General features: G+C 39.7%; 2 protein-coding genes across 2 annotated transcripts; one reads left to right on the top strand and one right to left on the bottom strand.

Moving 5' to 3' along the window:
- Positions 1-1,419: 1,419 nt before the first annotated feature.
- LOC117478958 (phospholipid phosphatase-related protein type 1-like) lies at positions 1,420-10,667 on the top strand (the record flags this gene model as incomplete). The annotated part of the gene is given in 7 exon segments (XM_034125932.1): positions 1,420-1,670; positions 4,592-4,643; positions 4,646-4,683; positions 4,685-4,724; positions 4,727-4,767; positions 8,564-8,695; positions 9,231-10,667. Coding segments are annotated over 7 exon segments (587 nt in total), but the record flags the coding sequence as incomplete, so codon positions are not given.
- A 3,773-nt stretch (positions 10,668-14,440) lies between these two features.
- grin3a (glutamate receptor, ionotropic, N-methyl-D-aspartate 3A) lies at positions 14,441-55,549 on the bottom strand. Its single transcript, XM_034125951.1, has 10 exons — positions 54,791-55,549; positions 45,499-46,238; positions 34,906-35,575; positions 33,710-34,093; positions 32,654-32,799; positions 29,554-29,669; positions 28,742-28,893; positions 23,623-23,784; positions 23,318-23,388; positions 14,441-15,692 (listed from the first exon to the last, which is right to left on the bottom strand). The coding sequence occupies exons 1-10, from the start codon at positions 55,547-55,549 to the stop codon at positions 15,110-15,112; spliced, it is 3,783 nt and encodes a 1,260-aa protein (XP_033981842.1). The 3' UTR covers positions 14,441-15,109.
- Between the last annotated feature and the right edge of the window lie 88,630 nt (positions 55,550-144,179).

Below are 144,179 nucleotides of genomic sequence, written 5' to 3' on the forward strand. Positions count from 1 at the left end.
CAAGGAGATTATATTTAAGGTGTTGTTTACAGTAATCAGAAGGATACATACAAGCAACTGCCCAATCTCCATGAACTTGGTAAAATGGTGTAGCATTGGCCAATGGGGAACCTATTAGTTTTTTTTGGAGCGAATCCGATATACGAGCGAATACACATTGCAAGATTGACGATGTTGGCGTCCAGGTGCCCTTCCAATTATGCTGAATTGGATCCTCATTGGTGGAACGCACCATCTGCTTTGATTCAAACCCGATCTCAGGATAAACTTGCTGGTTGAGGCTTTTGAGTTTAAAGACAGCAAACTGGCCTGACTTAACAGATTTCTTCAGTGAAGGGAGCCAATTGGGATCTAGTCCAGCCGTGATGCATGTACTGTAGATTTGTTCTCAAACTACATCCCCCTCTGAAACATCTGTATCAAACACGTTGCATCATATACTGTAGTGGCGATATATGGGGCTGCTTTACACCTCATGTAAGAGTTGTAACTTTCACACCTGTATCACTTTTCTAAAAGAGCTCACATCCAGCTCAGACTTTGAATCTGAATTTTGACAGCCCCACAGCTCGTGTTGCACTGGGCAAACTGACAGACTCGTTGCTACCTGTTCCGGTAATTGAGGTCGGCGGTTGGACTTTCCTGGCGCAATCATATCCGTATTGTTCATTTTTAAATAATATCCCTTCAATTTATAAAACACTCATCAGACATTCATTAGGCAATTCGCGTGATTTATACCGCCGTCTGCTCCCGGACAATCTCTCAAATTTGTAGGATCACTGGGGCTTTTCTCTCCTCCCTCCCTCCCATCTCTCTCCTCTCACCCTAATTCCCCCTCTCCGTTTCCCTCAACGATGCCCTTCACACAATCGTGTCCCTGTACCCCACTAGCACCCTCAGCCCTCTAACCCCCCCCCCCCCCCACTAGATGAGAATACAAAGCAGAGTAATTTCATGGCTAAGCAGGCCAGATAATCAGCAGTCATATTTCACAGCAAAAGGAATGCAGACGCAGACATTGGTCAGGGTTGGTGGGCTGAAAGTGTCAGTGCAATCATTCATATAAGAGGCGATTTTTATGTTTCTTTCTCTGCCTATTGTCCACTCTTTTTTTCCTTTCCCTATTAACTTTGAACCAAGATTTCATGATGAATGCAAAATCGATACAATTTGCATTTGAAGTTCCACCGTTTTTCTTGGAATAATTTTAACATTAGATATTCTGGGGTTTAACTCTGCCTAATGACAGTTGGGAGCTTAAGTGCCAGCGCTGGAAGCCACATGGTCACAGGCCAATTTAACCCCGGGTATATAAGGTGATAGCACCAAAGCTTTTAAAGTTTTTTCCGTGATGTCTTAATGTCCTTAATGGTTTTAATGGGCTATAATTCCTCATTGTGTGTCTTTGTGCCCCAGGTGTGTTCGCATTCGGTCTGTTTGCCACGGACATCTTCGTCAACGCGGGCCAGGTGGTGACGGGAGGTCTCTCGCCCTACTTCCTGTCCGTCTGCAAGCCCAACTACACCGGCACAGAGTGTCGTTTTAATCACCAGTTCATCATCAACGGCAACATCTGCACCGGGAACCCCGTTGTTGTGGAAAGCGCTCGCCGGTCGTTCCCATCCAAGGACGCTTCGCTGAGTGTTTACTCTGCTGTTTACCTGACGGTGAGACAAAGGGCACAGTAGACACTTTAATGAAGTTTAACGTGTACCATCGTATATTGTGTACCATATGCTAAGGTGTCGTCTTCTCACCATATTCCTTCCATTTTTAGACATCAGAAGAACTCACATGTTTTCTTACATTTGTTGTATATTGCTTTGACACAAGTAGATACAAAATACATGAAAGACCATTTGACTTTAATTACGTTTTAAGTTGAGAACAGTTTTCCTTTAGAGCAGGGGTTTTCAAAGTGTGTGAAGGTGAGCCTCCCCTCAGAGAACATAAGAACAGCCGCGACCCCCCCTCCCAAATATTATTGCTATTATTATTATTATTATTATTATTGTTGTTGTTGCTATAATGCAGGGGCATTCAATTGCATTTCAAAGAGGTCCAGTGAGAGAACATGTCATTAAATGCTCTGTTTTCGCTGTCTACCTTTCTCTTTTTTGAGCACGCCATTTGAAATGACTTGAATCTATCGTGCTGACTCACTGACTGCACCGATTTGATTGGCTGAGTAGCATCACCTCCTTAAAACATTAAACAACAACTTTTTTAAACCTTTTTATCTTTATGTTTTAAACGTTTTAAAAAAAACAATTTTTAACATTTTCAACATCGTGGATACATCCTTATATGCTCCCGGCAACACACTGAACGTCAACTCTGCCTCCTTATTACACTCACCCCTACTTTAGTGGGAACAATGAGCCTGCGTCTTTGATGCGTGTGGGGGAAACTTCTGTGTAGCAATGCAGTGGGAGTCACCGACTCAGGAAGGAGACATGGGATAGAGCTGGAGCTTTGATGTCAAACACTGATGGGTTTATTAGGAGCTTCGGCCGGAGAATTCACAAAACAAGTCAAAGAGTCAGAGGTTCTGACTTCACTCTAGAGTTGCCATGTCAATTCTGAAGAGCCTCTCTCTATGTTAGACCTTTTAACTGGTTCACAGAGAGTAATCAACATATCTGAGGAAGTAGACTAAACAGCTGGGAACACTGAATCACTTGCGTCCGACACTTATGGCCTCAAAGATTTCACACCTTAGAGTCCACAAACACCGATAAGGAAGTGCCTCAGCGTTCTCACAACAATTACCATTTGTGCCCGAGAGTTGACCGGTCACAAACTGGTAACAACAACAACACATATGGCACCAATGCCTTTCCTTAAAGGAGATAACAGACGTCAGAGTAGATCATAAAACGTCATAGAGCAAAAGGTTAGATATCTAGAATAATTATTCCTTAACAGTGCGCACAGGCGGATGATGATGCGGGGATGCAATGCAGACAGGAATAAACGCAGATCATCCTCTGGCTGCAGCCTTGACCGGTACTTGCTTTTGATCCAAGTACGTATTATTACAATTAAAATAAAGGGGCGGTGCCGGCCGTCAGCGAACCGAGCCGGCCGCCAACGGCCCGCTGACGACCGGCCGTTCTGTGATTCTCCAGAACACACAGATGGCCAGTCCGTCCCTGCCAGGACCGGTCCATGAAAATCCTAGCTTCAAATAATCGTGGTCATACTTCCTCCGTTTTCTGCCAGACGCTGTCTCCTCTCTCACTTTAGGTAACTTCCCAAAAAATCGATCCATGTTGCCGCTCGCATAAAATTAGCTGAAGTTAACTAGCTAGATTTCACTGTTTCTCATATTTTCTTCTCATGCTGCGCCTCCCCTGAGCTCTCTGGCGCCCCCCCTGGGGAGGCGCACCTCACACTTTGAAAACCACTGCTTCAGAGGATAATAAAGTTAACTTTGCAAATTAAGAGCTATTCAAATGATTAACTAAATGTTGTATCTTTTAATATGCTGTTTCAAGGCCAATTCTAAGTATATTGAGTAAATATAAAGTAAAGTTAAAATCAAATTAGGATTTTAATAGGACATACATGTAATTAAGTATACAATACAAAAACAAAGGTTTTCCTCAGCACCAATGTTTTTTTTTGGTTTGCAGTTGTTCTAGTAATTTCAATTAGTCCCACATAATAGTGTAAACACTTTTTTTCTTCTTCAAAACAGGAGCACAGTTAATTAAAAATCAATGTCAAGTGTACTTGTTGCTCCACAGTTAGTCATTCGGGACAGAATGTAATTATTTAACATCTAGGTGTGAACACATTTCGGAACAGTAAACACAACATCCAAACAATCGGAACTAAATACAACGTTTTGAACAGGACTGATTAAAGTTTCATACATTACTTTGCATAAGTTGGTATACACATGTGGTACATAGCATCCATGTTTGATGAACGAATAGGAAAGGAGGAACTTCATACTTATTGTGCAAGGGTGGAGGAATGGTTTATAAAACCTTCAGGCATTTTTTGAAAATTGGCTTTAGGTAAAAAAAGGATTTCTTTTTTTTATAAGCTTGTGTTTAAAATAGGGGTGACACGGGGGCTCAGCTGCTGAAAATGAAATGCGAAAGCAGAAGTGCAGATCAGCGGGAGCAAGAGGAATGCAAGGACAGGTTGTTGATTAAAACAGATTTGAACTCCACGATCTGGCGTGGGAGGAGGTTAAAATTCAAGAAGTGAGAACATGTAGGAATACTAAGTGTCTGTTTTTAAATGCTGAAAGTCTTCTCACACCTCTCACTCTCAGTTAGAAGGTTCCTCTGTTATTCCTTGTAAAAAAAACCTTTTTGTTTTGAAGAGGTATTTCACTCACATGACGTAAGGTTTTGACATCTTTTCCAAACCGTTTTGCTTTGCAATGCAGGCTTTGTGCTCTCATGAAATAGTAAAAATATTTGATTATATTCCTGTGGGAATAACTCCAGGTGCTCAACAGGAGATTCTCTCTGATACAGAAGCTCTAGTTAAACCTTTGGGTCATAATAAATACATTTTTTTGTTTTTCAAAGTCTGATTAAATCTGGCCCTCTGTCCTTTTTTCCAGATGTACATCACCAGCACCATCAAGACCAAGTCCAGCCGCTTGGCCAAGCCTGTGTCTGTCTGGGCACGCTCTGTTCGGCCTTCCTCACCGGCCCTCAACCGAGTCTCAGAGTACCGGAACCACTGTTCGGACGTGGTGCCGGATTTATACTGGGATCAGCCGTCGCTCTGTTTCTGGTGAGGACGATGGAAGAGAGAGAAAGGTTTGGGGAGAGGGGATTAAAGGAGAAGGAGAGTGACTTTGATTATTATGAGGTCTAATCTGGTCATAATTTATTTTCAAATTATAATTTTCAGCTCCTTTTGGAACTGTCCCAAACAAGTAATTAAATGATTAATTCAGGGTTGCAGTCCTAGTCAGTCTGAATGCAAATGAATGTCCCTAAAAATCTTAAACAAAGCATTTTTTTTTTATTATTATTATTATTATTATTATTATTATTATTATTATTATTATTATTATTATTATTATTATTATTATTATTATTATTATTATTATTATTATTATTATTATTATTATTATTTGTGTGATATTTAGTGACATTTTTAAGTGTTTGCAGATACCAGATAGTGTATGTGTCAATGGAGTTTTTGTGTATAATGAGTTCCTGAACACTTATAAGACATTTAAGAGAGAAGTGTGTGAACAGGTGATAGAAAGAGTTAAGATAAGAAACAGGATGAAGGGTGCTTTATACCAAGCTTGAAGGAGGTTCAGTTGCAGGTGAGTAAGGATAGAGGGAAAAGGGTAGGGATTCACTGGCTGATTTGGGGGAAGGAAGAGAAGAGAGAAAGTCAGAAAAAAGCTGAGGTGGCACCTGGATTTCTGCTGAGATCAACGAGGAAGAGTATTTAAAGGCAGAGTGAGAAGAAAGTTGAGGTAAACACTAGTTTGAAATAGTGGGTGTGTTCACGATGTAGGGAAACAGTGATCTGTCCTATTGAAACCATTACCATAACAAGTTATATATTGTTCTTCCTGGTTTTGAGGGCTTTTGGCTTTCAATAAAGACTACAATAATTTTGAAAGCCGGAAGTTCAGGAAACACTGAAGTCAATACGCTATCCTCTGGAGACCCTTAATGTTGGTACCAAATTTGAATGCAATCAATATTTGTAGGCATTTCAGTATGGAAAAAAAAATGGTTAGCCAAGAAACTGAGAGACCAACATTGCCACCGATAGAGTCATATCTATGGATGAAAATTCATGAGCATGTCATATATAACATCCTTCGGCTTTCCTATGTGATATGCGAGAACTACTACTGGCCTTACTTAGCACCTTGAGCAAGAAGACAATGATTTGCATATGTCTTGTTAGACCTGCTTGTACATCGCTGTATCTTTTTGAACATTTTGCCAATACTTACGGTTGGGGTTAGGGTTAGGGTTAACAATTACCTTTGTAGTGAAAAAGGATTAGTGAACCAAATGTGTGGTAGAATAAGGGTTAGGAATAATCAAAGTAGTGAGTATTCAAGACAGCTCTACGGGATGGCTAGGAGTGGTTGAAATTCTGTGGGGTTTTTCAAGGGTGAGCGTTACAATGAAAAATGAAAACCATACTAGTTAATGTTGTGTTGTCGCCTTCAAAGGCAGCTAAGAGCCAGCAATGTGCCTTGGTTCATCTTGAAGCAGCTAGTCCTTGGACCTTGAAGAGGAGGAGCCATAGGGCTCCGCTCTTTAATGAAGGATATTTTCTTTTAATGATTCATCCATAAAAATTGACATACATTGAGTTAGTTGTCTCCAGGGAATGACGGAGATGAGATAGTCAACCGTCACCTCAGCAGTTTTGAACCTGTTCATTTCCAGCTTATAATCAAATGAAGAGGCCCGCCTTTTGACTTCACACTGACCCCAATGGTTCTGATGAAGCTCATCAAGGTCTTGTCATCTGAACACTGAGGCGATATGACGGACTGCCATCTTGAGGAAAATTAATTAGTACAAAGAGAGAAGAAAGCAGATATAGCTCAAATCCCTGTGGTTCAGTACTGACAGTGAGGAGATCTAAATGGACTCTTCAAACAGCAGCTGCCTTGTGTTACAAGAACATTGTCCTGCAAGGAGATTGAGGGATCAATGTTAAGCTGCTGCTTCTGGAGCTTCAGAATAATGTTGGAAACAGAGGTGTCCACTTGATCCAAGACAACTCATGGGTATATGCTGACTGCCTGCCATGTCTGCTAAAAGCAAAGCCCTTTGGAATTTGAAATGTCTTACAAACTAAACCCTTAAATTCAAGCCATTAAAAGGTATGTAAAATTGCCATAAAAAGTAATGGATATTTCATGTAAGAACATAGAACGAGAGTCCACTATGCGTATCTGAAAACCAGACACATACAGTAGGTAATGAATTAGATCAATCCGGACCTAGTTTCCTTGGTATAATTAGATCCTTTGGTAAGAGATTTTCCAACATTCAACAACAACAACCACATGACATTTTGCTCACAAGAGACAAAAGATGGCAGCTTGGCCCAGATTGTCTTAGCATGGATGGCAGAGTACAAAAATGGATAGAAAGCAGTCGTCCTTGGTCTTCAGGGATGCGTTTCAGCCAAGTAAAACAAGACAGGGGGAAACCAACATGTTGGGCATTTGAAGAGAAGATTGGTTGTAGCTTAAAAGGTTTTGTTCAAGGGAAGATGAAAACAGTTTTGTGGAAACAACAGGTAGTCAGTTTGCTTAGATTCCCTGTGACAGACATTTAGGAAAGAATCAATGTTTTTTTTTTGATGGAACAGTAATGCTTGAGTATCTCCTTAGATTCTTGCCCAGCTGTTGTCATTCATTTATTTTGTCTGGGTTCAGTAGAGAAGCACTGTCCATGAACTGTGACGAACGAAGACAGCTTCAGCATCCTTTAGCGCTGAATCCCCCCGCTACATTTTCTCCTTCGCCACGGCCCGAGGGCATGGTTGGCCTGGGGAGAGGGGGATTCCCCCTCAGGCTGCTTTCTTTGATTAAACAGTCCATGGAGGAGTACAGAAATATAGTAACCTTGGTGATGTCTGTACTGGTAGAAGAACCTGACATAGAACTCTCAAGTAACTGTAAGTTATAAGAATTCTATGACACATGAATGAAGAAACAAGGCAGTTCACTGTGCCTGCTGGGCGTAGTGCCATGCCACAAAGGCCAACAACCCAGAGCGTCGCTGTCCAAGGATGGCTGCATTTTGTAGACTCATACAATGTTCCATTGAGTTTTTACACAGCTTTTAAACTTTTTTATTACAGCGTTAACTTTTACATCTAAAAGACATGTTCACATAATTTAAAAAAAACAACTCATGAATGCTTTCAATTCATTCTTTTTGGAACCTAATTCTGACACTAGAGCTGGCAGGCCCTTCTGATTAAAGGTAATCAAGATGATATTATTTAATTTGTTAATGCTAAGAGACATTGCCTTTTAACAATGGTATGACTCTCATGTCTAATTCAGATGTCTCATGGCAACACTGTATTATCTGTTGAATTACACTGATAACAGGAAGTACAAATGTTAATTAGGGGCCCGGTGTATATACACACACACTTGTATTTCCTTATAGAGGCTGGTAAGAATGTTGGACAGCATGCAGTTTAAGAAATGCTAGCAGCAGGTACGGCAATGTCAGACCACCTCTTTTGTCTTGACTGAACTATGTCCATGCATTCTAGAGAATTTGTGTACAGACATTCATGTTCCTAATTCAATGAAGCCGACGGACCTTAGTGATCCCCTGACTTTTCCTCTCACGCCACCAGCAAGTTATGTTTCTGAGTTTGAATGGAATGGACATCAACGATTTATTTGACCAAACTAGCCTGGGTACACATTATGATATTACATTGATATTTGAGATGAAATGTATTGAATCATTGACAAAGTTCTCACTTATCAAACTCCCACATTTAAAACCTGTGTTTTTGTGAGCTTACCTTGCTATTCACGTTGAACTATCTTCATACCTTACAGGGTATATGTGTTGTGAACAACTTCAAAGGCGTCCACAGTGCAGCGGCTAAACAGAAAACTGAAGACTACCGTGGCCTGCCTCTGATGACTTTCCCCCGTGTAGAGAGCCCTCTGGAGACTCTCAGCGCACAGGTACCTTAAAACACTTAACCTGGATTTCCGAGAAACTTTATCACCATGATGCACATTATCTTTCCCAATTAATTGGCAAAGCTCCCTCGAGACTTAAGCTTAAAACAAAACAAAAAACTTTGGAAATTAGTCTACTGTAATTTGCCATTCTCTAATTTGCTGTAATGTACTTTCAATCGGCTAAAGAGGGGTTTTTAGTCACCATGTGTTTTTTCTTTCTTTCTATCTTTCTGTCTTTTTTCTTTCTTTCCTTCTTTCTTACTTTCTTTCCTTCTTTCTTACTTTCTTTCCATACAAAGCAGTGACACATGTTGAGAAGAAAATACAAGCATGACATTTTGCACTACACCCCTGCCTCCATTCCAAATGCACAGAAAGACACACAGAGCACTCCTGATACTGTTGGACAATGATTTCCCTCTTTCTCCTTATTTCCTCACCGTTTCCTTCTCCTTTCCTCTTTTCTTTTCCTTCTCATCTCTGTCAATCCCTATTCTTTTTCTCCATTCCTCCATTCTTCCACGTCCGTTTTTAGAACCACTCAGCATCGATGACGGAGGTCACATGACTAAGGGGGCAGCACCGGGTCACGTTTGCGTCTCCACAGCACTTCCAGACACAATGACGAGGACGCATGCCACGTGGCTCCGAATGCTTAATAAAAAAACACTGCTGATATATCTGTTTAAATCACCTGAGGGACTAAATGCACCATGTTTCTAATGGTTCTTATTAAGTTGGGCTATGCTCAATTCTACCTGCCAAGGCACATCCATTGCATCAAAAATATCACAAAGCAAACTTAAGCACAGATTTTTGTTCCAGATATTGAAACTATTTGAAACATCAGACGTTTTTTTCCCTCCAAGGTGTGCTGTTTGTAGTTAGAGGACGGTGTTTTGTACATTTTGTATGAGCGAGTGCTGTAGCCTATCCTGACGGTGTTAAACCTGCGCACTTCCTGTTGGCTAACTCACTCTGTTTTACATCACATCCTGTCAGGTGACTTGCCTCGTCGATCGCCACATCTATTCCCCCTCAGTCTGAAAAAATGTGCTATGGAAAAAAATATTGATGTTGTTGTTCTGTGATGTTTGTCATTTGTACAGGAAAAAAAGACAGAATCCTTCTTTTTATTATCTCTCTCTGTACATTAACTGACCGTGTCAGGTCATATTTTGTAAAGATTTTTGTCAATCTGTATGATTATTATGATCCATTTGGACCTGTTTGCCTGCTGTGTAAACCTGGATATGTTTTGGTATCAGTTTAGGTGTTATGGGGAGCGTTACCTCTCCCTGTTGGAGGAAGCGACAAGGAAGAGTCAGCGACATCCTTAGAGTCAGTAAATGGGGTTTGGCACTTAAAGTGTCATGCCATCAGCCACAATGATATATGATTGGTTGAAATGCTCATTATGAGTGCGTTTCACCCCAATTTCCTGATTCACTGTGATGTTGATAAGATTTTCTTTCTATGAAGAGGTCCAGTGGGGCTAGCCTGTGCCAGATCTAACTGAAGACGTCTCTGGTATGACTGTATGAATAACTTTAAACTCAAATCCCAGTGAAATACATCCTTGTAAAATACATGAAAAAAGGAAAAGAGACAGAAGTGCTCTTTGGAGTAAATCAGAGTGATTTACTCGAGGCCCGGCTAGCCCTTTTAATGGAAACCAGGCTAATGACTCCTGCTTCACTTTTCCTCCTCGAGGCACCCCGCCACCCCCCCCCCCCCCCACCCCCCAACCCACCAGTGGATTGTGATGCAATGTTGTGACTCCATTTCCCATTGGAAGATACGCCCAGCATGACGAGAGAAGTCAAGATGTTTTATAGATATTCATGATTTCAATTATGCTCATTATCATTGTGATTATCAATGTCTTTTTACTTTCAGAACAAAAAAAGCGTTTCATTTGAAATGCAACATATATTTTTTTTTTTCTTGGTTTGTCCACAAATTAAATAGTCAGTAGCAACAATGTGTTCTCTTGTGTCTTTATTCATTTTGTGTGCTGGAAGGAAAGTGGTAACTTTGTTTATCCTATAAAACATTGTGGGCGAGGACACGGCTGATAGTGGGTTATAAACAACAGCTTCAGTCCTCTCCAATTTTAATTTCAAACTGAAATACAAAATGAATAGGGCAGAGAGCAGGACATGGAAATCATGTCTGCCCTTGTGTTTGTTTGAATATGTATTAGATACTTATTTCCTTTACCTCCATTTTGTGTGCCCTGAGTTGTGTGCGCAGACAGCCCAACCATAATTATTCTGCTGAATACAAATCCAACCTAACCTCAAACCATGTGTCATCTACATCAACAGCCTAAAGGTGTGTTAACATTAACATACTATCACATTTTGCTGAACAAAATTGTCTTGAATCTGTAACAAGTTTCTGGTTTTCGTAGTAATATTGTACTATACTTAGGGATGACACACACAAAAACACTGATACACAGGGTTCAGGGTCAATTGCTCAACGGTTGACGGTCGTGGGTTAATTCAATTGAATTGGAGTAAAGCCATCAATGGTTTCAATAGAAGTGAATGGGAGTAAAGTCGAATTGTTTCGATAGAATAAATGGTACACAGAGGGAATATTTGCAGGATGGTACATTTATAGGGTGCAGTTGGAAGTACACAGTTGAGCGATAGATGTTTCCTAAGGGCTCGGTTCAGTGGAAAAAATACCTTCCTTTAAAGGTCACCTATTGCAAAATCCACTTTTTTGTGTCCCCTCTTTGTAAAGAGATTCTGAAAGTTTCAGGAAAAAAGATTCGCACACTTTTTGTCCTGATCCATTTATTTAAAAACCTGTCTGAAAATGAGCTGATCAGATTTTGGCCACTTTATGATGTCATGCCTATTTTTTTGGCTTGTGTAACCATTAGCCAATAACCAACCAAGGTAACCCCCCATCCCCCCCCCCCCCCCCCCCCCCCCCCCCCCCCCCCCCCCCCCCCCCCCCACCACCTTATCACCTGAATCTCCTCCAAGAGCACCAATAGGCGCTTTCACACCGGAGTACTTTTACCCATACTTTTCCCGTTTAGTTCCGTTAGTGCCTGGAATTTTGCGTTCATACCAAAAAGAGCACTTACTTATACCCCAATTTGTAGTGCCTGCTAGAGAGGTGGGACTATCCTGGTGAGAAAAAAGTACCAATTTCTGATTGGCTGGGCGAATTGCAAACCATGCCCCGTAAAACTCTGAAAAGTTTTTTGAAGCCGCCATTGTATTTGCTGGCATTAGCATTATTAGCATTAGCATTAGCCCCGCGCACCAACGGAGAGAGACTAACTTATGGCAACACAAAAGAAAACATGGGAGCGGTGGAGATGAGGAGGTGTCGGCGTTCTGGCGATTTACTCGGAAGGCTTCAGTAGAAGCTGCTGGGAGTCCCAGCAGCTTCTACTGAAGCCAGTCCCCAACTTCCAGCCGGGGACTTCGGGTGGCAGTATACACCGTGAAGTAAGTTGTTTGCGGCCTGCCAGTAAACCCAAAGCAGAAGAAGAAGAAGTGACGTCAGCGGCTTCATTTGCGCAATCTTCCCTCAGGGAACTTATTCCGGTGTGAACGCGATCGGCTCTTAGTTCCATGGGGGAACTAAGTGCTGGGAACTAAGTACGGCAAAGTACTTGGTGTGAAAGCGGCTATTGTGTTCTTTTTAACCAAATATCTCACAGAGGGGCGTGGGGAATGGCTCCTTATTTTCATCTAAAGTAAAAGTCCGAGAATCAGCACTTTTGAAACAGGGCTGAAACAGAGGGGATTATGGGATGCTACAATGCATGATCTATTTGGTATTTTGAACCAAACACTTCAGAGACCTATAATATATTGATGAAAAAGAGTATAATAGGAGACCTTTAAATGTTCTTCAAATATGTACTCAAGCATGATGCGATGATAATGAAAGTTTCTGGGAGGACCAGAACACCTTCAGGGTTATCTTTGAACAAAAAAACCAAACTGACATTTATTTTGTGTATTAACAAATGCTAATGCGTGTAATGTGAACAGAAAGCCTGATTACCTCCTGTTATTGCCTCTGAGAACAAATGAGAAGAAATGGATTAGCAAACATATGTTCAGGCAGACCCCCAAAAAGTCAATATGACCCATTTTTCTGTCGTGTGTTGAGTTGTATATTCAATGAGGTAGGCATTTCCTCTTCATACAACCCTACTGTCCAACCACACATGCTAGAATGAGCATAGATACGCTAAAACCGTGATCTTATTTTCTGTTGATTCATCCTGTTACTCGTGCTGTGATGTTTATGTCACCGCCAAGCAAGGCAAACACACAAACACAAAGAGAGTTGACGGCTCAGCCAGTGCACTTGCTCTTTTGCTCTGTCAGGTATTCATTTCAGCTGTGACAGCCTGCGCTTACCCTGCAGACACACTGGCTAAATAGATAGGGATTTTGTGTGTGTTTGTTTGTGTGTGTGTGTGTGTTTGGCAGAATTTGACCATGCCGTGTGTTTATAAAATGTCATCCTTGGCTCTTCTGAGTACGCTTTCCTGCCCAAATGGTTGTCCCCTAGCAATATGAATGAAGAATAGTGCATCAACCAAATATCATGTCAATGCAGGAAAAAATAAACTCTCACTGGGTTTTTTTTGTAGCTTCAGGGTGTTTTTAAAAAATATATTGGGATCTATTTAAATCTGAAGGAATTAGTTACTGCAGTTGAATCTCAATGGCCAACTTTAAAAATGTAATATATTCCAGTAAGAAAATCCTTAATGCACTGTTTGACTGGTGTACCCTGGATGTAATGAGCTGAAAACTATTTACCTCTGCGTGAAAGCACATCCCTCAAGTCAGTAAAAAAAAGAATATAATTTTCTTTTGAAATCAGGTTTTAAGAGAACTGAAAGGAGAAGATTCTTACCAGTTCCAAGGTTATGGAAGCAAAGATAAGTCAAAACTAATTTAACTAAAGTATGCACAAGGCTAAAAGCCTCACTATCCTCCTACACTCTGCTTTCTTTGATCTTCTTTAAGTTGTATTTTGACACGTAATGACATAAGAAAAAGAAAATGCTTCAATTCAATTAAGTGCAAAGAAGAGAGGTATGTTTTTTAATAATTGGACACACACAAACTCAAACTGAAAAGATGCAAGAAAATTCAGTGAGACTGTTTCATCGTGTTCGGTTATGAGTGATCATCATATTCAAATAAGATGTCAGAGTTTGACCAGTGGTCCATGTTTATGTTACTTTCACTAATCAACATTGTGATTTCACCAAAAACAAAATAGTAGTTCTGGTGGTTCTAATGGTAGAGATTGCGAGAGCACCGGTATGATTTCAAGATGGTGGGTAAAAATGTCCTGTTTTTGGATCCCTGATTGAAAAGACTCTTGGATTTATTACAACAGATTGTAATACTTTTTCCCATCCTGTGTTTATAACACTGAAACCTTTGAAGACAAAAACCATCCAGACCACAAATCAAAATCTGACAAGTTAAATGATGACTCACAGGTGCAGCTTTCTTTTAAAAACTAGAAGTGCATCAGTGAAGTGCAGGACAACATACATAGTGATCCACAAAACAAGATGCCATCCAGATGTTCTTGATGAATAATGACGTTTCTTTGTGAATTTTGATTCCTTGTTCTGAGCAAATGCCCCAACGACCCTCAAAAAGTGGCACGAGAAAGAAATGACCTAAGCTGCATTGTCATAAGCAAGAATCATTAGGTCGTCAATCAAATCAACCGATACATCAATCACCAGCAATTGTATTTCTTTTCTTTCCTCCTCAAAGGTACAAGGTTTCAGCGCAAGGCCATAACGATTTAACTGTATAGGTTCAACTTCAGGTCATTTACACTCTCAATAAGTCTCAGCATAAGACTCAGGTGAATTAGCCCATTAAGCTTAAATACCGGTCTTCATATCTGTGATCAAGCTTATCGTCATTGCAAGCAGATCTCTTACCCTTGAAGAGACAAGGCTTAGAGGAAAGGGATGAGAAGGACGAAGTAGAGGGCATTAGGAATGGAAGTCAAAGGAAAAAAATGAAGGGATCAGTGAGGTGTACAAAAAATGGGGAATGCGAGGGTAACGAAGAGGAAACTTTGGCCAGCTTTTCAGTGACAGCAACACGCTAGTGAGGACAGATTTGGTCCCTGGTTCACCTTTGTCCAATGGCTGTCGTATTAGTGAATCACACGTTCCAGAAGTCAGGGAATGTTCCACTGGAGTGACAGAGCAGGGTCCCTGGAGAACGTTTCAGTTGGGCAATCAGGGGAACTCCTGATTCAACTTCCAGAAGGTTAAGGTTCCATCTCCAAAACTCATAAAAGGATCCTTTTCCATAACCTTTTAGGAAACTTGTCCCATGTCTCATCACATTTGTCTAGGCAGAACAAAGGAGAACATTTTCAGAACTCGGGTAGTGTGTTTGTGTGTTGGTTAGTCTGCTGGTGGGGCTGGGTGTACTGAGCAAACTGGTTAGACTGGTGAGTAGTGGGCTGACTGTGTGAAGTCTGGTTTGCTTGCTGGTTATCTGATTGGTACTGTTCTAGCTCTCGCTTCCTTCTCATTGCTGTCTGCAGCTGCTGCTTGATAACGAGGATTTGACCCTCAAGTTCTGACAGCTCCTGAACCAGCGGCTTCCTGCCCACACCCAGCCCGGGGCCGCAGTCGCCCACACCCAGAGCCCGGCATGGGCCCGAGGTCGTCCCCTGCCCGGAGCCACCCTGCCCTGGCCCAAGTCCTTGGCCCAACCCCCGCCCCAGCAGGTCAGAGCGACCGTTAGTGTTGGTCACTATGGGTAGGTGCTTCTTCAGTAGGGGGAAAGTATGTGGATGAGACTGAGGGGATGGGGGTGGTGGTCCAGGGAGCTCCTGGGAGGTTGGGCGTTCCAGGTCATTCTGCATCTCTTGAGGAAGGACCCTACGCCTGTTGCAGTGGGACGACTCTGAAGGATTCCAACATGCTGACTGGTTGTTTCCCTCATTGCACCTGGAGATAGGACGGATACATAAAGAAATATCAGGTGATGTTAGCATTTAACTCAAAGCATTACTGTAGCCTCATGGAGCAGCTAGCTTTAGCCTCTTAAACTTGTTTTAAAAGTCTATGCTTTTCTGGCAAATATCGTCTGAATAGGTTACATGATTGATTCTCCCCTTATTATAATATATGATAGTAGATTTTGTGGGGATTTTGTCGTCCAATCATTTGATTGACCCCATAATGACATTAAGCTGCACATCTTCATTTATTGTGCTCAGACTAGCTTGCCCTAATGATCATTAGGGATGTCCCGATCACCTTTTTTTGCTCCCGATCCGATTCCGATCATTTGATTTTGACAATCTGCCGATACCGATTTTTCCCGATCCGATCTTTATGCAATGCATTAAGAGAAAAAAAAGGTAACAGATAACGGCTGGTCATCCAACGCGATGAATTCAGCTATCTTGGCTGTTATTTTTTTGGCCTTTTCACTGTTCTGGGGCAGTTTCTCTTTCCTTTTAAAAGTCTCTGAAAGTGTCGGTTGTTTCAGTGCCGTTACCTGAGTGGCCGCTGTGTACTCGTCGTGTTGTTGTTGGTGTTTGTTTCTCAGGTGGCGTATTAGATTGGTCGTGTTGAACGTAGCTCTGTTCTTTCCACCACGCGGAACCTCCGCCTTGCAAACATTGCATCTGGCTGTTACACTGCCTTCGCTTTCAATTTTATAATACTTCCAAACTCCTGACATTTTCTCTGTCCCGACTCCCGAGGCACCAGCTGAACGTAGCCTCTTGTTAGCTTACTGCTACTATTAGACACTGCGCCCACTCTGTTGCCAGATTTGAGAGAAATAAGCAACCAGGTCTATGAAAACAAGCCCAAAAGAAGCAACACATACATGATGTTGTGTAATTTTAAACCAAAACTAAGGCCTCAGGATGACTTTAAGACGTGAACATGGTCATTTTTGTTTTGTAACATTAAATAAAATAATAAAAATATTTTATAAAAAAAAGAAAAAAAAAAAAATCACGATCCCCGATTTTTTGAAAATCATGTGATCGGCTCCGATCCCCGATCACGTGATCGGATCGGGACATCTCTAATGATCACATTACCAATATTTTGGCCAGAAAATATAATTTGTCTAGCTCAACTATAATGGCTTCCAATAAACATTGTGAAACTGATGATTGTAATGCTGAGCAGTCATGCATGAACTGAAGCCTGTATTAAGTCTTAATAATGTCACAAGCATTGATGAATAGCAATGATGAATATCCCCCCAAAACATGTTGGTTTTCAAGATCAAATAAGTAGACCTTGAATGACAAGGCTTACTGGACGAATTCATGTCCAATTAATATCCTCCTGGACTCACACTGACCCCGGCCGACCTCTCCCATCCATCCTGGAGGTCTACCCTCATCTTTAACCCTAATGAGCACCAGCAGCAGCATCGTGAGTTGGAGGAGTGAGGTGTCAGTCACAATATCAATAATATAATGTTGTATTCCCGCTTGCAAATTCCCTCAAACTGTCATGTTTTCTCTTCGTGCTCGTGCAAGGTAGGAATGGACCAACAGATTGATCCATCATTTTCCATTTAACAGCCCTTGCCTAGCCGTCTTTTCAACTCAATCACCCTGCATAACTAGGTTTTATTTACAAAGAAAGTGTATGTGTAAAATAAAATAGATAGGAGCTTAGAAGTTACACAAACTTAAAAAAAAAAGCCTGACATTGTCGTCCTTGGTCACATCAATACCTTTGATTGCACTGACCATAAGAAACTCCTGTCACATCGAGTCACTTTCAACTTTTGCCCAAAGCTTCTATTTTATTTCTTCTACACAGCATCAGAACTTGATAGGAAGAAAGCAGAAATAAAGTGACATCTGCAATACATGATTGGATGTAACAGAAGGCTGGTGTTGAGTTTAGTGAAAATACCAGAGAGTGTCCTTGCTTCTCAAAACCATGGAAATGTTTTTCCTGGAGGCAGCCTCAGTCTTTATCCAGATACTTGATTCCAAATATATAGTTATAATTGAAATATGTATCTGTTGGTTAGCACATTAAGTCTAGCATAGTTAGACCTACCGTATCTCAGTAGCTCCAGAGAAAACCCCATTTTACATTCAGACACAGTCAGACTTAAACATAATGAACTGTATGGTATTTCTTGCAGACTAGTGCTTTATTAAAATAACATTATGGGGTGTTTTGGCTGGTAAGTGGTGAGTAAGTTCAACATCCTGAGTTCTCATTCAAACGTTGCTTTTTGAGAAAAATGGTAGATTACTATTGGGTTTAAATGGTACACTGATTGTACAATATGAACAGAAACATTTTAAAGCCTCTGGATCTCCCAAATTATTACATAAAGCAACACACATATTTTTTCCTGCAGTCATATATAAGGTAGTTCTGACTTTTTTTTAATATCCATTGAAGCAGGTATGAAGGTGAGAAATAACCTTGATTTCATTTTGAGAGACGCAGAAAAAGACTCCCCTCAACTCTCTGAATCAAAGGAGCTTTCCATAGCGATAAAAAAGCGACAAGAAGAATCTAATGAGATACTCTTTGACATCAAAAGACACCTGAATGATGAGGCGCCAGAGAAGAGGAACATGAAAAGAACCTTATCTTAAAAATGATGTTTGCAACTTTTGACAAGAAGGCAAACCTGTGCTTACATCACGGCTGCAAAGAAAGAGAGAATCCTTTTGCAATGAGGTACAACTTATCAAATTGCTTTAGCCTAGAGTCTCAAGATAATCACCCCAATTTCAGATTCTTAAGAAGCATTACGTGAGGGTGTAAGTGTATGAACTTGATGGCATGAAATAAAACAGCAGGTCCCTTGTTGGCGTTCAAACGTTTAGACAGAAACAGTTGTTTTTTCAGTTAGCTTTTGTGCTATTAGTTCTCAATGAGAGTGGACACGTCAGACTTTAAGATAACTGCTTGGAAGTCACCTTTAGAGACACTCCGTCATGCTTTTATCATGAAATACCTCATCCCGACCTCTTATACCTTTGCATGGCTTGTTTTGACTTCTATTGATTGATAAGCTTTTGTCTTTTTATCATTCATATTGAAAGCACTTTGTCGCTGTTCTCAAAACGTGATGCAAATATAGATCATTCTTATTCACCCAGCCTCTGAGTTGATTTATTTAGCATTTACTGTAGGAGTCCTTGCCTCACTCCCATATGGAATAGGAGCGTGTTCAACTTTCATTATGTGAATGGACGTGATGATTTTGACTGACTATATAATATACTATGAAAACACAGACTCTTTCTTTGTTCCCTGTTAGAGATTCCCAGAAGAAATAATGATGTCAAGGTCAGAAAGTGCCGTGCAACTTGCAAAGTGTTTAAAAGATGAAAAGCACGCTGAAATACAAATCGTTATTTCTTTCTGCAGTGTTTTCATGTCTTTTACATCATTATTCACCTAGATGGTGGGGAAAATAAGTTTTTAAACGTAAAGCTCATTATAGTGTTCCTCTCACTCACATCAGAGGGCGTCTACTTTTCTCAGTCGGAAACAAACAGGGTCCTTGGTTTTACATTATGTATGTGAAGATGCCAGAGCGCCTATACACAGCTGCAAGTCAGCATAGTTCTACCTTATCATTTACCGGGATATCATGTTGCTTTCACATCTGCTGGAGAACTGCAAATATTCTCAAGTCTTTCCTTACAAAATACAAAAAGAATATACAGTTTGCACTATCGTCCACATCATTTTCAGAGATATCTGCTCCCGCCTACATCCACTTTGCAACTTCACCAGATTCCTCGCATTCAATTATCTCCAGTTCTTCGTTTACAATTTCATAAATATGGATTTTTCTCCATCAGCAGTGGTTTCACAAATAATGTCGCAACCTACTGTAGATCAACAGACACCAATACAGAATCCAAGGCTACTTCCAAATACTATTATGTCTCCTGTTCATCAGTGCGACTTATGAGAATCACAGCTCGTGTTTCCCTGCAGCAGTTCTCTAGGAACTAAATACTTCACCACTGATTTCTTTTTCCCCACCCATCTGTCAGTACAGATGTGCGTCAGCTTGTAGCTCAGTGAATAGGGAGTCCTTCAACAAGCAGGACACATTAGACAAGTCCCCTGCTGGAGTGACCTTGAGCAAGATATTTAATCCTAACAAGAAGGTCATACAGCTGTAAATGACCTCTTGACCGCCTTGCGCAGGGTGAAAACAATGTAGAATTTTGTGTTCTTGAAGTAAACTGTTATACTTATCTTTTCTTTTCTGATGCCTTTCAAATAATTGTGATGGTGTGCTAACACAGCAGGAGAGACAGGAGAGAACAAAGCCGGCCCAATTATTTCAACTCTGCAGAGTCCCTCTCGTTGCCCTGAAATTGAACTCTTGAGGGAATTGTATGTACACTCATAGGTGAGTCATTAAAAGCTCAATACAAAGTGTTAACTAGACATTGCATACTTTAGATATTCTAAACAATGAATGAAACACAGCTGGACTGTTGCGCAAAATGGAGACCAATATTAAAAAAGGATTGAAGATGTGAGATATTTTTTAATTATAAAGGCAATAAGGAACACTAACAACAACTCAAAGTTGTAGCCATGACTGTACTCTATGAATGTCACTGCAAGCAAGCTGCACATTCCAAAAAGTGGAGGTTTTACACACATCTCAACCCCTGCAGCAAAGAAGATATATAAAGTACAATCCCCTCAATTTCAGAGCAGGCACCCACGATTAGTTTCACCAATTCAGTATCCATCTGAATGTAGAATAAAGTCACATTCTCCCCTTCTATTCCCGGCTTATTAAAAAGGTTTCTGCAGACCATTTTGAAGTCACAGTGCAGTTGACCTTTTGAATATAAAATGCCATTACTCCATCATTTCATCCTTAGGCCTTTGTGTGAAATTCTGTCATGATAAGTGTATGAATTCTCGCATTATGGCCAGAAACTTGTTTTGTTAGGACAAAGTGATGTTGAGCTCTGATCTTTCAAAACCAAACTCAAGTAACAAAGTGATGTTTGTGCAACATTTCTGAAAATGACTCTAGGCTTTCCTTTCATCCTGCGTTTACGAGAATGGGACGGAATGATCGATAACTCAAAAACATTTGGGTTAAAAACTAGGTTTCAAAGCAATGTAGAAAATGCTAATTTAATAGTACTTTTAAAGAAGTATAAACAGGGGAAGCAATGATCCTATCGCATGTAATCCCTCCATCAAAGAGTTGAATTGTAACTGATGTACTAATAGTGACATATGATATTTTCTTAGCGTGAGTAAAAAAGGTCCTTGTCGGATCTACATGACCTGAACACTGCGTTTGGTACTAAATCACAAAATCCTAATTTGACATTGGACTCTTTCAGACTTCCCTAATCTCTTTTTTTCTCTGCCATCTTTGTTGAAACATTAAGGAATAAAATATGTTAAGCCCTATCCTAAGAAGTATTTTTCGACCAATTACATTTTTACCCAAATGCACCATTTGGTTGAAGAGTGGATCTTTGTTATAATGCTGATAAAACAGGTGTTTATGCACCACATGTTTTTTCTGGTAACAGACCTCAAGCTGGAGCTATTAAGATCACTAAATATCATCATATGAATGGAGAGATTATCCTATTTCTGTTCAATGTTTGCAAAACAGACACACCAGGTTTCTATGGGACACCGGCAACATGACGGTAATAATTTCTGACTTGTAGACAGCGTGCAGGCACGAGGCAGAAGAGCGTGATTGAATGAGCTAAATCATGCAGCCGTAGGTAATCTATCCTCATTACCACCGGCATCCCTCACACAGCCTTGGCTCCATAATTATTACGTGTATTTAATCCCCACTTTGAGTGCTCCACCTGAGTGTCCCCTCAGCGATGGTGTTAAGTAGGGAAAGGTGTAAAGCAGAATTTAAATAGAGGAAGATGAAATGGAACTCTTTTGCCCGGCAAAAGCTTGAGGGTTGTTTTGATCTCCCCTTAGAGACCATAAAAAGAGTAATACATGTCCCACTTTGCTTGCTGTAGGATAGCAAAGCGCTACTTGGCAATGGCAGAAGCGACCAAATGTGAATAAAAGGGGATCATCTTATGACAGACACTGTATTGATATCAAAATGACGGTCCAGATTAGTTACATAAACCGTAATAAAGTGCACCCATTTGCAACGTTTGAAAAGAAACGGACCCAAAAGGAGCTTTCATGATTTACTAAATCTCTCTCTGTCACCCACTCAGCCAAACAATACGCCGCTACGTCAGCATGAGATTATTTCCTCAATTTCCCTTACTGATAATTAGCTTCCAACAGACTGACCATTCTATTTAGTTCCTGATTAAACGGGTCCCTTCACTGCCACTTGGATGTTAATTGATGTCACTTATTCGCAGCCGGATAATTTGGCCATTGGGCTGTCTAAGTTTGGAAAATTGGCTTCCTGCTAGACATTTTATTTTTTATTTTGAGTGATTATGGGCACATATGTAATGTGATGTGTTTAATGATACCCTAGATTTTAGCCTTGCATCTTCCTTAAATCTTCTTTTTGTCTTGTTTGTATTGCAGTTCTGTTATGGTATTATAAGATGTGAGATGGAGGGAAAATAAATTGCATTTGGTTGAGGGTGCAGTGGCCTGATAAAACTCTGTATGAGTACAAATGCACACTAAAACATGTGTGTTTGTGTAATCAAGCAATTTTTATTTGAGTAAAAACCGGGATGGAAAGGGATTTCAATACGATACACAGGTACTTCTCTATCACTCTAGTGATTTTGTCATGCTGTTATTTGCTACGTTTCTATAATTTTAACCACGTTTTGTGTCCTCTTCTGCAGTGGTTTAATGGCATTTTTGGAAACATTGGAGCTATCCACTGTAATTACCAACAGTAATGGATGAACTCATTACAAAGCATTACTTAAAGGGGACATATTATGCTAATTTTCAGGTCCCTATTTGTACTTTGGGTTTCTACTAGAACATATTTCCATGCTTTAATGTTAAAAAAAACACATTATTTTTCTCAAACTGTATGTAGGAATATACCTGTATTACCCCTCTGACTGAATTGCTTTGTTTTAGTGCCTGTCTCTTTAAGACCCTTAATAACACATTCAGCTTGCTGTGATTGGTCAGTGTTTTCGGGTTTTCTGGCTGTCCTGTTACAACATTGCTGCACCACTATTTACCTATAAGTGTGCAATTGTGACATTAACTTTAGGAAGGCATGATGGCTCATTGAAAGGAATGGTTTCTGTGTGCATTTTCATTTGAGTCTTTATAAAGCAACTAGAAGACATGTAAATGTAACATTTTACTTGATAGGATTCTTAACATTTTAGAGCTGTGTTAAGCTAGTGGCACGCCTGTCCCAAGTCAAAAGAAAGTGCACTAAATGGGTCATAAAAGATAGCATCGAAACTGGGCTTGGTTCATATTCAGTTCAATCCCTTAGGAATATGATTGACCTCAAATCAAATTATTTAAAAAAAACATTACATAAGGCATGAATATATTAGAGTAATGTACTTGTCTGCTGGATTTATTTGATAAAAATGAAATTGTATTGATTCCTGCAATGGCGGGGACAGTACCTCTTATCAGGCTTGGTTACAGTCTGCAGTTTGTCATCGTTGAAGACGGAGTTAAGGGCTCGGTGTAATCTCTGGAAAACAAGAAACACATCAGCTATTATTCTGATGTTTAATTGGCATATGACATGCAGTGTGTGTGCAAAAGTAGAAAAGTGGAGTACATTGACATTCTATTACGGCTACTTCCACTCACTCACTTAAATAATCAGACTCATGGTGATTGTGGAGTGGTTATTTACTTAGTAATGATCCAAAGGGTGCTTCACTTTGTTCTAAATGTGTGTATGTGTGTGTGTGTTCAGTACCTGGCTCGTGTGCAGCCAGTATCTGAAGCGTGGCTCCTTGACCCTCGGGATCACCAGCTTGTACACAATGTGTTCTGCTACTGTGGTCACAAGAGACAAGACCACGCCCACACAGAGCATCACAAACAGACCGGAGAAATGCTTTATTCCCATCTGCAGCGTCTGGAGAGAAAATGGAGGGGGAAGAAAATGAAGGGATGGAGAGAAGAAAGATAGAGACACAGAAAAAGAGATCAGTTGTGCAAATCTGTTTCTTCTCATGAACAGTTGTCTAAAAAATGCTGGGAAAAGTCTGGGAAGTATCAAAAATCTGGGACTTAAAATGATACAAACTCCCTCAGTACTGTTACTAGGAACATTTACCCCAGTTTTGTGTACAATTTTGAAGTACCATACCTTCATTTTTCTGTTGTAAGTTACTTTAATTTTGTCTACTCCACTTAATTTCAGAGGCCATTTTTATACTTTGTACTCCACATCTAAATTACTTTTGGCACTAGTTAATTTGCAGATTTACATTAATAAGGCAACATGTAAATCCACTGATATATTATGTTAATACATGTGTTAAGCTACCCAGCAGCATATGGGCGGCGTTTGGCACAGTGAGTTGTGCGCAGGTGTTCGAATCAGAGGATCATAGGTTCAAACCCCCCTGCAGTCAGCATGTCGTTGTGTCCCTGGGGAAGACACTTCACCCCAAATTGCTCCTGTGGGGATTGTCCACAGTATTGAGTATGTAAGTCGCTTTAGATAAAAGCGTCTAACAAGTAACATGTAATGTGATGAAGCAATTCAAATTGGCCAACACTTATTCAAGCTGCATTAGTGTTATGTACACATTAATGCATGCTTTATATAACATATACCATTTTGACATTGTATCTTTACTTTACTTTCTGTATTTAAAGTACATTTTGTGTGTTTAACCTCTACTTGAACACAGGACTGTTTCTTGTTAACCCTGTACTGGTACTTCACTGAATAAAGAATATCCAGCCCTTATGTTTTGCTGCATTGTGGTAAAAACACAAAACTAAAAATTTGACATAAAGTGAATATCTTTTATTATTGTAATTAAAAAGTAATTTCAGGAAAATACTGACATACAGTGTTTTGGCATCCTTATCTTAAATAAGCACATGTTGTTTTCAGTGATAGGTGTGACATTTGCCTTTGGATTGTGTATGAGAAAAATGATTCTCGAGCTCATGATAATACTACTGTAATTATATTTTGTATGTGTGAACCGGGTGATGTATTCAAAATAGTTAAAAATCCCTAAGCTGTTTGACCAGCAACTAGAAGTCATCGGCTCCCATTCTTTTAAAAAATCCCATTAAAAACATCTTGCACAAACAAAAAGCTGAATTGACATTTGTATTGAATCATATACCCATTATTTGAGTACAACACCACAAACACTGAAGCTGCATTTGTTCAAATGTTTTTCCAAAAGAAAGTTAACTTTTGCTTTCAACTCAGTTATTATCAGAAGGTAACAACACAATGCAGTTGAAAAAGTGAGGAAACTTAGAAGGGAACAAGTTAAATTGCCATGTTTGTGCACAATGCTTAATTACTAGCATTGTCTTTTCCAGAGAGTAACACATCTAAAATAGGATATAACAGTAGGAGTTTTATTTGAACTCACTGTGACTTTCCTCAAATCCTGCTATACTAAGAAAACCCTTCTGAAAGACTTACGCTGCGATATCACACTTCCCCCCCCTCACATCTTAAGTGGCTCTCATTCCATTCTAAATGTGTCACCATGGAGAAAGCTCTGGGAAATATACGACCAGTCTACAAGTTTGGCATCTCCTATTGTGATATTACACTTTTCTTAATTAAGCGCCGGTTGCAGTTACCGCAGATGTACATTCTCATATGAATCTTTTTTTTAATGCTGAGTATGGAGCAGCTCCTGATACAGCAGCAGATGCAATGATTGCATTATAAAGTCATGCTGGTAACAAATAAAAAATAAAATACATGATGGATTAAATTCGTCATTGCAGTATTGTGACTTGGCAGGCTGGCTGTAATGACATTTTGGAGAGTGGGAGCTGATGATTTAAAGTCGGGAAATACAGACAGTAGTGATATCTGACGGCCGGGGAAGACATTTTCAAGTCAGGAATACAAATAAAAATGACAGTGGTATTATCCTTTAACATTATGACAAGCTTACTGAGGATACATGACATTTATCTAATGTAATGCTCCAGTGTAAGTTATTGTGCGCCAACCCACTCCAATATTCCTCACAGTTATGGGCTTCCTAGGATCAGCACATTTAAGCACATATTCTACCACATTTCTTTGGCAACACACTGTCTCTTTTTACTGCATGCAACCATATAAAACCATTATTTTTCACAGTGATCTTATAATTTGAAAGTCCACCGCATACATTTACTGCAATAATCTTACATAAAAATCATAATTTCTCATCTCTTTGATCACAATTTATGTCTCCGTAATGTTAAGTTTGGCCCTCGTTATTGAATAATATGTCATTTATTGGTATTGATTTTATTACTCAAATTATTTGGGGTGACAAAGAGGTGGACGAGCGCCAGTGAGGTTGGCTGCCGTCGGTGAATCCATCAGATTTTTCATCTTTTCAGATTCACAGGCTTTCTGCTGGAGGTGTAGCTTTTATAACAATGAATAAAAGTACCAAAACAAAATGCTGAGCCGGACTAAACTGAGCCAGCCTGCTGCTTACTGCATATTTTGTTTTCTAGCTTGTTTGTCTAACTGCATGTGTATGCTGCTCTTGTTCTGTTGTTGTATAGCCTGAGGTTGTTGATCGTGGCTTTGTGCTGGACTGCTAGTCATTTATGCAATGCTTGTCTGTAAGAAGTGGCAGATGTCTTTTGTACTTTTGTAAAAATGTTTTGCTTACAGTCGATGTTTTGGACCAATGACACCAGATCTTCACCCTGGAGACAGCTGTTTGTGTCCCATGTGAAACCTGAAGTCAAGTTTGGCTTATTAGTTACGTAATCCCGTACTAAAGAGGCCCTTTTGTGTTTTTGGTGGGTTTCCCTTTCTTTTAGTGTACAGGTTTCTGTGCATGTAAATGGTCTGCAAAGGCTGAAATCACAAATTGTCTTCCAGAGGGATTTTCTCTCTCCCCCCCTGCCTGAAACCAATCGATACGACTCCTTTGTTTACTGCCGTAAGATAATGACATTACTATGTAACACTCTAGCTTCTATTGGCATCTCTAAGCGGTTGACCAATCACAACTGAGCCGGCCAGCTAACCAATCAGAGCAGACTGGGCTCTGGTTTCAGACAGAGGGTGAAAAGAGGTGCTGCAGCGTATGAGAAAAATAAAGAGCTTTTTGAACATTAAAGCATGTAGACATATTACAGTAGAGGCATCAAATGCAAATATGAATCTAAAAATGGGCAGAATATCTACTACTTTAAGTAAGGCTTATTTTGTATTCAATGGAAACACATCTTGTTTCCTAAGCTTAACAAAGTGGTGTTCCGAAGGCTTACTAATCGCTCGTGATGTTGGACTTAATGAATAATTATCTTTCTGTAAGATATCATAAAATCCTTTGTATGAGGATACGTTGACCTCCCCCCCCCAAGGAGCTTTAACCAGAGATAAGAATGTGTTCTTGTTAAATAAAAGGTGAAATAAGTGAATTTTTGCTCTGATATTTTCCAGTGTTCATTTTGACAGCACATTGTAAGTCTGACAAACTGCTACTCAGTTGATTCAATTGAATAGAACATATTCTAGATAACTTATTTTACAACACTATCTATAATATGTGTGCACAGCAACTCACTAATATAGTTGTATCTCAAATTAAATGTCACGCAGGTGAAATAAAATACTGGTCAAGCAGTTTCCTCTGCTGTCAGCGGAGGCATGATGCTGCAAAATGAAATGTACCTCGAGCAATTTAGATGTCTGCAACTGTAGATAGCATCTGTAGCAAGTCTAGCTGTGACACAGAGAAGCTGGTTCCCTGAGTTTGTGTACTGCAGTGTTCTACTTCTGCTCATATGAGAATATGGTTATTTGCATGTATCCTAATTAAACATGTAAATGAGCAACCAGCATGGCGCTATGTGCCTTTGTGACGCACACTAGCTAATTAAATAAATGAATGAAAATGTGGCAGAGGGATGTGTTTTTTTGGGAGTGAGTTTTAATTAATGCTTGATAATAGTGAGTGTGCTGTCGGCAACCAGCTAGAAGCACTTTTGGGGATTCCTGAGTCACAGCTGGGCGGAGAGACGGCAGCTGAGAGAGCTAAGTGCTCGGTAATAGCAGAAGGGAATGGACTGCAGGGCCAGGGATGTATTGGACTGGAGTTTTGGAGACAAAGTGCGGTTAGCATGTGGAGGGTTAGGGGCCGGGCTCTGAATTAATAAAGAGGTTGTTCAGGCAGTGCAGGGAAATTATTCTGAGATACCAGCCAGGAGAATGGGAAGGTATGGACACTTTTGAAACAAAAAAAAGAGAAAGAAACAGACTAACCAATGGAATGGGTGCAAATAAAAAGTGGTGTTTCAGTTGGTATCATAGGTTTTTTCTAAATCCTGCTATGTATATCAAAGACTATCGATCTACTTTAATGCTGCACAAATCAATATTCTTATGTAAACAAAGGATTCAATTAGTTTTTGTAATAGGTACAACATTTTTTTTGTAGAAAAATGCATCCAGTTCCCCTCAGCTCTACAGAGTACTTTAGTTGTAGTGTCATTCAGGTTATTCTTTCGGTTTTCCAGCTCACAACCTTTCTGTTTTTATTATTGAATTTAGGACAATGAATATACAATATTTTCAGATTGCCTTTTCTGTGAGGCGTTCAATTATACTTCAGATATATAGAGTCTGGTAAGCAACTTGAGATGTAAGGTCGAGTGTTGGACAACATGTCTACGACTGCAAGTAACCAGTTTACAAGCTAATAAAAAACGTAATCATCATCATGACTGCCGATAGGTTCCAGAATTGCATTTGGCCAATCTTGGAACACAGAATGGAACATTTCTTTTTACCTTAAAGCGTAATTGACACATTTGTTTATGAGACCAGGCTGGTAGTTGTATATAAGAGGGGTTTATGTTCCTACCTCAGTCACAGCAAAGCTGCGCTTTCCGCAGGGCACAACCTTGTACCATTTGTCATGCAGCGTGTCCATGAAGCCATCAGACTTGTACTGACTAACAAGCTCTGAGATGTTGGAGGTGAGTGGAGAATTCTGAGGGAGACCGATTCCATAGCCTGCCAATAGAAACACACACAAACATACAATGTGACTATTCCCCTGTCACAGCTGCAATATCCTGTTAACTTCACCTCCATGCGCTTTCATTATATTCTTTCAACCGAAAAAAAAGAACAGCTGAACAGAAAGAAGGGAGAGTTTTTACCCTCACAATTCTCACTTGAAAAGAAAGCAGTTGCTTTACATTGTCAATAAATCTCAGAATTGTTTGCATGCCAGGGAAGTTTGACAAATCCAGCGATAGCCAATTACAGAAGTACCTCGCCTTGGTAGGAGGTACACTGATTGATTTGGATTGTATCCTGGAGGCTTAAGGGTGCATTAAGTAATTAACAACAACACAGGAATCTGGGACTGTGGTGGCCTGTAATGGAAGCAAACGCCATGGGAACATCTTCACAGTGGGAGGAAGAAGCCTGCTAAATGGACCCAGAGATTAACAGTAGACAGTAGAGGATCTAAGCTGTTGAAAGCAAGAAGATTAACTGCTGCGGAAACGTCGAGTGATTGATATTCTTACATCTAGGGCTTTACAAAATGCCTATGGTCAGACCATTCTACAGTCTACATCTTAAAATATGGGAACATACAGTATTGTCTAACCCTAACCTTAAATAAACAAGTCATTTGTCTTATTTAAAGAAGCCATACGTTACCTTCTATTGCAAAGGGTTTCCCGACTGTAAGTGTCTTACATTCTGCATCTATGGAAACCTCGTAGTCCAGCAGAGCTTTATCCATGATGAATGCATCCAGTCTCTGAGGATCAGCCCTGTAAATACAAAGCAAGGGAATATACTGGGAGTGTAGAACAAAATAACTTTGTGGTGCCTGTTGAGCTGAAAGTTCAAAGGTCCTGGAGCTTTAATAGTTTACTAACCAAACCACATGCATCTTGTTGGACTAATTGTTGCACATTTCAGGGTACAAACTTGATGCATGTATCCAGTCATTCCACCAAAAGAGTGAATTATACCCTTAAGTTTTATGACGATCTGATCGGTGGCATTTGAGATGTTTTTGATGGATGACTGGATAGACAAAAAAGACAGATGGACCATCGGTATCCACTCTCCCGAATACATTATGGTGACAGAAGAAGCCATAACACTCTCCATAGCAAAATCTTAGATCTTCTGGGATTGACATTTTAAAAGCAAGCTTCTCGAAAATTCACCTTTAAAACCTACTGGGATTGAAAATTGAATTCATTTATTTAGTTTTGGTCATCTGTCTCCTGTTCTGTGCTATCAGTATTATATGTACTGTTTGTGTCCTCATGCTACACCTCTAACCTCAGAGTGAGTTTAAAGAATAAAAAAGGATGGTTTTGGTAGGGTCTTGAACTATTCGCTTTCTTTTCATTTTAAGAATAGGGTCAAGTTAAATGGGTAAACAGCCTGGTGGGGGGTTATTTATTTTGTGTCCAATAAATCATTGGTAAAAAAAGACAAAAAAAAGAGAAGTAGAGCACGACAAATTAAAAATAATGTTTGAATGAAGTGTTTTGCTTGAGGGGTTTGAGGTCTTCACAGGGCAGTTCACCAAATCACTGTAAATGGGATGTAAATTATTCAACAAACTTCTCTCACCCATTTGCCGCTGGTTTCCCACAACTGGTCTTATGCCAGTGAAATTACTGCCTGTCTGCCAGTTTCTGCCAGTTTCTGCCAATTTACTCACATTCCTCACTCCAAGTCTGTTATACTGAGGCGAGATATTAATTCACAACACTCTCAGCGAGGCTTTTACAAATCAACCCTTTACTGACAGGTACAGCCTACAGGGACACAAATGCTGCAAAGCCTTTTTTCAAGATTTCTCTCTTTATTCTTTTGCTTGTTATCAAAGACGGCACTTGAAAATCCTCTGCTATCTTCCACCCAAAAGCTGGCTGTTCATTATTACAGGTTGAATTAAGCTGCAGCTTATATCCTTGGTCTTTCCACGATAGTACAGTATTGATGTTGTGTATTTTATTTTCAGAGAACTACCTTGACATCCACCAATTACCCGACCAGTATGGTTAAAACATGATGCCCACCTTATTCTCTTCCTGTAGAAATGCTTGTAAAAGTAGCTGAATCATGTATTGGCAATAGCATGACATTAATGGAAAACTACACTGGTGACAGAGCACATTATTGTTTAAGGGTTTTACTTAATACAAAATGATGTGGGAAACAGCAATTTCATTTCTTTTTGAAATGCAATGCATGTCAGGGAAAAGTCTTCACATCACAAGGTAAGTAAGACCTGTTAGCACCTAGGTTAACAAACCATACAATAAACTGTTCTGTTTCAGGTGTGTTCTTTTTTTAAGAGACAAATTCTAATATCGCTGTCACTTTAATAAGCTAGGAACAACAACACAAAACAGTTTAATGGCAGCTAACGCTTCAGTGATTGCACTTCTTAAAATTCACATTTATACAGCAGACACGCTGCAGTTAGTAGTTGTTGTTTGTTTAAATGACTGGTTGGACAAGTTCATTAAGTCAATTCAGAATGGGGACATGGTTTGCAAGAATGGGAACCAAGAGAATTGCAAGAACACCTCTTTCATTCTGAAAAAATCACAACTAATGGTGTATGAGTCATCAGCATGTAAACAAAATCCAAAACTTGTCACAGGGGTTCAGAGAGAGTGGATACAGAGAAAGGAACAAAAGGCTTGCAAGTGATTGGTGAGAGGAAGTGGAAACAGGTGGGAGAGTGGGTAACAGCAGGGTTAACGGGGAAAGTGGGAACAGGTGTGTAGATGGGTGGGGCAGTCAGGTGTTGGGGAAATGCAAAGTGGACATTTGTGGAACATTTGAATAACCTCAAAGAATTCCGGAGATATCATATTTACGAGAATGGAATGGACGGACAAAACCAACATTATCCCCACAACCAGTACAATTCAAATGTACATTTGAAGAAACTATAAAGGTAAGGCTTCTCGTAAAAATAAAAGCACTTTAAACACTTGTTTGGTTTGTTTCTCATTCTGTCAGCAGAAAAAAAAAAATACTGGTCTGATGTTTATGAAACTCAGTGTTGCGGTCTAGCGTGGGCCAAGAAGGAAACCCATTAAATCTTGGAGTGGATCCGAAAAAACACATGCAGATACAAAATATTTTTCACTTAAGGATACGGCCTTGGCAGATGTCTGCAAGTGCCCTTCTGGTTGTACATATAAAGGTTACCATAGCAATATAAAAACATATTTTTCATTTGTTTTAACCAATTCATGAATATTTAGTTAGGTAACCACATGGAGTAACACCTCAATGCAGTACAATGGGAGATGCATTGTACTACAATAACAGAGGCTTCGGTCTATTGTATGATATGTGAAATGCCTTGTCCCTCTGGTAGTAAACTCTGAGAACAGGGTATTCAAAGTTGCACTGCGGCATATTGTATGCTGTCTTGTTCCCCACTTGTAATTTTCTAAAGATTACATTTCCCCTTGAACCCTCTAATCAGCACTTTACAAGCTCAGGAAGAAAAAAATCTTGTTTCATCCATTCAAAGTGTGCCCTTCCCAGCCAGGGCATTGCTTTCAGCTGCCTTCCCTCACTTTATTCTGCTTTGCTCCGCGGGGATGCCCGTTGAATGTCGAAGCAGCTTAGGATGACAGCAGTGGCAAGGTAAGGAGGAATATGAGTTCTGAATGCAAACAGGCCAGCTGGTGATGGGGGATGACATTTCTACTTTTTTTAGATTTGGACTTTTCTTTTACAGTGCAGTGTGTGGACATTGTCTTACTTGAGATTATGTATGCCATCTGGTGTCGCCGGGACATTGTATCTTCTCATGTACTCGTGCATCTCAGGAAAACTCTTCTTGAGGTAGTCCTCCGCGCTGCTTTCTTTAACTGTGGCGAATCGGAATCCCTGAGAGGGATGGTGCAACTGCAGGAAAGAAAAAAAGAAACCAAGATGTTACGCTTAGAATGCTGTCAGAATCTTTTAGTACTACTTTTCATTTTAGTCTGTTGTCTTTCTCAACTTCAGTTGGCATTTTTTTATTCTCAAATGCAGCAGGAGTCCTTTATACTTATACTTATTTTGTTTTCTGACTCTAAATATACCTGTACTGTTGGTATTCAAAGAGTTGGTGAGTTGACAAAAAACAGTAATTACCTTACCCCATTTGCCCTTACAAAATATGTTTAATTAAATAATCCATTTCCTAATTTAAGTTTTAAAGTTAAAAACAACCGCTCTTCTGAAATGTTCATAAGATAACAAACGTTTTATTAAGTGGATCAGGGACATTTTGCAAGAAAAAGGCCTCAGCCTTGAGCAAACAAATTAAATCTAGCCAATTTCAAAACCCTATTTTTAAACAGAAGATTCTGTCAAAACATTTCTAAACATCTGGTAACCAAAACGTGAACTTTATTTACCAAAACAAATTAAAAAACATATAAAAAGAAGAAATGTATTTTGTCTTTTGATTGAATTAAAGCCCTGACTACGTAGTTTTCTTGCTAGTGAAATATTAGTGACAAAATAGGGAAATTAAAAAGATATCTCCAGGTGAACATGAATCTGCTCCATCAGGACGGGGTGGTTGTGCAATGGGGAGATAAGTCTGACTATGGGTTTAATTAGATTTGAATATCAGTGACCAGACAACCCAAATTGTCATCAGATTGGGATTTAAATGTTGCTCAATCCTGATTGGTGCAAGGAAGAACCTTACATCATCTTCTTCTAACTTTAAACTAATGAGAGGACCGCAGAGAGAAACAACCCCAACACTTTAAATGTCAGCTTGAGAAGCATCCATTGTTTGCAGAGTTGCACATCTCTGTACCTTTGGGTCATGTATCCCTGACAGTTGTTCGTAGGTCTTCTCCCCGACCATGACGGCAGCTAGGTTAGCGGTGTAGGTGGACAGACAGAACAGACAGAAGATGGCCCAGAGGTTCATCAGCAGGCGGCCTGTCCAACACTTTGGCGGCTTGATGGCCACCGTTCTCCCAAATAAAATGGCGTAGCACACGTTGAGCGCCGAGGAGAAGGAGAAGACCCGGTCGCGGTTGCGTCCACGTGGGGTCATACCAAACGGGCTGAACCACTCATACAGGGTGAGGAAAACAGCGGTGACGTGGAGTGAAACAAAGATGCCGAGCCACATGGACCAATGGAGAGGCCACATGAAGGCACCGATGGGTGCAGCTGTGTCGCGCGTACGAACCTGGGCATGGGGAACACAGGATTAGACAACCAACTGATATTATCTAAGTAAGAACATGTGTGGTTTTTCAAAGGCTTAAAGTAAACTTGAATTGGGTTGTGTTTTTGTTTATACATCCTGAGGATATAGCGGGGTTAGGACTGGAAATCCAAAAGCAGGTGAGTACGGAAATTGGAGAGTTATCTGTATATTTGGTTGTGCCACATCTGTCGGTTTAAGGTGTTCAGCTTGTTTCTTATCAGAAATTCAGTAAATTATTTTACATGATGCTCGACTTATTTGAGCGAGGAACTGATACAGGTCCCACAAAATGTAATGGAAGCATGATTAAAAAGGGAAGGAATGAATTGGTAGCAGGCCAGATAGGAAATAGCAAATAAATACAAGATACATTCACAAGAAAGCTAGATCCTCAGAAGCCTAACATCAACTGGACAACAATTAGTGTCATTATCCAACTGGGAAAAGTGTTGTAAAAGGGATGATTACTGACAAAATATAGAAAAAAAGGGGGATTGTAAATCAGAACATCAACAACTGTAGCGGTGTCTTTAGAGGGGAGAGTATTTCCCTATCACTTTGCGGTAATTGTAGTAATAGGATCCCCTTACAAAGCTGTTTGCTCACCAGTCTAGCCCCATAGGGGAATAGCATTACAATCCAATAACGTAGTGCCTGCAGTAATAACACTCCGCAATATTGACACTGACCACCAGCATACAAAGTGGCGAGAGTTGAGGAGAGGTCATACTGTAGCAAGAGAGCCAGAGATTTTCTGTAGAAAGGGTGAGAGAGGAATAGGGAGTACTGACCAGAATTCCCAGGCTGGTGGAGAAGAAGGGTGAAGTGAAGTCGATGACTTGGCTCCTGGCCGAATTAATGCTAAAAGATGTCACTGCCAGGTGGGCGGCGCCACTGAGCAGATCCCCCACCAATCCTGTCCACCGCCCATTCTTGAACCCACCGTACTTCCCATCGCCTACAATATAGAGGTCGAAGGTGAAGCCCATGTCCTCTGCCAGCTTCTCCAGCAGGTCTATGCAGTAACCATAACAGCACTTTTTCAATTCTGTGGGGACAGATCCATTGCGTCCCGAGAGCTTCTTGAATAATCCTTTAACAACCGAAGAATCATTGGTGAGCGGATCGAGGCACAACTGGCCCGCGGGACACATCCCATCGCTGTCCACCTCGCGGGTAAACACAAACGGGTGCTCGACCAGCGTCACCACCCGCATGTGCAGTCGCGCGGATCGACGCCAGTCTCCTCCGCCCCCAGATCCCTGATGGCTCGGCCAGGCCCGGCGGTCCATGAGAACTTCCCCCCTGCGCCAGCGTCCCAGGCGGGTCCAGGTTGGCTGGCCTAGAGGGTCCAGCTGGAGGGACCAGATGTAGTGATGGGCCTCTGAGATGACATTCTGGCTGAGAGAGTCTCTGGATATAAAACCGGTCTGGCCCTCAAATGATGTGTTGGATAGAAATCTGAAAGGAGTCGGACAAAGGGGAAGGAAAGTGGTGGAAGGAGGTTGATGAGGAGAGAAAAAGGCAGAAAAACCACAAGATTAAATATTGTTATTTAAATGTACAATGTATATCAGTATAGTGTTTGTTTCCTTGCAGGTGTATAATTAAAGAGAAACTTCGGACCATAGTTCGACAGTAACTCAAAAAACAAACCAAACTAATAGAAAGTCTGGAAAACATGTTGCTTTCTATAAAATACACAATACAATATGTATAACAAAGTCTGGAAGGCGGCAAATTGGCAAGACTGGATTCAAAAGTTTCACTACCATGGATAGGAAACTTTTGTATTGCTGTTGCACTCTAATGGCCAAAACAAATAGGGCTTATTATATTTTTGTGTCAACCTACCAAAGAAATACATGCTGTTTAAATGCGGAAGTGCAAAACTATTTAAAATGTTTTGTAAATATAATCTTTGCTCTTGATGTTACAACGTTTTTTTTTATTTTCTCACAAAGTATCATCATAAACTGAGTGTAATGTTTTAATTTTCATTACATGTAAAGAACTACTGTAGTTTCATATTTGAAATTACTCTCTTGCTAATAAAAAACAGAACTTGTAGGGCATCAACCTGAAATGGGTTTACAACTGATTTCAGCCATTTGCAACCATTCTCTTTGAACTATAAAATGGAATACACACAATTTGATGTATTATACATGTATTAGTATGATAATTGGAAAAACAGCTGCAACTTTGGGTCATTAGGCTGACACTTGTTAATGCCTTTATAAAAGAGCCAAGAGCCCTGCTTTATTTACCATAAATGATCAAGATCTACACCTTTTTGACCTCAGTTGACCTACAATTCAAACTTTGTTCTTTAAAATATTTTTCAGTTCCTTAATAATCTACAAAGGAATATGGTGTGATATGGTCACTTATAAACATGCAAGTAGGTGGAGTAACCCTAACCCTGAGTTGTTTACCTTTAAAGCTACAGAAAGATAAAAGATTGTCATTTGGAGAAAGAGATACTTAATTCAAATGAAATAAACTATCATGGCCATGGTTAAAACGAAAAATAACTTCATTACTGACAGATTGTAGTTAAAAAGAAAACAGCTTTTTTTGTTTTTTGGAAGAAACAGCGAGCGAACAGCAGTCTCTCACACTTTTCAAAGCCACATGCTTTGTTAACTCAACGATCCAATGCGGCCTGTTCACTGAGAGGCTTTGCCCTGCTGTGACTACACCACGCTCCAACACTCCCGACTCTCGTTTGTACATGGATAAATGTGGCATTACGGGCGTTTAAACAAACAATCAAAGCTGAAGTTTTCCTGGTAACAAAACAATCTCTTCAAAGAGGAAAGTGATCCCAACAACCCAAAACTGTACTTACTGTAGGTGAAAGCCCTTTTGTCTTTTATCAATGTATACAACATTATGTATGCATGCAGAAAGCCAAAAAGTCAAGAAAACTGCAAATGCGAACAGTTGCTAAAGGGGTTTTCTGCTGGCTTGTTGTTTTTTTTGTACATTTGCCAATAAGAAAACCTTATTATGTAGGATTTCTGTAGCCGGGATTTACAGGCTTAAACTGTACGATTATATTTTACCCTTGGTTAGTATACAAAAAGAAATCCCAATTGAATGTTGTAACACCAGCACAGGAGAGGTGTATTATCTAGGTGGCCTCAGTGGCTGTCTGGAGTGTGTGTGTCAGTGTGTGTGCGTGTGACAGGATAAGACAGACCATGGTCCAGTGATCTCCACATCTCTCTCACTGAGCCATGCTACTGGCTGTCTGAGAGTGTCAGATATCGGAGCAGACACACACACACACACACACACACACACACACTTTGAATGGATAAGGTTGGAAAGAAATAAAGAATTTTGGTGTATGTCTTGTGCAAGTACAAAGAACAACACTTTTTGGATGTGCTTTCACAGGGTAATGACGTAAATGATGTGACCTTTCCCTGAAATGTCTCTTTCGTGTCACCTTGCTCACTGTGAAACTCCCTTTTTTAAAACCAAGTCTACTTTACTACGTCTTTTAGGGGTGTTAACTCAACCTGACAGCTCAACTAGTCTGTCTGAAGGTCGGTGTCTTCACTGCAGCTTGTAGCTGTTAATACCTGGAGAGTGCGTCTTATTCTCCCTTGTACACAATTTAAGTGACATGTTCTTCCTGACAGTGCACAGGGTGCTAAAAGCTAAATGTCACATGGTGGTAAAAGGGCACATAATGTAAAAGTTTTGTGTTCAGTCAAGACATCAATAGAACTTGAGCGTGTTTCATTGCTGGAATGTGAAGTTACAGACCCTTTTAGACTACTAGCATGGTATGTCAGCAGAGTGTACGAGGGGAGATGAGCTTCACATTTCGCCTGCAGCAGAAAGCAGCTTCTTATAAACTCACAGATTCTCTTTTTCACTCAGAGGTTGCTCCAACACTACTCTATCCCAATAGTGTAACAAACATGACATGCTACAATAAACTTGGAGGAAAATGTTGAGCAGATAAGTGATGTGTGGGTGTACATGTTGATTTTCCCATGTTACTCTTTTTAAGGGATTTGACGGACCATTTTCTGTCACGCCCGAGTGGAAAGCAGGCAGAGAGCTGTGAGTCGAAAACACAGAGAGGGGCTGCCACTGCACTCGCATAATCAAAACTCCAGGGTACTCATTACACCCCCGCTTGATCCGGGCTGGCTCCACTCATTAATTAACTACTGAATTCCTCTAATCAGACCGCAGTGATTGAACGGACACACCTACAGGACTGCTGTGCCTGAGATAACCTGAGAACCAGAACATGTACATTGCATTACCTTCACAGTCAGACTTTACTACATATTTTTGACAGTTGCTCACGACTTAACACATTTAGATTTACAGACTTGTAATGCATTAATCACATATGACGCATTGCTGTAAATCAAACTGTGCATATGTAAGGTAAATGACCTGAATCATTTTGACAGTCACTATAATTGTAACAAAATTAAGATTAAAAGACGTATATAGTTTATTATAGATCATGAATTGAGATAAATCCCACAATGCAAATGTTGTTTTTTTTATAAATACATTAAGTGCATTTTACAACTAATACTTATATGCTTCTCCTCGCATGCTTATACGGTTAATGAAAAAATCGAAAACAGAGAAAAAGTCAAGATGAATTAAAGTAAATAGGGGCCGCTATTACCAATTTTCAAACATTTACTGTACAAACTCCGACACCCTTGCAGTAAGACTGAAATACAAGTTAAACAGTTAATATAAGTTAAATAGACAAATATGCTTGTGTTTGGAAAGTAGTGTACATAAGACTGAATAAATGAATACTTTTTGTATTTTTGTAAATGAATAATTTGTGTTTGTTTTTGCCTGTCCTTGTTTGTCTACCCTCCCTCATAATGTAAAGCGTCTTTGGGTTCAAGAAAAGCGCTATCGAAATATAATTTATTATTATTATTATCATTATTAATATTCGATAGAAGTTGTGTGAGAATTTGCAAAAGGATGTTTTAAAAGGCTTTTTATAAACCCCATTTACTTCCATTAATCACACTTTTTCTAAAGTGTTTGAATCTTTGTGGCCTCTTGAGGCAAACCAAAAAAAAGGAAGCTTTTTTAAAGAATTATTGGTAACATAGGGTGAGTAATTGGTATACAAATGTTCGTTTTAGGGGAGAAGTGCTCCAACATTCAGACATAACACTGGGTGACTGATTGCTTCTCAGTGGAGTATGATTGTGACTATTCAAAGAGCAGTTAAAGTGTATATCATATCATGAAATCAAAACATTGTATTGATTTCAATTGCATTTGTTCACATCAGCATGCATGTAAACACCCTAAAAATGACTTTAACAGAATGCAGGGTATTATTACCGCAAAATGACTGGCCATCTAGAAAGGTAAAAAGCACACTAAATGAAAATGGGCCAAAATGTACTTTCATATTTTGTTTGAATTGCACACAAACTGAAAAAACATTAAATATATTTTTCATTTAGTAGTGAACATTTTTTCAAGAGTATCCCTCCCTTTTCCCTCCCTGAGAGTGTTTTACTTACATTTGTTCAGGAAATGCAAACTTCAAAGGAGACATTTATGGTATAGCATTTACATCTTTATAGCTCAGCTGGCAGACACATCAGGACACTATACCTGGCTTTGGTGGCCATTTACAATGATTGCAATACATAAGGATTGACTCTGGTTGCAAACAAGAACAATATCATATATTTATCATAGGCTGTATCTTATCTGTTATTATAGGACTCTTGCCCCCTTTAGTGTATCTGGATCTGTATCACCAGGGGTTTTATACAGTGTTTATTTTAGATGTCTGTATTTTCCGCTTTGTCTTTCCTTTTCTTTTTCTGCACACCCCTTCTTTCTCTTCCCCTGATATGTTATCACATCTTCAGCCACCCACGCAGTATCTCGCCTGCTTCAGATTTTTAGTTTATTGGGCAAACCTTATCAGTTCCTTTCAAACACACTAGGCCGTATAACTTTGAAATAGTAAACTGTTCTGTTGTCTACCACCTGTTTACTGATCCTTAAGTTTAACTAGATAAAGGTGGTGATCACACTTTACACTTCACAAAATGTAGGATGATATATATATTTTTGTGTGTAAGTGTATTCACATGTCACAACTTTGTTTTAAATGATAAAATAATACAAACATACATAGATGAATCCAATACCTCAGTATGAAACAATACGGTAATTCACTGTTTGCTAAATGTCTCCAACCAATGTTTTGTCAGAAATAAAAAGACCCTTTAGAAACTGTGCCAGGCAAGGACATAAAGCTTGAGAGACATGGCAACGGTAACTAAGGGAGGCGAGGCTTAGCAAAAGGTGGGATTAGGCAACATGGATGGTGTCTCCTAGAGTAGGTTTTTTCAGCTAAAATTATCACACTATTACAACTTTAATGTTGGATGAAACAAAAACAATGTCATGATTTTCATATTTTACAATCTTCAGATTTGCCTGTTACATAATAATCTGCATGCAAGTGGAAATGTGGGCCAACTGGTGGCATTTTAGAGGAGAACACTAATTAGATGAAATCCTCTGGAGAGCATGAAAAACTTACAGAAAACAACAAAGTAATAAAACTAAATAAATGAGGGAAACAGAAAAGCCAGTGACGACTAATTAACCCTGTTTGAAATAAAGAATATTTAATCATATGTTTTCTCGTAATGGAATGCCTATATTATTTCATATTGTATAATATATATATTTAACATTATTCATTTGTTTTGTTGAATTTTTCATTCATGAAAACATTATTTAAGCCAGCATAATTAATGTATAAATATAAGGAATAAGTAAGATTATTTTTAAACCATTTCAATTGGGAATCCAATCTCTAAACACTTTGCAACACATTACACAATTCCAAATTCAGTATTCTGCGTCCTTGATGCATTTTGACATACACACACATGCATATCAATCTTATGTCAATAACTAAAATGTGAGTTATTAAATATCACAATTGTTTTGCATTAACAGTAAAATGCATTTAGAAATATATTGAATGCCATTAGGGACACATCCAAAGTATTTTCATAGCGGCTGAACACGTTAGTTCAACTTCTTCAGCTCTGAAATACTGTTTCATTATTTATTCCTGAATGATGATTTTCAACTTACTTTATGAAGAATTACCAAACACTAGTGCAAATACAACCAACTAACTATGTAAGAAGATTCACATGCTTGTGTTTTCGATTAAGACTGATATACTACAATATATTATTACTACTATCAACTTGTGCATCTTGATTAGTGAAGATCACACACCTATTTCACCTCATTTGACACCGTTAGTATTTTAAATTCCCAAATATCTCCCTCACGCATTATGAATTCACCATCCAGGATGATGTCTGATATCTTCTCCCCTGTTTTATCACAACGCAATCAGGGAAACAGCTTCTGGCCAAATGTGTTGGCATTCATATGTTTGCTCTTTTTCATCCATCAGATGTGGATCTGTTGAAATGAATTAGGGTTTGATCCAGAACCTTGATAACATTATAATTATTTTGAAACTACTTATCTTATTTAGCTTGTTTAATCTGTTTGGTTGCAATTAAGATTGTGATACTTGAATTGTATCACCAATAAAGTTTGGAATAGTGTTTTCCTACCAACAACATCTGGCTCTTTACTTGCTTGGTAATAAAGGAAGTGGTTTAACATCTGCCGGTGATTTCCACAATGGCTCATCTGCCATAATCCTCTACAAACACTTATCTGATGACAAACACCTCTATATTTCATTAGCTATTTCCCCTTGTGAATTTTCCTTTTTGCTTGGCCAGCAACTCTGCTGCCACCATAAGTCCATACTAATCATGCAATAGATTCCCTGGAGGGTTTCAATGCGCAGCTTGAGAACTGCTAAAGCTTCCCTGTTGCTCATCTGTCATCTGCTTTCTGGCTTCAACACTATTGACAACACTTCCTCCAGGTCAGCTCTCACAACAAACCACAGGCAGTCCCCTCACTGCGACAGAAATGTCAAAAATGACTGAAAATGGCAAGGGGGCTTTTGAAGGGTGTAGGACAAAACTTTACAATGTGGGGGTCGTTGAAATAAATATTAGGGTTCACTAGCTGATCACGTAGGTACAGTAGGCAGGAAAACAAATCCATACATAAATTGATAATTGTACCTATTTGTCGTTGTGTATGGGAATATTTGGCCTCATTTACTGATATATTCTTGAAAAGGTCCAAAGAAAAGTCTAATTATTCTAATTATTATATCTTATTTGATAATAACTCCCATTGTACTTTAAGTATTAAAGGTCCCCTATTATACTGTTTTTCATCAATATATTATAGGTCTCAGATATATACAAAACATGTCTCTGAAGTGTTTTGCTCGAAATACCAAACAGATCATTGCCCCTCTGAGAGATATTTGGTTTCAAAGATGTGCTCCAGGAGGAGATTCAGGTGATAAGGTGGGGGAGGGGGGAGGGGGTTACCTTGGTTGGTGATTGGCTAATGGTTAGGGTTAGGGTTAGTGGCCAAAATCTGATCAGCTCATTTTCAGACAGGTTTTTATATAAATGGATCAGGACAAAAAGTGAGCGAATCCTTTTTCCTGAAACTTTGAGAATCTCTTTACACAGAGGGAACACATGTTGATGTATAAAAGACATGAAAAGGTGGATTTTGCACAATAGGTGACCTTTAAGTAAACAATCTCCTTGTCATCATGGTGAGATGACAATACATTTTAGTTTCTACAGATACAACATGCACAAAAATAGAAGTCACATTAACACCAAGCTAGAGGATATTGTGGATTGATACTTCTTTACTAGTCTCAAATGAGATCATTGACTTTTTTTGTTGCATGGAAACATTCTGGAAACAGGAACAGATGGAGATATTAAAGTCAATGTAACTCCCTCCAGTCCTGCACACTGCCTCATGCACTACCCCACCTGAGAGCCTGTAAAACACTAGAGCACCATTGCCAAATGTTCAAATAACAACTTCATGTCTCATGACACATGCCTCAGGCTTGTATCTTTGTGTTCTTGTTTTCCTGTATGAGCTAAAGTTGCTCAAAAGTCCTTTTACCTTGTGATGTGATGTGTTTATACTTTTATTCAACAAGGGTTCTTCCTAGCCCCCCACTGATAATACCTCTTCATTATACAACTCTGAAACAATTGAAAAGGTCATCTAGACCTTTAGATGCACTGTGTTTAAGAACATCAGGGTTTTAAGCAATTTGTCATAAATTAAAATAGCATGGACCAAAAAGTATTTCAGGTAAACTCCCTGAACTTTCATCATATGAACTCTGTTGTTTTCCAAACTTCCATCTATCTCATCTCACCCCAGGAACCGCAGGTGAACCCAGTCTTCATAAAAACAGCAATAATATAGACTGATATCAAACTTTAACGCATCCAAGCACTTCTCCTGTATCTAAATGTCAGCCCTGAAGCTAAATATTTCAAAATTGCATTTAAAAATATATGAAGTCTGACTTCCTGGAACTTTCATGTGCAAATGCTAACTTCAACCTTTGGTGCACCCTCAATTAGTTTATATATTTACTCTCCCTCAGGTGTTCTCTATCCCCTTGAGCCCTCTGTCATTGTGTGGAATATCATGATTAAGCAATGGCGTGTGATCAGTAGAAATCAATATAAAAAGGTATGGAGAAATGGAAAAAACTAAATTAATATGAATGAGAACACGGGTTTCTGGCTTCATGGAAAGCACTTGCATTGAAAAACCAAAGGAAATATACTCTGAAAAAACACAGGTGACATCTGACAGCTAAACTACACTGCCTCCACAATCTGATTAAAGATCATTCCAAAACCAATTGCTTTACTGCAATACAGAAGTAAGTGGTAATAGATGATGATAGCGACATCTGACACAATTTAACAATCTTTCAATTTGTAAAGAGACCTACGGAAATTGGAAAAAGTGATGAGGCAGTCGAAACAAATTGAAGCAAAAGGAATAACATTTTCTCAACTGCCTATTTTTTTACATTTGCAGGTTACACACCTTTCCTTTTCACAGCATCCAGAACTGGTTATAGTTTATCATATAAGCTATCTAAAGCTATAAAGAAGCCAGGCATATGGCTGACATTTTCAAAATCCCAGGTGTGTGTTACAGCTTGGCTAAGACCCCATATCCAACTAAACCTCTTTAAATGAATCCCCTGCCTTCACAGGTTCACCGACAGGGCACTTCTAAACCTGGTAAAAGGTCCCGTAACACGTGTTCTTTCAGCTTGGATATGTAAAACACTTCCAGACTAATCAACACTTTATAACAGCAAATATGAGGCAAAGAATTCAAAGACAATCAGTAATCTCCTCCAGCCCTTGGGATCTCAACACTTTCAAAGAATTTTCATCCCGGGATGATCGTTCTGCCGACTCAGGTGTTTTGAGGAGAATCTCAATAGGAAAGGTCAAACTCTTATGGTAATGCATTGGTGGTGATCACACACTCTTCATCGCTCATATCTTACTGTGCAACTATAAACGAAAGTGGCCTAGCTCCAGATTACAGCGCTTGCTGCTGAATACAATTCATCACTGCTGCATTTATAGAGCGCATATATTGTCTATTACAATCGCTGCTTGCTTTTGCATGAATGCTCCTTAGATGTCTATGAATGTGTTTCTGGTGAATTCAAGACTGGCATCGCAGCTGGACTGTGACTAAACATCTGCATGATGTGAGAAAAGTACATTCTCCCACAATGAGAGGATTAGAGGAGACAAAAGTAGAGAAAGGAAGCTGAATAACAAACAGAAGCACGGGGGGGGAAAGTATAATGAGGGCTGTAGGGTGGAGATGACCCAGGTTTTTCGATGCGGCAGGCAGATGTTTTGAGCGGAATGGCTCTAAAAACCCACTTTATGCGACCCAGCCAACTCCACATAGAGTGATTGTTGGACTTGCACATGTCGGGTCTCCCAGAAGCAGAACTCTATATGAATGCTATTGCTTATCTGTGTCTGATTGATGTGCAAATAGACTGTTGGTATAGAAAACAGTTGCTTAGTTATTCTGTGTTTTAATGGCCAGGTTTATATTTCCAGTAGATTCTTAAATCATTCGTATATGAGTAGAAACTATAAGATTCACAGAAGAAGAGGTGCTTTTCAAGTGTCCATAACAACATGGTTTCCAACTCTGATAAAAGTGATTTGTAGAAAATGACAAGAAAAACATTGGAAAACCTCTTGAGAGTTATAAATCTAACGCCATCCTTTGCCATCCTTGTCAAATAATCAATTATATCCTCGCAGTCACACAAACTCAGGGTTGTGTGGGTGATCTGAAGTATTGTATGAAGTATTTAGATGATACCCTACCTTGACAAGTATTCCCCCGAACTGCCGTTGCTCTGCGGTACATCCATACAGTTAGTAGTTCCAGGTATGAGTGCCAGGACAGGGTTCTCTTTGGCCGCACTGCCCACGGCCCGCGCGACCAGCTCCACCGAGTCCTGCACGTAGTGATCAAGAGAGGGGGATCCCATGATGCCGTGTGCTAGTAGCCCCAGGGGCAACCCCTCTGTTCTCAGCTCGGCCACATTCTGGCTGTCCCCCAAAACCCAGTGAAACTCTGGGAGCGTCATCCGACTGGCCAGCGTCCACAGGCGCCGGACCTCGCGGATCTCGCACCCAAACGTCACCACTCCCCTGGTGGACGAAGGTTCTCTCAGGGCCTCCAGCTGCCGCATGAGAGCCTGCTGCTGGTCCGATTTGAAAGAGGAAGTGGAGGCAGAAGCAGCAGAGGACGAGGCAGCAGGGGAGAAGTAAGGCAAAGAGGAAGATGATGACGATGAAATCTCCCCTCCTGATGCCAATCCTGATTGTGATGGTGAAGATGAAGACGGTGACAAAGATGAAGCGGAACTGGTCAGGTTCACTAGAGTGCCCAGGTGGAAGCGGGTGTTGTTTTTGACGAGGAGGAGGAAATCGCTTATGTCCCATTCCTGACAGAGCAGAATACTGATGTCCCACCAGCCATTCATCATCAGAAGGGTAGAGAGGAGACGGGACGGTGGGGCCTCAACGGTCCGCATCGCCAGTTGGAAATGGAGAGGGTTCTGAGAGGAGATTGTATAATAAGGGGCACGGATGAATGGGAAAGCGATTTGGGAAAGGGTCAAGAGGATGAATGTTCAATGTAAAAGGGCGAGAAGGATATAATACATTGGAATAGAATGGAATACATTTGATGCAAAGTGATTGGGATTGGAGAGATGGGATAGAGATGTTTAAACAAATACACAGGAGGAAATATAAATATAATGGTGATAGGAGTCATATACAAGCAATGATTGGGAGGACAAAGAGTTGATTAGGCCCAGATTTAATAAAGGGCAGAGATGGGAAAACATTAGAGGATGGTTTTTGAAATGAAGGGGAGATTGCGGAAATGGGAAAGTGAGAAAGGAAAATGGAGAGAATGCAAAATGAGGACAATGGTGGAGGAGGTTAGTGGCAACATTACGGAGAAGGTTATATATGAGTAAGAAAAGGAAGATGGGGCATAGGGACACAGATGTAGTAGAGCGGAGAAGAGAAGAAAAAGAGGAAAGACAGAAACACAGAAAGGTTATAAATCCAACAGAATTACTTTGTATCCAAAAGATTCAATTTGTTCCCACAGAACAAACACACTCTGCTAGATATAATAGATTTCAGCTTCCACTTACCTGCTCCCATGAATATCATTACTCACATCACAAGAAATACACATCTATTTTCGTATGTACTCTATATTTAAAACACACCTAACATCTTAAGAGACTCAACTGGGAAGATCCTCATACTGTAGTTGGTCAATGCCATGTAATTCATTCACACCATGATTTGCAATTCATGAGATCATCATTTGATTGATGAGGCCTGGACAGATCAATGGGTAAGAGCATGGCAATGGTGAAGAATTTCCACCTGGACCAGCGATGATAAAAGTGTTGCCTCACAATGGTGGCAGGTGGTGCAATGAAAACCATCCACCCAATGGCTAAATGCTGAAGGGAACTAGAGTGGGCAGCCTAATTATGCGCTGCTTCATATCCACAATTCTGCAGTCGTTTTTTTTTTTAAGATGAGGATGGGGCGAATATCATTCAAAGTGTTTCATTATATTCTTGTCTGAGCATTCATAATGTTGAGATTCTGCAACAAACAGTGGCTGAGTGCTTGCTTGTTTTGTACCTTTGGAAATGGGCTTTTAGTCAGTGATGATTGAAATTGTCCTTTAACCACCTTTAGAAGAGAACAACAATTTATATGCTATCAGCGATACCTATATTGTTGTTGACCTTTTTCCAAACTAAAGGGTATTTTTTAGAATGATATCCTGTTCTATGATGCCTCTGGTTTTACAATTTTGGCAAATACACTTTGAAGCCTCTAAATTAGCTTGAGATAGCTAAAAAACACTCAAACGTCCCCTAACTATGTATTTTTTTGGGGTCACAGTTAATGTTATCTTTGTGTAAGTTGCAGGGACACATTTCTGAAATCTTCTTGGTTAATGATAATGTTTCCAAAGGACCAATTAAACCCAAATTATAAGGAAAAGTAGACACTGACATTTTATGTGAAGTTGTTCAGAGCCTAAATCGCAAGTCTCACAACTTCTATACCGTAAAATGATGTTACTTCATTTAAAACAGAGAACTTCTCAACTCCCTCAACTTTTCTCAAAGCTTAGCAACTATTAACAACACAGGTCATACTGCATTCTGTTTTCCTCAGTGACTTCAGTTGTTCCTTTCACTCATTTTCACTCCTGGCGATGGTAACTGCAAATAACTAACATTAATACTCACTTGGTAAGTAAGGATGGCTCCCGGGGAAAACAAAAAACGATAATGCTTTCCTGCTTTTGCTGCACTACGGGTAACAACACGCTTCCTTTGTGCCGTCAATGGAGACTTAATTTTCCCGGAAGATGGTACCCCGTGGCAGCCATAATTGCATAAAGAATCAAGGCTTATTTGGAACCAACTTAAAAGCAGATGGAGTCATTATTTCATAGCCATAGCATTGTGCAATCAGTATTTGCTTTAGGTTGTATATTCAGCAGACAGTGGATCCTGCAGCATTTTCTTACTTAGACTGTTGTCAGTCAGAGGACAATTGGCTCACATTCAAGCCCTTACTCTTAACAACAGCATCTCAAGTCGGCATCATTTTTGAATAGCTTCAATGTCATGTGACCCAGGACACAAGTAGGACACAACCCTTTTTATTGGATGTTGGTCCACCTTTTTTCCAATTAAAAAAACTGCTGTATTTTCTTACCATTTTTCATTCCAATTTCAATTTGAATGAAAAAAGATTTGATGGGTTTGTCCTTGGCCCATGTTACACCCTTTTCCAAGTTTCAGTTCAAATGAATCCGAAGGATTTCCATAAAACGGCTGACAAACAAATAAACCAACAAACAGAAACAAATCAAGCCGGAAACATACCCTCCTTGGCAAAGGTAATACATCTAAATCAAGGACTGCGAAAACAGCTCTCTGCAAGGTTGGACTTATCATTACACATTTTTTATACATTACATGATATGGTTGTCAATACTGTAAAATATGTACGATTTGTATATCACTGGCTGAAATAGCCAAAACCACCTGGCGGTAGTTCAGTCAATAGGGACATCTCGATCTGACAAAAGAACAGATTATGGACTGGTAGCTGCAGAGCAAGGCACCTTGGCTTCTTTCTTTTTCCTGTTTCTAATTACTCAAATATCTTCTTTAGAGCCATTATGATCAGAGCAGTCCAAACCCACTAAACAAATACTGTGCAGTGCACTTATAGAAATCCAGAAAATGAGCTGATACAATTGAAAGTTTTCACAGTCATCCTTTTAATACTGAGCTACGTCAGTGTGTCTTGGCATACTTTACTCAACATACCAGTCAATCAATCCGTCAAGCACCTGCTTGCATCCAGTCAAACACACAAACACAAGCACACACTTAAAAAGCCCTCAGCATCTCAGTGTAATTGACTTTACAACTTTTCCACAAGCTTTGCACGAAGAGTCTATTAGATTAAGCTATTGTTTAATTTCATTTATCCCATTAATCTTTGTACCCAATGGGCATGCAAATAAGATCATCATTATTCATCTGTTTATTGCATACACACGGCTGGATTATTGCTGCAACAAAAGCAATAACAAAAACAATTGTACGTGTTTCATTTCAGTTTTAGAAGTCCTGTTTCTGGGAAAGAAATGGTAATGCACTCCGCAGGGCATCAGCCTCTCAACCTCCTCTCATCCCCCAGGAGGATTGGAGGATTTATTCTCAGCTGTAGCACTTCTGCACTGTGATCACCATACATCTGTAACCCCTTCTTTGTTCCTCATGTAAATAAACAGGGAAGAAATGTGCCACTAAGTGCGGCAGTCTGCTTTCTTAAATAAATACAACGGCTGCTTTCGAAGCACTGGGAAATCCCAGCTTTGTTGTCACTGTGCTCTATTTCAAATCTCTTTTTTTTCCTATGACTTCCACACCTTAAACACATTTGCTGGGATTTGTTTTAATGTGAGGAAACTTGCAAGGCTTGCTTTATGGTAAAAGTGCAGGGACTGGCAGATTCAAGAGCCAGTGGACAAATCGAATAAACAAAAAATGTGTTGGTATTGATCCGTCCCTGATTAGATGGTTCATTGTGGGGAAAGTGTGAAACTAATTAAATTGTGTTTTTGTTTTGTTTTACAAGATTGCAAGTTTTCTTTAATAGACTTAAAGAACGCTGTAATAATCAAGTTCTGGCATATGTTGCAAAATCTTTACATTTTTGGCAACTCAGTATTGTTGCTTTTACATCAACAACCCCCTTCGGCCCCAACCCTGAACCACTTGTAGACCTTTACCCATACTCTAGTTACAGCCTTTCATCCTAATGCCCTCTTTATGTCACTGCCATATTTATGAAGGGACAATGAGAAACTTCACTAATTCTCCCCATAGTCAGTGAAGCCCTATCATTCATCTGCTATGCCTGGATAGATTTCTGAGGACATAATTACTCCATTATCCTAATCAGTGTAATCTACAAATTAATGTACCAGGATCTAATTGAAAAATACATTCCAGGCTTACAGTGTTTTTTTTTAAATAGTTTATCAGTAAAGAATTTCCACAAATGATCTCTGACACATATAGACACCCTCGGACAAAAGTCTCATCAAATAGTTATTTTACTTAAGCCATTATTGAAAACATTACAACGGTGGGTCATGGTAAGTTGCTGCATGCCAAGTAGAATTATCTAGGATCTCACAAATGTGGTAATTGTGATAGTTGACAAATTGTGTTAATTGGCATCCAATATGACCCAATTGTGAGAGAGTGTTAGTAACTGTGATTAGGATGTTCTAAAGCCACTTTGTCAACTCATTTCTGTTCACATTGTAAAAAAATTGGTTTTCTTCTGTCCTCTTCAACAGTCTATACCTCATTAGCTACACTTAAGCAGCTGTTAATTACAGCTGTACACGTATGATGTCCAGAAATGCACCACAAACATGAACCCTAAATTAAGTCTACCAAAGGAGGTTTAATGCAACTTTTTTGTAAAAGATGCCCTTTGCATTAAATATAAAATGCGCTGCAGAAATTCTCATGATGTCAAAGAGCATACATGTGTACATAATTGGATTAAATAGAAACCAATATTTGCATATGTGCCCCAAGTTCTCAGTAAAGATGCTGTATCTACATTTCACAAAAGCTCCAGCGGTTCAACATGTTCTAGATATCCATTTTAAAAGTAGGTCCTCCTATCACAGACAACTGGTCCCTCCTCTGGAGTTTCTCAACCACTGGTCAATTATATTCTAAATTCTCAACCCTTTGCAGCCTCTCTGCCCAACCCATCTGATCCCTTTGCTCGGAGTTCACATACATTTTTTGGTTCAGAAGCATATTTCCATATATTCATGCAGCCTCTTCGTCTCAACGCTTACACAACACAATTTGGGCGTATACAGTAATACAGGTTGCTTGCTGGGTGATTATATTATGCTGTTCATCATTGAATACTGTTTAAAGGATGAATGTGTGAATGTGTGAATGCTCAAAATAAATTAGGGGCAGTCTTTCGAAAAACTGATCAACATCTGAGATCTGGTCGGAAAACACTGCTATCTTATGTCTTCCAAGAGAATGACTTAACTACAAAAAATTCAGGCAGGACATGACACACTCAGTGGTCTTCAGCAACTCAAATTCAGCTAGCACAAAGAAGCACTAGGCCACAGAGGGCTGGTTGAGCGCTGGGCCTAACAAGTGTAACACAAGCAACAGGAGGATTGCTGATGCAGTGGGGAGTCAGAGGAGCAGTAAACCTGGATCAGAACTATACGTTGCTGGGTTTTGCTCTGGCTGAATTCAAGCATTCAAGAATTCAAATCTGCTTACTAGGGGTCTGTCTCACGGAACTGCCACATGTTCTTGTCTGTCGCAGAGAAGTAGTCTCTTGGAGGCAGGGAGGACCTGGCAAGGGTGTGAGTTGTTGTCTTGTTCCTGCCATGTTGGATTTAATCTATTAAACAAACTGCCATGGAGTTATTATTGACATCGTTTGGGGCCACTGTACTTTTTCGCCCTATGACGAAACAATTAGTCACTCTCGAATCTCGAGGAACAACATGTATTACAAGATAGAATGGGATAGGGTTATTCATTTAGCATGCTAATTTCAGTATAAGTCTGCAACACAATACATGGACCTCTGACATAATTTCCACTTTAACCCCTTCACATTATTTTTGATAATATAAGACAGTTAACATTTTCAATCTTACTATCTTATTGTATAAACTTTTGTGGCATAAGGCAAAGGTCAAAATGGAATCCTCTAAACACATTTAGAAAGTTTTCACAACTTGGAAACTCTGCTTCGGAGACATTGCAGTCAGCCATCAATTGGGATTTGCTAGGAAAACTAGATTAATTCAGATGGGAGTTAAGCCATCTCTCAAATAGTCACACATGAGTTCGACACAATCTGTTTGTTTGCCTGTCAATAGCAGAGTAAATCTTTTTTGCCTATCCATCCATCCAACCAACAAACCATCTATCCATCCATCAACCAATGAATATTTGTCTGTTGGTTGGTCTGTTACAGCGAATACCTGTTATTGAACTTTGTAGAACCAGTTTGGACTTTAACACCTACTAACTGCTTAAAGCAAATGCTTCCTTGTGCACAGAGCGGGAAATTAGATTTTATGCTACCCTAAACACACTCACACACGTTTCTAAAGCTCAGTAGGTGGCAAGTGTCCCAGAAACCTTCAGTCTAACTAATGGTTTGGATGTGTGTGGGTGGGTGTGTATCTGTGTGTGTGTGTGTGTGTGTGTGTGTGTGTGTGTGTGTGTGTGTGTGTGTGTGTGTGTGTGTGTGTGTGTGTGTGTGTGTGTTTCAATTGCATAAACAATGATGCTCTTCACCCCTGCACGGAAGGTTGTGCGTGGAAGTCAACAACACGGACACATGCACTCACCTCTACTCTTTAATATACGATTACTGCCATGTTAGTGCCACCTTATTAAAGCCATACAAAGAGATCAGAAATCTAAAGTGCTTAGAAATATCATACCACAATATCAATATGATAGATATGTTTTGCCCAGCTATCAGTAGGAGTTGCATAGTCCATTTACTTTTGGAACATGGATACTTCTGGAAGGCAATGACAACAACTTTTTGTTTGAGGCTGCCTTAATGGATCTTATGGCCAACATATTTCCAACGATTCATGGCTTTTAAACTATTTCCAAGGGGTTTGGGTCAGGGTTCGAAGGTGCAGACGAGAGCTTTCACAACAGACTAAGCTATAGTAGAGAGTTAGGGTTAGGGTTAAATAGAAAGTGGCAATAATGTATACTTAAAAAAAAGTATTGCTTTTGATTGAAACAATAATAGTACAATCTATTGGCCATTTGTTTAAAAAAAAGAGTTCTGAGTTAAAGGGCTATACATACACTGTACTGTACTGTAGTGTAGAAAAGCTAGTGGAGTACACTATGGAGGAACAATGTTCACCTTATTTTAAAACCAGTGAGACACCTTTGAATTGTCTGTATAGTTTACTCCCTGTGCACTTATCAGTGTGCATTCATTGGAATACACCAAATACCAAGAGTGTTATTATCCAATTTTCTATTTCTTAAAGGTGGGGTAGGTAATTTTGGAGAAACCAGCTCGAGTGCGCTAGAATTTGAATATACACAGCCGGAAAAAATCTGCCACTTCCTTACAGAGCCCCTCCTCCAACACACACGAACGCGCACATGACCAATGAGGGCACGAGATAAGTTTGTGCACAGATGGAAGGCTGACAGGCAGGTAGGCCATCCAGTTATTTTAGCCGGGCCGGCTAAAATGATTGGTCGTGCTTTTTACAGTACTACGGCTTCCACAAATGAAATGTTGTTATGGATTTTTTGTCAAAGCACTTAAGATATTTATTGCTATCGGGATGTTAAGAGCATTCCATGGAATATAACAAAAAGTGTATCTCGAGCCGGTTTCTCAAACTTACCTACCCCACCTTTAAGGGGTGGTTCTAAACATATTTTTTTCCTATACAGACATAACAGTAGGCCAGTATCCAATCTGATTTTTGACCTTACATTGATTGTGCAGCTCATCGCTAGCAGGTTAACAAAGTATGATTATGATATAAGCTATGGATTGAGAACGGGCAATTAAAAGTTTCTTGTTGAAAGGAAAGAAGTCAGATCAATACTGGAGATGTCAGGTCAGCTTGAGGTTAGAGTTGCAATTTAAAATGTTCTAACTGCTTTTCTTACATTATACTCTTTTTTTCTCTCTCTCTCTCTCTCTCTCTCTCTCTCTCTCTCTCTCTCTCTGCCATGTTGTTGAACCTCTGCCCATGGAAGGCTGGATAGCAACAAAGCTTTAGATTGGACAAAAGAACCTCAGGGCATGCATGTCCTGCCTGGTGTTGTACATAGCATATCTACAGTATATCAATCGTGTTTTTTCACTGCAAACCTTGTCTATAACAGAATACACAATGCACTCTTCTCCTCCTTGTCTGCACCATGGACACAGCCTAAATGCCTCCTAATTGTGTTCCACTTTGAAGGTTTTTTCCTGCAGCCTTTCTCAGACTCCACAAGCTGATGTCATATGTGAAAAGGAAAATCAGCTTGTGTCCCAAATTGTGTCGCCAATATAGCTTAATTGGGCCATTTACCAAGAATGGAGTACTGAACAAGCAAGGCAAAGAAAGGAAAATGTGCCCTTCATCTGAAAGAATGACTAGTTCACAGTAGGAGGAGAAAATAAAAAGATGAAACAGTGTGAGTAAGAGTTTCCCTTTCAGACTCTGTCTAATAGGCAGGATGGTGGCACCTATGCCTTGTAAATCCACCAAAACAAATATTAATGATGTCAAAAACTGTGAAGAACCTATTTATTTATGTATAAAACAGTTGTATATTCATAGATTATTGGACATGACTGACTTGTCACAGTCGTTTTCCTTCATATAACACTTTCTACATCCACTGCACCTGTATGTCAAAGTTCAGTATTCAACAGTGCAGTGCAGATGTAATTGAGTAACTTTTTTTTCTTTTACCTCACTTTGGCGCGTAAACTCCTTCTGAACAACGCTGACTACTGGCACCTGGAGCGCGAGCGAGATGAATTCCAACTTGACGAACTCGTCCCGGTTCCGTGGAAAGGAGACCATGGCGGAAACCCCCTGCACGATGACGGTGTGACAAACGCTCTCCAAGAAAGACAGCGGGTCGTCGCCCTCGGGGCTGCCCGCAGAGGAGGAGGAGAACGCGGGAAGCTCCCCCAAACCGGACCCAACGGCCATGACGACCTCCATGGATAAATTGTATGGCAGCAATCCGGCCCGGTTGAGAGCCTCCACCGCGAGCAGGACCGAGTCTCGGGGTGCGAACACGCGGTTCTCCCTCGAGGTGTTCTCCTCACGCTGCCTTGCCTGGCTCTTACTCCTGCTGGCCCCCCTCTGGGCATTAACGGTGCCTCTAGTCCTGAGGCTTCCGTATCCAGGTGCACCAGAACTTGTTTTTACCTGCTTTTCCAACTCCTCACTTCCAATCCAGCCTCTATCCGCGTCCCAGTCTTTAGAGCTACCGGTGGTTGTGGTGGAGAGCAAGCGGGGCTGCACGTGCAGAGCCCCGATCCGAACCGTGTGTCCGATCCGTTTCAGCACCTGGCACGGCTGCGGGTGCGAGTGAACGCACGATGGGAGAAAGACTAGAGCGCACAGCAGTAAACATAATGACGGCGGGACCCCAGTGCCTGTTCGAGCTGCCGGGCCATTCATCATCCTCATCATCATCATCACCACCGTCTTCATCATCCGCGCTCCACAGCTGCACCGGATGCCCCGTCCAAGCACACAACGGCGGAACACCGGGGCCGCTCCGTGTGTCCCCTGCGTGTGGCCCTGGCGCGCCGCTCAGACCAGCTGCAGCCCCAAATCCAGCTCCAGCTCTCGGCAAAGTTGCGCGTTTCTCCACGGACACGGACAACAGGCTACTGAGGCGCGAGATCAGGCACGAGCCGCGCACAAGCAAAACACGATCCCCAAAAGTGCTGTTTTTCATCTCAAAAGATTTCCATCATTCAAGCCTTTTCGTGACTGAACAGGTCGTGGAATAAAATGGTAAAATATTCCACATGTTCCAGGGAAAATGTGAAACAGAGTGTGGAGGCAAGCCCAGAGGAGGAAATGTCGAGAAAAAAAGGTCAATGCGCATCAAACACATTCCAAAACAGTGAAATCCACCACTGGAAACATCTGATGGCTTCGAAGGAAAATTATCCCGTTATCATCCAGAGAGCACGAGCCGTGACAGCACTACTCCATCCCGGTACTCAACAGTAAAACAAATGTTTAGTTTTCCCCCTTGTTAAACACCCGGGTACAAGCTTTCAAGAACGCACGCGCTGCTTGGCTCGAGTCAACCTCTGTACAGACACTTGTGCCGGCGAGACCTCCGGCACGAGAGCGCGGTGTTCTGCGCACGTTCCAATGAGATTTAACCCCGTCCTCACTTTACCCCCACCCTATCGACATCCCCTCCAACAGAGTCAGGGGGAGAGGTTATGAATGAACAAGTTGCATAACACAAGACAAAACAAATTAGATAGATGGATAGATAAGTAAAAAGACAAATGAAAGTCATTGTATATAGTGGAGGGGGGCTGAATGCAGATCTGATTCATTAGGTCAACTGAACAACAAATCCTCTGTTGTCTCCACTGTATGGCAGGCATAGTGTAAATCTGGCAGAATTTACTGTTACTGAAGGTCTCAAACTTGACATGCCATAATACATTTATCTTAACAACAACAACAACCCTGCAATAAATAACAGCATTTGTGAACGTGTCAAAAAGGTGACAATTCAGATTTATCGTCATATTTTTCAACCTGTCGTGGGTGCATATGTGCAAGGTGTTTGCTAATGGCATTATGCGTGGGTGACACTTGAATACCTCACAATGTAAACTAATGTGAGATAGTGCTACCAAAGAGATGAATCAACACTTATGTTAAAGTCTTAAAAAGGCATAAAAGTCTTACAAAATGTTCAGTAATATAATATATCGCAAACTTTTCACCAATTTGTCGAACACCTGTGCTGTTCCCAGGTGAACATACAGTATAGTGGGTTTAATGAACGCATGATGATACACTCTAATAATCAGCCAATAAGCTGTGAAGATGTTCATATCATCCTGCATATGCCAAAAATGTCCTCTCAGCCCACTGTATTATTAACACATGTCACAGTAGTGTAGTATGAATCACCACTGCATAGGTGACAGGATTTAAAGGCAGCATTAAGCTCATCTTCCAAGCATAAGCCAAACATGTAACAAAAAAAAAATGGGAACATTGATCACTGCTTCTCTTGTTGCTATGCAAGAGCATTGCTAATAATCCCAAAAATTGCACTCACACTGGTCACAACAGTCCTTTCCTTAATACCAACATTGTGTCCTGTCATTATTACAGTTATTCCTGACATATCACAAAGCATGAACCAGTATTCAAAGCCAAATCTGTCCCTTAATATAATTAAAACAGTTGAGATATGTAAAAATCCAGCCAACGTATAGTTTTCATTTTAGGGAAATTAGCAATAGAGACCGACACCATGTTGTACCAGGCTGTACACAAGTGTATTCCTTCTGTGAATTAGTCATTTCAACATGGGGATATTGGGAGATTGCTCTCTTGTGGAGCCAGTCTCAAGCAGCCATTTGATAAAGTGCAGTTTTTGTTTTCTGAGCTGTTGCTGCTCGGTTGTCACAGGGCCAGAGGAATCGCAAAGGCTGAATATGTATTATTTTACATTTTGGTATCAACAGAGTGGCACTGAAAAATGGTGGCACCTCTTTATTAAATGTTATATCGGAGGATACCTGAGATTTTTATTATAGATATATCCTGTTTGGTTTTATCTTAATTGGCTGGAGACTTAAACATACAGACAGCCAGATGCTCTTAATCTGATTTTTGTATTTACAGTAATCATACCGAAAGACACCCAATTAAAGCATTAACAGCTGCTGCAGGTTTAACCGATGTGCCTCATGTTGCTGTGGTAACCTACAGGTCAGAGTTCACCATTGACCCAATCAGCAGCCTCAGTTTAAATAGCGACCCAGATTAATGATAGGTTAATTATCTAGATTAATGATTGGCTAATGGTCTGTCCTGAAATGAGAGGAACGCCTACAGTACACCAGGATATTGGAAGATCAATGACCTGCTGATCGATCTGATACAGCATGACCTCAGAGGATGGGACTGAGGAAAGAGGGAGAGAGACAGAGAGGAGAGATTTTGACAGGGAAGGAAGAACAAGAGGAAGAGGAGGAGGTGTTGACCATGGGAGAAGGAGGAGAGAGAGGTAGAGGTGATGAAGGGAAAGGAGCAGATGTGGAGTTTAGGGGAAGAGGAGAGCAAGTAAATGAAGAGGCAATACAACAGGCTGCATCCTCTGTAAAGAATAGAGGGTGTTACAAATACAAGAGAAAATGTATTTTATTGAAGATAAAAAAAACACAGAGTGGGAAAAAAGGGGATAATAGCACTGAGCAGGAGATTCAAGGTGATATTTAAGAGTGGATTTCTTTCAAAAGAGCCATCATAGGTGTAGTCGTTGCACCAAAAAAGCAATTCCATTTTTGTGCTATTACATTTTGCACTGTGTGGAGGAATAGGATATCAGAAAGCCCTACAGTTTGCTGCATGGGACTGTCAAAAAGACTTCAGAGTCAGAGTGGTAATTCTAATTCTGGCACTTTATGAAAAGACAGTTTAATCAAAAAAATGTTGAAGATTAAATATGAATTGAGCTCATTGTAGGAAGTTTTTTAATGTATTTCACAGTCCTATCCCAGCTCTGTCCCCATTGGACATTCTTGGTACTGTATGAACTGTCATGGAGGAAACTTGTAATTTTTGTTTTTGCTTAAGGGCAGCCTACATTTTTGGGGAAATCTGTTTTATTTTAGCAGTCCCCTGTGAGATTGGTCATGGCTGGCTCAAAAAACCATGACAAATAGCAAAAGGCGACAAAGAGTAAGAGAAGAAAAAAACCCTAATTTGTTTGAAGTCACAGATTTAATAAAAAGAGATCAAATCATACCCTATTTTTCGAAAATGTACTTATAGCTAATACAACCGATGAATTCGATTTTTTAAAACAGGAACTGTGGAGGTTATAAGCTATTTAGCAATTGAACATTTACTCTGGCAAGAAACATTTCATTTCTATGCAGTTGACAGAGGCATAATGATTTTGGTTCATCTGTCTGTGCTTAAGCTACTTCGGTCCCATTTCATTTCTCAGAAACGCTTGAAAGGAATTAAAAATGTTTGGCAAAAATGTCTTTCTTGACTCGAGGTAAATAGAATTTGGCAGTTAAAGGTCACTGTGACCTCCATTCTGTCTAATTTCATGTTTTTTAGATCATTTATTTTGGAATGAAAATGGCACAAATGTAACTTGCACTTTTTTATTTGGTTGTCAAGGTTGTGTGACCTCACAAAACTTGTTATTGGACATAACTTCATTTAGGACTCAGGAATCAGGACTTAACCGGTTCAACTGATCAGTAAAATGCGTCATGTAAATGTATGTTTGCAGATCAGACCGTTAACAAATATGATCCAAGATCAGATCTGAACACAAACGCTTTATATATTTCAGTCTTTCTCAAATTTGCTCCATTGTAAAAGAGACATGTACTGTAGAGATGTATTTTTAAAAACCCAAAATATGCATCCAACGAGAGTATGCTTGTAATTCACGCAATAATATCACAAAGTAGTAGACATTTTCCAACAATAATGTTTTGTCATTTGATATATGCAGTGTGATTTTGGCTCAAGTATCTGGTACAATTTATTGCCAAACGTTGGCTTTGTGACTCAAGAATGGATGTTTTTAAATATAGATAATAGGAGTGGGCCAGAAATGTTACCTAAAAGCATATTCAAAAGTTTCCCCAGCACTATTCCTACTTCATTTGTTGTTCCTCCTGGCTGCTCTGTCCCTCAGTCCACTTCTGATTTCTTATCTAACTTCCTTGCCCTGCTGCCGTCTTCCTTCCTTCAGCTTGCATGCTCATCAGATTACACATCCCTGTCCACCCGCCTCTTAGGAACACCTGTAATTCTGCACCGTCTTATGTCCCTGTCTAAATATCTGTCTGACCCCGTCAGATTCAATATTCATCCTCATCCCTATGCGTCTGCTTTGCTCGTCTGATTTGCTGACCATTTCCTTCCGCTTTCTATCGTCTTCCTCTGTCAGCCTCATTGCGTAACTGTCTGCTTGTCTGTCTCCCTGCCTGTCTCTAATTTCTCTTGCTGTAAGGCGATGCTGCGGACTTCACTGACCTTTACACCTGCCAAAGAAATTCCTCCGTGGTTTGATAAATCCCTCCCCAGCAGCAAGGCTTATGACCAGGTGGACCCTGAAGGCTGAAACACACACAGAAACACACACACAAAAAATCAAGGATACAGCAGCTATTTGACACACACCTGAACAAACCAGCATGCAGAAATTACACAAACAAAAAGCCTTATATGCAGACAGGTGGATTTATTTATAGTGTCTTTTGTCAAATACCTGAAGGAAACAAAAAAGTGAAAAATAGATAATATACATTTAGTTCAGAACTATATCTTTCTTTTTTCCTATACACTGTAAAAAATGGCTGTGAAATCCACAGTTATTTACAGTGTTTGTGCACAGTAAATTACTATATATCATTTTAGAGTATAATACCGTGTTTCCAACCAAAAAGCACAGTAACTCTGGAGTTACTTTAAAAATAGCAGTAGTAACGTCCCAACTGTAAAAGATCAGTAACCATCAATGTGCTGTAGATATTCACAGTAATCAACAATGTATTGTAGATATTCACAGTAACCATCAATGTACTGTAGAAGATCACAGTAACCAACAATGTACTGCAGATATTCACAGTAACCAACAATGTACTGCAGATATTCACAGTAACCAACAATGTACTGTATAAGATCACTGTAACCAACAATGTACTGTAGAAGATCACAGTAACCAACAACGTACTGTAGATATTCACAGTAACCAACAATGTACTGTAGATATTCACAGTAACCAACAATGTAAACCACAAAAGAAAGAACCAACCGAAAAACCCCATTTCTAGAATAGCTAAAATATCTAAAATATCTTAAATAAACCAACATCTTTTTCTTAATATAAATAATCTTGATGCAGTGTAATTACTAGTTTGGCTATACTAGATATTTTATATACTTAGTAGATATATATTTTTAAGACCCTATGTCTTTGAAAACTGGAAGAACTACAACTGTGGTGCTGATTTGTACCAAGCTGCAGCGTGGCTCTAGGGAATTGTAGTTTTTAAATATATTAGTGTTTTTCCTAAAATTGGAAGTTATAAATACTGAATTAAGAATACACTGAGGGTGTAAGGGGATGGTAAACACATTTCTGTAATCAGATTTTAAATATCAAATAGTTAAATGGGTGAAAATACATTTTAACCATATTTGACCCAAATGTCACAGTGCCCCCAGTTTTGACTATACTCACATGATAGCTGAGGTAAAGAGCTCTCTATAACAGTATGTCCCAAGTCTGTAGTCCCTTTTGTTGCTTAATTATAAGCCTTCAAACATGCACCGAGGTCAAGGTTCAAAGGTCAGTATTTCCTCAATGTTCAAAGGTCAGTATTTCAAAGCAGGAGCCATGTGGAATCTTCATATGTTACTCTCCAGGTCAAGACCTTTCCAACAATGTATTTGGTGTACCTCTACGGCAAAGTTTTCATTTCTTCATTTCATGGTCACAAGCCATCCCAGGCGTATAGTTTCAGAGAGCACTTTCAAGGCCCAATATATACCGGTAGAAGCTTTTTTTTTGTTTATTTGTTTTTGTTTTGTGGAAATACAGTAGTGACCAAAATGAGTCACCTTCAGAGATTACAATACTACAGAATCTGTTTCATTAGCCAATGCAAGCATACAAAGAATGTGTCTTGGCATTGCACCTTAAAAACGCAACACAGAGGAATAAAAATAGACAAAAGTAAGGTAATAATCATAAATATTATTATTATTGTGGTGGCTCAATTCCCAGTCCAGTTTGAGTCGCCGAGAGGCTAAGCTTGGCTATAGGCTGTGATGCGTTTTCCACACCGAAGTAATATACTTACTGTATTTAATTTTACAGTATGTAACTGGCAGCAATTGACAAGTTACTTACTGTAATTAATTTTACAGTAAGGTACTTGTCAATTGCTGCCAGTTACATACTGTGAATTTCACGGTACGTTTCTTACAGTGTACGTTCTGAAAATGGTAACTGGATATGGTTACAAGATTGTCTTTTTGCTGTTCTTTAAGAAAGCACTACTATGACAGAGGTACAAAAGGATGATGAATAATCGGTTTGACTTTGCAAGACGGGCAGGATTGATTTACAATCTGCCCTTGTCGTGTGACTGCCTCTTAATTATTTGTTTAGCGTTGAAGCTTCAACACAGATCAAGCAAGAATGAGCAAACACCTGATTTAAATTATTTCATCCCCTCATCAGCTTTAATCTGTTGATGTAACTTTTAAGAAAGAAAGACTTTTATAAAATGCAGGGTTTCACTGTGGTGTTATTTACATTACACACCAGTCCACACTCTGCATTTTGGTCTGTTCAGGACTTGAACCGGCGACCCTTTGGTTCAAGTCGCTACAGACTCATTAATCACATTTTTGCGCTCGAAACTATTCTTCTTTCCTCATAAAATATCACAGAAGCTTTTTTTTTTTTTCTACTGCGAGAATCTTGTTACAAATCTCCTGTGGTGCGTCATATGTAAAAACAGACACTTTTCTCCCTCTTAGCTGTTCCCTTGTGAGTCGCAAATGAATGGCTTTAGTCAAGCGAGGCAATGGATGTTGGAAAGCAAAACAAGGATTTCTGTTCAGCGAAAAATCCCTGATTAGGCATTCGAGTGATGAAGTGAACTCAGTAGAAGTCAGACTCATGGAGTGTATACAAATAAACCATCTCAAGATTTTGATTTTCACCCGTTCACTCACAGCCTACGCTTCGAAAAAAAAGAAGAAGAAAACAGAAAGACTGATATGCTTTGAATCAATGAGTACACCACCGTGTGAATTCTAATTTTACAGCACTACTCCATCAAGGTCAAGCGTTTGAGCCAAAAAAGATTGGTGGTTTCCAGTTGCTCATATTTTATGATTACATTATGCACACATTGAATTAACCCTCTAGACATCAAACTGTTATGGTAGGCTACTTGTATTAATGAAGAGACCATAGTTTTTATTCAAATCAAGTAACTAAGGAGTTCACTCAAGGCGTCTCAAACACATAATGTATTACATCTGAGGGTAGAGCAATGCATTCAAAATCTTAGACACTAAAAGCTTTTTATGCGTGCCTATGCTCGTAGTAATACTGTAGCAACGTTTGAAAAGGAGTGCATCCTACCAAGTTTGACATCAGCTAAGTTTCTCTAGGAACACGGCACTATAACGATTGCTTTTATCCATTCTTTTAAAAAGGCAAAGTGTTAATTATCCAGTCTAGGTCAAATTATATAGGATTGTACCCCTCTTAATGTGCAAGCTTTCAGCATAATTAAACAGTAAATTAATAGTTATTTGCAACAGTGGTGTTTTAAATGGAACCTAAAGAAATCAAGAAACAAGAAAAGTTAGGATGATTGGAGTGCAGCTTTATAAATAACCTTGAGAGTTTGGGTTGAGTCATCTGTGGGATCAAAAGTCTGTTGTAGAGAGAATACAACGTGAGAAAAAGAGTTGGGACAGCTGAAGAGGTTGAGGAAACACAGCAGGAGAGCAAAAAAGGGGCAATGTCCTTTTTTTTTTAAAACCTCTATTTCTTCTGTTTTCCAATCTCATCAGCAGTCCTTCACTCCAAAGCCCAGTTTTATCTCACAGACAGGCCGTCTCTGTGAGTCCCCCCTTGGACCATTGCCCCAGATTACCAAACCCAAATTTGACCGAGGAGAACAATACCCTTGTTTTCAGCCGGCCACCCAAAGGACAGCATGGCGCCACACAGATGGGGGGGTCAGGGAGTCTTCTATCATCTATATATTCCACCTACATTTACTCTTGTCTCTACAGTTACCCGTTTCCTATTTATTTTTTTAAATGTATCTGCAATGTCTTAAACCTGTCATTTAGTAGAATGAGGAAGTAAAGTGACACAAGGAATAATAAACACTTGGTTTAAAATTCACTGAATGTATTGCCATTTTACAGCAAATGGCATCTATAATCCCTGTCTGGACATGATCCCTGAAATGAAAGACCACACATCTAGCAAGGTCTGATAAAAAGGTTCAGAACAATAATATAATAAGTCAAAGAAAAAGGTACTCGCATGTAAGCGGTTGTATTTACCATCCATGACAATGATGTAGGGATTTTTTAACATCATCAATCTAAGTTTAACATCAACATTGTTCAACTCTGTTTGTGTGTTTGTCATGGAAGAAGCTGTTTTGACTACTTCAGGGTTGTATGGTGAGGGTTTGTCTATAGACAGATTTGTAGCAATCCAACAACTTCATGTATAGGTTTCAAAGCCCCCCCCATTGAGACTCTATCCCAATTTGGCATTGTGGAAAGTGTGATTATATCCCAACGGTCTTTAGTATCAGTATATTTTCTAAGACATTGGTTTCAGCAGGCAGACGTTTTAAGGGGAAGCTAAAATAGCACAGGAAGTGGTTTAAAAGCCCCTGGATTTGATAATGATTAGGGTCACCGCAAATATCTCTGACTGTTGAAGAAGCAAAGTGGTAGATTCAAGCAGGAGAGAAATGAGCCCAATTATTATATTCCACCCAGCCATTTACTCTGCAGGGATGTACTGTAGGAGTGCCTGAGAGGAGTCAAAGATTGTCTTCGAAAGTAGAATGAAGTCCAGGCAGTTTGTGCTGCGACCCATTTCGTGCCCTATCCTTCAAGTCTGTCCTTTCTGAATTTGCTGCACCTGAGATACTGAAACTTTTCTTAGCAAAGGAGCTGGAACCTGCACTTCCCTTTTTAGCTGTCATTATGATTCTCAGGGTTTCATGTAGGCGGAGGTTTCACAGGTAGTGGAGCTGGGGTAGGCAACAGGAACAGTCTTTATTTAACTTATATCCAGGGAAGAAGGTGAAGGAAAAGCAAGAGAAGCCAAACAGAACCAAAGTGACTTCAAGTTCACTCCATCAAAGACTAAGGAAAAAACAGGATTTAAATACAACAGGACTAATGATGATGCAGGTGTGCGAAATTCAGGCTTAGCAGGTGGAACTAATAAGGCCAGTACAAACAATAGAAAAAAGGCGGGAAGTAAAAACAGACATGAAACAGGGACAGCATTTGTACAAAATAAACAGAAAATACCAAAAACAAGATGACAGAACGTGCAAGGGGCGATGCCCAGGGGCCTCATTTATAACGCCTTGCGTAGGATTGACGTGAGAAGGTTGCTTACGTAGTACAAAGCAAAAAAATAGGTACAGAAATGTTCAGACATTTTCCGATTCACAAAACATTGCGTACCGGCGAGGGAAGTGCGTACCGGCACTTCCTACGCCTGTTTCCCTTTATAAATCACAATCGACTCGAAATGCGGCGCAGCTTTTGCAGGCTTCACGTACAGTAACGCCCATATTTGCCTATAAATAGTCAAAGAAACGCCCATTCATTCATTCATTTTGACTGACTGCATGAAGTAGATCGCAGGAAATGACGATAGAACAGCTAAAAAAGACATCTCACACCGTGTCTTATTTTGGGGAGGTCGAGATAAATCATATTGTTTGGTGGATGCAGTTTGAACCAGAGTAGCAGCATGGAGGTCGGATCGTCACCAAAATAAATAAATAAGTGGTCCGAAAAAAGTTAATGACAAAAAAATTACACATAACCTTCCTCAGGCAGTGTGTTTGTGCCAGGGACAGGAGACACCCCCTTGATGAGAAACTGTAAGAAATGATCGGGGAATCCCTCCGGAGTGGAGTCATGACGACTGGATCTGAATTATTTTGTTGTATTTGGTGGTTTGTGTTCCAGCTGTCGATCAGCAACTATATATCCATAATCCACCAGTTAAAGGAAATACAACTAATGGATTGTGTTATATTAGCTGTACAATTTACCACATATGGTGTTCTTAGTTTCCATACCTCCTGTGTTTTACGAGCGACTTATCAAGTCTTGGCAAACGGCATAAAACACGATTAAACGTGATAGTATATAAAACCATGCTCGTATCTACAACCTATAGAAATGCAAAACGGCGTCAGTTTAGACGTTATTCTGTCCTCCTGCTTACCGCATCATTTATGAGAAAACATTTCATAACAGTAATACAACATATTCGAGGTGGTTTTAAATAACATATCTGTATTTATATATTTCTCCAAGTTATGTTTTTGTGTGCAGTGAGGAGTCTCAAACAGGCGTTTGTTTAATCATTTAAAGATTGGCTTTAATCAATGTTTGAAAATGAATTCTTCATATTTGATAAATGAGAGGTAACATTTTATTTATGGTATTATTTCCACATATTTCTCTCCATTCTTCTTCTGCCAACGGTGTCGCAGTTTCTCGTCTCTCCCGTTTGTGTGCTTAGTGCGTACGCATGGGTTAGAGTTTGCGTGGAGGACAGCACATTTTCCCGTCAAGTTAGTATTTTATAAATCGCAAACATTGCGTAGAAACTGGCGTACGCCATTTTTTGAGCGTATATCCCTTTATAAATGAGGCCCCAGATGTTTCATGTCTATATGGCTTTTTGTTATGTGTACTGTTATAGATTTACACACAGACAGGAATTAAATACACTGTGAATGCACCTATACACATGCATTAATGTATAGACAGATGCCAGAGTGAGGGACTACTTTATAGGATATGCCTCAGTAGTGCCAATGAGGTGAATTTCTCAAGCGACCATACTCCAAGCTGGGTTTTGGAGTATGCAGTTTCTGCTCAGTTAGTTTTCATGAAAAAACATGAGCAAGAAATAAATTATAGTCTACCACTGCTTACAATTGTTCTCATTTGTTTCCGTGTGTGTGCAAACCACAATATGCTTATCAGAGAGATAGTGTTTGAATTTACTGCATCAATATCAGAACCTTGCTCCACTGATCCAAAATATGTGAAAATACATATTTCATTTTAGCAACAAGGGCCTGTTTTGTGTCTGTTGGTGCTCTCATGCCATTGTTAATCTGCAATGTTAATAACTTAAGAAATACATTTCACTGGTTTCAATCAAGGCATCAAAATCTGCAGTGTCATCTGAAAATGCCACCTTGGGATCCATACTGCGTTAGGTAATTGCTTCTGCAAACATCAGCAATACATAATCAATACCGCTCATTCCTCCCAGTGTGTTGGTTATTACAACAGCTCATGTGCATTTTTCATTCATCCAGCAGATGACACGAGGCAGAGAATGCTAATATTGACACAGAGTAGAAGCCATCATCCCCTGTGACGCTAACCTCATGCTGACGTTAGCTCCATGCCAATCGCTTTCATGTCACTATCTATGAGAAAAAGGAGACCGCTCTCTATATGAACAGAATGCTAATATTGCCATGGGAACTGACTTACTAATATGGTGACCGAAATACAGTGCACTGTACCCCTACAGTTTAATGGAAGAGAACACATTGGTCTGAGACATTTTCTTACCTAATCTCACCATTGCACAAAGTATTATGTTATACTTTGTTATGAAGGTTGCATAATAAATAAACAGTAAAAAAAAAGGAAGTTTAGAAATGTTTTAGCACATGGATTAAAAGACCCATAAATGTGTTGGAATGTTTGCTTATTTGCAGTCAACACAGTGTTGATAACTTAAACTCACTTTATTCCATACTGCAATACATTCGACCTTTATCTGGTTATAAAGACTGTCAAATAAATAAATGTGTTTGACTTAAAAAAAAACAGATACATATTTTTTCAAACCATATATACAGGGTAAAATAAAGTAGTCAAAATCGTTACATTTCTACATTATATTTCATAATTTAATTGAATGCAGGACTTAAATGTTTATACATGTTTTTTGTTATCAGATGCAGAACTGGGATTCATGTGTATGGCATATCGAAAGAGATAAAGTATGGATTGCTTGACATGACAGAGATATTTCATTTAGAACTATTCTATTAAGACGAAGGAGATAAGAGCCAGCACAGTGCTTAGTTTGAAATGTCAAAGCATATGCTAAATACCAGGAACATGGTAAATATCATGATTAAAGGGGCCCTCTTATGCTAATTTCTTGGTTCATATTTGTATTTTGTGCTTCTACTGTGACATGTTTACATGCTTTAGGCCCCGGCTCCACGAGGACAAATACGGGTTGAATCCGCATATTTCTCATGCGTATAGCCCTCTAAGCTCGACGACGCCGTAAGGGAAACGTAGAAACAGACCCCGCAAACGACAACGGGTCCAAAGGTGGATAGATCTGGGAACGGAGCGCTCTGGGGGGTCCAACGGGGCCGTGGAGTCGCCTATACGGTCATTCGTTTTCATAGCCCCGCCTCTCCCCACCAGATTCAGATTCAGATTATTTATCTTTATCTCGATATGAACATAAACGCGAGTGAAGTCTAATCTGACAGGACGGAGACACGCAGCTCCTCCGGCTGTGAAGCAGCGGGAGCAAAACACACACTTCAAATCAGATCACCACCCTTAGCTATTTTAATTACCTCTCAAACTACCTAAACTAGTTATAAATATGTTTATTTTTACTGTCGGGTTTACTTACTGGATCAGCTGCTGCATGAGGAAGCATGAAGATTTAAACTTTAACACACATTGACCGGCGAAAAACTCTGCGCGGTTCCCTCCGCCCCCACCGCGGAGAAAAAACAGAAGTGCAGCCATGACAACCATTCTTCTTCGCTGCTTTTGTGGAGGAAGTTGCTGCTTTTGTGGAGGAAGTTTACAGCGCCACGTACAGGTTCGGCATATGTACTGCAGCTTTTCCAGCGTTTGGATGTAAACGGAGCCGTCTCGTGGAGCTTGACACAATCCGGTGTATATTGCGTGGGGACGGAAGGTTTTTTGCGGTTGCATTTGCGTTACTCCGATGCGTTTTGCCGTATTTGTTCTCGTGGAGCCGGGGCCTTAATGTTCAAAAAGGTCTTTATTGTTCTCATGCGGCCTGTGCTACAGCACCTCTTTCCACCCTCTGTCTGAAACCAGAGCCCAGTCTGCTCTGATTGGTTAGCCGAAAGTCGTGCTTGGTCAACAGCCCTTTTTTGTGCACACACTTATTTTTTTCTTTCCATAATGAGAGGATGTTTATTCAAACGGATTGTCATTGACAGTAAGCGCTATCCCATCAGCTAAAACCAACACAGCTGTCTGAGAATGTGGACCCATACCCAGAAATATTTAATTGGTGTGTAAACTCCTAGACTGAGTTAAACCACACTACAAGTGTAAGAGACTTATTAAAAAAGGCTTAAGAGGTATGCTGTACCAGGGGAAAGGTGGATGTCTTTTGCTGCAGAACCTGTATTAGTATTAAGTCAAACCAAACCATGCCAAAGGCTAAACAGAAAACCAAAGGTAGGGCATGTTTTGGGAGCCGTGTAGCAAAACATTCATTGCCATGGGCCAATCTGTTTATTATAAACCCCCAAACTTGACCAAATCTTTGCCACATGTTTTTTTATAGCAGCTAAAACTCTGCATTTCCGTAAAATTACACTGCACACTAAGCACTGGAGAGTTTCTGCATCTCTGCCTTTGAATAATGGGAGGCAAAGTCAATTTTCTACCCCAATTTCTCATCATTACTGAGTCATTTTGACTCAAAATAGATGCAAACCAGAGCAAGGTAAGCACAGAATACAAACACAGTCACATGGTATTAGACCCAATCAATTGATTTGCCAGGTTGGAGCATTATGCTACCTCCCCCCCACTGCGTTATTGTGTTTCCTCTGCCATCTAAGGTACCTGTGTAAATGACTCCAAGCTCCAAATCCAGTCTGTCAGGAACACGTTTAACAGAAAATAAATAGATTTTTTTTTTGTCCCCCAGACGTGCTCCTGGAAACAGCAAAACACTGAGGTGAACAAGAGGAAGGAGCTTTTGGGCGATAAGCTGCATGTAAGCTGGGAAAGCTGCTAAATTGCTTTATTCTAATGAGGCAAATATAGGTGTGGCATGCCATAAATGCTACATGAACATGACATCAGACACATCTGACAACTAAACACAGAGTCAAACTGTAATTTAGAGTCATACATCATGAAAATGCTTTGGCAGCCATTTAAATGTACTATCCAAGATAATGGCTACGGCAAAGAAAAACACTATATTCAAGCAATTAACTTAGGTTTGGGTCACAGTAACTGATATAAAAACACAGTAACTAACAATAATGGGATGACTCATTTGCATATTATTTTAGGTATGGTCTATTTTGGAAAATATACCCCAAAATTGCCTTGTTGGAATGGCAAGCTGATAGTGAAATCAATAAATGTCAGGGTTTCGCAGGATGTTGGACCCAAAAGCAGTAAAAAGAGAATGTCAGGTAGAAAGATAAATGACAAAAGTTGACACATTAAAAACAGACCGCAGGGAAGTTTAAAGAGCAAGGATACAGGCAGGACCTCGGGGGAAACCCGACAGGAACATAGACAGCAATGTGACGAATAACACAAGGGAAGACAGGCCTATACACAAGACTAATCACAAAGACAAGACACAGCTGGAGAGGGCAGGCAGAAACACAAGGGCAGCAGGTGAACAATCATTCAATCACACAGGCGGGAAAAGGTAAAAGATGGGAAGTAACACAAGACACAAGGACAAATACATTTCAAAATAAAAACATGCAGGAAACAAAATAACACAAGAATCATGACATTCAAATTCAAAGTAAAGCATGGAACCGCCCAAATCTCTCTGCGAAAACCAACTACATTAGGTGTGACTGATGTAAGTAGCAGCAGATGCAAGTAGCAGCAGTTGCTGGGGTGGTGATGTTAAGAAGAACGAGTGGAGTCAGAGTGGAATCAAAGGATTAATTGCACTAAATGATGTCAAGCATGAGAATAAAGTAGAGTGACTACTGAAGTCAGCAGGTGAAACAGAGAGAAATGCTTTGGTTCAGCTGCTGTTCATAAACCCCTTTTCTCAATGAAGTTTTGAAAAGAGCATACAGGTAGAAATCGTCTGAAGACACTGGGTGTTTCTCAATCGCGAGTAAAGCTGCTTCAGAGCCACTATTTCAAGCATACTTCGTCATCGAGTGCAGCTGAAGTACTGTTCCAATCTCCAGCATACTTGGAAATCTACCGAGCCCGGCGTACTCCGTTTGGAGAAATTTCGAGGCTGCACATGAGTAGACTCCGCGGTCTTAAAATCCCCACAATGCTTTGCGCACGGACCAATTTCCCCAAATCTGTGGCGGAAGATGTAAGGCGGGGCCTCTCATATGACGCACACCTGCACACTTGCTAGCCTGTTCCACTCTTTGTTTTCCGAATGGCAGGAAGTATTCTTGCCTCGCTTCTGAAGCAAGATGCTCGGCAGACATGTGCTACCAAGCAAGCGTACTCGCGATTGAGAAACACCCACTGTCTGATGAGTCACCCCTCACTGTGTTTTCGGCACAGTTAAGGAGTCTCTAACAAAACAGGTCACAGAGTTTCTTTACAATAGTGGTTGAATGCACAAAGGATTCAGGCTGTGTAAACGGTTTCAACAACAACATTTTGTTGAAGCGAACTGCCATCAACAACATGTTCACTTGATAGACTCAAAATTGTCAAGCAGCAGCAATGGAATAACCAATTTCTTATTCTTTTCACAACTCTGTCCACTACTTTTTTTTTTCTCCCAGTTTGATTTTCCAACAAAATAGCTGTTGAACGATAATTTGCCTAAAGTGACTTGAGAAAAGCTTTTGGAGTGTCCCTGAATGCTTCTCATGCTGATCTCTGCCCAATTAAAAAAAAAAAGAAACACAAAGAGCAATGCACATGATTCTTAGAAAGTTTTCATTCTGTAGTGAAACAATCATGTTTAAAACAAATGGTATCATCCTTTGACACAAATGGGAAATGGCTAGCTACAAACCAGGCTGCTACAGTATGAAGTAAACAACACCAGCTCTCATAATGAGGAGTGCACCTGTCTGCAAAGTTTATTCCAACAGAATTCCTTGGGTGGGAGGTAAATGTTAATGTGGCTGGTCGGTGTTTTTAAAAATTATTTATATGAAATGAGATGTTTAAAAAAGAGGGTAAAGGACCGGCAATGCCACTTGGGGACTTGAACCCCAGGGACTGTGAGCTGCAGGGTCGCCGGTTCAAGTCCCCAAACAGACCTAAATGTGGAGTGTGGACTGCTAGTTGGAGAGGTCCCAGTTCACCTCCTGCCCTGCCGTGGTGCCCTTGAGCAAGACACCGGACATCCCCCTTCCCCCCCCACCACTCCATTGCTCCCCGGGCGCTGTACAATAGCTGCCCACTGCTCCTGGTACTAGACTCCTGGTACTAGGATGGGTTAAATGCAGAGAACAAATGTCACTGTGTGTGCTGTGTGCTCTGCATGTGTGACCATTAAAGAGGGGTTTCATCCCTCCCAATTCTTCTTAAAAGCTAAAGGCTAACGGCAAATAACTAGATGCAAAACAAGTATACACAAATAAACTAAGCAAAACCTAAAACTATATTATTTGACAAATGCAAAACAACCAAAACTATTCAAACCATGCATAATAGTCAGAGCCAACAAAAAACAAGTCAACAAAAACAGCAGCAAGTGAACCTAAAAACAAAAACTAACACGTAGGTTTGAAATGGCTCACCATGCGGCATACAAACAATTCATGTGCTGGCCCTACTCACAACAGGAAGGAGGTGTTGGTACACTCCTGATGTCCAGGACAATTGGAAGAAAGAAAAAGTGTAAGCAAGCAGCATGTGAGCATAACATACAAGCAGAAACTGAGACCAATTTATCAATATTTTAAGATCCTGTACCACCAACCATGACAGACCCAAGCAAGAACAAAAGGCCAATAGGTGCCTTTTCTACTCAGTTCTAATGAGGGGAGGAGTCAGGCTCCAGCTGCATTCAAGAGCTTTACCCACTACATTAACAAATACAACTCTATATAATAAACATTTATTCTACACTATGGCCAAACAATATAGTAATTGGGATTCATTACTGGGATTTGATGTAATACTTTCCGCTTCAAATGCAAACAAGAACTTTACAGAATTATTATTTGAGAAGTTTGGTACTGTTCACCGCTGTAGTTTCTCACTTCAGACACTCCAAGTACACACAGAGAAGGCAGACCATTTCCAAAATGCTTTTATTTTTCAATAATGTGCAATCTGTAACTTAATGGGGAAAAAAATCCAGTGACAAAAGCTTTTTTTTTTTAAATGACACATAGTTTGCTTGCAATGTCATCAGCCCATATATCACAGAGGTTGTCATGGTAACACCTGACATGTTCTTATCTTCAACCTAAGACTCTCTTTCACCTCCCATTACTCTCCTTCTTCCCCTAGGCCACATATATCATTCTAGATCTTTCATTCCCCATGGGAAACGGCTGATCCCAACCACAATTCTCAATGGTAGATGGAAAGTTACATGATCACGGCTGGTGTAGTTATTTTTATAAACATTGACAATTATAATAAAACAATGGTTAGGTTTGGAAAAAACGATCTCGGGATGGCTGAAAAGGTGTGTTTGTAATGTTAATTAAGTTATGGATTTACATTATGGTTTGGCCTTGAGAAAGGGATGGTGTTGGCAGTATTTTGGGGAAGTGCAATGCACCACAGTTGGAGAAATGGAATAGTAGAAAGTCTGGTGATACAGATGCAGTGGCACAATGCAAATCCTTGTGCCAAGAAAAAGGTTTGTCCAACGCTCCCCTGCTCAAGGGCGGTCAACAACTCACTTAACTTCTGCTCCAATATATTTTGGTCGAGTTTCTTAGAAAGGTCATGTACGCCTCTCTAAGATCACACAAACACTATTTTTCATTCACCTTTCAACTTGTGTTGATAAGATTTTCAAACAGCTAGGATCACGTATCGCATTGTGAGGTAAAACGTGTCAAATCTTACTCAATGTTAAGATTTATTTTGGATATAAAAAAAAGTCAACATGAATAAATACACCACATCAATCTCTTCTCCAATAATTTTATGAATGCCTCTACAGTGGGCTTCAAATGCAGCTGGTTGAGTAATGGGAGAATCACCATTGGGTCTTGGGGCAATGTTTTTTTTCCCTTGAAAACACAGACAATCTCAAAGAGCCCCTGAGCCTGTGCAAGGAAAGCACACTGGATTAGTCCGCCATAACCTCACCTTCACCTAACTGCAATTCTCCATGTGAAGAGAAGCAGACGCTTTATAAATGGTGGAACATGTCTACAGCACACATAAAAGGGGACAGGAAGCACTTCAGCTGTCTAATGTCACACCATAATAATGATGTACTGCACTTAATGTACCCAGTTATACAAATGCGAAATTAATTAATAGGAATGTCAAGTTTTTCTCTCACAGTCCGTATCATGGAACAATTAGAGGGGAAAACAACTTTGTTTTACTGTCACTACAAATTAATATTTAAAATGATGTAAAACTATTTTCTGGAATCTAACCAGGTCACTAACTCTTTTCGATGAGCCTGTGATATCAGACTGTATCTTAACTTGTTATTTAGGTATGAATATTAATTTCAGTAATGATGCATGTGGTATGACTTAGCAGTTTTTGAGCAGGAAATATTCAACACAGTAAGCAGGTCAGTGTTCAGTGTTCACTGAACAATACCCACAGTATCAACCCGTCTCCCTGTGAAATCAGATAAATAATCCAATGATACTTTGGACCTTCTTATTTCCAAGCGGCGCTGGAGTCAGCATTTAGTTCATTCCTCAAACTTTTCTCTATTTTCTGTTTTGTAGCGGCAGGGGATTACTGGCTCGGCAGGGGGCCCCCCCTTGCCGAGGTATTACACTACAAGCTGCCCTGAAATGATCTGCCACTCTCATACTTCTACTCTTTTTTTTTGAATCCCCGTTTCCCATTTCTGTGTGTCACTCTGTATGTCTCTGCCCATCTTTGAAATGTCTCTTCTACTACCCATTACTATCTTACCCTGCATACACTCCCCTCGTCATAAACCTCCCCTTCACGATTTAAACCTTACTTTTCTCACGGCTCTTTCCCCTATTGGTTATCCATCAATTTAGGACGTAGCAGATAAGGAGAATAAGGAAGGAGGGTTCATTTTCTGTTTACACTCTGTCAATCCTTGATTGCACCACAGTGTCTTTTTCAGTAATGGAGTCATCACAAACTTACAGAGACTTAATGAGACAGCAATTAACCACCAGCTAGAGTTGTGTATGCATGTGTCTGGGAAAGCTCATTTAAATTGTGTGTATCTAAATTGTGCCCACATGCACGTTTATAACAGTGTCTCTCTGCTGTGTTTCTTGTCTGTGACAGTTTGGTTTAAATGTGAGGATGTGTGTGTGATCATTTTAAATGATACTGATGGTCCTCATCCATCATTTCAACAGTTTAAATTACGAAGACACTTTGGCAGCGTAATCCATTACAGATTTCACATCTTGTTATTCCTTAAAAATGATTATGTGCCAATTTCAAAGAACGTCAGAATCATCATAGGGAAATGAAAGGGCAATTTGGGATAAATGTTACATTATCCTTTTACATGTATGTCATTGCCCAGTGCGCTAAAGCTAAATGTGATCAGTGACGTTTTTAAAAATGAGAATCCATGTTTAATCTATATTTAAATATATTTATGAAGGGGAAACTAAGAAAGAAAATATAATGTAAGTCTACATTTCCCCACAGGCACTCATATGTTAGTCTCGCAGATGAACACATCCTTGTTAATTACACGTTGATTACTTCAGTTATTCAGGAGACTGTGAAATATTGGTTTAAGTATAGTCTTGTATTTCCAAGATAGGGACTCTCTAATTTAACCAGCAAATATCAAATTTGTTTTACTCTTTTACAGAAGGATCTCAATCATGTCCATCAGGTGTGTGTGCAATGGTCTTATTGTTCTAAAACAATGTGAGGCATTTTATTGTGTTAGTTGTATAACCTTATGTAGTGTTAAATTACCTAACCCTAACAAATTAATTGAAAAGGAAAATACCTAATTGGGTAAATCCATAACCCTAACCCTAACCCTAATCTGCGATGTATGCAATGTATATGCAGTAGCTTCAGGAACACATCAGTGACCTCTTCTTCAGGAGGTTATGGTTTATTCTTAGTTTGATTGTCTGTCAGCAGTTTCACAGAACAAAATAAACAAACTATTGGCCACTGTTGGTAGGGTGTAACATGGTCCAAGGAAGAATCTGTTCAATTTTGCAGCAGATCTGAATCACAACCTGGATAGACATATTCAATTTCTCTTTCATTGAAATGGTCAATTACAAGGGATTTGTGTTGCATTCATTTGGTGATAAAACAATCTACCTTCACATGATTGTTGGCAATTTGCTCTTTCGTCACAGCGAGGTTGGACTTGCGGAGAAAACAGCTAGTTGAGTTTTGTTTCCATGGTTACTTCACCGACTAGCATGCGCCACTACATACAGCTGTCATCCGCTTGGTTGCGCATTGAAAGGTCAGATGCAATCTAGGTGAAAGTTGAAAAAATGAATTTTAAGTGTAGCGCTTGGCGACATTTTCGAGCAGTGCACGACGCAGAGGTTAGCACTTCCGCCTTTGGTGGCAACGCCCTCTCCATAGAAACACATCGTCAGCACAGAGCCTTATACAGCTCGTCATGTGGAGAAAGCTTTAGCAAATATAACATGTATCCTTTGCTCATGAACAACCCAAAAACAGAAGAACAACTTTTCAACTCTGGAACCATTCACGGAGCATGTGATCGCACAATTGGCCATTGTGAAGGCCTGCGCTCTCCAAGTGTTGTTCTAGTTCGTTGGGCATTATTGTGGGTGTATTAGTGTTGGTGGACTGTGTCCATTCTGTGCTGATGGTAAGAATTATCCCCTGTTTTGAACAGTTTTCCCTCTGACCTTCACTTGACATTGCTCGCCTTTCTGCCTCTCAATATGATTGAATGATGTCCTACTGTGAGCGCAGTATACACAGTGTAACTTTAGAATACATTTACATGGCTTCTTTCTCCCTGTTCTGTGTATCTATTTCCCTTCCAATTTTTCTCTGTCATACTCCCTCTTCTATTCATTTGCTTTCGAAGCCTGTTGATCCATAACATAAAAGACAACCCTCGGAGAGCTCAGGCAGTAATGACAATTTTTCGATAAGCTTCCAGCTCTTTTCACTCGGTGGAACTGTATTTTGCTCTCAGTTCTGAGCTAAATGAACCTTGGTGGGTCCTTGATGTAGCATCAAGTGGTTTTTAGTTTAGATTTCTTAATACGCAGGCGTGGAACCAATCACCCGTTCTAATTTGCAGTCAGCCGTCACTTCTCGCTCCATGTGAACTGCTTCCACTTAGTGATAAACTATTTTGGACAATTATCATTATTCATATTCATATTCAATAACTGTTGTGACAGTGTAACAAAAAAAACAATAGTGGCAGAAAAGGTATGCTTTAAAAACTCAACTTTGCTTTCTAGTTTTTTTCAGGAACTTAAACTTTGCACTTGAATTAAGGTTCAACCAATTTTCTTAAGAATTAATGTGCACCTAAAGACCTACTGTGATAAGCCAGGTAAAAGGAAACTACAACTTCAACATGTTTTTCTGATCCAAACTTGACAAGGCTTACGCTAAAAAACAAATGAAGGAATAAGGGCTTTAAATCACCTGTTTATCCATTGATTTGAACATTTGATTCTTAGGTTACTCATTTCTGAGGAAAATTAATGTTGTTCAAAATTAGGTCATGCTAATTGGCTTAATGGGTATATAGTGCTGATGTGGCTGGTGAGTCAATGCACTCAATTAACCAGGCACGATTAATTTACTAAGTCTTTGTGGAGATTCACCATTTCAAATACTTAGACTTTGCTTCTCTAGCACAGTACTTTATCTATACTGTTCTGAAATGACCTATTAGTATTAATATCTACGGGTTTGCCAAGCTGAGGTCAAAGGAATTATGCTCATATTTGTACACTATGATCCACATTTGTGTCTCTTTCATCAATCTTTGACTTTTGGTTGAGATAATACCATGTTTTTTAATACATATTCATCCTTTAATCTGACACAATCTGACCTTTAATTGTTCCATGTTAGGTACCTTAATTATGTGTTTTTGTACGATGTTTTGCCTTTTTTATGCCACTGTTTAACTCCCTGTCCAAGATATTATGAGGTTTCTTTCTACTGTCTCATACTCCCTCACCCTTCATTTCTCTCTCCTACTGGGAAAGAACAGTGGGAGCCCGTGTTTTGTGAAGTGAGATACTGGTGAAACTCCAGATTTGATGTAAGACGGTTACAAACAACACTTGTCAGAGAACCATTCAATCTCTGTCAACCATTGACAAAAAAAGATGGAAAATGGAACTGAAGGCATCTTCCACTACACAAAAAAACAGAAAAGTCTGGGACAGAAGAGAACAAGGACATAAAGGTGAATTATGTTATTGTGAGTTTGAATTGCTTTAGAGAGACAGAAAGAAGGAATTAAACAAAGAAATGTAGTGTTGTTGCTGCTTCTCCTCGTCTGGATGCGAGTACAGCCAGTAGGTTTTGGCTGTAGCCGCTCATTCAATGCAAATAGGGTTCCACCATACTGCCTGGTACTGTACAGCTGCAATATATCTGGTGAGGCTGGTCTGTCCTGATAACGCCACACTTTTCCTTTTTTTCATTTAATGATACACATGCTGCTCTGTCAGTTCTTTATGGTCTTTTACCCTTTCATGGCTATTTACCATTTTCAGTTTTTTGTGTGCTGAACTCCTTTTTTTTCACCCTTGCTCGCCCTGATTCTTTCCATTATCCAGCTGCCATCACAGGAATGGATATAGCCTCTTTCTAATTAAAAGATTTAATGAAGTTTTTTTCAAAGTATATCACACAAGATCAGGTCTTAGGAGAGTCTTACAGAAGTCCCGTTCCCCAACAACATTTTCCAGCTGCTCCTTGGCAACTCCTTTGTGTTCTCAGACCCAACAAGACATCTTTCCAGGGTTTTTCCAGGTCTAACACATGGCTTCGTACTATTGGGTATGCCACTAGTAGGAGGCACCTAAAGCCTCCTGATCAGATGCCCAAACCAGTCCGCTGGCCCCCTTTTGTTTCCCTCCTCTCATTATCTGGGCAAATATCAAAGATTTTACCATAGGTGAGGATTGGAACGTAGATGGACTTGAAACATCTTGAGCGTCCAACAGGGAGGTACAACACCAGCATCATTGCTGACACAAAACTGAAGCGGCAATACATTTAACCCTCACTTGTGAACAAGGCCCTGCAAATCTTGAACTCACTTGTTGGGGCAGTGACTTTTAACCGACCCTGAGGGTGCAATCGACCATTTTTGGCAGAGAGCCATTGTTGCAAAATGCAGCAGTGTTAGTTTTCTTACACTATTTTATAAATGGGTGAAAAGAGAATTGCATATAATTGAATGAAACATGGAGAGAAGTAAGGGGAAACTTTTTCTCCAAGGGCAACCCTTAATGCAACATTTATGTATTGAATTTTCTTTAACATTTTCCAATGGTAAGTCTTTGACGTCTGAAAGTTTGCACTCTCCTGGGGATTTATAGGCATGGACAATATCCATGTACTATTGATTAGCTTAAACAATTTAAACATTAAGCTTCCTAAGAAAAGGACATACACCTGCGCACACACACACACGCACGCACGCACGCACGCACGCACGCACGCACGCACACACACACACACACAAACACACACACACACAAACACACACACTACCCATGTTAAAACATGTCTTCATCTATATTTCAGCTTCTGCCCCCCTGACAATATGAATCTCATGCAGAGTACTTCTGAGAGGTGTCTATACTGAAAGAAGAGTCACACACAAAAGTTCCCTCAAAACTTCATGAACATATAAAGTCTTCATAAATATAGTCACTGGAGGTTACTTCAGAATATCTGGTCAATGACTGCAGGCTGACATTTAAAGGCAGTATGAAGTCAATAGAAATGAGTTTAAATAAGCAGAGTGAAAGTGAAAGATTAAGGTTTGTCTACAGTAGCCTATCTCTATTTGTGTTTGTGTGTGTTTGGATCCCGCAATTGCGGGAAAGAAAAGCAGGCCCCATGAAGGGGCAAAACAAGTGTCTGTGTGAATGTGTGTGTGTGAGGGTGTGTCAGAAATGGTTCTGGGCAAGGCTGGTGAATGTAATCTCATTATACTTGTTTGCTTATTATGTTTGAGTACAGGCTGCAGCTGTTTAACTGCATTATATACTTGAAGACACACCTTGACATTTACCTTTTTGTTTACTCCCCAAAAATGTAAATGGAATACAGACAAAACCAGAATATACAACTTGAACCTGGAGGGAAAAGAACAATACTATCCTATGATTATGGACCACTAATGGCCTTATAACTTTACTTAACTGTGACCATCCAATCAGGTCATTACCGTACTGGTCCTTCCCTTGACCTTGCATATCAAATAAAGGATGAAGGGCGGCTGGCTGCTAACTTTACTCTGGCCCAAGGCAGTTGGTCAATCTTAGCAGCAGCATTATGTGTTACGCAGAAACTGCTGAAAACACCAGAATAGGCTAACCTACTGTAGGTCAACCCAGGTAAGCGATAGTACGTATTTTCCTTTATTCTCTTTTATATTGCAAAAGTATTCCATTTAGATTCCCTATTGGAGTAATTTAATTCCTTTCAGCTCACAGCTGAAGATACAGACAGATCATTTTGGATATTTCTTTCTGGACTATTCTGCTGAGCAGCCCATCCACAAAGTTTGAAAGAGGGAATTTTTGCAGGACAGATTCTTCAATGAACTTGATCCAGGAGAGGCCAGCTCTGTTCGACATTACAGAGAAATGGTACGCGAACCGAATAGTGAAAACCGGACTCAGTGCGACACATGGCCAAGACGCAGGAGACGCGAGGCGACACAACAGTGGGGTCCGTCTGTGTCAGTTCTTTGGTGTCAGCTTGGTGTGTCCCTACCTTTAGAGGTCCAAGAACACAGCACTGAGTCTCCAACCAGAGAGAGAAAGGGGAGGAAATCCAAGCAATATATCGGTCCTTGTCCAACTAAAACTCCAGAGCAGTCCCCAGGGGGTTCCAGGTCTCCTCAGCAGTCCCAAGAGTCTCGGCAGCATTCACCTTCTCCCCCTCCTCCTCGTAACAGACATCCCGAATCTTCGGATGATGAAGGTAAATATTTCTAACTTATTTTTGGTATTGATGGGGGCAGGGTTCGAGTTATAAACTGAGCTCTATGGGGTCTTTAAAACTAACACGCTAACGGAGCCGCAGGGGGCTAGCTAGCTCCCTGCGGCTCCGTTAGCTCCGGCCGGCGGACTCCGGCGGCCACCACTGGGATAATTGGGTCCCCTTTTAACATTTGCTCCCGTTTAGCATTATGGGCGTCATAGCCATAGACTATAAAAGTCTTACCCAAGGCTGAATCATATACTAAACTGTATATATATATATATATATATATATATACATGTATAAAGGGTTACGTCCTTAGCTGGCAAATAAGCTATATAACAAGCTAAGCTAACAAGCACACAAACACCTGCTAACATGTATAATATTATAATTTTACTCAACAAAAAAAGCTGAGAGTAGACTTCTTGGAAGTTCTGTTAGTACATTCAACCGCACAGCACGAAATTTTAATTGTCTGGTATTTGTAACAACATTCCCTAAAAGGCACAATCACCACGAACACGGCTAAAGGGTCAAGTACAGTAACTAGAACTAGCTAACGTTGTAGCCTAGCAGAGTGGACAAGTTGCTGTTAGCTGACAGTGAGGCACGTACCTGTCCATCAAAGTGACCACGCCCTAATTTATGCAAAAACGTTAAGACCTAATATAAATAAAAGGGTCGCGTTATAAAACAATTCACTCAAAAATTAATAATCATTAAGGTGGAATCTAACTATATCCCGAATAATTTGCATCCAGGGGTAGAAACATGTTTATTTCTGCTGTAAAGTTGGCCATTTTAACATGGGGGTCTATGGAAATTCCTCCTTTCTGCAGTCATTGCCTATCGGCCAATAGATGAACTGCAGTTTGTGGCACTTCCTTATTGGCGTCCCGGCTCTGCCCCAGAGTTTGCCGCTTGGTTAAAGTACTATGGGACATTACATTTTGGAAACTTGAGATTCTATATAATAAAATTTGTCACTGATATTTTCAGACTTTGTTCTTTACTTTCTCCGTCTTTATATGTAGAAGATATTAAGTTTTCCATAGCAACAACAACTTCCTGTCAACAGCGTAAACTCGCCTTCAAAATAAAAGCATCTAAATAAAACAGGAAGTTAACCTAAAATAAATGTAAGACATACAACTGCAACGAAAGTAACGAAAACAATGTAATATCCTTTTCAGTTTCACAGAACACAAGCCCGATGGCACCGATGATCAGACGAAGATGACACGATTTGACAAGATGCCCTCACGAGTGCCTTACGAAGGGCACAATGGACACACGAATTCAACACGAAAATGAACCTTTGCAAGGTCCTTCTGCAATTTGTTGGCATGCCAAAGATGTTGCCACCGCTCACGAAGTTGCTGCCGGAGCCTGAGAAACTCCACCGGCGGTCATACGATGGCTTATGGCGCGTTTCCACTACACGGCCTCGCTCGGCCCCGCTCGGTATGGCTGGGCCTCGTTAGGACTGACTCACTTTATGGCGCATTGCCATTACAGTTTAGGAACTGGGGTAGTATCTATAGTAACGCAGTGTAGGCGGAGCCGTGACGTGATCTTCAGAGAACCCCAGAAAAACAACACAGCCGTTAGCTGTTAGCACTCAGAGCTCACAGCTCCTCATATATGTTCAGAAACTAGACAAAAGTTAAACAAGTACAAACCACAGACTGCCTGTGTCATGGTGAATACAGTCGCTGCTTTATTTAAGTCTGTATAGGCCGTTGTTGTGAGTATGGACGGCCGGAGCATATACTGCGTTAGCTTAGCCAATCTCCATTTAGAAAACACGCATTTTAAAAGGTTTTTCGCCTGCCGTCTGTCTGCAGACTTGACAAAGCATTAATTCATGGTTTTTACTAACCGGTATCAGTATGTTGTTACTTTCGGCATCATTTTGAAACGTGTATTACAATTAAATCACGGTCAAATATGTCCATCTTGTTGTAGTTGTAGCCCCCTTGCCAGCGATGCTCTCTCTAGTTTAGCATACTCAGCCCGACTCAGCCTCGTTGTCTCTGGCCCTAGACCCGCGATTTTATGAGGCCAGAAAAACTGTGAATTAGGACCCGCCGGCCGGTACTAGGCCAAGTGGAAACGCAACCAAAGACGGGCCGCTGACGTCACAGCCCTCTTAAACCGTGCTCCGCGCTGTAGTGGAAACGCGCCATTAGATGCCCTCACGAATGGCCCGATGTTGTTACGATCAGAGCCGAATTTGAACATTTCCTTTATCGTGTGTTCATCTGGTGTCAATTTCGGGACAGTGTGACAGGGGCTTTAAGAGAGTCTTAAAGGGTAGAATCAGATAGAGTTTGCTTATGCTTCAAGCATGTTAAATGTTGCACAGTTTTGCCATGTTTGCCAGGGATCTCTTTGTCTTAACACCAACTCTTCCTCAGTCAACATACAGTATTAAGATCATTTATATGTAGTGAAAAATAAAGGGTGGAAATATCAAGTAGTTCAGAACCACTATTAATAAGGATGCAACAGGGAATAAGTTGCCTGGAATATTAAAAATGTTGTTAAAGGCTTGAAAACCGTGGCTAGTGCAATCATAAATTGTACTTATTTATTTGACTGGAATTTCAATACCAAGCTGAATTCATTTATCACTATCTAATAAAAACTGTAATGAAAACTGATAATAGTTTTGTCTTTTACAATGTTTGCTGTTAACGAACCAGGATATGACCTGATTTGCCATGGTCTTTGACAATGATTATGGCTTTCTTTATGGTGGTCATAACTTGGTTTCTATTTAGTGCTGCTTTTGTTGGGGATTGTTGGGGAGTTTACTGTAGCTCTTCAAGTTGATGGTGCATTTTATCTGAGCATCCATAAACTGCAGACTGGCTGTGAAAAGTGGCCAGAAAAAGTTATAACACTTCAACAGAGCAATAATAAGAAGAAGGGGTGTAGAGATGGAGGGTAATATAAGGAGTGGCACTTTAGATGGATAGCCTACTCTATGATTCCTCACCTGATGAGTAGGAGGGCCAGAAGGATGAAGTGATAAAACAGGAAGGAAGAAAAAGAAGATACGCTGATGAGCACATAATGGAAGGATCAAATAAATTAGTTGAGAGGAAGCAGAGGATGACTTTATAATGTATCATTGAATGTGGTAAATCAGCTGAAATCTTAACAGGTTGACCAATTTAAGCTAATATTTTAAGCAACTACATACTTTCATTTTAGGACATCAACAGACAAAAGTGGTAGTGTGTTAACATTCAGACAAATTTAAAGTTTTAATGTCATACATCATAATAAGTCTTAGGATCAGAATTGTTTCAAGTTCTTTGCTTACAGACTTAAAAATAACGCGGCCATTGGAAACATTCAACTTCTGCTCCCAACCTCACAGTGAGCAAACAGAGAGTTGCATATCATGAATCATAGAATGCAGCTAAAATGAAAATAATCTACCTATTTTTGTTTGATTTTGAATATGTTACTAATGTTTTAAATGTTGCTGATGTTTGACCTACATTACAACTGTGTCATGTAATTGAATCAAATTTGAACTGACAAATTACACTATCAATAATAAATTATAGAATTCAATTCTGGAGGACATGCTATTCTCTTTTGACTAACACTTATTTTGTCCTAGAGTTACAGTAGTTAACCAATTCAGAAGTTCATGTGACTCACTGTTGTGAATCAAGGCCAGCAGCTATAGGTTCTGTATTTCAAGCACATTGGCTCATTTGATTCTGTGTCACTGCTAAGCCAATTTACCGTAGCTGATCCACTTCTACATTTTATTCAAATGAACAACTGATGCATGAAGCAACCCATCTGTGGATGGCAGCACTTTCTTTTAACTTCGGAGCCCAATCTCACTCTACTATTGAGACTTAAAACAAAACGTTTTTTTTTGTATTGACACATCACATTTACGAGTACCTTAGTGTCATTTTGTAACTGCTTCAAGGTTCTTCGATGTAGAGCCTTTGGGAACATAGTGACAAACATATGCATGATGGACCAATGACATATGGCTAGAATTCAATCACATTCCAAGATGTTTTGCAGGTGTGTATGACTCAACAAGCTTGATTCACCAAGCTCACATGTCCCTAATTGACACTTAAAACACCTGAGGGTGCTGCAGTTGATTGCAGAATCTTAGAAGAAGTTGATATTATCCCTTTGACAGAAGGGCAGAAGTAGATTATTCTTCCTGTTGCCACCAAGGAAAATTGAGGTATCACAAACAGTCAGGGTCCATTTTTACAGTCAGCGATTAAACATATTTTCAAATCCCCCATGTTGGTGAGGTAAAGTTTATCCTGGTGAAACTTCTCTGTATTGTCTCCCTTGGCGCGGAGTGGGTGAATGTCAACTGTGAAAATGAAGTGCAATGCATCAATCTGCAGAATGAAAATGGAAGAATTGCCAGCACCCCTTCCCACCAAGCCCGCCATCTGTTCCAACCCCTTTGTCTTGGCGCAGTGTGCCAACATATTCAATCAGATATAACTTTATTTTCCCCTGAAGAGGTGTTCACCTGTTTAATAAACCCACCTGTTCCCATACAGCCCCACCATGCCCCTCTGTGAATGATGTGAAAAGGACTTCTAGCTTTTTCTAAGGATAATATCAAATATACCATTACTTTTACCATAGCTAAAGTCTGGTGCATGTTTACACCACTACCTATAAACTGAGTGAGTGCACTGAAGGTCTAGGTTAGTGTACGAAATGTTGAATCAATTTTGAATCAATGTTGAGGTGTTGAACCCACAGAGACTTGATTCTTGCTTGGTTGTTTAGTGATGGGAATTACGGCTCTTTGAAGGGAGCCATTCAAAAGAGCCCTTTTTTTAATTGGCGGTGGAGATTATTTGTTGACCCTGCTTTAAATGATATTTTTACAAACGTTGCACTCCGCTTTATCATTACCTATGTTTTTGTTGAAGTGCATCCAAATGCTCGCATTTGACAAATGTTTTCACCCGAAAAACACGTCGTCTACCTGTACCACTGAAGAGCGGCTCTCAACAAGTACGACTCGGTTCCCTTAGTTCGTACCAAAGAGCCGTTCAAAAGAATCGGATCGAACGTAACATCACTAATGTTGTTTTGGGATCTGTTAGGAAATTCAACATGATCAAAGAAGTTACATTTGAGTCAAATATCTTGTAATCAAAAAGTCATTTGTAAACACAGACTGCAATGAAGACGCTTTCTGTGCACTGCTCAGTCAGCTACTTTCATTTGAATGTGTCTCGGAGATCAAAGCATGTGTGTTTGTGCAAGTGAACTCCTTAGTGCAGTGATAACCTTGTTTTTTCACAACCCAGACAGATTCTAATCCAGTGAGACATGCCACTCCCCATGTCCTTCCTCTGTCTTTCACCGTCTTATCTCTGCCACTTTCCTTCTCCCTTCTCTTCCTCCCCCGTCATCATCATCCCACCCGGACTGTCCACCATGATGGGGATTTTGCTGTCTTGCAGCATCTGTCTCTCTTGTCTTTCTCGCTCCCTTGTCTCCCTGCATCCACATGTTTCTGTCTTGCTGTGTTTCTGTCTACACCTTCCTCTCCCTCAGTCAGCACTTCCGCACCTATGGGTGACACGCTCTCTTTTTGTGCCATCACCTACTGTCCCTCTTGTTGCCCTCCAAAGGACCTTTGGTTGCCTCACTTTGAAAGCTTTCCTTTCTTTCTTTCCTCTCCTAAATCCGTTTTCTCTTTGCTGATGAAGATATCAAAACTCCTTACTGAGTGAATCTCTTCTATTTCAATTTGTTTTTTCATCAGCACATTTTCCTAGTCTCAAACATTCTTTCTGGAGCACTGAGGGCTTTTCATTAAGTCACTGAGATAAATGATATAAGCCCCCAGAAGAACAGTACCGTTACACCAGTGGCTTTATGTTGTGAAAACAACGTTATCTCTGCTCTTTAACGCTACAGGAGGTTATGCAGGGACAGCCCATAGATCTAAGAATTTGACAGCTTGATCAGCATTTGTGTGTGTGTGTGTGTGTGTGTGTGTGTGTGTGTGTGTGTGTGTGTGTGTGTGTGTGTACGGCGGTGTGTATTTTCTGTAGAAAAGGGGCCAATTTGGTTGGCAAGACTGTGCTCAGTGTCAGCTTTTATTGGAAATCATGCAGTGTGGAGAAAGCACTGCTTTTAGTTGCTTTTATTATGTGTGGATATAAAACACTATCTTGAGCAGCTGAAGGATTTACACTTTCGAAAACCATGTAATATAGCTGTAGAGAACACACTATGTCAAATGTGTTAATTTAATTTAAAGGTGCAGGGAGATCTCTGTCTTTTTCAGTAGTGCCAAAAGTACAAGCGGTAAAACACTATAAAAGGTAGAGTAGGGCATCATATGAGAAATGATATAATTTATCTTGAGAGTTGGAACAAGTTCAATATTGAAGAGTACAAGCTAGGAGTCAAGATAGTCATCTATTGTAAATGTGATAACACAATAAATCCAAAGTAAACCCTCTCACACCAGGAGGCCAATATCAATATTCTTCCAATAACTTTGATATGCAAAAATTACTGCTGACCCAGTTCAGTATCCCTATGACACATGCCGAAGTCCACATTGGGGACTCTGACATTTACATTTCATGCCAGAGCAGGAAGTTAGCGTAAAAAACTTTTGAGTGACCTATTTGAGGGTCTTTGCAGAATGTGGGAAGATTTCACGTTTGCTTTATTACATCATGCATTTGTTTATATTTAATTCTCTACCAGAGTATAAAATGCTCTACCAATCAAGCATGCTTTGAAATTGTAAAAATATGTCTTTAAACTGCGGCTGTTTAACTAAGACATTAATACACTATTTCAAATCAATGTCCAACCCAACATCATAGGGGGCAGAAGACATTAATCATTTTGAAAACGATCAAGGGCTTAAGTAATACAAATAACATTGAAAAGTTATTGAGATATCTACAAACACTACCACTTCCACGTGGAATGTTAACTCAAAGATACGGCTTCACACGCTGTCATCTTCTTTTACATGCTGCCACTTCACATCAAATAACCAATCAGTCATCAGATCATAAGAGCCATCATTATGTTTCTTCTGCTAGAGAAAACTGTCATTCCACTGCTGCTGTTTCCCGGACATTGCCTCGACCCCACAGTCGTTTCGGATGCCAAGTCACCACCCGCCAGCATTCAGACTCCAACGGGTGAATTGTGTCATAATGCTGCAAATTTCACAATGATGTCTAATTACCATATGCTAAACTCTGAACATTAATCGGCATCATAAAGTAGATCAGATCAGACGTTACACGAGATTACATCAGAGACATTCAGCATGTATGTGGATGAAAGTGATAAACCTTCATTTAAAGTTGCTGGGAGCTACATTCAAGTTGTATAACATGTTAGCCCATGTACAGTATGTGGTGCAAAAGCTGTATCAGTAAAAGCTACTTCCTGCATGTGTGTGTGTGTGTGTGTGTGTGTGTGTGTGTGTGTGTGTGTGTACCAATGTCCAAATCTGTGTGTGTGTTCAAGGGTGATAGACTACTGGGGACAGGGAGCCAGAGGGACAGGAGGAAGCTGTTTGATGTCATCACCATGTGTCCTTTCTAGTTACCCTTGGCTCTAATCTATGGTGAGACGCTGTCTGAGTCCCTCATTAGTTACTGGTAACTCTCTTTAGTGTAATGTCAACTTCCGGAGGCAAGGTTGACTCGTGGACGGAATATCAATGTGAACAGACGCTGTAAAGGTAGATTGTCACCATCACATGGATAGGAACATGATCATGATGTGTTTGATCCAGTACATCCAAGTATTAAAATACTGTCTGATTCTTGTTGAACACTAATTATTCTGCAGGGTTAGGGTTCTCCTGAAACCGTTTACGTTTTGCTGACATTTTTTGCGAGTCGAATGGGGGGTTTTGGGTTAGCCTCTTTTTTCCTAAAGTGATGCAATGTAATTGAATGGTTAAGGCCCAACAAATTGAGATTACTGACCTTACATTTTATGAGGGCATAAGCCCCTGTAAACAGGTGGGTTTTCTTGTACCAGAAGGCTGTGTAATCATGCTCAAGTCATGTGGGATTTGACCCCCCCACACTGCCAGATGCAACCTCTCCTATCAGCAAAAAAGAGGTTCACCTATGCTCAATGTACACAGGATTACATTTTCGTATGCAGCCAAATACAGAGACACGCACATGAAGGTGCAGATATATCGAGATGCTTGTAAAAATGGAATTATTAGCTGTATCATTTTGTATCATCAAATAACAGAACATGGCTTGCTTTGTCCCATTTGTAATCACCTAGCCAACCTTTAGGATAGCAAACATCAGGTGCAGTGACTTGCCAGCAAAACGGGTCATTTACCTGGAAGCCAAATATTTGTTCTGCTTTTGTGACTTACCATTACATCACTTGTGCCAAAATATGTGATTATACAACAAAGGAGTTTCAATGAAAACAATTAAATACAATCTAGGTGCATTGGAATTTAAAATATGCCTCTGCCCTGCTCTATTCAGACCCACTTTAATCCCACAGGCCTGCATCCTGCTTCTCTTATTAGCTAAAGCTTTAGTTGGTGAAAGAGTAAACATAGGACAGTTCCAAAACCTTTTTTTTTAAAAATTGTATTGCCCTCTTGCAAAAAAATAAAATAGATGTTTATGTTCTCTTGCAACAAAAAAAACAAGTTCAATTTGCAGAATCATGCAATTATTCCTAGATAAAGGGTACCTTTGACCATTTGATTAATCTTTTACACAAGCGCGATATGATCCACAGTCCTGCCAATGATTCCTCGATATTCCATTGATTGGCAGTTGATGGCGGAAAGGCAAAAAGAACCTTACAATGCCCTAACCAAGGCATGTGTGTAAATGTGTCCAATAATCAGCCATGAAAATGTTTTAGAAGGAAAAGCTAAACATTTTAAAGTCTAATCCAGCCTCAAGGATGCCTTCAATGTGTTTTGGTTATAAACGGAGGATGTAAACATAACGTTGTTTGTGGACAAAAAACCTCCATGGGGTACCTTTAATTTCCTCTATGCAGCTGGTTCCCTCATAAGGGATTCTGTGCCAGACTCACCTCTACATTACAAAGCTGTCGGTCCACCCCTGCAAGGTGGTCTGCCCTGCCTTTAAAAGGCTGGAGAGTAGTTGATCTGATTGGCCTTGATTGATGCCAGCTGCTATCACACCCACTGATAATTTAATCCTCCTAATCCAACCACTTTTACAACAGTGCTGCAGGTGCTCTGGTCATGGAAATCTTTTGGTCACACACAGGAGAGCCAGAGCCACCTCCTGCACTTTGAGTGATAAACACAATCTGTTCAGAGAATAACGGTAAATCATACAACTCCAAAGTATATGGAGGCAAACAAGGCTAAACCACAAGGGCAGAGTGGAATGCCATTTAGAGAAAAGCTGGTATCTAAGGAAAAGCAGCACTTTTAGGCAGGTTACACCAGCTCAGAAGATAATTACTGACTGTGCCATGACTAAAGATGTTATTTATTTGGGATTTAATATGCCGTGATCTCTGGAAAGTATGGCCGTGACACCAGTTGTAAACACGCTTTAGTTACAATCTCTGTGATTTCACCATAATGGTTTATACCCGGGGGTAGTGGAGTACAGCGCTTCGTGATTGTCAACGGGGGGTTGGGGTGGAGTACAGCGCTTCGCGTTGGTGAACGGGGGGGGTGGAGTACAGAGCTTCGTGACCGCGGAGCGTGTGAACGTTGTGATCAGCTGTTTTAGCACAGGGCTGCTGTATAGACCGACGTTAACAGCAGCCATGTCTGTGCACAGCACATGGAGACCGGTGATCTAACCGCCTTCTGGAAAAGCTTCACAAGTACGTCGGTACGCAAATGCGCTTTGTGACACAAGTGACGGTACGCATTTCAGATTGTTGCCGCGCATGCGTACCTGCGTACCAGTTATGTGCACCCCTGTTTATACCTCAGATCTTTGTGAATTGGACTGTTTATGGATTGGGGTTTTCTTGTAGTGTGTTTTATAGGTTTTTGTGCCTGTAAATGGTCTGCAAAGGTTACAATCTCAAAGTTCCCTCCAGAGGGAGTTTCTCTCCCACACACTTCCCCCCTGCCTGAAACGCCTCGATTGAACTTCTTTGTTTACTTCTGTAACACAGTGACATCACTACGTAACACTTGTGCTTCGATTGGCTATAGTGCTCCAACACATTGTACGTGATAGGCTAAGGAACTTAGCGGTTGACCAATCACAACAGAGCCAGCCAGCTAACCAATCAGAGCAGACTGGGCTCTGGTTTCAGACAGAGGGTGAAAAGAGGTGCTGCAGCACAGGCAGTATGAGAACAATAAAGCATGTAAACATGTCAGAGTAGAGGCACAACATGTATATGAAACCTGAAATGAGCATAACAGGGCCCCTTTAAATGATTGCAATTAGCACAAAAGCATTGAAACAATATTTTTGCATCACAGGGTCCATTGACGTCCTATTTTTGTCTTATTTGTGCAGGTTTAGCGGCTTAAAAAAGCCACAAAATCCTTTTTGTGAATTCACCCCTGAGTCTTAATTTGGCAAACACATACAAACAAGGTGAGGTGGAGGGGAGCTGCCCTTTGGTGATGCAGCAGAGGATGAAAGTGCACTACTCTGGGTCCTGCTGTTGAAATTCCCCCAGCCAACAGCCAATATTAAAGTCCATGTCAAAGTTTGATACAGGCTTCTGAGAACACGGGGCAGTTTACAATTACAAGCCGTGGAAAAGTCAATAAAAAGGAATCTGGCATGGTTTGTACTCCGATACCAATTCCCTCTCCACAGTCTCTTAGACCAAGCCTTGGTGGAGGGACCTTTATCCTCCAGTTCTATTGAAGCCCGTTCAGATCATTGTATCTGTAATGTGCTGTGGTCGAAAAGCCGATCGGATATCCAGAAAAAAAGAAAAGACACAACCTACAGTCAATGATTCCCAATTAAGAAAAACAAAATAGAAAAAAACGATAGATTTAGATTGAACAGAGGAAAATTCACTTATGGTGGCATCGAGCACAGACAACATCTCTGTACTGGATGAAGACAATGGAAGAATTATCCATTGTCCCAGGTAACTTCAGATCAATGTACGAGGAACATTTTGCCCCCTCACACTCAGTCCTTTCATTGTTACAGAAATGACTGCAGAAAATGTATTTTCTAGTTAACTATAAGCCAATCAAACCAAACATGATTCAGATCAATGTGCAGGAGTACAGTATCATTTCTCTCTACTGACTTGACTGTACCTGCAAATTAAAACATAAACGTGGCATTTTTCAAGCCTGCAATGTATTTGCCTAAACAGACACATATCCAGCTAATTAAGCGTGAAATCATAAAACAACAATGTTTGTACAACATGTAGCGTATCTGAGGAGATGCTGCTCTCAGCACTGCAGTCTTTCTGATAAAGCAAACAGATGGGAGTTTTAAATATGTAACAGGCCACTGGAGACCGTGCCATCAATTATATATAGTATTCATTTTCGGCAGCGTTGCAGTCACTATTCTAAGTGCATTAACACAAGTGAGCAATGTCAATGTGGTAAATGCTGCTAATAAAAGTAATTTGATTATGAGTGACATGATCAGTCATCATAGTCTTGTTGGGTATGTAATCAAGTTAATATCTTGAAATCTGTGAAAGCTGTATTTCTCAATGTTGAGGAATAAGTCGATCTTGCATCTAAATGAAAATGTTCAGTGACTGGTTGGATGAGATCAAAATGTATATTGATGATGTGCAAATATGGAAATGTGCTGGAAATAAAAAATATATGAGGAAAAGGAAATTAAGAGATAATAATGTTAAAGAATTGCAATAAACAAAATGAAAATATCAAGCACTCTAGCCTTTTTTGTATTTTGTTGGGGATGTTCTGGTTGGCCTGTCAGTGGGATTGATTTTCTCTTTTTGTGTGTGTAGATTATCCAGAGGGAAACAATTTTTCATACAATATTTTGAATTCAACTGAATTCAAGTGTTTATACTTTATTTAGATTATTACAACTTTCTCATTTCATTGTTGTAATGGAAGATGAAGTATTTATTATGTCTTGCTTTTCCTCTTCTTTTTCGCTGTCTCTTTGCTGCTGTTACACTGCAACATTCCCTATTTCAAGACCAAAGAAAAGGTAATCTAAATTCAATGAATATAAATAAATGAGCATTCAACATTAGAAGTATGAGTAAGTACTTGCACAAACACTAGTGTTTTTCTCACAATATGTCAGCGCTTCCTTACTGACTTCTATATTTCTTTTTACTCCCTTTTCCTCTTTCTTCACTGTATTGTTCCTAATGAATGCCTTTCAATGGCAACTAAATGAACCAGAGACCTGAATACATCACACACATATACACTCACTCTCTTTTGCTTCTCTCTCCCACTTACTCACACACATGCAGTGAGTCAGTGAAGCATTGAGAAGAGGTCCATTCTGTCTATGGTCAAATGAGACACCGGGGAATCAGACGACATCAATCCTGCTGTCAATACTGGACAGCTGAGCCATTCATCCTGCACACCCGCAAGGGGAGTGTGTCAGGACGCCTGCTTGCGTGTGTGTGTGTGTGTGTGTGTGTGTGTGTGTGTGTGTGTGTGTGTGTGTGTGTGTGTGTGTGTGTGTGTGTGTGTGTGTGTGTGTGTGTGTGTGTGTGTGTGTGTGTGTGTGTGTGTGTGTGTGTGTGTGAGAGACTTTTGTGTTTCTGCCCCTGCCATTCCCGCACAAGGTTGCAACATTATTGATAAAGTAAAGCACCGACACCTGTCTGCTCTCACATTCCCGCATTATGTTTTGCGGGAACCAATCTTTATTTTTTTCACACTCTATCCAAGCTGCAAATTTGGGGCAAGACACAATAAATAATGCTTCGCCAGTTTGGGTCCTTATCACAGCTGATCAAGATGGCCAAAAGATTCTCTGCTCAGAGGGCCTTGCAAATGATTCTGGAAGAGAGAGAACCATTTGATGATGATGTAGAGCAGGGGTGTCAAACTCAATTTCATCGCGGGCCACATCAGCATTATGGTTGCCCTCAAAGGGCCGGTTGTAATTTTAACACTATATAAATATACATATATAAATATCAAAATAATGTTTTATACTGTATAACAATATTGCCTCTGCATTGGAGTATTATTGGTTTTGGCAATAACTACGTCTGAAAGCACATGGTTGTGCATTAATGTATTGTGCACGTAGACACAAAAATACTGTATGTGGGCTCAGACTAACATTTCACTCTCTTACTGTTACATAAATCCCATGAATTTATGAAATTTAGTTAGCCTCATCATATCTTATCAAAAAGAGATACAATGTTTGTGAAATCTATTTTTTGTGAATAATAAAGTATTTTTCTTTTGTATATCAAGCATTATTTAAGTAGGCTATATTTCATTTGAATTCAGCAATAATATTTTAATAGTCTGAAAGCCAAGACTTTGAGAACCCCCTGTCCCAGATCCTGCTGTGTTACTATCACCTGTCACTCACTATTTCAGTAAGCAGTGAGTGGGGGGGGGGGGGCAGCGGCGTGTTGAGGAGGAACAGAGTGAGAGGGGACAGGGATCGCGGAAGTTTTCCTCCTTCCTTTACAAACTTTACACAAGTATTTATAAGTATTTATCGTCTGAATATAGCAAAAAGACGTTCATACTCTGCAAGCCAAGACCTCATATATTTTAATCAACCAGAAACCGGAAATAACCGTAACGCGAGTTTTTCTAAAACATAATAAATCCATGTGTGTCTCTGAGCCGCAGCAACACCGACTGATTCTTAAAGAGCGGGTCATTCTGTCTGTTTGTTCCGGGACTGGAGTTGCTTGTCTCGGTTGCTGAAGCAGACTTTGCTCCGTGTTTGGTGTCTCTGTGCCGCTGTAAATGATGTTCCTTCAACTCTGTGTCACTCACAGTCACACACTGGTCACTCACCGCCTCAGAGTGCCGCTGCTGATAGGAAGTCGCTTCAGTGCGCACGTCACAAAACGAAATGCATTTTGGGACATGCAGTTTATGGGCAACGTGCTTAAACGGCATGTAACCGTATAATAAACTGTTTATATTCTTTGCGAGCTCTCGCGGGCCACATCAAATGACGTGGCGGGCCACATTTGGCCCGCGGGCCTTGAGTTTGACACGTCTGATGTAGAGGAAGAGGAAGAGGCTTCAGAATGTGAGGATCACATTTCTGGGAATTCAGAGTCTGACAGTGACTTTGAAGAAGAGGATGAGATTGAGCATCAGCTAGTTACAAAAGAAAACGAGCCACAGGACCAGCCGGTCAGCGGGCAAAAGAACAAGTAGCACTTTAATTCATTAATGTGATCTAATATAAGGGCAAATATTAACCATATATGCTGCTGATATTGCTTGTAATTGGGATGAAGTAAACATCTGTTGAGTATTTTAACATAAAATAGTTTGATTGTGTTGAATTGAAGGCCAAAAAGGCAGCGGGTCCACAGACCCACGAACACTGGCTGAGTAACAAAAATATGAACACCACACAAGGGTTAACTATAAGCCAAGTCAGAGGATTGGTAAAGTAAACAACCAGACCAACATTTCATGGCAATCCCAACAATAGATGAAGAGATATTTCAATTTGGACCAAAGTGATGGACCTATGGATGGAGTAAACTGACAACCCAACGGACCCATCTCTAGAACACAGCTATAAAGACACTGAGATGTTTTAACTTCCCAGTGATGTGAGATGAGGCAATAAGTGTGTGAGCTGCCGAATCAATGAACATGTACCAAGAGTAGTTCAGATTTGTATTCAACGAGGGATGATGTCTTCATCATCTTCCTAGAGATACCTTTAGTTCAAATGATAATGGACTTTGTAATTAAATTCCAACACACTGTGTTGTTAATCCTCCATTTACGGGTTACCTTTCATGTGCACAACAAAGATTGAACTCACTGTTCATCTACCATGCCCGAAGGGAAGCTTCATTCAGGTGATGCGCTCCAAAACAAGCAAGTACAAATATAATAGAAAACAACACACAGAGAATGTCATCAGAGTGGATTAGTCACACATGGTAAAGAAAGACCATCGTTACTGTAGATGTTGAAGTAAAGAGCATGGGAAAGACAAGAGGGGCATGAAATTGAGATAATGGTGGCAGAGAGAAAGACAATAGAGATTTGTTTAGGGGAAAAAAAGATAGTTAAACTTGACCAGGGGCTCTGCGATCTTGTCTCTGTGTCACTGAGACACGGTGTCAATGGGAAAAAGAAAGATCTATGGCCATTATCTATAAAGCCCCAGGTATACCCCCAAACAGACACATGGACAACCAAGGACGCAGAGCAGATCCATTCTTCCTGTCGACTTGGAGGAGTTGTTCTACAAATAATTTTTAAGTTGTAGGATAGCGTAGATCACTATACAACAACTTTTCAAATTGGCGTTACTTAGACATCCGCAAAGATTTATTTGCGAACGACCACTGATTTCAAAATGAACGTCAAATGGACGTAATATAATAATAGGGTGATGTATTCTTGTCACAAAGCCTTTGTTAATGATGTCTTCAGGTAGTTTACAACTGATAAACAAACCCACACATGAAAATGCAAATGCGCTCTCCGTACAAACATACACCAAATCTGTACCTGGTTTTAACTCAAGGTCACACACATGCACAACAATCTCTGTATGCAGGAGCTTCATATTTGATTAAGATATACACCTACATGGATGTGTTTATTTCCGACATGCAGGATCCACACATTTACTGTCTTCCATAAACTTAGTTTTATGGGCAAAGATATTGCTATCATGTTGTCTGCAGACCTGCACAGTAAATCAATACGGTTTCATGCCCTGAGGACATTAAAGGTCCTAATAAATAATGTACCAAATGTTTAACATTATACATGGAAGGAATTAACTGAGGTGAGTAATAAAATATACAGTTATCATACAGTTTTCAACCAATAATGTGAATTTTACAGTGGGTGGTCATTGAAATGAGTGTGGGTTTGAAAAAATAATTTATCATATCATTTTTCTTTAGCTAAATAATGAAAACGGGTCCCACAGACCCGAATACCATACAAGGGGTAAATCAATCGTTCAAAATGCTCGTCTGCCCATTTTTCTGGTTTATGTCTAAATTACCTCTGTCCTCACAAAATGATCAATACTGTATTACAATTTCCAATAATGAACATTTTTTAACAAAACTATCCACCCTCCCATGATTTGACTTACATACTGTAGACAGGATAGTCATTTTGCGTATTATACCAACAATTTACTTGTCAGAAAATAACTTTAACATAAACATTTGAACACACCATCATCATTTAAGGTAGGTGAGGACAGTCCCACATTTAAAAATATGTTATATAAAGGACGTTCAAGAATGGAAAATACGGCATGAGATAATAAAAAATATTATAAAGCAAACCACCATGCAATTACAGATTCATTTGCACTCATTGGTGTGTGAACATTTGATTGCCATTTGTGTAATGCTTTTACATATGCTATATGTGACTCTATATCAACTGTTGTGTGCTTCTTCAGAGAAATGGAAGAGGAGAAACAAAAGCAAACATTCAGATTATATGGTACATCGAAGTAAAAATGTAGGTGAAATGTCACAAGCCAAAAGAGTTCAATTATTCTTCCCTCATCATTGTCCTTAACGCCCCTGTGACACTCTTCCTCTGCGCTGTGTATTCAGTGTGAGTAATGTGCTGCTTGACACAAGAATGGATAGCAAAGGAAGACGATGTCAATAGTCGGTGGCGAGAAGTGGTTTTTCATTGCTAGCTGTCATAACAGAAGTGTCTGGTCATGCATCTCTCTGACTTCATGCAGTGCATCACTCAAAGCACTGTAAACACACACTTGAGGAAACACACACAAAATTACTCCACAAATACAAGTAAACACGCTTTGGTAAGTGAACGCATTATATTCAGCAACACTTGTCACTCGCAAACTAATATTTTGCGATGAATACAGAGCAACACAGAGAGCTTGTGAACAAACAATGCAATACATCAATCAATCAATGTTTATTTATATAGCCCAATATCACAAATGTTACATTTGTCTCAGTGGACTTCACAGTTTGTACAGAATATCAGTATGACAATACGACACCCTCTGTCCTTAGACCCTCACATCGTACAAGGAAAAACTTCCAAAGAAACCCCACAGTTTAAAGGGGAAAATGGGAGAAACCTCAGGGAGAGCAACAGAGGAGGGATCCCTCTCCCAGGACGGACAGACGTGCAATAGATGCCGTGTGTAAATCGAAAAGATAATACATTTACAACATAGGTAGACCAAATGTTTGGAAATGCATGCGTCTATAGTAAGAAGATGAATCCAGGAGGATGTGAACAATCCTGTGGGAGCCATCAGGGAAGTAGTATGATGAGAGTCAGGCAGGACCACAGTGACAGGTTCAGCCACGACTCGAAGTCCAGGACTCAAATCCAGAACTCAGGATAGAGGATCCAGGACACAGGATCCAGGACTCAGGACTAAGGATCCAGGATCCAGGATCCAGGATCCAGGATCCAGGACTCCGGATCCAGGATTTAGGATGCAGGATCCAGGACACATGATTCAGGATCCAGGACTCAGAATCCAGGACCGCAGCAACAGGATCAGCCACGACTCTGGATCCTGGCGTAGATAGAAGCTGGGTTATTCGGAGCATGAGAGTACACAGGTACAGACAGACAGAAGGAAGAAGTAAGGTGTCCCCCGACAGTCTAAGCCTATAGCAGCAAAACTAACGTGTCTACGTACATGCACTCCCTTAGGATAGGTTGAGGGAAAGGGGTAGCAAGTAAGAAGTTAGGAACAGAGGTGGAGAGGCACTTCATTCTTCTCCCTATTTTACAGCACCCCAATTTGGTGATTCTACACAGTTAGGCATATTCACATGTTCCAACAATGTTTTATGTTTACTCCTACGACCAAGTTTACATTTGGCCATTTCCTCCACACAGCCTTAGCCCAGGGTTACTTTCCACTGAACCCTTTGGAGGCTCAACCTCAACAATACAACTATTACTTTACCATTACTTTTCAAGTTCTAGACTTATGTAATTATCATAACCAAGCAAAATATGGACTATTTGAGGCTTAGGCATTGTATCATGAACCTGTATACACCTATAACAGTCAAAGACAGGCAACTGAGGTGTTGGAAAGGTAGTTTCTGAAGATGTTACAAATAACACACAGCATACAATGCCATAATAACTTTTTATTATTAGTGTAGGCCACTTATGTATGTATAACATCTGAAGATGTAGTGTAGTGTAGTTCTATTCATGTTTTCACACAATTCTACAGGATATTGCTATATTATTTCACATATTGTAGTTCTCCCATTAATATCTGATTTGTAAAACATCACAGACAGAAAGGTATATCCGTCATTTAATGGTAAGCTATTTAAATTCTGATTCCATAGATGTGTCTCCCATCACCCAAATCCCCTGACTATTCTCTCAACTCAGTATTTACATTCTTTAATTCAAAGAAAATCAGTAATATCTTTAAAAACTACAAGTCTTTTTCTATCAGCTGTGCACCGTTATGGTGTAAATATAACCTATCTACCAATTGGATCAAATATAAAAGTCAGCCGAATTAGTATTGATACTGCAAGGAGACGTATTGTGTGAAGAGAAATTGAAGATGTTGTTTAATTGCTGATATATTTATGATCCACGTCACGTTTTCAGTTTCGGCGGCATTTCTTCCAGTTTGTCCAAAGGTCTTCTAATCAGGGCTCTATAAATAGAGAACTACGGCAGATGTGTAATATTTAATGCAGCCGAACCGTTTATAACAATGCCGTTATGTGATGACTTTCAAAGAGAAAAGCAAGCACACTCGGAATAAAGTATTATTATTTTATTTTTTTTAAATGTTTTCGGATTTCATATTGCATAAACACCATATCCCAACGTGCATTGCGGCTAAAACATCCAATCACCAAGCTTCAACGATAGCTGAGGATTATGGGTAGTTAGATGTTTTCGCCAATCAAAACCTCTGAAAAAAGAAATGTGTCTCTCAAAATCGAAAGGGAAAAACCTATGGGAAAAACACAAAAGCATTGTACACAATTTAAACCAATTAATGTTGTGTAATTAACAGTGAGGGGAATATGGTTTAATTATGAAAACTTCGAGACCAGAAATACTGTTTTCACCCTGTGAGGGTTGACGCCAACTTTACATGGACGCTGCCGTCAATATAAATAAATAGGGGGAAATACGTAGTATATATACACGTTCTCCTGGAGAGACCTCAAATAATATTAGTAATATCTATCAACCTATAGATCCTACACATCCACTGGACGTAAATTTAAAAAGTACAATACACACTGCTCGCTAGAAATGTAATCAAAAAGCATTTTAACGGCCAAACTATCCTACAATTTAGGATTTTCCGGAGAAGGTTATTTGTGAATAACGACCCTCCGGTGCGTTTGCAGTCAACAGGAGCATCAGCCCATATGCCGCAAATTGTTGTTTCTTACACGACCACTAGAGGAGCTAAACTTTAAAACGTGACTATAGGTCGTAATAAGCTGTTGAACAATCGACCTATTTGGTCGTATGAGTTGGAGGACTTGTTGCTTCATTCAGCCATAGTTTGTACTTGCATGCATATTATATGAATGTCAGTTTCATTAAAGGAATGTATGTTTGGGCCTAAATATGGATTCTGGATGTCAATTTGATTTGACATGTTTGTGTGTATGCATGTCTTTTTTTTTCTTATTATTTTATTGTTTTAGCAAGGGTGGATGGGATTCCACCTCTGTGTGTACGCGCACGTTTTATGGGCATAATAAAGTTTAGCGTTTATTGATTCGGACTCAGCCCTGACTCACAGCTATCGGTCTCTTCCCCACGTCCACCCGTATCGACCAGATTAATTCCGATGGACAATAAAACTTAAACGGCTCCACTGATCACCACTCCAAGACTCTAAACTGATTGTTCGGCACTATTAGTATGGGGGAGGCGGAGGAATAGAGGAATGGTAGAAAGAGAAGAGAAGGGAGTAGTATGAAGAAGCTAATTGTGATCCAATCCAATTCAGATGGTGACAACAAGGATGAATACTGATAGTAAAAGCTTATCTTTTTTCCTGATTACTACTCCAAGAGTTTAAGCTCATCATCTTGCTCTTTTAAGACGTGTATGTGTGAATCTGTGAGGTTTAGTATAGTAATGGACACAGGGCAATAAAGGAGGAGATGAAAGTAAGGAAGGAAGGGCACTGTGATACAATATGTAACAGCCTTATCCCAGCTGCTCGACAGTTTAAAAAAAAAAAATGGAGAGATGAATGAATATTAAGTGGAACGAGAAGAGACGCAGGTGGTGGAAATAAGGGGGAATTCCAATGAATGTGCTAGATTATTGAACTAGAGACAAGGATGGAGGGAGGATGGGATGTTAAGGACGTTGAAGACGAGCAGTGATGAAACATTTAACACCCTTACACCATCAGTGGAAACTGAAAACTGATTATTAATGTGAGGAAAGACGGAGAGTAGGTGAAAGGGGAGGAAGAATGGCGCAGAGAAAGACATACAAGGTTGAAACGAGGGAGTATATACTGATAAGGTTTAAATGGATGTATTCCTATGGGAGGAAGCACACCAAGGGAGAGAAAAGTCCAAGAAGTAAAGAGAGTTAATGTTATCATTTGGCGACTAATTCTACAAAAGTATGCAGGGAAATTGTATTCAGTCCAGTCAACACTGAACTACTTAAAAAAGTACATTTTTGAGCTCTTGATTTAGACATTTAGACTATGCAGAGCATGTTACTTACTCTGGTTATGACTACACTTTAAAATTATGAGCTTTAGGATTAATGTAACCTTCATGTCAGACAGGTTATTAGACATGAGTAGTCGTCATAGGGAGCAAATGGCCCTGCTATACCTTATTATCGAATCAATAAGTTGTTATCACCTGTTGGTAAGATTGATCATCGCATGAAGACTAAAAAGTTCTTAGGTGTGACTAGCTTTGACTCGTGTTTGTGTCCCTTGTGGAACCAAAAGTTAATGCTCAGTTATTTTAAAGTGGACCTATCATGCTATATTATAATAATATAGTGTAGGACCATAGACATATTTATACTTTTTTTTTTTCAAAATACCAAACAGATCATGCATTTTAGCCATGCCTCATTTCGCTAAAATTGCACTTTTTTACCCCTGTTTTTGCAAGGGCTGATTCTGTGAGAACAGCACCACCTACAGGCCTGGCATATGTACTACAGCGTCTCCAGCGCTTTCGAATGGCAATGGCCGTGGCTGTCTCCTCCTGATTGGTGGAGTTGGCCCAATAGCCGTAGCGCCACTTTCCTGACGTCAGTAAAGTGTTCAAATCTGGATCAGTTTTTATCAGATCCATTGCAGCCCCTTTTTTAGAGATTTGGGTATGGAGGAAAATAGAGAGGGTTGTGTTTTCTGACACTTGGTGAGTTCCCTGGAACACCGGGGACACATATTCATGTATAAAAGATGTACAAAAGTGCATTTTGCATGATAGGTCCCCTTTAAGTTACAGACTTATTTGACTTAATTATTGATAACAACTAATAATTGCCTTTACATTTGATAATGCTGTTCCCTAAACCTGAATAAATGGACTTTGTGGTCACTTGAGGCAGTCAAATCAACAAACATTGACACCTTTTTAAGTTGGTATGGTGAACTTGTTAGGTAACAGTTTCCTGTTTTGACTTCCGGCAGAAACAGAGAAATTTCATTATTATTTATTTAAGAGTTTCTTAATGTTTTAGGGACATTTGACAATGGTAAGTTCAGTATTTACTATTCTTTTGCTCTGTTTTTGGTCTCCTCCAGCACCTGATATATACACCCTACTCTTTAGCCATTGGGTTCTTAGCCCAGTGATGAATACTACTGATTGGAGATCCTTGGAGCATGTAATTTTTGTTGTACTGTTTGGCTTTTAATGCCTAGTTGTTGGCTCACAAAATGTACTGAAGAATGCTAACATTGCATTTCCACAGCTGTTACTACGAGCGAACATGAGGACAGATTGGTTGTGAGGAATTAAAGGTGGAAGAAGAAAACAAATGGCAACATTCAAGAAAGGAGGCGGATTCAAGATACTTCTAGTTATATAAACACACAATAAAAGCAGAGGAAAATAGAAACTTTTTGGAGGACTAAAATAAGGCAAAGGGTTCAAAGAGGTGAAAACATTCAACAAGACAAACTGAGATACACCTGGGAGGGAACCGAGGGGGAAATGGTACCATTAAAAAGGCTTTACTCATCTTCTCATGAATTACACCGGATTGTTATTGGCAGAGAAAAGGTGTTAGAGTCAAGTAACAAGGGAGATGAGAGGGTGGAACAAAAGAATAAGATGATAATAGAATGAGATGGACCCGGAGGGTGAAATAAAGATGTTGCACAGTAATCATATTAAACAGCCTCGTGTTGCTGAGATGGATGAAGTGGAGTACAAGGGGTTGAGGTGGACATGGAAGGGTAGAAAGGGGAAAAGAAGAGATTGACAAAAACAATGAGGGGCGGTAGTATAAATGTAAGGTTAAAATAATACATTTGAAATGGTTTTACTTGCAAGGTCAGGAGGCTAAATGGTTTCCCTGCTGTATTTCATGGCAACAGACTTAAGGAAGGAAAAGGAAAGAAATGGGGTGAGAAAGATGTGACAGAGTTGAATTATATACCATTACATGTAAGAAGGGGCAGCTTTTAAAATGCTAACCTTTTGTACTTACTGAATATCTTTATGGACAAGAATGGGCTATACCAGAGGCTGGTACTCATGAAGATTACATCACATCAGCCATGCAGTCATACATGATGGATGCTATCACTGATGCATTGAAGTAATTGGCGTTACCAACGACTGATGACATATTAGCAACTTGAAGCAAATCTCATGGTATCTAATGTAATAAAAGTCTTGAGTGAACCAGTGCAACTAAAAAAAGACTGTCGTTTGTACACATTTGTGATTAAGCAATCAATCAAATGATGTTCAACTAAATATCTCTGGGTTGTAGACTTTTGATGGATCAATCAAGTCATTAGAAAATGTCCATTTGGGCTATGGGAAATTTGTCGGAAAAATGTAATTGAAAACTAAATATCTCTGGGTTGTAGACTTTTGGTGAGACAAACAAGGAATTAGAAAAATCTCCATGAAAGTTGATTGAAAAAATACCTCAGGAGCATGATCTTAAAAAGCAGCCATTATCTGCGGCCATAGTTTAAAGTATTTTCTGCGCTAGATGTAGACAAAGAAAGGAAAGGGACAATACAAGGGGGAAACAGTTGGAGAGAATGGGATGGAAGGAATGATGCGAGGTATAGAGAGGGTAGTGGGAGTGACTTTGGGGAGGTTTAGAGCTGGAAAAGAAATGAGAAAATCCATTGTAGTTTTACAAGCAACCTGGCTCGCCTCCGCGGAATTTACTTGACCCCTTTCATGAATCATAAACTTTTATTGGCGGACGCCTCATAAAACTCCTTCACAGAAAGAAATTCATGAAGCGAGAAATTGATAAAGTGAGAAAATGAGACAAACAAAACCACTGTAGCTTGTTTATGTGATGGGCGCTAGGGAGTAAATGTTAACATGTAAAGTGGTTCTGTGTATGCATGATACTCGTTATAAAATGTTACCTTGAGTCTGGCTATCTTCACTTTCAATACTGTGCACATCCTTGTATGTTTCCGCATCGAATACTCTCTGACTCCAGGTAGACAGATAATGTTCACCCCAAAGACATGTGGTTTCAAAATATGATGCTTTTTAAAGTTCCCTGTTTGTACTTATCATTAGACATTTGCCCATGTGTTCTCTAAGTCTAATGTGCCTTTGGTTGTATTTATTTAATCCTGTCTGAAAGCCACATTGATCTCATGTGACAATAAACTTTAAATCTAAATGCATCCGAGTAACGGTTTCTTAATCACTCCTGCACTCCGTATTGATTTCAAAACCTCACAAAGCATTAAGAACAATTTGAATGTTGGATTCATGCAATTAGGATAGACGTTTTAAGCAAGCTGTGTTTGATTTTCTTTATTGCTATTTGATTCTAGCCAGCAAAGCAGATGGAATATATAAATGGCCCTATCTTATGAATTATTAATGTGATATCTTTGATGCTGTTAGATGCTCTGATTATTTGAAAAAAATGCAATGTTTTTTAAAGTCCGATGTGATGACACCATAAACATAGATTTGGAAAAGTGGCTGCTATAAAATGCTCCGGTCCAGCAGATGATTTTTCCCTATTTGTTTAGATAAATAAAGTTGTAATGTTATGCTAATAATCATACAGCGAAACAATGGGCACAATAAGAGCCATTGCATTACATGAATGGAAGTCTCCTTTGAAAGGTATAGGCACTACTCAATTATTAAAGTCCTGTTTTGCTAATCTTTGATAAAAAAGAAAAGCAAATTTAGAGCAATATTATGATAAACTATCATAAAATACATTTATTGTCCTAGAAATGACCAGAAAGAGAAGTGTACACATGGCCAGAATATGTGTGTGTGTGTTTGTTTCTCAACCTGTGTGAGGACCAAGTAATGAGAAACAACGTAAGCTTGTGTATGTGTGAGTTTGTTTTGCTGCTTGTGTGGGGACCACGTTTTGAGAAACAATGTTGGCTTTTGTGTGCGTGCGTGCATGAGTGCGTTTGTGTGTCCTTGCGTGTTCGTCACTGGCTAACATGAGCAGACGTGTTGAGCAAGTCCCATATGCCCTTGCGACATCTCTGTGTGAATGAACTTAAATCAGCATGATGAAGCCAATGGCTAACTTATGACTGACGTGTGTTTGTGTGTCTGTGTCGGGGAATGGGTGAGTGAATGAGAGAGTGAATGGGCAAAACTAGAGGCAAGTATTCATTAAGATAAACATCACATCAACCATGCAGTCATACGTGATGGATGCTATGAATGATGCATTCCAATAATTGCCATTACCAACAACTGATGACATATTGGCAACTTAAAGCAAATCCCATAGTGTCTAATTAAATAAGTCAGTCATTCGTACACATTTTCTATTGAGCGACATGTATTTTGCCTGCTGTAAAATATTGATATGAAATAATCTAATCAATTCAAATTAGATTTGAAAATAAGAATTCATTGCACTTGTGCACAGTTTGGCTAGAGGCAACGCTTATGTAACTTTAGAGCATTATTCATAGCAGTCAGAGTTGACCCTCATGCTCTGTTAGCACACTGCAAGACAGATAATAAAAAGATACAGCAACACAAATGTAACAAAGTTTACTGATATGTTCACATTAAGTACTGTACTTCCGCCCCGAAAGCCTTTTGAGACTCCTTTCACATCCTCATTTGTGTTTCCACGTGACGAGTAAGAAAAAAGCTACTTCATAATGAGGCAAAGTGTATAAATTGTCACTGTAGGGTAATACAAATGAATCTTCTTCAGATATATCTGTTTTTTTTTGCAAGTTTGAATGATTAATTAATACATTTTTACTTTAGACATACCACCGATCCTGTTTTATAGTATAGTTTTAAGGTCATGTGCTCATGTAGATGATTGTTTGTACATAAATGGAGGTGTAAAATCCTGTTTTCATATTGTGTTCATCTCTTATATTTTCAGTTCCTTTCCTTCTATGTTCCCCCTCCTCGATGATCCACACCTGCCCTGGTTACTCACCTGCCCCTAATGATTCTGGCCGTTTCTCAATGTCGAGTAAAGCTGCTGCAGAGCCACTATTTCAAGTATACTACGTCATCGAGTGGCGCAGCAGCTTTACTCGACATTGAGAAACGGCCTCCATCAGCCAAGCCTGTTTATCTACTTCCTTGATTTCCCTGTTCCCCTGCCAGATTGTGGGTTTTTTGTTTTCACTCTGCCTCGTTCTGTGTTTTGGGGATTTTTGCCTGAATTTGTTTGCTTTTTTTTTTTTAGATGGTTTACCTGTGTTTGACTTCCTGGTTTCCCAGTGAAGCCTGAGCTTTTGAACTTCACCTCTTGCCCCGTGTCTGCCTCTGCATTTGAGTCTTTGATCTGCCCAAATCCGTCACATCAGGCTTATGTGTGTGCAGTGGTAGTACAGAATTGTTGATAGAGAGTGGATGTAAGAAACCATTTAAAGTATCCTTTGCATTTTTGTGTGCGCCAAAATTAAATGGGTTCTTCTTTTGGCTTATGCTACACTTTTTTACAAAGTTCCGATATTAACAGCTTAAAATGGAAGTGGGATCAATCACATCGTTTAATCTTACCCAAGATATAAACCATGCATTTCGATGCTATTCGCCCAAAAAATAAAAGAATAAGTAACACACTGTCCCTAAAATACATGCAGAACTATGGAGAAATAACATATTTTTCTCCTGAGTTATTGGTTATTTAAAGTAGAGGCAAAGCGTTGGCCAGGGCCAGAGCTGCTGCACCCCCAGACTGTTGGCAGCGCTTCGGTTTTGTAAATGTATGAAAATCAGGTGAACAGGATTTACCTGAATTCTCTGCTAAACTGCAGCAGAAGCCAGACAAGTTACTGGAACATCACAATGCCTCCATAAATCCCACACTACTTGCATTATTTCTGGAAATAGGGAAGATTTTATTGTTCTCTTTGCCAATTTTAATCTACAAACTGGCAACTGATCTCTATGACTTAACCGTAATTCATCTTGATATAGGAAATCCTTAATGAATTAATAAAGATGCTTGTATATCTCTGAAGTGTCACAGCTTATGATGTTACACTCTGAAACTGTATGCAAATGTATTGAGCATTAGGTCTCAGGTGTTTTGAAAAACAAGTGCTAAACATGTTCTTGCATAAAGTGAAGAAAATGTCATTTTCTATTTATGGGGTTTAAATCCTCTGTTGATTTGTTTTTGTCATAAACAATCAGATTTTCTAGCATTTCTTCTTTTTCAAAGCACCATTCAAAGAGTGTGACAGGACACTCTATGCGGGCACGGTCTTTAATGTTTTTTACACTCTACTGGATTTTGGAACTTGTGTAGTCCGTGTTGAAGGATTACTGGGAGACACACAGACATGACAGCTCTTGAAAGGGCTGATGCAGTAGGGGATAACTTGTTTCCTGGATTTTGCTCATCACTCTCTGATACAATTCATGTTTGTTGTTTCATAAACAGGCACCTACACAGAGCTACACTGGAGGCAGAAATGCTGAAATGTCAGTGGGCGGAGTCAAAGAAACCAAGGTTGGAACAGCCCAATGACAAGTAGTCATGTTTTTCTTTTTTTTTTAACACTTGATAGAATAGGATGCTAGTAGGCACACCTTGTATTTAAAAAAACCTAAGAGTAACTGTTTTTTTTTCAACAGTCTGATCCTTTTGACTTTTAAACACACCTGCTGAGATTCAGTGACCTAGTAAAACAGCTTTTGCTGCATCAAAGGTCGTTGTAAGCTCTTTTTTCACATCACATTTACGCAAATTCCAGGAGAAAGGTTGAATAGAAATGTATTTTCAGAAACATCTTTTTTTGTGAAATGGAAATGAAATGTCAACATTTATTTGCCTTGACATTGCAGCGATTTTGAGGACTAACCAATGCAAACACATGTTAAGTCAAAAATAACTGGTTGGTGTGCTGTATTGAATTTTAAAGAATGTTATATTAAAACAAAACAAACTGTGGAATGCTAAAAAATGTCACCAGCTGTCCAAACCTTCTGCATGCCAGTATTATAATAAATGTGTTGTTCAGATTCCGGTTCTCTGCTGCTGTAAACAGCTAAACAGATTCAGCGAAGCAGCCGACAGCCATCCTCGATGTGTCTGTCTGTCAGTGCTTGTGTCTCTCTGAGATTATGTAAGGAGGAGATTATTTAAATCCGGAGATACACATTGACACCTGACCTGTTGTAGAAACCCTGTTTATGCTGCAGGTAAATGGGGACGGGAGAAACAAACAAAGAGAGCGAGAAAGACAGTCTCTTTGTGGGAAAAGATATATCACAGAAAAGAGAAGCACAGAAAACTAAAATAGGGTGGAAAGAGAGAAGAGGAAACATGCATGAAGGCAATGGCACTAGGCAAAACGTAACAATATACAGATATGTTTCTCCAAATTGGTTTGTTTAGCTTGTGTGGATATTACAATCCTGATGTTGACTGAATAATTTGACATCCTGAAATATTTACTCTTGATCCACCTCTATATCTGGAAGTGTTAAGCTTATCTAATATTGACACATCAAGGAATGTTATCTTTTGGACACGTCAAATATATGTGGGATAGGTTACATTTAAAATGCATTGAAGGTGGACAGCTACAGCTTTTTCTTGGTATTGTATCCTCACTTTATAGCAATAACATTTAAAAAGGGGATACCAAGGCATATTCCAAGCTTCACATCACATACCATTTATTTCACAGTGTCCCGTGCTTACAGGGTATTGATTACTGACCATCTCTACAAACATACACTTAATATTCACCAATTGACAATGTTAATAGCAATCAAATAGGACTTAAGTTAAATATGAGCCAGGTTTTCCTCCTAATGTTTTCCAATTTTTTACTTAATTTTAGAAAGAATCTGAAAAAGATGAGGGGTTGTTTCATCCAGATTAGCAGTAGGTGTCACTCCGTTGCAAAAGAGGAAGGCGAAACTAAATCAGCTCCTGTCCGGATTGAAATATGACATTAAAGTTTGTTTAATGTATTCATTGTGAGTAGGGTTGTATCAGATCTTTGCGGAGCGACAAGGTCTCTTCAGCGGAGCAGAAGAAGCTTCAGTGAAAGTTAAAGACCGGTTCATTCCCCAAATTAGTTTCCATTGAACCCATTTTGCAATAATCAAAACAACAAGTTTTCCACCTACGCAAGCAGAAAAAACGATCTATTTTCAGCAAACAGGTGGATGGAAAGATGAGCAGAAATATTTTTTGAAGGCGCTGCATAGATGCGGTTCAGTGCAAGAGACTCATAAACCCAAATATAAAAGAGAAAGACAAACATGAACGGCTGCTAATCGAGTGGAAGAGTAGCCTCTCCTCTTAGTTTTGGTGCGAGCAGTATGAGATAAGTCCCTCACACCAATTTACAGAGTCCTCATGGGTGATCATCATGGCCTAAAGTGTGTGTGTGTGTGTGTGTGTGTGTGTGTGTGTGTGTATGTGTGTGTGTGCTTGTGTGGAAGTGTTTCTGTGTGTGCCTTCTTGTTAAGCCTGAGGGGCAGGAGACAGAGAGACAGAAGAGAAGATAAGCTGCAGTGACCTCCGTCCTCTTCCTCTTCCTCTCTTCCTCTAACCTTCCTGTCCCACCCATGGGACGCGTGCTTGCTATGCTGTGTGCACTCTAAAGTGAGAGCGTGCTAACAAATTTAGACTGTGTTTGCTGCAGGTGGTACGCAGGGCGCGTCTTTGTGTGGCGCGTGGTGACAGATGTTTTCTCATCAGTGGGTGCATTCAGAGAAGTGTTTTCAATTTACTTTGGTTTGACTCTCCCGCATATGTGCCGCTTCCCTGTGTACAAAGAAGCTCTGTAAATGACAATCTGTCCGACATGTGCCGATATAAATGTATACTGGCATGCAGGGGCGCCGCTAGGGATTTTGGGCCCCATGAAAAGATATCACATTGGTTACTTAAACATTTTTTTCTTAATGTTCTAAAATGGTTTGGGCCCCTGTCAGTCACGGGCCCTTAGAATCGTCCTAATTTTTCACCCCCTTACGGCGCCCTTGCTGGCATGCAAACTGTAGACTCTCGGATGTGCTAAAAATATGATATTTTGCAACACCAATCTGGATAGATTCGATGTACAAAACATGACCCTGTGGCATTCCACCAAATCCCACTATTTATCTGACAAGTTTGTCATAATCTTGGCGTGTTGCATGTTGGCTGAGCCAATATGCAACATGGTGGTCATCAAAACCAAACAGTATTAAGGGACGTATTCAGTTTAGTAATAAATAATGCCTCCAAATGTTATAAAAGCTGTATTCCTCAGTTCTACTATTGGTTGCATCACATGAGATTACAATTTAAAAAATCACATGAGCATGAAATCACAATTTAATGTATGACTGTAGCAGAAACCCACTGCTGCAGCTATTACATGTGAGATGGGAGAGCTCTTTAATGCTGTTACAGTACCTCTTTGTCCTACAGTAACACTATCAGGTGGGATGCACTGGATCATTTATGCCAACAAACCAGCCAATCTTTCCTTCATCCACTCTATAAAAAAATCCTGTTGTCATTGCTGCGAGGAAGACGCAGAGGTGGAGTTTCTTGAGATGCCTTGAGCAAAATTTTTTAAATTCTGTGAGACTTTCTGTCTGCCTAAATGCTAGAAATGCAGAACAATTGCAGAAATTCTTCTCTCTACATTTTCAAAAATAAGCCTCCAAATGTAATGTTGTGGTAGTTGTTCAACATCAAGTATTCACAGGATTTATGATAGTATTCTTTTGAAGTTAAGATAATCCATAATTTGTCCCGCATAGGGGACATTTGAGGTGATACAACAAAGGAGTTGATGCAGTACGAAAATCATTATGAAATAATAAAGTTAAATGCTACATAGAAAAATAAGTAGATGACCAAACAGTTCACATTGTTGCTCATGTTGGAAATATGGATAATACACAGACACCCTATTACTCATGGGTGAATTGAAAGTCTTGGCGCTTTGTTGATTGTTGATTCTGACCGCAGCATAAAGGTGGTATCTCTCTCTCACATCGCGGGTTAAGCAGCCTTCCACCTGCAGCCTGGTCTCACTCCCAGAGAATTAAAATGCTGACACCTGTGCACTGTGTGTTGGGTGTTGGGTTCATGATGCTAATGCGAAAGGCAAGGTGTTGCATCTTACGTCTTTCTGTGATGCACTAGGCTTAAAAAAAAATCCTGTGTAAACTCACCTGGGTCAATATTAGCCTCCAGGAGCAACGGATGATCCAAACAAACACAGGACTTTAAACCCATGTGATCAGCGTTTGTGAGTTATTTTTACTGACAACATTATGTCACGTGATGTTATGACAGGACGCTACATCATTGAGTCACAATAGGGTATTTAAACCCTAACCATGATATTTTTAATTGACTTGTCAATATGTTTTGTTGCCCTAACCTAACAATTACTTTTGTTGCCTAAACTAAAACTGAGTAATGTTGGTACCTTACCTACACGTTTTGTTGCTCATCCCAGTGATGTTGTTGCCTAGACCTAAACAAGTCGTTTTTTTGCTTAAGATAACCATGAAGTATTCTTAGCCAAACATAACCGAGTAATTTTGGCTCAAACTTACCAAGTACTCTCTTGCCTAAACCTGATTGTGAAGTTACGTCACCTAAAGCCACTTCACTGAGTAAAATGTTAACCACATGTAACCTTCTGCTTCTGCCAAAACATGAAAGGGATGAGATCAAGCTGTCCACTGGTCGAGATGGCCTCCCAAGACAGAGCTGGCCTCTCTTCCTGTCAGCAGCTGAGATACTGCTGCCCCAGCACACCACTCCATGGAAGATGGCTGATGTCACCACAGTCAAAAAAAGGTCCACAGTAGTGCTCCCTGCACTCTTACTGCTGTGGAGACTCAGGGCTTTTGGAGTGTGTTTTTTCTTATCAAATGTTTTTGTATTGTCCTTCCAGTCCAGTTTATTATTCATGTGAACACCCAGGTACTTGTAAGATTTCCAAGTATCCATTCCCTGGATGTTCACAGGTTCAGAAGGAGAGTCTTTGCACAAGTCCGGGTTCAGTTTTTTTGTTTAGGTCTCTGAAGGTAGAAAAGATAGAAAATGAAAAGTGCAGTTACACACACCCTTCGTCACACATATTGAGATACACACAGGAAGTTTGATTGACATTTCTTTGTTGCAAGTAGGTCCTGGTAAATGTTGCACCAGCTCTCATAGCTGTGTGTGTTTACTTTAGTTTGAAGCCGCTGGCTGTCTTGTTAAAAGAAAGAAATGAAACTTTAACTACGGTCCCCCACTGTGTTTCAAGCTACCTGTTTTTCCTTAACGACATCCCATGCTGGGCACCACTTTGTGATATCCCTCTGAATCTGTGTACTGTATTCGTTCACACAACTTTGCATGAGTTACTTTTTCAACTCCAGCCACGATTTCGTTGTCAGGAACTGCATTGTCAACAGTTGAATACTGTTTGACAAAGAAAGGCAGCACGCCAGCGAGCAAAGGGAAGTACAACACATCAGGCACATGTGGTTTCGCAGCAGGAGAAAAGGAATGGATTTCCCTGCAAACACAAAACACTGAGAAAGATAAATTGCCACTGTCATAGAGTAACAAAAGTGGAGCACCTCTATTGCTGATTAATCAAACAAACCAAATAAACCTTAAATTAGGAAATGCAATCCCTAGTCTACAGCGTCAAAGAACAGCGGTATTTAAATCTACCAAATGCACTTAAAGAGCCAGATTAAAGCTGGAACTTTGTCTGGCACGGTTACTTGTTTAATATGTGAACCAATTCACTTTTAAGCTTTTTATTTATTTTCGTAGCCCTAAATATAATAAATGCCTAAGGCGAATTTACATTCTTGACATATATGGCCACGTTTTCAAGACCAATCTAATTAAGTCTTCACACCGGCAATTTTCTTTATTTACATAATCCTCTGTTGGAGTCCAACGTATATTTATTGTATGAGTCATCAGTTTCAATAAAAAATAATCAACGTTTTACCCACATATTCACGCAGTATGAAACTGGATGTGGTGAGTCATGTATCTCTGAGAAACACTCCTTTTGTGTGCACTCATATTTATATCACTTACCTAGGGAAGAGGAGTTACCAAGTCCAAGAATTCTACGTCAGCTATATTTATACAGCATTTTGGCTCATCAGAAAGGGCTTATCAAAAATTAAGGGACACCGAAAATGTATACTCAAGAAACAGTGCCAGCGTGTGTGCGTATGTGACTGCGCATGCATTAGAGTTCTCTAAACCTAATCTCCTTTCTGCCACTTCAGCAGGCAGTATCAGAGCACACTTGGCTTTGATTTAATCATGCATTGCATTAAATGGTTGACTTTCTTTTAGGGACGCTTAATCACTATTACATACTGTTTTACAAGTACTTCTTCAGCTGAGCAGGCAATGATTTTACAAGTCTGCCACTGACTGCTTATACTTTTATTGTGTGATCATGTAAATGCATATACAGCCATGGGGAAATTGAAATAAGAATTCTGAATAATGATTTAGAAAGGTTCCCTGTGAATACACTGGGATATTAAAGCATGTAGTGTGCTTTGGGGATTACATGTTGGAGCTATTTAAAGTTTAAATTCCACATTTTGTTTAATACAATATTATTGCCAGCAAATGCCTCATAATTGAGTTAGTGTATGAGCTACTGAATCCTACTGAAAAATAACCTTAGGAGCATCACTTACAGTAGGATCTAAAACTGTTGTTTTTGGTGTGGGTGCCTATGTGTGTTTGTAACGTGTCTCCTCTCCTGTAAAAATAAATGTGAGGCTTTCAAGGCTGTCTGTCAGCGAAGGGACATTTTTTTAGTAAAGTGCATAAAGACACACTTAGCCACACAGTCCTATATCTGTCATTCTGTCTCTTCCTGCATCTGCTGTCAACTGATAAACTACAGTCGGAACAGCAGACATATGCAGGTTGATTTCCTGCCTTTAGGTAAATAAACACGCACGCACGCACGCACGCACGCACGCACGCACGCACGCACGCACGCACGCACACACACACACACACACACACACTTGTGACCCAGTATGTAACACAAAGATCACTTGGTACCTAGCAAGGGATTTCCAGGATGCTTCATGAAGAGTAAAAAAAGGCATATGAAAAACATGTTATTTACATCATTAGATAATCTCATAGGTTGGAAATGTTGATGGGTTGGTTGGTCCAACCACTTTTGAACAGAGAAATACAATCTCTAATTCTATGCAGACAGTCATGGTCCCCAGAGGATGAATCTTTATACCTTTATTGACCCACTAACCTTTCCTGTAGCACTGCTAGCTTAACCAGTGGAACTACTTTACAATCTAAATAATTGACTGTCAAAATATTTGTACAGAGAATCGTGGTCCCCATGGAACGAGTCCTTTGTCAATCCCCTGCTTTTCCTTAAGTGCTGCCATGATTTTCCAATGTTTTTTAAATTACTATTGCATAGATTGCAATTTAATTTGGACATTCATGTTCAATTTGGGATGGATTAATCCCTTAACTTTTTCTCTAGTGCCATAATCAGTTAATTTGACTAAAACTCTTGTTTTATGACATTAGTTTCAACAGCACTTTCGTTTCGTGTCAACAAATGTTTTCCCTAACTTATAAACATGGTAAATATGATATGGCCTGAATACAATTTGTATTTCCAGGAATTCACTGCAGCGGCAAAGAGATAACAATCTAATATTGGTTCAAAGGCAAAACAAAGGAGGGCAGGTTACCATGTATCTGGATGTTAGAATTGCTGGGAGGCTTTGCTACGTGCAGTAAATTGGTAACACATCACTCAAACACAACATATAAATAACACAGATTGTTGGGTTACAGGAGCTTGTAGGTGGAACTGGAACAGTCATTAGCTGTAGTGGGATCCGACAGAGCCTGGCAGGGTGCTCTTTGGTATTTGAAAGCAGAGATTTGGTGTCTTGTACAGGATGCTTAATGTCCCTTTGATTACTTTGTTTCTATTTTTCTTTAATACTGTTAACATTTAATAGCCAGGGGGTATACCATTAAAATACATGTTATTTTTCATTAAGCTAGGACATGGATAAATGATGATTCAGACACATGTCAGCAATGTGGTATAGTCCTCTCTCCTCTTCGCTCTACCCTGAATTAGTCGGATTTATCCCCCCCCCAGCCCCCAAATGTACCGTTTAACATCCATTCTCCTTCCCTCTCATCAATATCTTACTCCTTTCCTTACTCCCTACTCCTTTTCCCTCTCCTGTTTCCCCTTATCCATCCCTAGCTTCCCATGCTAATTTGCCTCTGTTTGCTCTCCGGATCATCCCACACCCACCCACCCTACAACTCTGTCTCTCTCCTAGGTAATCATTTTGATTGGATTGATCAATATCAGGAAGTGGGGTTGCACAACAATGCAGTGGGTTGCACTCCTTAAGATCTCTGCCTCAGCACAAGTGTAAATAACTCTAAATGATCAAAATGAAAGAGGCCACGCGGAATCATATTTTCTTATAACTCAAAGAGATTAAATTCAAGTTGTTGTGCAGGTTTTTTCAGTACAAATTAATTGTATAGACTGTGTGTATATGTTAAAACATTTTCCACCTATAAGATCATGCCCTATTCAAAGGAAATCAAGCTAAAAATGGGATTGATTCAGCTCTTTAGTAAACAGCATGTACCGTGGTGATTGTTTCCCCTTCTACTAAAGTACTTATTGCATATCCATACAAACCTATTTACACTGACATACAGTCTTACCTGTACACATGCGAAGAAGAACAAAATAGAATTCATTAGCCGAGTGGGACCTTGCAAGCTCATCAAGTGTGCTGTTGCGATGTCAGCTTCATGTATATATATCAAGGCTATTGGATGTCTGATTAACAAGCCTTCTGGTGGTTTGCATCTTGTGATTATTCCATAGAGTCCCCAGGGAATGGGTGGAAACTAACAGTGTTATTAGGGCTGAATATACCCCCAGGAGAGGTTAGTGAAGTTACTAAGGAACCTGGCCCTTATTCTATCAACCCCTGTCCTACAGTAATATGAACCAAGCAAAACTACCTGACCTACCCTGAGAAACAAACGTATGTTGAAATGTATGCCAATCTTAAAAAACGACAGCTCTTGCTTGCTGGTTTATCAACCTATCGCGCAATCATGTCAATATTTATGAATGTTGAAGTTGATCACAAGTTGGATGGCATCAAGTGGAATGCTCTCCTTAAGTAATATCGGGACTGTGATAGGTTAACACCAATCCAAAACAAACACTGTTGCTCTTGTTTCAGATTAAATGCTTTACATATGCACATTGTTTTCAGACTTCCTTTGTGAAGTCACAGGGCTTTACAAATATCCACCTTCAGTTTCTTTTCATCAACTGTTAGATTGTGATTATGCAGTTACTCTAGGAATGTAATGTTTTCTCTTTCTTTTTGATCTTTTCTGAGCTATATTGCAGCTGCGCAATGCACATTTAAATGCAGTTGTAGCCTGAATAGTATTAGTATTTTCAGTCATACACTGTAGGGACAAACAGAGAAGTCAAAAGGTTTAATAGTTCAAAGGAAATGGCTACAATGTACCTTTATTTGGAATTGCTGAGAGGCTTGGCTATGTGCAACAAATTAGTAACATTCCACTTGTCAGCGCACATAGCTCGAGGATAAACCGCCATAATGAGCTGGTTAGATGAGCTAATTCATTGCCAGACATGAGGTCAAATAAACTCTATTGGTCAGACAATGGATGACACAGGCTGAAAAAAAAACCCTTAGGTTGGACTTCCTGGTTCAACTTTGACCTTCCTAAACTGCGGAAGAATTTCCCGTCACTGTGCCATGAGGGATAATTAGCAACTCTCATATTTACTTCCAAATAAAGTAGAAGCTTTGATTGTGTGCTGTCGGTTCAAAGGCATTGGCTACATTTATTCCAATCAGTGCTGACTTTTTTAACTAAACATCCCTTATTTGCAGAATTAAACACATTTGATCTCAGGAATTTCAATGCCATTTGTCTTAGCTTTCAAAGCCTTGTCCCTGGTGGAAACTCCCTTTGTGCTCTAAGGTGTCCGCAGCTCTTGATGGAACCGTGCCTCTAGATGTGTTGACACTGTGGGGTAGAGGAAGGAAAATAAAATGAAGCTCTTTTCTTCTTTCTGTGTTTACACCTTCATTAAACCCTGGTAGAATACCTTTCAAAAGGTAAGTGGAAGGTTAAAAGGGGGGGAGAGACAGATGGAAGAAAGAAAATGTAAATGAGATGGGACGAGGTTGAGCCACAGGAGAAAGAGAGAGGTCTACAGGAGGGGAGAAGAGGCGAGAGAGAGAGGGCAGAGAGGAAGACACACTAACTGAGGGGGAGAGCAGGTTGTTGGCTGAGCTCCAATGAGCTCATTGAAGAAGATTCTGCTGTCAACTGGCATCACTGTGACAGACAGCAGACCTGCCACTCGGGGGGCCTGCTAAGACGCACACACACATGTAAAGACAGACACATATGCACACACCAACATATCATATAAAATAAGCATGCAGACATGCACACTCACACCCATGCAACTGAGCACATGAAAGAACTTGCTACTGTGGAGACCGAAGCAGACATCTACAGACTGCATGCACAGGATGGATTACATGAACACATGTACAATTATGCATAGGGAGACACACACACATCTATGTTTAAATACATGTACAAAGATATAGGCACTCACAGGGAAGGACATATTCAATATGTACAGCACACATGAACACATTGTGTCAAAGTCATATACGAAAAGAAAAAACTGTCTTTATCCAATTGTGTTAGGCTGAAGCTAATGTTTACCAAGCTTTAGCTTCAATTAAAATCCAGAGGTCCGATGACTAAAATCCTTCATCTGCATAATCTATGTATATCATATCTGCAGTTAAAGAGGCCCTTTTATGCTTTTGAGATTTTCCCTTTCCGGTAGTGTGTAATATAGGTGTTTGTGCTTGTAAATGGTCTGCAAAGGCAAAAATACAAAAGTTTATCTTCCACAATCCCCCCCTGCCTGAAACGCCTCCATTGCAGTCCTTTGATATATGTAAAAATATGAATCTGAGAATGAGCATAATAGGGTCCCTTTAAAAAACAATCAAGATCTAAAAGTGTATTCTAAAAACGTGGCTAAAAGTCGACCAAATGATTGACATTGATTATTACTTATTTCTCTTGGTTTGAAAATTATAGGACAGAAAAGGCAAGTACACAATTAAGCAAAATATAATTTATTTTAGATATTTTGATGCAGAAATGTCACATATTCTACTTTTAAGGAACTCAATGTGCTGTTTAGCACTTTACCCTAACCTTGAGCATCAAAATGATTTGCATTACCTTGTGTATTATTCTAACCTTGTCCTAAACCTTACGGTACGTCCACACGGTTCTGTCGCGTTGAAGCTTGCCGGTGGGCGTGTCTGGTGCGCGCCGAACAACCACTCACATTAATCTCCCGCCCTGGACACACAAGCACGTGGTTTGATTGGCTTGAGCTTGTACTGGCATATGATTTGATTGGCTGACACTTCCGTCGACGCTTGAAAAGTTGAACTTTTCTCAACTTTCAAAGCGAGCAACGGAGGCAAAGCGACGGAACCACAATGCAGTTCGGCAAAGCGTGATGTCACCCCATTCAAAGTGAATGGGAAGCGTCTCCGTTGAAGCACGCGGCGCTGCCGTGTGGACGGGCCGATACCCCTAAGGTAAGAAAAAGGGTTGAAAATGAAAATGAAAAGGAAATGTAATAAATCAGTACATAAATATACACACAGAAAAAATTGATGCATTCATGGATGTGTGTCCTGCGGCGTTATAGCACACACAGCTCCCATCCTTCTGTGTAATATGATCCCATGAGAGCCATCGGTCTCCAGTCTCTGTGACTGTGTGAAACCATCTTTTTCTCCATCCCTTCTTTGTTCCCCGATAACGATGACAACTCTGACCTCCCATGTTCCACTGTGCCCTCTATGACTCTCTAACCAATCAGAGCTAGATGTGCTCCGTGAGTAGAAATTCTGTTAGAACCCATATAAAGCCATTAGAAAAAAGCCCAATGGGAACCGTGGCGGAGTGAGATGGGATCCTGATAACTTCTTTGGAACGTCTGCGGTGGATTGGATTAGTTTGTGTGCATGTCTATCGCAAGACATCCAGGTTGAAAAGAGACAGCAAAGCCATTACCGAACAGTATCACAGATCGATAGCCGCACCATTTTTAGGATTTTTGCCTAGCACAACTAGATATCAGTCATCCATTGGTAGGTCACCACTCTGACTGAGCACAGCATGTGAACAACATTCGCATCGTAACTTCATGGCTCAACATTTGTTTATTCTTTCATATCTCCATTCTTTGTACATTACAAATAGCACAAACACTAAATAAGTTGAACATTGAAAATGTAAATCACATAATTATTAAAGCAATCAAATAATACTAAATTAATGATTTAATAGTTCCAGAACCATTATATTATCAATGTGGTATTCTTATATAATGACCACAAAAAACATGTTGAATTGACATCCTTAGTTGATTGTAGTTAACCGCTCATAGCAACCAGTACTGCAGTTTCTGACAGAACTGAAATGGATGTTGATGGAATGGAAACATTTGTTCACTGCCAAATAGGTGAATAAAAAATTAAAAATGGCCAAACAATTGCCAACAATTTGAGCTTGTTATCAGGTTACCAAAAAGCACTTTGTAGTCCTAGTATGGAGCCTGGGAAAGGTTATGTTGGCAGACCATTTACATTCACAAAAACTTGCATTACACACTACAGGAAAGGTGTAAAAGCATTATAGGGATATCTTTAATAAACAGTCCAAATGTTAAACTGTTGCCTCTACAGTATATAACACATTAAATAAACACATTTAAAGGGCTGGGTCTATTCGAGTTGATTCTTCTGCATTGCAAGATCTGTCAAAATCAAGAATTCTGTTTCTGACAAATGGTACGACAGGGCAGGTAAAGCACTGGGATTCAAAATGACACTTCTTTGACCCCCAGGTTTTGACTTGAAGTACTTTTCTCACCCTAAAATACCTCTCAGGAATAGCTTGCGAGGGAATGCAAATATTTCAGGGGAGAATGCATAAGTATGAATGTATTTTTACTTTCCAGCCTTCAATTTTCCTCGATGTCCCTTCACTGACACCGTAAAACATATCTACAGTATATTGAATGTAAAGTGAAGAGAGAAGTTTATCTGGTTGCACATTTTGGTCTTAAAATCACTATCACATTCAGATAGATTAAAAAAAGATATGATTTAGAGTGGGAGTTATTGGAATGAGCTCCTCCTACATATTCATATGTGTACGAGGTTGCAAAGATGGACATTTTGCATGACACTCTGGTGGTGACTCATGTTACCATCCCATTGTTTTCTTATCTTAGTATGGACAGGAAAACATAGAGGAAAAGGTGAGAGGCAGATATAGGCAGTTAGAAAATTGGAAACCTGGGCTGGCTGCTTGCAGGGATTAAGGAACATTCCCCTTAACCATATAAGGTTGTGGCTCCAGAGACCATCGCTAATGACTAAACAATCTTTGGCTGCGTATTGTTTTCTATAAAGAACATCTGCTCCAAACAATAATTGGATTGTTTTACCAATAGTGGCATTCCCCCGTGTGCTAATTGGAATTCCAGCCTGTCAGAAAAATCAACTTTGGTAGACTGAACAGGTGTCTGAGTCCTTTGATAAATCTACCTTGCTCCTTATCTCTTATTTACTTTGTCGCGTTGTTGTCTTACTTATATACACACACACACACACACACACACACACACACACACACACACACACACACACACACACACACACACACACACACACACACACACACACACACACACACACACACACACACACACACACACACACACACACACACACACACACACACACACACACACACACACACACACACACACACATCTTCATTTTCCGGACTCTGTTGGGCTGTGATTACCACAACAGTAGCTCTCTTTCTTTCTTTAACAGGGCTATAATAATAGCTGTCAGGAAAGTAGGAGATGCCATCTTATCTTGTCTGTTGCTATGCCGATTAGCACCATTGAGTTCCGCTAAGCAGTCCCTCTGGAAAACTAAATTTTGCACGCCTTTTTTTATAGCATTTGTATTTCTTTAGCTGATTAGAAGATGTGGACAATGATAGGCCTGGCTCACATTGGGCTGTGGTAGTATTACAAATGTGTTTCAGTTACAGCTTGTTTGAGCACATGCCAATATATATTATAGTATATCTCACTTCCTATGATCACTGATTTGTACACCATCTGGCTTATTCAGGAGAAAAAAAACTCCCTGCGTTTGAAAATGTTCGCTCATAAATGTTAATGAAACAGGGATGAATCTGCATTAAATAAAAACAAAAACAAATATGAAATGTTATTTTGCAGGCTTGTAATTGTTTATGACCTTAAGATAGAAAGATCAATATCATACAATAAGTACAAATTGAGTATTTACTGTGCAAGTAATTAATTAATCTGATCAATTCAGTGGCTAATTACCTCAATTGGTCATGAAAACAACACTATATCATGTTGATTATGGCAGGGCATTAGGGACTTTGAGTGCCTCCGAGTATTATTTAAATGCTGCTTAGTAATGAACTGACATGATTAGTAGGTAATCACCATGGATTGCAGTAGTTCTTACTGACTGTTAATGCGGAGGTGCAGATAATAACACTTAATTGTGGTGTCGAGATGTGTTGCTCTGAAGTGTATCTTTTTACAAAACAAGTTCAGTATTTTTAAATAAAAAGGTTCCAAATGGCTAAGCTTAATGCATCCGGTGACCTCTGTGTTGTGCCAGCTTGTCCCTCTCCAATATTCATGTTGCATCTCCCTGCTTTTAAGTTGATATGAGCCGCTTCACATAAAAGCCCCAAAAGCTTTTGACTGATGAGTCTTGCTGGCACTGCTCATCTGCAAAATAATGCACCAATTCTTGTTTGTTGTTTTTTTTTACTTTTGCACAACAACGTCCTCCTCCACACGAGCCCACAGGGTTAAACTTATGAAATATTTTGCATGTCAGATCTACTTAACACTTAACATCTGCACTGTGCAGCTCCCCAACCCCCCCCTCCTCATGTCCCATCCCTTTCTCTCGCTCAGCTGGCATCAAAGACTAAGGAAACGAGAGACAGAGAGAGCTGCCTGAGTGCCAAGGCAGTTGGATAGCGATGAGTGATCCACGATGTGTTCAGCATACCAAACACTAAAACAAGGAATTTTAGTTCTACATCTGGCCCTTGTTCAGAAGCAGAGGTCCTCTCCTCCCTATTTCCTTTTTCTATCTCCTTTCACTTCTGTTGCCACTTCAATTTCACTTTTCTTTTCGTTTCCTCCATTATCCTTTTATTTTGTCTCTACAGTGTCTCACTCATACAGTTTCTCTTTTTCTCCTCCATGTACATATTTTAAGTGATATAGGAGGGAACACTCACACAAATAAACCACGATCCCTGAGCAAACACAATCCCTGAGCATGCAGCATTTGTAAACTAATCAATATGGCAATGGGCCACACATACACACACAAACACACATGCAAATGCGCACACACCTTGACTGTGGGAGCCTTTATTTAGTTCTTAATTTAAAAGCAAATAAGACTGCTGACACAGCTTTTATAAAGGATAAATATAGAGAGGAATATTTTGTTGTTCTCTTTGTGGTAACATTGACAGAAATAACATTGGTATCACGTGCTATTTCTATTAGTTGTATGGAAAACTGCCTTAATTATTGGTTGCAAAGACTCAACAAAGTGCTGGAAACATTCCTCAGAGATGTTGACATGATAGCATCATGCTGTTGCTGCCGATTTGTCGGCTGCACATCCATGATGCAAATATCTTGTTCCACCACATCCCACAGGTGCTCTATTGGATTGAGATCTGGTGACTGTGGAGGCCATTTGAGTACAGTGAACTCATTTTCATGTTTAAGAAACCTTAAGCAGAAAACCTGAGCTTTGTGACATGACACGTTCGCCTGCTGGGAGTAGCCATCAGAGGATGGGTACACTGTGGTCATAAAGGGATGGACATGGTCAGCAACTATACTCAGGTAGGCTGTGGCGTTTAAACCATGCTCAATTGGTACCAAGGGGCCCAAAGTATGCCAAGATAATATCCCCCACACCATTACACCACCAGCCTGAACCATTGATACAAGGCAGGATGGATCTATGCTTTCATCTTCTTTACGCCTAATTTGGACCCTACCGTTCGAATGTTGCAGCAGAAATCGAGACTCATCAAACAACTCTGCCACTTTCAAAGTCACTTAAATCACGTTTCTTCCCCATTCTGATAATCTCTATGAAGTTCACCAGGTCGTCTTGAGCATGTCTTATGCCTAAATGCATTGAGTTGCTGCAATTGTGATTGGCTGATTAGATATTTGGGTTAACGAGCAGTTGAACAGGTGTACCTAATAAAGTGGCCAGTGAGTACATAATGGGGCTTCAGAGTGGCCCTCGAATCAGACAAAATGTTCCCATCAGCAGGAAATGTGACCCCGCATATCATTAACTTTATGAGTATCTGCACTATCTTCAGCAATGATAATGACGCTTGATTTAGTTGATTGATTTATTTGAAATGTCATTTGGTGTGTTAAGGTTGGCGTATTAGTATGCAGCACCAATAACCAAAGTGTTGGGAAAATAATTTGTGTAAACTGTACTGTGTGCAGTTTATTCGCGATGTAACCACACACATTTTCTTGTTCTAGTTTACATTGTTGTTTTTACGTATGATGCACTTTTTGCTGATTGCAGTGGAGATGCATGTGAGCTTCTGTGCACAGCGTCTGGCCCACAAGTAGAAAAAAAACTGATTTATGATGTGGTAATTTACTACTGCAGTAATAGCACTAACAGCTGTATTACGAGTGTGTGTGTGTGTGTGTGTGTGTGTGTGTGTGTGTGTGTGTGTGTGTGTGTGTGTGTGTGTGTGTGTGTGTGTGTGTGTGTGTGTGTGTGTGTGTGTGTGTGTGTGTGTGTTAGCGAAAGGTGAGATTATTTACAGTAAAATCCAATCGGGTCGACTTCTGTTCCCTCTCCCGTCCAATCGGTGGGTGGGTTGAGTCAGTGGACGTGATTCACATAGTGTTGCAGCAGCATTTATGATAAGCAGCAGAGGTACCTTCCAGCCGTTAAAACACAAACTGAGCAGAGCTCGAACAACGTGCCACCTGTGACATGTTTCCATATTTAATATTATGTACGTATTATGCATTATGTATTATGAAAATTAGATAAATAATATATTAAGTGTTCATTTCTTGCATAATTAATATATTTTAGCGTGTTTCATGTTATACATGGATGACTTTGCGACCTGTGATTTAGATTATTTCCAGTATCCAAGGAATCGTCAAAGCACATTGAATATATCAATCATACTGTATAAGCAGCACAAAACATTCAACTTACACTAGAATTTCTACGCACTAAAAAAATCCTGAATCTTACCAATGAAAAAGTTTGTTTTTCATGCAAAACCTATTTAAATGTCATACTGTTGAAAATATACTTGATTGTATGTTTGTACCATATTTCATAAATGTTGTGGCATTTTCTTATTATATTAAATAGAGAATATAGGATTAGTCAAGTAGAAAATTGAGGACAATATTGGACACCAAGTGTGGTCAACGGTTTTGACCCAATGGACAGTTTGATGAAGGTGTTTTGATTTAGTATTCCATTATCTTTGTCCATACCCACAGCAAAGGTTCATTTGAATGCCAATGGTTCCTCATATGCTGCCCTATCTTTGACCTTGTTGTCTTCTTACCTCCTTGCACCCTGTCTTCTCTTTTCAACCTTTCCTTTCACTCCTCTCTTATCCTGGATGTCACCACACCTGAACTCTTTCACCTCGTATTCTCAGCTCCACACAACTATGTCCCCCTTTTCCCCCGACTCCCCCCTTCTTTCCTGATCCCATTTCTTACCTTACATTCCCAAGTGACCCTCCTGTCAGGATGCTGATCCTAGAATCTTCTCCAGTAAGATGTCTTTGTCATTTGCACCTTTCACCTTCTCACTTTTTATTGTCCCCCTTTCTTTCCTGTCAGAAATCCAATCTAAGAAGACATTTTTCCATTCTTCCTCTCCTCTTCCTACTGTCTCTCTTCTTCCTTTGCGTTATCTAAAGAACCTCTTTTGAGTGCTTACATCCATCTTGTTCTATCAAGGAATCTCAGACCCCAAGCAATCATAAATATGCAACCAAATGCTAAATCTCATGCAGACATTGAATGTTTATGCAGAATATACATCCAAAGAAAGAGAGAAAAGAGAGAACAAAAACAGCCTCTCACCTTGTCATTTGACCTGAAATACAGTGACAATTAATAAACAAATGGAGTATAGAAAGTATTTTCTGTTATCTATATAATAAAATGCTCTCTAGTGTGGAGTGTTATTAAAATTCAGTTTCTAGGAGAGTGCTCTGATGCTGCTAACTTTATCTCCTGCCCTTGCAGTCATCAAACTGACATCCCACTTGGTAGGAGAGCTGAGCAATGCTCAAGAGGGGATCAAAAAGTCAGTTTTGCCATTTCTGATTTTAACATTCCTGTTGATGGAGCACACAGAGCAGTACCAGCTGAGCTACTCATGTATCCCCAAAGCCCTTCCTGTCTGACTCAGTCATTTTCAGAACCTTTCAGTCTGCACTACCTCATCACAGGGTTTACTTTTAACTTGAACCAGGTTGGTTTAAACTTTAAAGCAACATGATAAAAACAAAACATAACTATGACCTTTTTTTTGTTAAGTAGTAATGGAAGGTTACTTTCTAGGGCTTAATGCTCAATCACACGTCTGTTCAATATGTTTGATTTGAACAAATATATTCTAACAGAACTGACAAAATAACACACACAGTCCCATTGAAAGGATCAAATCACAGTCCTGTGATGATAATTGGATTGCTGATACAATGCAGCTGGCTATAATCATCCAGCTGCATTCCTCATCCTTGCCTGAACCCAACAAAAACAATGAGGGCCGCCGGATGAACCCGGCAACAGAGACGGTGCAATTGTGCCGGTTTATTAAGCAGATGACAGATTGAAAATTGATAATAGGAACGCAGCATTTTGTTATGCCTGCAACACATAAGGCAATTTGGAGTTTCATCAATGTAATGTCATTGTAACCAGTCATTGTTAGTTTTAACACGACCATGGTAATTTTGTTAACCTTACTCAATAATTGTTAGGGTTAGGGTTAGGGTTGAAAGTGGTGAATGATGTGGCGAGTATTTTAGATAATAAGCAGAGCTGTGCAGCTCTATTTATTGACCTTTCCAAAGCGTTTGATACCGTCGATCATCGCATCTTAAAGCAGAGGCTACTCAGTATTGGCATATCCAGCCATGCAGTGGGGTGGTTTGTGAACTACCTCTCTGAAAGGTCCCAATGTGTTCACTTTGATGGGCTGTCTTCTGAGTGGTTAAACATTACTAATGGTGTTCCTCAAGGTTCTGTTTTAGGTCCACTTTTATTCTCCATCTACATCAATAGTTTAGGTGAAAATGTCGATGGAGCAACCTTACATTTTTATGCGGACGATACCGTTATGTACTGTGCAGGTCCCTCCATTAAGGAGGCTGGTGTTGAATTGCAAGCTGCTTTTAACATTATTCAGACTCAGCTCTCAGCGCTTAAGCTTCTTTTAAATGTGGATAAAACCAAGGTAATGCTGTTTTCAAAAGCTAAAAAGACACCAGAGCCTGTTTTAGATATTGTAACTACGCAAGGAATAAAACTTGAAGTGGTTGCCTGTTACAAATACCTTGGTATCTGGCTTGATGATTGTCTCACTTTTAAATGTCATGTCAATAACCTGCTTAAAAAACTGAGGGTTAGACTAGGTTTCTTCTACAGGAACAAGTCCTGTTTCTCGCTCGAGGCCAGAAAAAGGCTAGTCACTGTGACCTTTTTACCTGTGCTGGACTATGGTGATTTGATTTATATGAATGCACCTGCCAATTGCCTGGTCAAGTTAGATGCTGCGTATCACAGTGCACTGAGATTTGTGACAAACTGTAAAGCATTAACCCATCACTGTACCCTGTATGCAAGGGCTGGTCTGCCTTCACTAACTGCACGGAGGCTCAGTCACTGGTACATTTTTATATATAAAGCCATGTTAGGGAAACTTCCATCCTACATCTGCTCCCTGATCTCACGGCGAATTGTAAGTGGCTACTGCCTGAGATCGCATGCTGTGGTTTTATTAAATGTGCCAACTGCTAGGACTGTCTTAGGGAAGATAGCATTTAGATGCGCAGCTCCACTGTCCTGGAATAGTCTGCAATTAAAATGGAAACTGAGCAATCTGGTGCCACTCAATGTTTTTAAAGCTCGGTTGGATGCTACTCAATCGGAAGCTGTTGGTACCTGTGCATGTGGATAGTTATGTAAATTGTAATCCCTGTAATGCTAATGTATGATGTCCTTTTGTTGTTCTGTTTATGTTTTTAATGTTTCATGTGGAACCTACTTGAGCAGGTCTCCCTTGAAAAAGAGGTCAATGATCTCAATGGGATACAACCTGGATAAATAAAGGTTTGAAATGAAATGAAATGAGGGTTAGCCCCCATATCACCAAATATATTTTTGCTGCTGTTGTTTCACCTTTGCATCAACTGCAATTTAGTAACTTAATAAATCAGTGTGCCAGATCTTAAGCCAGTAAGTCAGATTCATTCAGTCTGACTCAAACGTGTCATTGAAAGATATGTCATTGGAAAAAAAAAGTAAAAAGACTGAACTGCTGGGAGTTTTGTGAATAAACCCATGTGCAAGCAACTCCAACCCCCAAATCCTCAGTGCACACATTAAAAAAAGGCCAGGTCTGAATAAGAACAGATGAACCGTGCCTATCACAATCTGCATCAAGACCTAGCTAGCGCTTGCCAAACCAAGCGTGAAGTGATTATGTTGTTTGAATTTAGGCTGTAAGACCTCTTTTATTTCCCACTTTTATGGAAGATTTACAAAAATCCTTCTGTGCACAGATCACACACTTTATTGAAATCTGTTGTACAGTATTAACTTATTCCTAAAGTCATATTCTAACTAATTTACAGCCTACATGTCATCAGAGCAACTGGCTAACTACTAATTACTTTTAGCCTAAGCAGTCACTATCTGAATGTTGCTCAGGATAATTGGCTCAAGAAAACATTTATAGAACCGTAAGGGCAGTTATACGTCAGATTTAATTGTTCAGGATAAGCAGGGAAATGTCACCTCTGCAGTATGCAAGCAGTCAATTCATTAATGCTGCAATGGTTTGTTCTCTCGAGAAAAAACAAAATGAATACAATTTGAGCTAAGGAAATTGAGTTTTTCTTCAATTCTAACAAGGTCACTTGTGCACACAGAGAAGAAACGAACAGAGGGTGGTAGAAAATACTCTACTTTTGGTGATATATTTGGAGTATTGGCCTGGCTTTGTTGTTGCTCTACTTAGTGTTGGGCTTGCAATAAACAGCTATATACATAGGCTTTTAATGAAGCAAGGGTTCTCATTTGTATTACTCTCGTTAAACACACATGCACCTGGACAAACACACTCCAATTCAGCTTCTGCCAAACTCAGATTTGAGCACTTTTATCAAAATTACCTGCCACATGGCACCCACATTGACACCGTAGTGGTCTACTCTGTAATCCTATAACTTTACATAATGACAGCCCCCATGCTGATGGCTGTCATTATCCGTTTAGGCAGACTTTTGCAATACTTTGTTCACATCCAGGCCCTTTGCCCTATAGCATTACTCCCACAGACAGCAGTTTGCCCAGCCATCTGAGCCCATCCTAATAGGGTTTAACACAGGGTTAAAAGGTGTCCAGGGAGGGAGACATACTCAGCTGAACCCTTGAGACTCACAACCTAATCAAACCTGACGGTTTCTGTGGTGCTTTTTAAGGTTTCATGTAATCTCTGCCAGGTACAATAACATTTGCATCAAAAGTGGTTAAATGCTCACTTTCAAACAACTGTTCCCCTCCTCCTCAACTGAAATTAGAATGACGGCACTCCATGCACTGCAGTTGACGTCATGTCTAAATCCTACTGTTCCGTGGAGGGTTAGGACAGCCACGTGTCTCCTTTGATAAACATAGAGTTGACAGCTACTTCTTTTCACCTTTTTGAAAGGAGGATTTGACACATACAGAGGCTCACGCTATCCCCCTAAGATCCTGTCACTTTCCCAGCAGGTACTCTGGCCGAGCAGTTGGAGTTGCTAGTGCTAGACAAGAACATAATCCCTCTCCACTTTCCCTCCCGCCAACACTGCCTCTTACATTTAAAGAAGTGACCGCTTGATGGATCAAAGCATTTTCTGTAATATAGGGTGTTTAAATCTTTTGTCAGAGAGGCCATAGTTTATAGTTTTTTTTTAAATATCCTATTATCCTATGGCAGATTCTGGTATAATTGTTTGGTTAAAAGTTCCTAACCTAGGTCATAAGCAACCTACATGTACTTTATGGTGTTCTTAAAGTGTTCCACAAGACAATTACTGAAATGATTTGTTGGTGCAGAGGTCATTGCTTTAATGTTTTCACTCCATTCTTCCCAGACATCACTTTCGAGTCACCATAATCAGGAGCAGGGGCGGTATGCACTCACGAATTGAAATAGAAAGCCATTTAAAATATCAATATTGTAGCTCTGTTCTATTTAAGTATGGCAGTAAGCCATACAAGTAAAAGCACAGGGATTGGGAGCACACACACACCTCACTGTACTACAAGATCATGTTCAAGAGAATAACTTTTTCTGGGTTGGGGTTTTCAATGTTGTGTTTGCTGTTTTGTTGTTGGTGTTCCTGTGCTGCCATTCCCTCCTACACACCTGCTCTAAATCAGCCTCGTTAGTCCCTTCTGCTCTCAGTCTCGCCAGCCAATCAGGTCTCTGCCTACTGCCGAATCGCCTGAGCTTCTCCAGCAAACAGTCCACCTGCACTTCATCACCTCGTTAAATGTGTTTGTGTTTAGGACCTGAGGACTGAATTACTACTGTAAGTGGGTAAGTTTGAGCCTAAATCCATGGGTTTTTCTGTATTACAAAAGTGTCTGTCTCAACATACATATGCAGACTTGTAGAGCGTGAAGTTACAATAATAATGCCACCAAACAAATCCTTGCATACACAGTGGCAAATAATGTATGCTAGGCTCTGCGATTTTTCCCAAAATACATCAGTGAGGCAGTGTTTAGCAAGGATATCGTTATATATTTCATTTTTAAAGGAGAGTACATTGTACTTAATTGGACATAGCCTACTGTAGTTTTTTTTCAATTTCTTTCTCCTATTTTATTTGTACATTACTGTTTTGTTGTGTGTATTTTTAGTATCGCTAAAATTATTGCGTACGTTTTTTTATTTCTCTCTTTGTATTTTTAACCCCAACCACCTGTCTCTTTATCTGTCTGCAAGACTGTCTATAAGTCTGTCGGAGAATTGCAATTGACATCTTCCTGTCAAATGTCTAAACCATTAAGTGACAGTTCAGAAGACTGACATTAGAGTCGGAAAACATATGCATGTGTGTATTTATATAGGGGCAGGGGGGGTGGCTGGTGAGAACTGTAATCACAAAGCCTGTGATGGGCAAAATGTCATTAGTGCTAATGCCTGATAACAGGAATGTGGTTAACGCACATCCTTCATGGTATCTCCTCAATTATAAACACACACAAATGAACATACATACACACACTACGGTATATAATATGCATGACAGAGTTTGCTAAATGGCTGCGTTTCTGGAAGTTATTGATTTATGGCTTTTGCTTTTGCTTGCACTTTAAGGTGTAGCGACGAACTGTGTTAACTGACAATGGTTTTCCAAAGTGTTCCTGGGCCCGCGTGGTAATATCCTTGACAGAATGATGTTGGTTTTTAATGCAGTGCCGCCTGAGGGATTAAAGGTCACAGGCATTCAATGTTGGTTTTCGGGCCTTGCTGCTTACGTGCAGAGGGTTCTACGGATTCTCTGAATCTTTTGATGATATTATGGACTGTAGATAATTACAATTCTTGCAATTGTACATTGAGAAACGTTGTTTTCAAACTGTTGAACCATTTTCTCACCCAGTTGTTCACAAAGAGGTGAACCTCGCCCCATACTTACTTGTGAACGACTGAGCCTTTTGGGGATGCTCCTTTAATGCCCAATCATGATACTCACCCGTTTCCAATGAACCTGTTCACCTGTGGAATGTTCCAAACATGTGTTTTTTTAACATTCCTCAACTCTCCCTGTCTTTTGTTGCCCCCGCTTTTTTGGAACGTGTTGCAGGCATCAAATTCAAAATGAGTGAATAGTCGCAAAAAAAATAAGGTTATTAGTTTGAACATTACATATCTTGTCTTTGTAGTGTATTCAATTGAAAATAGATAGAAAAGGATTTCTATTCTGGTTTTATTTACGGTTTACACAACGTCTCAACTTCATTGGAATTGGGGTTTGTATATACCAACATGTTATTACTTTGCCTTGAGACTCAATGCACAAACATTTAGGGGAAAATAAATCCAGTTTTGTTATGATTTAATTTAACAATGTAAGTGCTTGCTAAATTAATTTGGTAAGGCACAGCAGCTACAGTATCAGCCAACCAATGCTCACAGTGGCTGTTCTTGGCTTTTGGTCAAATTCCCAGTGGATCAATTGACAACTCCCCCCTGCCTCCCTGCAAACTGTTTATGGCAATGGATTAAAGGGGGAGAAAAACAAGTCTGAACTTTAGACAGTCCCACGACTGCTTCAGACATGGCAAACATTTCCTTTCTTTTATCTTGTCTCTCCCTCTAAATTCGGCTTTCTCTCCAACATTTAAATCCGTGAAACAGCAGGTGACAGCACAGCAGGCCTTTTGTGTTTTTTATATCTCGGCTTTTGAAAAAAGGAAAGTAGATTTGTTGTGCATCCAAAATCCTGAATGTTACAGCATGTGTGTGTGTTGGAAAGAGAAGGAGTCACCCAAATGTAGACCAAACTGAATTTAAACACAGCACCGTTTGATGGATCAGAGCATGGCCATTTGATATTAACATGTGAATACAGTGTTGTATCACATCACATTACACTATAGTCACATTTGCTTTGGACTTGCTTGCATGTGCTACTATTGTAAAAGCAAACAGCCCAAAATGTTGTTTTATAATGGCGGCCAAGATAATGTAGGTCTAGACTCAGTGCATTTCAGCTAGACTCAGACAGCTGATGTTCTATAATCATTTACTTTCCACTCTGCAGACATTAATTAATACTCATCTCCATGAAAACGATATGAAAAAATCCATTCATTATTGAAAGAAATTAAATTCCATCTTTGTGAATCTTAAAGGAGACTGGGAGAGTGATGTCAGATGAAGATACATGGAAAATGAAATCTAGCTAATGAAGTGCATCCATTCAGCCAGAGAGATAGAAATGGCTAGTGTATAAACACAACACTTGCTGTTTGAGGCAGTGCGCCCAGAATACTCCATTTAAAATCCAACAACTTTCAAACAGCACTGACAAAAATATCAACTAACACCCAATACATTGGGTCTGTACTCTGTACGATATTTAATTACCACATTTTCCTCTTCACGCTCTCACCCCATTTTGCCACACTGTGATTGGTCAAGCTGAGAACATGTTAGGATGATTAAGAATAGAGAGGCTGAACATCCAGTCAGTGGTCAGTGTTTTATTTCATTATAAGGGAATAACTCAGGGCTTCATGACATAAGTTCTGATTGAAACAGTCTGTTTGAAGTGATTATATTAGGCACTCAGAACCAGCGATACAGAAGAACGAGCAATCGCTTATATGACTAGAGCCACCGCAATAACTCAATTAAATTGGTCATAGCTAATACACTCAAGTTGGAATCATAGTAACAGGAACAGGTGACCAGCATCCTAATGAGACATACATAGCAGTATTTCGACCTGTCTTTAAGTAACATAAGATAAAACTAACACCTTATTTCCAATGTCATGCTATTCAACTGACTTTAATGTCTTTATACTGTAACATTCTGCTACCTTGTCTGCTCTCCAGCCTGCTCTTGCCCCGGTGGCTGGTCATCTTTATTTCAAATGCTTCTGCTGACTGACTATCCGTGTGGCTGGCCATGTATAGTGATGTTTAAGTATCCCAGTGGAGCACCGGGCGAAGCTGATATACGAGGATCCCTTAGCTGCTCTCTGCCTTCTGGGGGCTGTTAATCAAAGATACTGACTTTTTTTTATGTCCTCACTTTACAGTGAAAGGCTTCCACACTCCCTCTGTTATGAAACTTTCATAATTTAATCATCAAAGTTTGAGTACACTGTAAGTGAAGGGACGAAAAGAGTTATTTAAAAAATTGTTAGAAGTGGTATTCAGCAACAAATTAGTTTTATCTGAATTAGACTTTTGCTTGTAATGATTGATTCAAACTGTTGGTCATCAACATTAGATGTGATTGATGATGGAATCCAATTAAGAAGCATGGACAGAATTTATTTGTCTTCTCCATGTTCTATTAATATTATATTTTTTGGATTGTTGGAGGTAGAGAGAGAAAGGAAGGTGTGTGTGTGTGTGGTCCTCACAAGCTAACACAGTCTCACTCCCTGATAGTCCAATAGCGACGCTTGGTCAGGGTCCTTTGGCGTGCAGTTGTGACGCACCGAGTCTCCTTCAGCGTCATAAACGGACGCAAAGAGCTTTCAACTGATTGCAATGTATTCCCATCTGCGGCGGTATTTGACGCTCCGGGAAGCACCGCATCCGTCCATGTCGGCGGCAGTTAAAGGCAATGTGAGCGTCCATTCCCATTGGATAACGGAGAATTTTACACCCGGAAGTAAGTATTCTCCTTACTGTCGATTGATTTTACAGTGATATCTGCACTTCTCATCAACTCAAACACATCAGTTTATCCTTGTTAATTACACAACATTGATCGGTTTAAATTGTGTGCAATGCTTTTGTATTTTTCCCCTTCGATTCGGAGAAACACTTTTTTTTTTTTTCTGAGTTTAGGATGGCAGAAGACATCCCATAATCCTCACCTATCGTTTAGGACTACACCATGCGCTTTGCTCGACAAACCCCGTGATGAGTCCTCAAGCTCTGTGATTGGATGTTGGAGTGGCAGTGCGCCAAGGTTACGCCGAGCGTCAAACAGCACTTTGAAATGAAACCCATCGACGGCACACTATCCAAAACTAATAAATTGCAGCCAGATTAATGTTGTGGATGTTGTTTCAAAAGTTCAGGTGTTTAATAGTCCATGGCCTGTGGGATGAAATGGTCCCAGAGTGGTTTTAGTCCGGATGCTGCGGTACCGCCTGCCAGACGGCAGCAGATAGAACAGTTTGTGGCTGGGGTGATGGGGGTCTTTTATAATCCTGAGGGCTTTCTTTAAGGTTAACCTGGTATTTTTACTCCACTACATTTATTTTAGTTACTTTACAGATTTGGATTAATGATGTGAAATATAAACAACCCTTAAATCAGACTTTAGTTACACCTGAGTTAAATTCAGGGAAGGTGATTGTCAAGTGCAAACAATCAGGCGAGATATTTGATAGTGGGTGCTTGAAAAGACAAAAAATGTATCTGCAGATCCCTATAAAGCATATTCATTACTCGTTATTCTCTAATCGTTCATTCAAAACTGTATATAATGGCTATTTTGCACATCCCTTTCAAGATTTCAAGATTTTCAAAGGTTTATTGACATGTAGTTATGCAATGAATGAAAAACTTGCGTCACAGGTTCCTCAACAGTGCATTACAAGACATCTATCAATATGTGTGTACCTCCACCATTAAACTGTCATATTCTGCACATTTCTTATTCTATCTACATACATCTTATAAGAGTATAATAAATATGTATAATATTGGTTAAAATAAGTGCTTCAACATAGTTAACATTGCAGGAAAGTTGATTGTCAAGTCCCAAAACAAACCATGCAAAATATTAAACGTTAAGTACTTTGTCAGGCTTAAGATTTATCTGTAGATACCCCCAAAGCTTTTTGCTTACATGTATTTAAAAGAAGACCTTAACCTAAAGTATTATTTCATGTTTTAATAAAGCCTAATTAGTTTTTCTGTGTTGCACATCCTCCTATTAATATCTTTGTACATCCGGCACTAAATTGTTTTATTGTAGAGATCATTTACAGTATCTTCTTGATATTTTCTATTCTATATTTCTATCATTGACCTTCTACTTTCCCCCTAATTTGTATGTACTCTTAATATTTAAATATTTTCATCAAATATAACACATCCAATAAAACATGCAGCAGACCTTAGGCAAGGCAAGGCAAGGCAAGGCAAGTTTATTTATATAGCACCTTTCAACACAAGGCAATTCAAAGTGCTTTACAAAAATGAAAGACATTAAGAAAAAGGTAATTAAAAAGCAACACAATCTACCTGCATTGCAATTACTCTAAACGTGTAATAACGTGCTTTAACCAGTAGGTGGTTCGGGTTCAAAAGTAGTGCAGATATCACTGTAAAATCAATCGACAGTAAGGAGAATACTTATTTCCGGGTGTAAAATTCTCCGTTATCCAATGGGAATGGACGCTCTGCCGCCGACATGGACCGATGCGGTGCTTCCCTGAGCGTCAAATACCGCCGCTGATGGGAATACATTGCAATCAGTTGAAAGCTCTTTGCGTCCATTTATGAAGCTGAAGGAGACTCGGTGCGTCACAACTGCACGCCAAAGGACCCTGACCAAGCGTCACTATTGGACTATCTTGGAGTGAGACTGTGTTGCACAAGCATGTGTAAAAAAAGTACAGGCCTCATGAGGTGGCAAAAATAGTGTGTGTGTGTGTGTGTGTGTGTGTGTGTGTGTGTGTGTGTTTTGTGAGCATAAATCTGAGTAATATATCTGTGCTGACACAACACTACAGCTCCTGCCCACACACAAGCATAATAATGAAACGCACACATGTGACCCCCCCCCCCCCGACACTCCCACTGATACACACATCAGTACACCAGTGATCCATCCAGTCTACGAGACCCCTTTTAAGCTAATTGGTTCTAGAGCCGCGAGGCAGGCAAAGCTCATTACAGGCCGACTGACACGGACACTTCTAGAAACATGCCTCACTGCATTTTAGGTATGGGATGGAAAAGATGAATGTTTTTGTTTCTTAAACCTTTTCTTATCTAAACTAATTGTTAAAAAATACAGTTATACAGTTTGTGTGGCTCCATTCATCTCCATAATGTCTCAAATAGTGTTTTGAGTGAAATGTCACTACTAATAAATTGAGAATTTTATTAGGTACATAACTTTAGTCCAAACATTAAATGTGTGTGCATGTGAAATCATTACACTTCTGTTAATTATTGTAAGAGCTTTTGGACCCACTACATCAACCTAAAGCTGTTCTATCATGTAGAGTCATTTTTAGTATATTCTTTATCAACAATAATCTTAGGCAGAGGCTATTTTCACCCGGGTGTCTGTAGCTAACAATGCTATTTTCACCCGGGTGTCCGTAGCTAACAATGCTATTTACACCTGGGTGTCCGTAGCTAACAATGCTATTTACACCTGGGTGTCCGTAGCTAACAATGCTATTTACACCCTGGTGTCCGTAGCTAACAATGCTATTTACACCCGGGTTACACATTAAGCTAACAATGCTATTTACACCCGGGCTACACTTTAGATACTGTTTAGGATATATAGGTATTTATGGACATTTTTCTTTGATAACTTCATTCCCTTTTGCTGCTGCGTCAAATTGTAATTCACTTCTTGACACTTCTCGAAACATGCCTCACTGCATTTTAGATATGGGACGGAAAAGACAAACGATTTTGTTTCTTAGACCTTTTCTTATCAAAACTAATTGTTAAAAAATACAGTTACACAGTTTTTGTGGCTCCATTAATCTCCATAATGTCTTTCTCAAATAGTGTTTTGAGTGAAATGTCACTACTAATAAATTGACAATTTTATTAGGTACATAACTTTAGTCCAAACATTAAATGTGTGTGCATGTGAAATCATTACACTTCTGTTACTTATTGTAAGAGCTTTTGGACCCACTACATCAATCTGAAGCTGTTCTATCATGTTGAGTCATTTTTAGTATATTCTTTATCAACAATAGACGTATCCCTGCTTAATCCTTGAGCCCAAAGTGATAAATATCAACCTTTTATTACAGTTTTCCTATAACTTTTCAGGGTGACATCACAGTCAGATGTGTGCAGTATTAATTAGTAAAATGAATGCAAATGTATTCTTCTGAAAAACCCTGGCATCCTGTTATTAAAATAAATCCAGAGAGAAAATCATAATGTATGTCTGAGTCTTACAAAAGCAGACAGCGACAGTATATCACCAATCTAACGTAATGAATCTTGCATAACAATTAATTATAGTTAAAGTTGTCAAATTAACTGGTAATAAGCAGATGTTACTGTTTTAGTAAGATTATTTTTCCTTTTTAAGAGTTTACTTTATATCTGCTGTCTTGGACAGGCGTCACATCTTTCACTGTGATGGATTTTCATTGATTTTCTGATCATTGCCTTCATTACTTCCTGCTTTGCAGAGAATTGAGCTGGAATCACTGCTTGGATCGTCTTGATGTAAATTGCACCGCTATTAGATCAGCACTCCTTGTTTAAGACACTTTCTCCTCTCTTCCTTTCTCCTCACCCTTTCTACTCCACTCCCATTTCAACTAACCGCTTTGAAGTTGTCTCCAATATACATAAATGTTTTTCCCCGCCTATAATTCTTCCTTCTTCTTAACTTTAGAGCCCCTGAGCTCCTTCTACTGCCCTCTTGTTCTTCCTACAGTTACCCATAAGTGAAGATTTAATGCAGATGTTTTTTCAAAGACTTTGACTCTGTTTATATCTCATTTTAGAATTATCGGGGCATGTGCTTGAATGCCAATTACATATGTATCATCTAAAAAATATTAATTTGCCAAATGTGTAAAAAGAAGGTTTTCTGAAGATGGTAATTATTTCCCATTACAGTTAAATTCAGTAGCTAATAACAGCTACTGGTTTGAGGGAGTTACCACATAGAAGGCAGTTTCTGAATTATTCAAAGCTTTAATATGACAAACAAATCTAGCTAGCCTCCATCAGCAGTCTTCTGAGTGTTAGTGTTAGTGTGGGAGGTATGTGGTAAAGTTAAGTTAAATACAAAGTTTTAACCGAACAAAAAAGCTTTGTCTTTCTCTGTCTCCTCTTTCACCTTTCCTCTCACATCTTGTTTGATCCTTTCTTCCTCTTTTCTCAGTTGATGTCAGTATTTCCTTTCACTTCCCTCCGTCTTTTCAAGCTTTTCTCTCCACCCCTTTTCCCCAAATGTAATCCCTTTCTCTACTACTTGCCTCCTTATGTGTCTACCTTCATGTCAAACCTTTGACCCTCTCCTCTTGTCTCTGTCGTCTTCTTCCTTCACTTCTTGTCTCTTGTATTTCAACTGATATAATAGTTTAGAGGTTTACAACTGACATCCTTGTCAAGATAAGACCTTTCTAACCATCACTTACTCCCAATACCTCCAGCAGAGTGTACAAGGAAAGGTGAAAAACTGCCTTAAAGCCACAAAATTGAAGGCATTGTTGGTTAATCCACAACTTTAGTACATACTTAAATACATAAACTAATGACATATTCAATGGCAGCTGCACTTGTGTTTTATGCTGATTAACACGTTAGCATGCAGACACGCTAAACTAAAATGGTGAACATGGCAGACATTCTACCTACTGCTAGTTTAGCATTTAGGTCACGTCATATCTGACTTATAGTAATTAAGAGTTTTGCTTGTAAGTAGCGTTCATATCAAAAGCCCTAGAAGTAGGGCTGCATCAACACTAAAAAAGAATATGGACGCCAAAGACTACTGTTCAAAGTAATTAAATGAAAATGTATTGGATATGGTGTTATGTTGTCGACGCACAGTACTTTAATCATTGCATGACCAACTCTGTAATCCTATAATGGCTCTCAAGTCGTTACCTTGTTATCTCCTCATTAATCCAATATGATGTAAACTTGGCATCATGCGGCCTCTCACATGGCTGTAGACTCTTATAGGTTGTTTAAATGAAATCTGTCTGATGATGCCAGTGTGTTGGAAATCCACACAATGCACCTTTTACCAGAGTCTGTTTTTTGTGACAGAAATAGGAGTGATTGTTCTTTAGCTAAACAAGAGGTAAATCTGTTTGACAAATTATACAAATGCAGCTTGTTTGGAAGTCTGATTTGATTGTTGATTACAGATTGCGTAAGCTCAACACAGAACACTAACAAAATGTGGGTGTTAATGTATATGTGCATGACTCTATCTGCCCCTTAGATAAATCATTGTTAACCTGAATTTTTTACAAAGCACCAAATCAAAAAACATTGCTCCTCCCTACGCCAATTCTGTTAGGACCTTTCGTTCTAATAACTCTTTAGCTGCTTTATGCTAATGTTGTTAGTGGCCTCTCTATACAAGAGCAGGCTAACATTGTTAAAGCCTTTGTATCTAATTAGCATAGCTGTGTCTGTTAAAGCGCTGTATTAACTAAAAGCTGAGATAAAACCCGATGAGTGGAGAGGCATTAGACTGTGTGTGTATGTGTGTCTCTGGATTTGTATTTTTGAGCTTGTGGGTGTTTCCGTGCAGTTTTGAGCATATCTGAGTGTGGATATGTAGGTTGAAGGAAGGGTCATTAGATTCTACAGTATTTCTATTCATCAGACAGTCATCAGCTCGATCCCAGCTTAATCACATAATGGCCTTAAAAGGCTGCCAAAGAGAGAGAGCGCTAGAGAGGATAAGAGAGCTGGATGCATAATTGCCCTAAGAGTAAGACATTACCATAGTATCACTGCCTCATCTGGAGCGGATCAAATAAACAAACTAAATATTCAATGACATTCATTCTTTTCAAAGTGAGGGACTGAAGTTTTAGTGATTCATTAAAGTTTTAATTAACGATGTGTGCCCAGCCTGATTTCCATAGACAGAGTCATTTTTATTACCAGAAGTCAAGTAGTAATTTGATGTCAGTTTTTTTTTTTTTTTTAAGTTTGTGATGCCCTTTTTTGTTAGGTTGTTTTATTTCAACTCTTGTAAAGCATGGCAAACATGTAAGGTTATTATTTTGGGGAATATTTTGGTTATAAACTGTTAACGTAGGCATAGGATTGGGAACTTAAAGGTTTATGTTGGGGAAATATCACGGCTTTGGCCATTTAAAATCCAACCTGATCTGCTGAATGAAAATCAAATTTACGTCACGCCAGTCCAAAACCCAAACCTCCACACCCATTTTATTTTCTTGCTACATAAAGGGCACACTGATTCATTTATTTAAACTGAACTTTAACTTACATTATAAGTCATGAGTGGCAAAATCGTCCAACCAAGAAAGGATTCTTGGAGATCCTGGCCTGACATTTATGCCAATGACAGCATTTGGTTAAAGCTGTAGAGGTTTCAACACATAAAACGTTTAACCATTGTTATTCATTTTAGAACACCTCTGTAATAGCTTCTGTTATTGCCTTTAATTACCCTTAATTAACCCCAACACCGAATCCTAATGGGAAAATATGACAACAATAGACATAAAATTAAATGAATTATGGGTAATTGTTGAAGGGTTTAGAGGTTGGATTTGTTTATGGTTGGGAAAGAAAAAGGTTATCAGCAAATTACTTGTCTGTAGCATTTCTGAATAATACCATCATTTTTAACACAGGTAAAGTTTAATAATCACAATATCAGTTAATGACACTTAATTAAAAATCTAAATGTGGTTGGTGAGGTTCTAAGGTTTTAGGATATGGCTTGGGTAAGAAAAAAAGCAAATATGTTGGCATCCTTGTGGTAAGTTTCAAGGTGGGTGAGATAGAGGTTTTAGAATTGAGACCACGGACCAGTGTCCTTGTGCAGATAGTTCATGATTTATTATTTATATGTGCTAATGTCTTTTTTTGACATCTCAGGAGAAACTGACTGGCATTAAACTTTCCGTGAGTTGCTCATTGGCACTGAGCTGAAAACTTTGCTGCGTCCGTCTTAAAGCATCCCGTATCTCACAGTCTGAGTCTGTCGTGCACTAACCAATAAAGCAGAAGTGTCATAAAAGAATGTTTTATTTTTTAAAGAAGAACTCCAGGGACAACAAAGTTGATCAAATCTGATGTCAGGTTCATGCTGACAGTGCACATTTCACATATACGAAAGTAAGATTTCTGTATTAAGGCCCTGAGCTCTGCACAAACACCCCTTGAATGTGTCTGTGCATGCACATATGGGTACCCATTCGGGGCGGGCCCAATCTGAACAGGCTGATTGCTTGACCCACGGAAGTGCTGTTTGAAGCATTATCAAGAACCGCTCTTCTGATTTACTTTCAAACTCAACAATGCACTCCCTTGGGTACTATGCAATACATCCATCAAGTCTGAAAAGGTAACATCCTAAAGTCTTCTTTGGTTTGGTCCAGGGCAGCACTCTACCAAATTTGGGAATGATTGCTCAAATGATGTGGGCGGAGGAACCACAAATTGAAACAGCATGTACAGTAATCATGCTAATCGCCATGTCTAATATCAAATCAAATCAAATCAAGTTTTATTTATATAGCACATTTTTAAACGATCTTTGGTTGAATATGAATAGTTTTTGAATGAAATTCATGAGAAATGAATGGTGTTTCTGAGATTTACTGTTCCTTTGGACTTCTCGGGGGTCCTTAACAATAATCCTGCATATATGAATATATAAACAACTGATGATGAATTTAGTATATCTTCTGCCAAGGTGGAGAATTACAACATTTCTACTCATATTAGAAATCATATTTGTTTTCATTATAATTGAAAAGTGGATTTGACAAATTAAAGGGGCCCTATTACGCTGTATTGGGATTTCCCTTTCCTGTAGTGTGCTTTTGTGCATGTAAATGGTCTGCAATAGCTAAAATCCCAAAGTTCACGCCAGAGGGAGTTTCTTTCCCACACAGTTCGTTTTAGTGTCTGGTCAACATTGCATTGGGGGATTAGGGCTCATGACCTCAGTGATTCTAAATTACAGCCCTGTATTTGTGAATGCAAATGTACACAATACAGTATGAGTCAAGTGTGTATGGTTGTGATGCATGTGGGGACTGAGGGACAGGGTAGATGCCTCCCTTACAGCCTATCTTCTTCAAGGATGGTCTTTCCTCAAATAATCAATGTTTTCAATCTGGTAATAACCATTTCACTATCAACAGCATTGTAATCAATATTCTGCATTATTCTAGGAGTTGCACACTCACTAACAGGACTCTTAGACACACACATACACTGTACATTTAATTTACTTTTCGACGCCCTAAAATGTGACCTTGTATGTTCTCTAATCCTAATAAATCCTTCTGTGTGTTTAATAGGATTATTGCCATGTATTTTATGTGACACTCACAGGCATTTATCTTAATTCATGTGAGGATATATTATACGAATGAAGTGATTAAGGCTAATTAAGGTTATTATAATTCAATAATGCCACTGAGTCTGTTAACAGAGGAAACCATGACATAACACTGAGTTGATGAATATATTCAGCCATTAGCATGGCCACCATCAAGGTGTCCTTGCTGTGCATGCCAGTGGGCCCTTACATTTAAATAAGAAAATTAAGGGGAAAAAAATGCTAATAATTTAATGTGGGCCATTTCAACAACACTTATACTTACTATGCTTTTTTTAGTTGAAATATAAATAAATAAATGGTTATCAGGATTATTTTACACAAACCAATGGACACTATCGGTGTACCCAACATATTTTTTTAATGGTTGTATAACTTTTGTAAAAGGAAATAATGGTTGTCTTAATGTGATTATATAAAGCAATAAGAAGTCTCCAACAAAATGGCCTCCAAACTCACTTATCCTTTTACAGGCAGCTTGTTTTTTAATGTGTGGCTGCCGGGGCCC

This window comes from Trematomus bernacchii, unplaced genomic scaffold (genome assembly GCF_902827165.1).
Source record: "Trematomus bernacchii unplaced genomic scaffold, fTreBer1.1, whole genome shotgun sequence".
Classification (NCBI taxonomy): Eukaryota; Metazoa; Chordata; class Actinopteri; order Perciformes; family Nototheniidae; genus Trematomus; species Trematomus bernacchii.

What these genes read in the sequence shown, in the direction of transcription:
- grin3a (XM_034125951.1), bottom strand. Translation starts at nt 55,549, where the DNA reads ATGATGAAGACGGTGGTGATGATGATGATGAGGATGATGAATGGCCCG. An exon ending in TCGGGGGAATACTTGTCAAG is followed by an intron (nt 35,576 to 45,498) that starts GTAGGGTATCAT and finishes GACTCCTTTCAG; the next exon opens with ATTTCTATCCAACACATCAT. An exon ending in GATGGCATACATAATCTCAA is followed by an intron (nt 29,670 to 32,653) that starts GTAAGACAATGT and finishes TTGTATTTACAG; the next exon opens with GGCTGATCCTCAGAGACTGG.